This window comes from Sycon ciliatum, chromosome 5 (genome assembly GCF_964019385.1).
Source record: "Sycon ciliatum chromosome 5, ocSycCili1.1, whole genome shotgun sequence".
Lineage (NCBI taxonomy): Eukaryota > Metazoa > Porifera > Calcarea > Leucosolenida > Sycettidae > Sycon > Sycon ciliatum.
In genome coordinates this window covers 17,569,728-17,704,727 of record NC_088647.1, presented here as the reverse complement: position 1 = coordinate 17,704,727, position 135,000 = coordinate 17,569,728, and the positions used below count along the sequence as shown (strand labels likewise).

Sequence of the window (135,000 nt, the reverse complement as noted above, 5' to 3'; positions counted from 1 at the left end):
GATATAGCGATAAATCGGCTATAAGGATACAGAATCACCATTCAAAACACCTCTTTGTGCAGAAATATTATCTTCTATAGTGATAGCAACACACGAGTGTGAGGCATTGATGTCTCGACTTGGAGCCACATGTGTGTTTTGATAGTGTATTCTGGTCTGATGCTTCCTGGATGATGCCTTTGGGCCAAGAAGTTCTTCACTCTAGACTGGGGAAGGTGCAGCAGCATGCATCATGTATCAATGCGCTACGTTAGCGCGATCGAGTACCCACACGTGTATATAATATGTATGTATGACGAGCGCAGTTGAAAATCGCCTGTAGTGATATACCGGTTATAGTGATAAAATGTGAAAAATCAGAAGGGCACGTTATAACCAATATCTACTGTACTTGACAATCTGTTGGACATGGAAATTACTTGACGAGAAACCATGGAAACCGGTACTATCTTAGCCACTGACTTACCATGCTTACGAACCGGATAAATGCCCTGTACTGTAGTATAGTACTGCGCCTGCCTTGGGCGGGCTCTGGCTCTGCATAATAATTATTATTCATAATACTCATTATCACTCCCTTAGTATTGACTCACATAGATTTTTGCCATACCTAAGCAGTCAAATATTCCTGCATATTTCACTCCTTAGGGCTATATTGACTGCTTATATTTGACTGCTTAGGGGTTGCGCAGTTGAACGGTGCCTAGTGCAGCATTGTCACTGCATGAGTAGGTGGTGGTGCAACGGTTGTGCAATCGTAAAACCGGGATTCATGAGGTTATCGTTCTGGAATTTGAAATACGGACTGTTTGTCGTGATAAATCTAATATTGACTTCGTACTTGGTCAGTATAGGAAATAAAAACCTCGTAAAAGACCTCGGCTTCGCCTCGGTCTTTTACTCGGCTTTTATTTCCTATATTGACCTCGTACTCAGTCAATATTAGATACGTATTATTATGTTGAGAAGGAGGTTCGCCATATTGTCATTTTGTCTTATCCGTGCGTCAAATTGTATGTCGCATTTGGGACGACTCGTGCAGTCAAGGTGGTGAAAGAATCTGATGTTCTGCCGACCCTTTCCACACGTAAACTCATCTACTTTTTTTAATGCCGACAGTCTAGTGTGAGAGTCGGTACTAGTATGTGGGCAGAACTGTTCAGCACCTTGGCGCACGAACCCGTCAGCATGTGCCGTTGTCGTTGAGGTTAGTCCCTGTGCACGCACGTGATTCTCGTCCTCGACGCGGTCGTACGATCGTCCTCCTAAAATGTGCGTCTAGCTACTAGCTTCTGAGTGTGCGCCACGTGAAGCATTGTCCCAGTCCAAGGTTTCGTCTGGCGCAACAGCGCAATCGACTCCTTCATCGATGGCATGAGCGGTGCATGGCTTGGGCCAGCCCAAGTGGCAAGTCGGCAAGGGAAAGCGGTGCAGAGTTGTGAAAACTACACCGAAGAAGACAATGCCTTGACACCAAAAATGGCAAAATGATGGAAGAGTCACTCGCATCCAGGTGAGGATGCGCACCGGAGGAGACGAGCAGACGGCGGTACTGGAAGTGACAACGAGCGTAAAAGTGGGAGGAAGCGTGGAAACTACGTATAGAATCAAGCATGGAAGGAAGGGCTTGGTGGAAAATTCATGCCCGCGTGTGTACGCTCGAGGGCTTGCCCGAGAGCGTACACACAAGGGCATGGAGTGCCCGAGTGCGTATGCCCGAGGGCTACGCACGAGGGTACGCATTTTCCATCAAGACCTTCCTACCATGCTTGATTGTGTTTCAAACATACCGCATACATCAACAAGCAAACACCAATCACCGATCAGCACGTCCTGATAACGTCCGGAGCGAATGGAAGCACACACAAGGCTTATTGTTACTCTGTACTGGCCGTCATGGAGCGATAGCAATTACCTAATTTCAGACGCAGAGTGAATTTGACGTGCACTCTAAAACGTGTCCGGTTTGGAGCCACCTCTGATTTGAACTTTTTTGAAGCGAAAAATTGGGCAACTTGGAGGCAATGGGTCAACACAAAGGAGTGGCTCAGTTCGATTGACTCTGGCCCCAGAGCAAACTTCAACATGCCAGTTTCCTTCCACAAACATATTTCGAGTGAAAAATCAACGCTGATGATCGGTTTGGGTCTATACAAATTTGGCTGTCAAAACGTCCCGGTATCGAGCCGTCCCCTCTACAGTGAATCAAACTGAGGCCTGGTGGAGCGGGCTTTGATCGTAAAATCAAAGCCCGCTCCACTAAATATGGAGTTCTATTTCTTGTTGTAGCATGCTTTGATCGCCTCATGTAGGCCCTGGCCTAGGCCCTGCTAGGTGCAATGCGATTGGTCATCTCCGTGCCAACAGTCTTGTGACATGTCAGAATGCATTATTCTCATCTTCAGGTGGTCGGATTTCTGTTGCCAGCACTGTAGATGTACACTGTAAATCAGGGATTCTGACATGTCACAAGACTGTTGGCACGGAGATGACCAATCGCATTGCACCTAGCAGGGCCTAGGCCAGGGCCTACATGAGGCGATCAAAGCATGCTACAACAAGAAATAGAACTCCATATTTAGTGGAGCGGGCTTTGATTTTACGATCAAAGCCCGCTCCACCAGGCCTCAGTTTGATTCACTGTAGAGGGGACGGCTCGATACCGGGACGTTTTGACAGCCAAATTTGTATAGACCCAAACCGATCATCAGCGTTGATTTTTCACTCGAAATATGTTTGTGGAAGGAAACTGGCATGTTGAAGTTTGCTCTGGGGCCAGAGTCAATCGAACTGAGCCACTCCTTTGTGTTGACCCATTGCCTCCAAGTTGCCCAATTTTTCGCTTCAAAAAAGTTCAAATCAGAGGTGGCTCCAAACCGGACACGTTTTAGAGTGCACGTCAAATTCACTCTGCGTCTGAAATTAGGTAATTGCTATCGCTCCACGACGGCCAGTACAGAGTAACAATAAGCCTTGTGTGTGCTTCCATTAGTTTTGATTGGTATGCGGTGCTTTATTGGCGAGAGGCGAGCCGCTGTTTACCTGCGACAAGAAGTTAATTTTTCGAAAGTCGTAAAACTCAAGTCGCAGTGCGAAGCAACACCTCAAAAACTCACCTGCTTGATATGGCGCTTCTGGTCATCGCAGAGCCATGAAATTTTGGCTCGGAGTATAACACATCGTAGTCTCACTGTGACATACTAGTATGTTTTCTAATCAAAATACCAAGAGAGAAAGTGAATATTGAGTCCGTTCCGGTTTGCAACCTGTGTCCTATTTGAAACCGTCCCCTCTACTGATCAAGCTCGCTTTATTTTTACTCGACTCGGGCTCGAGAAGGCTGAGACTTCCAAGCGCGATAGGAAGATCGAAGTGCGCGTTCTTGTCAGAAATCCAATCAAAACAGTCGTGTTCATGTTCTATCAGCCAATCACAGCCCTTCGCGAAGTATTTACAAGTTCGATATGAGTTTCAAGCGTGGGTGCATGTCAGAAATGCAATCAAAACACTCGTCTACTCGTGCTCGATCAGCCTGCATCACAGCCCTTCGCGCTTCGCGCGGCCGGTTGTGATTAGGCGATCTCACACTCGTACGAGTCGTAGATCTACTCTTGCGTGATTCCAGGGTCTATGACTCCCTGCTTGATTCCATACTTTGTCCGACATGTAGTCGGTGAGTCGGTGACTTGACTTTTTGACCCCGGCCCATGCCATGTCGCTAAGGTTGTGGAAAGTAGTTGCGAAATAGTTCGCGAAAATGAAGAAAGTAGTTGCGAAGGTTGCGATTTCTTCCTAAACAACGAAAAGTTGCGAAAAAAGTGGCGAGCATCTTTGGGTAAGGGCTACCAGGGACGGGTGTGAGCTAGGACTAGTAGTAGTACTAGTAGGAGGACAGGAGGAGCGAACGAGGTGACACCGCATGCCATGGAAAGACAGACGATGTAGATCTACTTATGCAGTTATGGAGCGTGCGCCCCGATGAGAACAGTCAGCCTGTTTACATGTTGTTGGTTTAGCTCAGACGAACCAGTTGGTTTTATCCGCTGCTCGTCTTGCAAGCCTTGTTGCTCGTGCTCCGACTCCCTGTCACAGTGGAGCATACCACCTGGCGTCTGCAACAATGTCTTCTCCTACTGGCAGCTGCTCTGGAACGCTGGACGGCCATTACGACTACGTGGTGGTGGGTTGCGGCGGTATTGGCAGCGGAACGCTCTACTGGTTAGCACGGACCTTGGGACAGACGAAACGTAAGTACGCTAAGTCCTGTTGTAGTAGGTCCGTCGTGTTGAGTTTTTTTTTAATGTCCTGGGCCTTACCTGCCTGTTATGTGCTCTTCTCAGTTTCCCCGCGGCGATAACGAACGCAGTCAGTGCATGCGCGCGACCTGTGTGATGCATGAATCTCGGTGATCCAAATAAATTTCATCGAGCCCTGTAATTCCAATTACCGTATTATCTCTAATATAAGCACGGTCCTTTATTTTTTCAATGTACCTCCGCCCCGTGCTATTAATGGAGACGTTCCTTTATTGGAGACTGTTCCATTATTATTTCAACCTCATTTCAGAGGCATGTTGCCATGCCAAATTCATGTCAGACACACACCTTTCGGGGTTTTTTTCGCCGGTACAGATAATGAATTCCCACAGTGTGCTTATAATGGAGACTGAGTACTTTATTTTTTGAATGCCGCCCCAAGGTGTTCTATTATTGGAGACGTGCTATTATTGGAGACTGTGCTTATATTAGAGATAATACAGTATAACAGTATGGAGGCGCGTCCATTGAAATGTTCTCGAAAACGGCTCTGAACCCCGGCATGGCATGGGTTGGTGCCTTGGCCCGCTTGGGCTTGGCATCAATCAGTTCGCAAGTACAGAGGTGTACAAGTACAGTCGTGACAAGGCACACGGTAAAATAGGATGTGAAATATCCCCGGATTATCGTCCTCGCCGGACATTCTGCTCGCGTCCTTAAGGAATGTGCTCATGAGCTCGCAGAGCCACTGTCCAAGCTATTTGCTTTATGCTTCCGGTCTGGAGTGCAACCTAGGATGTGGAAGACGGCCAACGTGGTTCCGATCCACAAGCGATCTTCCCGCTCAACCCTTAAGAACTACAGGCCCGTATCCTTACTGTGCATAATCTCGAAAGTAATGGAAACTCTTGTAAACAGACACATCGTAAACTATTTTGAAGACCATCATCTGCTCACGTCGCACCAGTTTGGATTTCGCAGAGGCCTTGGAACATCGGACGCTTTGCAAGCTCTCCAAACTGCCTGGGCAAGCGCTGTGGGCTGTGGAGGGGCGGCTCGTATCCTAGCTGTGGACATCGCAGGAGCGTTTGATCGTGTCTCGCATGTCGGCCTCCTTCACAAGGTGCGTAGCCTAGGCATAGATGGTCCGCTTCAGAGATGGCTGGCCTCGTACCTGGACACCCGTTCCCTACAGTGCCTCGTTGGAGGGCGGACGTCATCTAGGTATACGACCTCCGCTGGAGTCCCCCAAGCATCCTTGGACCAACGCTTTTCCTGGCCTACGTCAACGACGCGCCAGATGTTCTCGCTGACGGCGCCAGTTTGGAAGCCTATGGCTATGCTGATGATACAACTTTGTACAGCTTAGTCACCTCCCAGCAGACCCCAACAGTCGCCGCGCAGTCATTGAGGTGTCCGTTGACCGACTGCACGAGTGGGGTCATACATGGAAAGTGATGTTTGAACCGACCAAATCCCAGGCCATGACAGCCACCCTCAGACGCACCGGCTTAGATCTCCCCCCACTCCTGTTTGGTGGCACACTGGTGCCCGAGACAACCACCATCACCCTCCTTGGTGTGAAGGTGGACGCCAAGTTGACCTTCAGCGATCACCTACGCTCCGTAGCCACCCGTGCACGCCAACGGCTTGGGGTCCTAAACAGAGCCGCCCACATCCTCACCCCCGCCGGCCGGACCACCGTATACAAGGCGTTCGTACGACCAGTCATGGAGTATGCGCCTCTTGTATGGATGGGAGCTGCGCAGAGCCACCTCCAGCGTCTGAACAATGTTCAGCGCCGCGCGCTTCATGCTATCGGCCCTGGGGCACACCTACCCAGCCTGGCCATCCGCCGCACTGTTGCCTCGCTTGCCTGCCTGTACAAGCTGCACTACTTGCCTGGTCCTCCGCAGCTGCTCTCTGTGTTGCCACCGCGCCACATCATCTCTACCAACCCCAGAACTCGCAGCGAGCACGGTGCTGTCAGTGGCCATGACCACCAGCTCCAACACCAGCTGCCTGCATCTGCCCCGCTGGCACTGAAGCGCTCGTTCCCACACTGCAGCATCAGCGATTGGAACTCCCTCCCTGCCGCTCTCCTATCCCAGCCTCCCCACAGCAAGAGAATGCAATCATTCAAAACGAATGTTTACCGCCATCTTCGCAGCACAAACTGGCTCTGGGCAGTCGATTCCCTATGAATAGTATGACGCTAAGACAGTTTCTCCCCCACAATCGCTCGTGTTAAGCCTTGGGTTTTTGCATCTTTCTTACCTGTACAGCTCTATCTTCTTCTTTTTTCATTGTTTTTGGTGCGTGTTTTTGGCCGTGACGCCGAGACCTCAGGTCGGCAGAGTCATCAATGCCCCACCATCACTGCTGCGTCTCGGTGCAGCGCCTGCTCATTAGTTGTCACGTTTGTCCTAGTCTCCGTACCATTGTCTTTCCTTATTCTTTTCGAGCTGGTTATGTGAATATAGTAAAACACACACACAGACTGTGCAGTTGATGTGCCTGGCTGACAGGTGGTGGCGTTTTGAAGTCCCATTCATTTACACTTTGAAGGTCCTTAATGTGTTTTTTGAGCACTGTGTATTTTTCTTGGTCGGAGCCGAGCCACGCTGGCGTATGAGTCGCACCTCTTTGGTTTAGCCATGTCACAAGTCACTTGCAGAATGCCGTTGAAGCTTGCCAATTAAGTTGAGACAAGACCGGGCTTTCTAGAAGAAATTTTTCCCTTCACAATTCTCACATTATGGCTGTCTTACCTTTTTGCTACCTACCAACCATTTTGTTGCTTGCTCCATGGTAATGACGGCAGAAATAGTTCTATTTATTGCTATCTTAGACTCGGATGGAAAGCCAAGGATGAAATTTAAAAGAAAGGACCACAATCTTACATGTTATCTGTAGTTTTTGTCCAGGCACTAAAAGTTATAAGCAACTGAGATATTGTGTAGTCAGAAGGTGGAAATTTTACGCATCCAAGACGTGATAGAGCTTATCAGGTCGTTAAATGTTAGTATAACATCAGTCCGCATTGTGCTGGCTGTTGCACCTTCTGACTACACAACAGTTTGCTTATAACTGTTAGTGTTGGACACAAACTACGGATAACATTAAAGGGGAAGTTAAGGCAAAAATTAAAATTTCACCAGTTGTAGTCTTCGGGCTGCCGAGTCGAATGGTCGTGGTCCGAGGAAGCTGAGACGCTCCCTTCCTACTTGAATCCCAATCGAACTCGCGCACTTCCACCGAAACTGGGTGACTGCGCCCTACTAGATGGGGATTTGTATGCAAAATGTCACTAAAAGCGCCATTTCGTTCTTATAAAAGCATGGATGACCGCGATTGGCCCATATGTTGTAGTCTTTTGGACGCTGAGTCGATTGGTTTTGGTCCGAAAAGGCTGTGATGCAGCGTTCCTCCTTTATTCCCAATCGAACATGGGTTGAACAAGCGGTCACGTGCTCCTGCGTACGCCAGTCACCTGGTCACCGTGCCTGCAGGGTACAACTTACTAGCTTGTTTGACCTTTTTTGGGTGCAGTCCTGTCACTCGAGTTGAACCTTGGTGTGAAAGTTGTCGCCTGCTGGCGTAGTGACCAGGTGATTTGGGCACCCAGGAGCACGTGACCGCTTGTTCAACCATGTTCGATTGGGAATAAAGGAGGAACGCTGCATCGCAGCCTTTTCGGACCAAAACCAGTCGACTCAGCGTCCAAAAGACTACAACATATGGGCCAATCGCGGTCATCCGTGCTTTTATAAGAACGAAATGGCGCTTTTAGTGACATTTTGCATACAAATCCCCATCTAGTAGGGCGCAGTCACCCAGTTTCGGTGGAAGTGCGCGAGTTCGATTGGGATTCAAGTAGGAAGGGAGCGTCTCAGCTTTCTCGGACCAAGACCATTCGACTCAGCACCCCGAAGACTACAACTGGTGAAATTTTAATTTTTGCCTTAACTTCCCCTTTAACATGTAACATGTTGGTCCTTTCTTTTAAATTTATTGCTATAATAAAAATTGTAGAAGAGGTTGGTGCGACTTCGGCGATAATAAAATTGTAACATGGAAAAATCACCATCTGAGCTATAATATTCACAGGTGAGCCATAATAAAAGTTGATTTTTTCTCAGACGTTTCCCCTTTTCAACTCCCTCAAACATGTGAATACAATGCCACTTTGTGTACTTGTTCACTATTGCTTTCTGTCTGGTTCCTATGCTGCAGGAATTCTGGGTCTGGAGCAGTTTGAGCTGGGACACTCCAATGGCGGCTCTCAGGATTACTCGCGTATAGTGTACGGGATGGTCAGTACGGGAGTTGTGTTTGATTTCAAAGTTTTTTTTATAAGACATTGGTGGTGTCCTGCTTATATTGTTTTAGGAACCTTAGGGGCTGTCCGGGGTTACCCATTGTTTTTATACAACGAAAAGTTTTAGTATTTTTCAGCCCGCACCCACCCACCTACCTTTTCTGCAGGTCCAATAAAATGTTGACGTCAATTTTCGACATCCAGAAGTAACTGGGCATTCTCCACCTGCATTCAATTATTTAAAAACTCCTTCAGACCCACCCACCCCCAAACGAAAACTTTCCGTTTTGAAAATACTATTGGTAACCTTGGACGCCCCCTCATGCTCTGCCTAAATTCCGCAATAAACTAAACCAGGAAGTGTGTTTAGTACTGTTGATATATATATAGTGCTGGTTGGATTCTATGTATGCGCAAGCTGTTGCCGACCAAGACAGATTTTTCTTGTATCCGACGTGTGTTCTGTTGGTCTCTAGGCGTCTGACATACCATGTGGAGGCGTACACAAAGCTGGCCAGGGAAGCTATGGACGCGTAAGCCACCTCTCATTGCTATCCCCATGTGCCCCCAGATCACCAGCACACGAAATTCACATAACTTGTCAATGACCGGCGTTACCTGCATGTTCATGCAATTTGCCAGTGACGATCCAATAAGAAAACAGATCTTACCAGTGCCTTCTGTCGCGGCGCGACATTTGATAGCAGGTGTAAGTGATAGCCCAATCAACAGCATGGTACCTTTCGTTACAATATCCATTATTAGCTATTTTCAAGCTAACCTATCTGGACTAAGTATTGTTTCTACCGGCAGCACGGAGGGCGTGAATGACTCTGCACGTTACTAACATTACTAAGTGGGTATAAGGACTAAGATTTCCATCACTGCCCTTAGCTAAGGCTGCTCTAGTAGCATACTGGTATACAGCGAGACTTCAGATCTATATCACTCCCCGTGTGCTTTTGTGTGAGTATGTTTGTATCCATGCAGTACATAATGCATCTTGCATGTGAGTGTGTGTATAATGTAAGTACGCGCACCTGCACACATTACATTATTCAATGACTTGTATACTTTTTTGTGTCCTTACAGATGGCACATAGTGGAGCAGGAAGCCGAGCATAAGCGTGTCGATCACTGCGGAAGCATACAGCTCACAGAGAAAGGCAGTCCATTCATGGTTGACACGGTGCAGGCAGCCATCAAACAAGGCATGAAGTGAGTGAAGCAATAATACCAACTGACCAGGGATGTCATTACTGTCCATAGTTAGTACCTGGTCCGCCAAGTTAAAATTGGCGCTTATCTCCTCACTTGGTTTTTCGGTGTTCTGCCTGTGTCACACGGCATGGAACCACCAATTCACCATCCAAATATAACCATTGACCATTGCATCCGACGACATGGCAGCACAAACCATCACAGAAGTTGCGATCGGTTCGTTTGAGTCCTTTTGACGGAGCTGCCGCCGACGAACAATTCCTTCAGCGCAAGAAAACACTGCAACCTCCGCTCGAGTCCGTAAAATAGGTCAGGATGTTCGCATTTCGGAGCCATTTGGAATACAGTTTCTGTCTACTTCCAGCTGTCTGATGGCAAGGATTGTTTACCCCGGGGAGGTATAGAAAAGCTGAAAAAGCGCTTCGCGAGCTTGAATTTCAGTGCTTGCACAGTACAGCGCCTAGTGAAAGGTTATCACCAGCAAATCGCTGCCGAAGAACCTGCAGTTCATGTTGACATCTCCAGAAAGTGAGACCAATCCAATGGACACACTTTGAAGCTCACAGAGGACAGAGCAAAGGAGCTAATCAAAATAAACACCAAGTGCTGAGGGAAGCACTCGTGCAAGGGACTTTCAGGAAGCTAGCCGAAAAGCCTGGTGCACGGCGTTAGGACTTAGGTGCAGTACGCACAGGTGCTACATCAATCGGAAGCTATTACTGCGCTGCATATCCAAGCACCAGCGGCTCGCGTGGGTGCTCATCAGCAAGTTCGACAAGCGCAAGAGGTGATTTGAAAAAAGGACACTGATGTGGCGTTGCCGTTTTGTCTCAAACAAAGTCGCATTATTGCGACGAACGGGGATAACACTTACCGCCAACATGCGGGCAGTCTCACTCAGCTTCTGTTCGGCAAGGTGACAGGCACGCACGGCCTTTGAGCGTGATTCGAGACAAGGAGAAGTGGAACAAGCTATGAAATGTGCAGCAGCTGTCCGGATCGAACGTTTTGGGCTCTTCCGGCAGCGACGATAGTGGCGAGGAGGATGTGTAACTTGCTTGAATTTTTGACTGAGTTTGCTTACTGACATGTAAATAATCATGTACATAGTGCTTTGTGATCATGGCTTGCTTCAAATATTCGTATTTCCTTCCTGAAACAAGTGTGAAGATAAGCGCCAATTGTAACTGGGCAGACCAAGTAGTAGATAATGACTTGGCACCTAGTCCAAACTACTCTGCGGGTGTGGGGAACTGATTGGCAATGTGCTCGTGTAACACATTGAACAATTTCCTTGGAGACAAGGATGAAATTCTACGAAGTAGGACACACTTTAGGCTCTTGAACATTTTGAAAGTTTTCACTAGTATACTTTCATGCCTTATCATTAGGTGAAATACAGATTTGAGATTTGATGCTTTTGTTTAGGCTCTTCTTCCTTGTGCTGTTTCTATCACCTCTTTGCTGCATTTAATCCATTGTCCATATTCATTTGATTTTGCCTCTATTTCACCTGATGATAAGGCATGAAAGTATACCAGTGAACATTTTCAACATGTTTAAGAGCCCGAAGTGTATCCTACTTCTAATTAGCATCCCCCCACCTCACAACAGAGCAACCGAGTTTTGGATTAAGCTGGGAGTGCCGATTTGAGCAACTGGTATGATGGCTCTGCTTGGAGCCGCTAGACGGCTCGCAGCTGAGCCAGCAAATGACTCCGCTTGGAGCAGCCGAATGACTCCGCATGGAGCCGGCGAATGACTCCGCATGGAGCCGGCGAATGACTCCGCATGGAGCCGCTGAATGACTCCGCATGGAGCCGCTGAATGACTCCGCATGAAGCTGCCAAATGACTCCGCATGGAGCCGCCAATGACTCCGCATGGAGCCGCCAATGACTCTGAGTAGAGCCGCCAAATGCTAAATATATTAGAGATGCATAACCAGTTGAGAGCATATATTCTCATGGACTATACAGATACCGTCATGTGTTCGCGAGAAACATGAGTTGAGCTAGTGGGTGGGAGGGTGGGAAGGAAATTGTTTGGGAACACATGTTCCGCAAGTTGCACGCTCGAAAGTCCAAACAGCAATGACATGCAAGAGACATTGTACAGGAATTTGAAGGGCGCGTGCCCACGTGACTCGCGCATGCGCGCAGGTCGGGCAAGCTCGCTGGGCTGGCTGCTAACTCGCGTTAGCATGCTAATGCTCATGTATTATAGTAACACGTTGACTTGTTGTTTGAAGGTACGAACACCTGACTGGCAGCGAGTTTAACCGACGCTACCCACAGTTCAACGTGGACGACTCCGTTGAGGCTCTGATCGATCCCGAAGGTGGCTTGGTGGATGCTGCACAGGCTAATGCTGTTCACGTAGCGCTGGCTCGGCAGCGTGGAGCAACGGTTGTTGACAAGTGCAAGGTCAGAACCAGTTACTAGTACTGGTTAACGACTGCTGCTGTATAATGTGGTCACTGCATCACACAATTCCTTCATCTCCCTTGAGAACTAGATGTCTAGTAAAAGCATTGCTCTGTCCATGATGTCTAGTCAGATGATGCTCTGTACATGGTCGACCATTTCAAATGCAACACCCACATACGTGATACTCGTGAAAGTTGACGGGTATATACTGTATAGCAGGAAATTTTCGGACGGAATATATTTTCGTACGATTTCGTACACGGCCTTTTTGTACTAAAATTAATTCCGTACTAATTTCATGTGACTTTATGTGCACTGTACATGGTTACTGGTTGCGGACATGTCCGCAACCAGTAACCATGTACAGTGCACATAAAGTCACTGTACGAAAATAAAATCCGTACGAATGGTCGAAATTTGGCTTTGTCCGAAAATATTTCCGTCCGAAAATTTCCTGCTATACAGTAGGTAACTCCATAAGCAGGACATGGTGTGGGTACACGCATATGGCTTATGACGGACGAGAGATGGCAAATCTCGCACTAGTTTTGATATTTGTTTGTTCCTTGTCATGATCGGGGTATGGTGCGCACCTGAGTTTTTGAGACGGAAATAGCACATCTAAAAGGTCCAGTTTCCTCTGCAAATATGTGACATAGCTGCACGGTGGAGTGGAGCAGGAGATAAGAAAAAGTAAAGAGAACATTGTGAAAAAAAGAAGAAAAAAAGTAAATTATCGTATCCGTTCCCGAAGGGAACTCACGACGGCCGCTAACACCCGATAAACCCTAGCTGACATTGTGAAAGGGAATAGAATATAGCATGCTAGGCAAAAAGATGCTGGATGGACCAGAGCTTGTCACCCCAAATCGGATCCGTACTACAAACCATTGAAGGTTTTGAAGTGGTTTGGGTGAGGTCATTGGTCTAGCAGATTGGTAGGTAATATTATTCCAGAGCGCCTTGGAATATACCTGTCAACCTGGTAAACCAACCGCCTCATCCAAGTAAGTGGCGACGATTGATACAAGTCCAATAGATGATTGGAAGTAAGCAGTGGTAATACCCCAGAGGAACCTCGCCTGGGTAGTCACGGCAACAGAGGCATCATGGCCGATCAAGGAGAGCCTCAAACTCAGCACGCTTGAATGCAAAGATTGGGCTCATGTCTGTGATGTCTAAGAAGATAATTAATGACGCATGCCCGAATCCTTGCAGGTGCTGCAGCAGTTCCTCGTTGTGTATATCTGAGGCATCATGCCTCTCTTGTTCAATGAAGTGCCTGATAATCAGGTAGTCTGCAAGAAGCCTCAGTGCTATAGTTTTGGCGCGGAATGTTCTGGGGTTCAGTGAGATTATCCATCTTCGGTACTTGTCCAGGCAGAAATCTGGATGGTCCCAGGGATTGTACTTGTCAGATGCTAATCTGGCGACTTCATCAGAAGCCGCAGCAGTTGCGCTGTGGCTATCACAAGGGCTGGCAGTACAGAGGACCCGGTCTGGAGACCCCAGCATTGCCTGATACAGATCTTTGGCACTGGCTATCTTGGGAAGGATGTTATCCACTAGTGCCTAGTAGTGTTAGCACCACACTGTCAGGCGAGTTGGAAATCGACCCACGAAACAGATCGGCGGCCATCTTGGACTGGTTATTCCGCAGACAATCATCCACTTCGTCCAGGAAGGAAGTTGTCCCCTGGAACCTCACTATAATCATAGGTTGCATCCAGCAAATGTTTGAGCAAGGATGTTTTGGCTGACCCCTTGTTAACTTTTGACCAAAGAGCTCGGCGACGAAAACAATCTTCTTGACCGTAGGGCAACCGTGACAGCGATGCATGGCATCTGTGCAAATTCGTACAGGCTGACCACTTGGATGGGTGACTACCAAAATCCATCGCAGTTCCCATATTGAGCAAAACTCCGAATGAATCACGGCGGGATTTTTGGAACCTTTTTGTTGTTGCCTTTCACCATTGACAGCACCAAAATTCATCATGCATGACGTATCTATGCTAACTCTATCATTGCAAATTGCTGTTTCCTCATGAACCATGCAATTCAATAGTAGCACAAACATCAGGCTCTTGAACAACATGGCTTTGGTTCATGGTCTTCATGTTTTCCTCGTGAACCAGTTCTATTCCTTGATCTTCATTGCATTCAATCCCAGGTGTTCAGAATACAGCAGCAGAGTGCCTCACAGTTGTATGAGATTTCAACATCTTGTGGCAAGGTCACCGCCGATAAGATCATTGTCACTGCAGGTGCATGGGCAAACCAGGTGAGCAGCTCTATCGTTGTGAATTTTACTCTTTTTTTTACTTCAAAAACACTGCCCCGCCGGAAAAGGGGAAACGGAAGAACATGAAAAGGACAATAAAGAACAATGGGAAGGTGGGTGCTACAGGGTAGACGTGTAGGTGAGTCTGGACGCACTCCACCGACCATTGGTCTCAGCATCAGCATGCCACCAAAGCACCAGAGAAAGGGGGCATGCGCCCCACACGATGCTTGTAGACGGCACCAGCACATAAACACCAGCACGAATAGTTCCCCGTCCACACTCCATTAAAGGGAGTAGTGTTAACCCTGACAAGTCTCGCCTCGGTCCATAAGATGACAGGATTTCATGAGAGGAACACAACCTTGTGTAGTGTGGCTTAACTGTGTCTGCAAGTGTTGTGCGGTGTCGTTTGGTCAAATGAAGAGCCTAGTACTGTAAAAGCCATTATACTAACGAGCTGCAAATATCACGATTTTCTAAAATGGACCGGTTTACATGCACCCGAATGTAACGATTCTCACTCATTCTCAACGCTCACTAGCAACAGTGTAAGTATCGATTTCTGTGTAAAGTTTTCTATTATAGCGACAGATTTATCCTCGTTAAAGGGGAACTCCACGAAAAAATGAAACTTTGATAGCCTGTAGAGTTTCGGGCGCTGAGTCGAATGGTCTTGGTCCGAAGTCTCTACGACGAAGCGTTCTTGAGATATTTCACTTTGAAATTGCAAAAACGGGGGCCGCGCCCTGACGTCATGCGGCCATTTGGTTACATCATCACGGGCTGCCTACGTCATTGTGGCAAAGTCGTTTCTCTTCGCCAGTCTACAAGCACTAATTTTAGTTGGTACTTCAAGGGAAGATGGGCGATTCCGAACAATCCTCTGTCCCCAGCAATGAAGGCAGCGATGCTGAGGCCAGTGAGGACGACCAACAACCCACCGCCGCGTATGGTTGGGGCAGGGAGCCCAGATACTCTGCTGAGGAGCTGCCATCGCGTGTAACAAATGTGGAGGAAGAAGATGCGTCAGCAGCTGCGTCCGACAGAAGACGAGTAGCTTGGCCACCAGAATCTCGATTCGTTTGGGACTCCGACTGGTGCGAGCGTGGACAAAAGTGTATAGCCATGCCCAGCCCGCGGGAATGATTTTGCTGGTAGGATGCTGCCGTCGACGCCGTCGACCGTCCCTGTCGACAAGACGGCCCAAGGTTTCTTGCGTAGCGGACCTCGCAGATTACGAGATCGTATCCTTGCATTAGGCTGTGCTCATCACTGCTCTTCGAGGTTATCTCTACATGCAGAAGCCGCCAATGCCAGTGACAGAAGAGTCTGACATTAGGTAAGCCTCAATTAGTTTGCCTTGACTTGTCTTGTGAGGATCGCGTATCAGCATGATACACTTATTCTTATTTTTTGGGGGAAATTTATTGTTGTCAGGCGCACTACAGTAGGCGTCGCACAAGAAAGACATTGTACTGGTAGTTATCACAAGTTTCATGCATGACACAAACAAATTTCTCTTTGCTCCGAGTATGTCTTGACTTATCTTGTGAGGATCGATGCGCGTAATGTTTTGTGTGTAACTAATTATTGTTGTCAGGCATAGCACGAACAACGTTGTTCTGTACTATAGACCGTGCTATCACAAGTTTTCATGCATGACTCACATTTGTCTTTGTCATTTTCCCTTGGATTGGTGCAAGATCTACAAAGTATGGTAGGTAGTGTTCTGTTGGTGAAGAGAGCACTGCACACAGTTTATGAGCACCATGGGTGCATTTGATCACACCCGAACCCATACTTTATCGTTTCAAGCGATAGACTTTGTCAATAAACTCGTTTTCTAGTATACCATGGCATGCAACGTACAAGCGTGGGGTCAAGAAAGCGTACACCAAAATAATGCACAAATTCTGGCAGGAGAGTAAGAAATCTGTACTTTCTGACCAAGATATCTCTGTACTAGTAGGTAATCGAACACGTCCTAATCAGTATTCATCCCCCAGATCATTGGAATTCAATTTGAAATCAGCAATTATGGTAAATTCTACAAGACCCTCCATCTTTGTACCAGTGGACGCTAAATTAGTATGGCGCGCGCACTGAAAGTGCAGGTAGGTACCGGTAGGTGCAATACAGCGCATATGTAGAGTAAATGAGTATTTGACTATAATAATTATTACGGTACAGCAATGTGGTATGTGTACAAGCACTCATCATACACATTCCATATGACATTCTGTGTTTGTGTAGATCTCTACGCTATGCGGCACACAGGCAGTACACACTATGTACACGGCAAATTGGGCAAGCACGTTCGTTGTCGTCTTCCAGCCTGCGTTGTGAATACCATCAGGCAAAGATATCCAAATCCTGCACCACCTCAGCCTTCTCAGGAGGCTTCCACCTGGAATTTGGCAGGGAAACACGCTTCTCCAAGGCAGGAACATGGAGGTTGCCATTTGCAACCGCTACCACCTCACACATGAGCTTGTCAACATACTCATAGCTCTTTCTGTCGTATAATTTTCTATTTGGCCACAGTCTTCTTTATGCTTTGAGAACTGGACTTTATACCTTCCTATCGCGGTCTTTTTGGTTGTGCTGTGGCGACGGTTGACATTGACGTCGTCAAGAGCTGCGAGATGTGCGTGTCCAATCATCCCCAGAATTGAGAAACGAATGCGTTTGAGAATGTAGTTTGGCATGACACTGTGATATACCTGCATGGCAAAAAGAATGTGGAGAAAACACACTTGCTTAGACAATATACTGCTGTATGAGAAAATGGAAACTTCACCGTACAGGACGACTCTTGTTCTCAATTGCATTGTTCGTTTCATTCCCTGTGTTGCCCATAAGAGACGGGAGCAAAAAATGTTGCAGCAGATGTTTGTTGTCTTCTGGCGTGGAGTGGCGGCGTCATTAGATGTACACATAGTCATTTCACTAAGTATACCACTACTACAGCATAATATGTACTATCCTTAGGCTAGCGTGCTTGCGAGTGAGTTTGAGTATGTGGGTGCGTATGTGTGTGTGTTGTTGTGTTTGTGTGTGTGCACGCACACGTATGTGGGTGATGGTGTGAGTGCATGTGTATAATATGTGTAGTTCCCACTGTATTCCTTGCACAATAGGTCTTCACTTACTTTTCTTTCGCATACAACCAGAACCCATTCCTTGTTCGAAATTAGATTTTTTTTGGCCTGGTGATCCCGCAAGCGTGGAACTCGGAGTGTAATATATTTTTGTTTCACTTTACTTGCACTATTCCAAGGCTGTCCAGACTTCTAACAACTGCTCTGAGTGATATGGTATTCATGCAACCATGCCTAGAAGTAGGGTAGCTGTTATAAATAGAGACATATCCACGCAATCAACTTACACTGGTTCAGTTTGGCAGGATTGGTGAGACAGTTCGTCGTGCATGCTGCCTGCACATCTCAAGCAAACAGTTCTGTAACCTTCGTACTTGCTGGAGGTCTGTCTGTTTGCGTCCCAGTTGATGACAGATGTGCACAGTTTGAGTACTGGTATGCGCAAAGTTACTGGGGTAATATCGTTCATCAGCTAGCTGCAGTCGGAGTTGATGGGGTGATGTACTCTTCTGATCCTGATGGGACGTATCTCGCCCTGCTTTCTCAGTTGCAGCTTGTTGAGTTCGCTTTGCTGGAGGCTCACGGTTCGGAGGGCACTGGTACACTGATGAGGGCTTTCCTGGACGGCGTACTCGTCAAAACTCAGCTCTCAAGCCCCTCTGGATCATAAATGCAGCGAGCAAACATAGCTCGTGCTGCGAAAATAGGCTTGAAATTTTCACGACGCATTGCAACATCTCGGCGCTTTGCCAGGTCTCCATCCTTTGGGAATTTGAGAAAACTAACCCCAGGAGGATGATGTGATACTGGCACAATCAACAACACAACAAGTTGGCATTGCAGCGGCTCAGGCGACTTGGCAAACTACTTTCTGAAGTGACTTTCGTCCTGAAGAAAGTGAGATTCAAAATCCAAGTATTTTCGCACATTGCCACAATGACGTCACACATACATTGGTATGGGGCGTGGCTAAAATTGAAATATCTCAAGAACGCTTTCTCGTAGAGACTTCAGACCAAGACCATTCGACTCAGCGCCCGAAACTCTACAGGCTATCAAATTTTCATTTTTTCGTGGAGTTCCCCTTTAACTCGTTAGATCTAGCACTTCGATATAATTATTATATAAGGCTTTTACAGTACTTCTTTTCTGCACTGCTTTTCCACGCAACCCACTCTCTTGTACAGGTCCTGGGAAATTTTGGAGTTCACATCCCGCTGACCATTACGCAAGAACAGGTTCAGTATTACGCCACACCGCACATCCAGGACTTCCTGCCGGCAAAGTAAGAACAGTTGGGACTACCGCCCCGCATTCCCCTGGTCATGAATGCCATGGTCTCCGTTGTGCTCCTCTGGCACAGTACAACAAATTTTAACATGAGTAATAGCATGCACACTTCACTCTACATCACATACATGTAACAGTAGAACCTGGTTTAAGCGACCACCCCACGGTGCAAGCAAAAGCGGTCGTTAAAGTCGGGTGGTGGTCTTTAGAACCAGGTCCCACAGTGTCTGTGTAGAACTGTCGGTGCATGGAAAAACGGTCGCTAAACCCAGAGGTCGCTTACACCGGGTTTTACTGTACTCTTCTTTGACTGCGTTGCCTTTTGTGAAACGATACGATTCGTAATTGGGGAAATGCGGTATGCTGTATGATTCACCTGAGAAGCAGACATTCTCTAGGAATGTCCAGCCACCCGTACCAACACTATCCTGACAACTGAAGTGTGTGTGATTCATAGAGAGGCACTACATTGGTAAGGTTCACTGCATCGCTCGGGACCTTTTAAAACTCCACTACAGCAACTCTGCTTATTGCTACAGTGCATTGTACCGGTATATGCAGTGAGTGTTCTGCACAACGCACACACGTTGAAGTATCTCTGAGGGCAACTGAGTTATTTGTATAGGCAAAGTAAGGTGCCGCGGCATGTCCAGGACTGTGCATGTACAGTCAAAGCCAAATGGCAAGGATATCCTATGCAGATCCTAAAAAAAGTCCAGTACTTTGCATCCGAATATGTGCTATATTCTTGGTGTGCCGTGCTGAAGCTTGTCTCACCCGCCCGACATGTTCATTCTTGCAGATTTCCCGTCTGGATCTGGGTGCATGACAATTTGATCTTTTACGGCCTGCCCATCCATGGTATCATGGGTGTCAAGATTGCCATCGACTGTGGTGGTGCAGCAGTCACAGCCGACCAGAGGAGCTTCACACCAGACAAGCTCAACACAGAGAAGACAGATGAGTTTGTTAAGAAGTTCTTTCCAAAGGTGAGCAGAGGTAACATTTTCTTACATGTACGAGCACATGTTCATTCCAACTGATTAAATTTTCATCGATGGCACCTCACCATGACTGCTCTCTCCAGCCGACCTCTACATGTTGACACAGCACCATCGGCAACGCGACACATCTGTTGGTACTCCATTCTTTCATACAGCTGGATAATCGTAGTGAACTAAGCTTTTCCTATAGCCATCTAGGCTTGAAACCCAATTTTAACTTCTGCTATTCGGGGATTGGACCTGCAATCGAATCGAGTGCACTAATAGAGATTGCATCATCCCGAACCTGTCCGTATTGTGTGAAACAAGGCCGAACATTTTTAAATTCTTTATCATGGCTTTAGTGAAACTAGTTATACCAGGTACTTCAATCCCAGTGTAAGAGGATACATTTAGGCATACACAGTACTGGTCTAAAACACAGACATGCACGGTATGGTACATATCTTTACTTATAAAGAAGAGGCACCTGTGACGTGTGTGTGTGTGTGTCACGCTCAGGCCATGCTGCGGAGCAGCGCTGCCCTGAGCACGCGAAGCGTGCGAACAGTGTAGCTAGCGGCCGCAGAAGCACTGAGCACGCGAAGCTTCGCGTGCGAATCGTGTAGCTAGCGGAAGCAGCCACAGAAGCACTGAGCATGCGAAGCGTGCGAATCGTGTAGCCACCACCACGTGCTGAGTGTAGGTAGCAGACACGATCAGTACGAGTAGCAGTAGCAGCCGCGCGCAGAAGCACTGAGCATGCTTCGCGTGCGAATCATGTAGCCACCTAGCCTAGGCCATAGGTAGCACTAGCAGCCGCACAAGCGCTGCGGACCACGTGAACCGTTCTCTGCAAATAGAAACATCTGCAACAAAAGGATACAAAAGATCTGCACTGACTGCACTCTGCATCTGATCTGCAGTGAAGAGCGCATCGCACTTTTGTTCGTAAGTTTATGAATTTTTTGAGCCGCTTCATCCGCCACCAGGTGATGGACAACCCTGACCAGCCTCCCGAAGGCGTAACAGACGTCCCTCCTTCTCCTTCCAACGATGAAGAACCTCCCTCACCAGGACTTCAGCGGTCTGGCCACCACCACGTGCTGAGCACGTGTGCTGTTCATGTACTTGCTTCACCCGCATGCCACATTCGGCCAGGCAACGCTGGCCGGGGGTGCTGCTAGTAGGGTATAAACCATGTACTTTTGGTAACTCACCGGTACTGAGTGCCACTAGAAGGAGAACCGAATTGGAAACAAAATATAATTTAATGTAAGACAGACCGAAAGGGAAGTGTAAGGATCTGAGCAAGTGTAAAGACCACTCTTTTCGGATAGGTACTGATTCGATTTGATTGCTACACAACAATCTGCTGATCCATGTACACTCAAGCCTATTTGTCCGTATTGTTGCATTTTTGCCTTGTCCGCAGGCATACGGCCCGAAGGCCCTGGTTAAGACATGCCTCTACACAATGCCACCGGATCGTAACTTTGTCGTGGACACCCTGGCTGGATACGGGCACCCGAATGTGTCAGTCTGTGTTGGTGGTGGACATGCCTTCAAGTAAGTGCACAACCTGCTGGGCATAGCAACTGTGTACATGTGTACAGGACTGTACTCGTCTAGCATACATGCTGATAGTAGTCTTCTACTAACCGTGACTACCAATTTGCCAGTCGACCTTGAAGAGAGCTACATTATGGATCAGATGCTACCGTAAACATACTCCATCTGGCAGCAGGTTTGATGCTGATTATAGGCAACTTGCAAAACCATTCCTTGCTCATCTTCGAAGGTTTCTGCATTTATTGTTAACGATTTACAGAAAAACCAGGGTATAGCGGCCGCCTAAATTTAAAGGGGAAATCCGGTGAAAAATTTAAATTTCAGGGTCGGTAGAGTTTCGGGCGCTGAGTCGAATGGTGTTGGTCCCACGTGTCTCCGACAAAGCGTTCTCGAGATATTTCCGTTTGAAAAACTGAGTTTCGGGGGCTGCGCCATGACGTCATGCGGCCGCGCCACACCCTCTGCAACGTCATAGCGTGCAGCTAGGTCAAAAGGAGTGCGTGAAAGCAATAGTGTCAGTGCTATTTCAAATGATTTGGCGACTGATATTAGGTGGTGCAAGCGACCCCGAAGACCTGTAACTCCTTGTGAGAGTGAGGATGCAGCCATGGCTGACCTTCATGAGTTCGGTCTGGGGCTGAGAACCTCGGTGTTCAGCTGAAGAAATGGCCTCGCGGGCCGGTCAAGAGTGAGCGCTACTGAGTTTCCGACTGATGAAGAAGCAGCAGCTATTGCAGACGAGGCTGATGTAATTATCAGATCGCTGGAGAGCAGGGTCGCCAAAATGGAGAAGAGTGATGCGAGTGCTCTAAATGTTGTTCCATACCGATTAGATTGGCTTAGACTCCAGTAGCCTGCCACATGGCGATGTTTTGGTGCGAACTTGGAATATTTCGGACTACTCAATTGGAGAACAGTGCAGGCTTTTTGAACCACGGTCACGACTCTTCGCTCGCAACGCTATGGAATCTGAAAGTTCTAGGTCCGGGAGCTGTTCGCTGTTTTGTCACTTGTCACGGTTCTGCACTCATCGCTGTAGCATAAAATAATGAGGCGAGAGCGGAAAACTAAAATTTTCTTTCTCAAAGCACAACCACCGGCACCGGCAAGGAGAAACGCACGTTCTCTGACTACATGACTGTACAATACGACTGATACGAGTGTAGTACATGACAAGTTAGTTCGTGTGTTGACTAGTTTTCTGAGTCTTGTGTCAGTTGTGACTCGAGTCTTGTTGTAGTCCAATGTAGATACTACCCCAGTGCGGGAGTAGTTCCGTCTGTGATGAGTTTGTTGACTGCACTACTACTACAGCTAGATAACACACTGCACGTAGAGGCTGACGGAAAAAGTCCAACTCGGAAACGGCTAAAATACTGTATAATCTCGAGGTTTACCGAGCTGAAAATCACAGGGTACGTAGTGTTTGTAACGCTGAATCGAATGGTCTTGGTCCGAAGAAGCTGCGACAAACGGTTCCTCAATCGAACGCGCTCCGAATATGGCCATTTTTGTACACAACTAGATGGTGTGGCTACCTGGCTGCACGCTGTGACGTCATCACCTGGATTTGGGTGATGCGCGCTCAAATTCGCACATGTTCGATTGGGCGTATCTGACGAACCATAAGCCGCAGCCTCCTCGGACAAAGACCATTCGACTCAGCGACCCGAACTCTACGGACTGTAAAATTTAAATTTTTCACCGGACTTCCCCTTTTCATTGCGCCCGCAGTTCTGCATAGAAAATTTTAAACTGGAATAAGCAACCGTCTTCGTCGCTGAAATGCGCTCCGAAGCAAGTGCATGCTGGTAACGGAAGTGACAAGTGACAGTGCAAAGTGTGCTGCCATGCACTTCATGCCCTTGAGTGAGTGAGGTCTGAACACCCATATGGGTGTTTAATCAAAATGAAAGTATTCTGTGCCCAACACATGTGTACATGGATGCGTGTGCAGGGTCCAATATGCTGGTATGGGACTATGTTCTAAAGACCACCTGCTAAAGACCACGTTTGCTCGCACTGTGGGCGATCGTTTAAACCAGGTTTTGCTGTACGTTTTGAGATAATTGAAATTCCAGGTTACCCTGATTTAAAGGTCTTGCATAGAGGTGCATACTGTTTTAAATCCTTCCCTATCAAATAATACATTCTACTGCTACTACTAAATACGGCATGTGAAGTCTGAGAATTGGTGGCATGGCGAAGCTAGTAGCAGCCTGTGCCCATTGGTATTTCGAGTATGTATACTTGGCGAACAGGACATTTTCTAGGCAGTGTGTGACTCGCAGGCTACTCTGACTTGCTCCAGGCATGCACTGACCTAACTGAAGGATTAGACTCCGGTGGGGTGTTGGTGGTATAAGCTTGCACGCATCTCGGCTTAAATATTGCTTCCCGGAACGTACTGGATGGATGCCGGGTAGGAAAGACTGTAGTGTGAACACTATCTGGTTACGTCAACCAATCCTTCTTCCTCACATTGCCCAACTCTGAACAGTGCATTTGCTTGCATTCTGGAATAAGAATGATATGATTGTGTCTAAAGCAGCTTGTGGTATTTCGGTGTCTTTAGATAGATAATTTTAGGATATTAAAATAGATATTGATTATGAGTATGTGTGTGCGTGTGTGTGTGTGTGTGTGTGTGTGTGTGTCATGCACATGCCTATGTTTTCCCCTGTAGATTTGCAAGTGTACTTGGAAAGGTGCTCACTGATTTGTCAACAAAAGGTCGCACTGCAACAGATATTGCACTATTCTCTCTGTATCGTGCAGCACTGACGGACCCCAATTATCCCGATCTCTGCCGACAGTTTGGCATAGAAGATGTGGAAACCAAAAGCAAATTATAAAAATCGCTCCAAATCGTGGCAGCGCAGCAGGCAGGGCTTTAGACGGAAAAATAGTTCCGAGATGCAATAATATGCATTGTTTTAGGTACCTTCTCCCATACCATTTTCTACGTACCTTCTCCCATACCCTTTCCTGCTGGCCTGCATACACCCCGTACTCACCTTTTGATTCTGTTGGCATGGATAGCTACCGCTGCACGCCCATAATTGCCGTAGCTACCCAGCTGATAGCTTTCCTTACCAGCATCTAGCAACTTTTCTCTCTCTCTCTCTCCTCTCTCCTTTCTCTCTCTCTCTCTCTCTCTCTCTCTCTCTCTCTCTCTCTCTCTCTCTCTCTCTCTCTCTCTCTCTCTCTCTCTCTCTCTCTCTCTCTCTCTCTCTCTCTCTCTCTCTCTCTCTATCTCTCTCTCTCTCTCTGCAATTATGGCAGTCAAGTCATATTACCGTGTTACTTTGTGCGATGTAATTATTGCAGTCAAGTTTCAACAACTACAACATCCATTTTCACAATGTTTCCTTTCAGAAAACCTGTTTTATTATTACTAGAATACAAATCACAATTATTTGATACTTGCTTCTTCTACATATTTGAGGATAGATTTTGACGATCAAAGACCTGAAAAACTTGATTGATTTAAGGGAGTTAGCAATGACAACAATTTCATAAAAGTTGGATTTGTTTGGTCTCGGGTATATCACTATATTCTATAAATGGAAGTTGATGAGAGATCTGCCCATCCATTAGGTGTTTGTGGATGCAGCTCGTGGTGTGCTTCCAGGGGTGGAAGTGTGCGTGGGTGTTGCTTGAGGTGTGTGCAGCCTGGGTGTATGTGCTGCCTGAGGTGTGACTGGCGGCAATGCATTGCATCGTGTGGACTGGGTGCAACATGCTGTGACGCCAAACCCTCTCAGATGAGCTGGGATGTGGGCGTAGCCGTGCTCTCCGCAACGTCCTGCTGCTTCTGCTGCACCTGTGCAGAGTAAGGACTAGGTGGCAGGGATACCTCCTGCGGTGGCATGGACGACAGCGGCGTGCGCGTTTAAGACACCAGGGATTCAGAATCATAGCCGCCTTGGAAGTCTTCAAACTCCTCAGAACTGTCCCGATATACATATTCCAAAGCCGACTGGACATCACGCTGCCCTTGCGGGGAGAAGGACTAGGTTGGATGGTAGACTTCGGGTGCACTCACAGTCCGTGGGCTGAGAGACAACCATCCGAAACCGGGCAACCGTTCATGCTCCGCCGAATCTACTGATACTCTGGACGAAGTGGAGCCAATACACTCACAACAATTTGTGCAACAGGCTCCACCGGAAGTGTCTCTTCATCTTGTGTCCTTGGTATCTCCTGGTCAGTGTCGGTGCAACCAGCGTAGCCAGGAACATTAGGATCAGCATCAGTAGCAATATGAACATGCTCACGATCTGCTGGCACATCCAATGAGTCATGTACCAGAGTGCCAACATCACCTTCTGCCACTTGAGAATCACCATATAAGGCATATTGGTGCTGCTCATCATCCGCGGGTGATCGTCGTGGCGATGACCAATCAGAGCTTGTTCGTGATGGTGATGAACCATAAGAGCTTGTTCTTGATGGTGATGAACAGTCAGGGCGGGATTGTGGTGGCATTGGACCAGCGGGGCGTGTTGGCGGTGATGAACGCTCGTTCATGTAGTCAAGGAGCATGCGGGGTGCACCGGGCAGGCCAGGGGCAAGTATGCGAGCCTGCTTCTTTAGACGACGAACAACGCTGAACTTCTTGCGTTGTGCTTTGCGATGTGCGGAAGACAGCACCTCGTAGCTCTCCTTACCAGCATCAGTTTGCTGATCGGCCCTGCCCATCGTCTCCCCCTGTACAGCAACAGGTTTTCCTCTGCCGCCCGGCGGCTTCTTGCAGTGTCGGAACACGGCTTGCCGGTGGCTCTCTTGGTACCGATAATATGTGTAGCAGTGGCGATGCCAGCCTGTCCTTGAACACCACTAATAGTAATAGCAGTAGTAGTATTAGGGTACTGATGTGCGTCGCTAGCGTCCAGCGCATTCTGTCGTCGCAACTTTGGCTTCTTTCTGCCATCCGGTTTGGCACCAGCAAACTAGGGAGGAGTTTCTGGATGTGCTGCACGGGGTACGTCTGGACGTCTGGCTTTCACCCTAGCCTGCTCGGCAGTAACAGGAACTGCTGCGGGTGATTCAGCTGGAGAGCCAGCAGCACCACCCAACACAGGATCTGTGGCGGGTGATTCGGCTGGAGAATCAGCAGCATCATCCGGACCAACACGCTTGAAGGAGGAGTTGATACAGCAGAAGGAGGAGATGTGCGTGTGTTAGGTTTTTCGAGATCAATTACAGCATCGGGAGCTGCTGTGGCTGGAGGCTTATCCTTACTAGCGGCTGCTCTAGATGTTCCGGATTTTACTTGTACATGTGAGTATTTTAGCGGAGTATCTTTTGTTTCAAGTTTGGTGACGTTCACCAAGTTCTGTAGTTGTTCTTTTTTGGCAGAAATTCTTGCTTCTTCTTTGGCTTTAGCAGCAGCTTTGGCTTCAATTGCATTGGAGGACTGGACTCTCTTGCCTGGCGGTGGTTGCTGTGCGGGCTTCACCACCGAGGCTCGGCGAGTCACTTCCTATAAGGCGAGCGGCCGGCTGTCCACCGTGCCGCTGGGCCTGACGATGCTCTTGAGCGGCGGCAGTGACATAGTCATTGGTGGCGTTGCAAACTCCCCCCCCCCCCCCCTCTCTCTCTCTCTCCCAACAATATATCCGGATGTTCCGTTCTTTTTCACTGTTTTCCTTTCTACCATTGCGGTGGATGCTAACTTATCTCCTTTTTTTTACTTGATCCTGGAGACCCCCTAGATAGTCTTTTTGGGAATCCTTAAAAATTACAGAACACATGTACAATAAAAATCGATGAAGAATTGAAGATACATCTGCAAGATCATGTTTGTGAACATTGTTCGAGGATGAATCTGCATGTAAAATGTGGAGAGGTGGAATTTGCAAAATGCTTTGGAGATTCTTCTTGTTCTTTCCATAGACTTCATGTTGTTTTGCTATTTTTAAAGAAAACTCCCTATCCCTATCTACAGTAGGTACACTCAGGCTGCGTTCGTTTTTAACTACCTGGTAGACTAGAGTAGAGTCACTCTACCGATAGAGGTAGATGGTAGAGGTAAGTGCACGAACGCTATTCTACCGGATTTAGTAGTTTACACGATATGTACGCGAAATGTTCCTCTTCTGTATGGAGTTGTGTACAAATCCTTGATCTTGCTGGAAATCCCGTAGCTCTACCAACTTCTACCGGCTTCTACCAACTAATTGGATACGCCTCCAATTATTAGTTTTTCCTTAGCTACATTGTAGTTCTGTCCAAAGATTGAGGAGGCGTTCGTTTTTGATCTACAGGTTTGGGGGGCAACAAGTTGGTGAAGCTTGTACCCGGTACCCGGTGTACACAATGCTGTAAAAAGTGGGTTTTTTGACCTTTACTTCCTGTTTTGCCTTTCGTGGACCAATAAATGGAAGAGTGCGTATTCATTTCTCAGCTTGGGTTCATATCTGAACATATATCATGGCTATGCTTCACTGAAAAATGAGCACTTTTTGCCTGTTTTCACTGAAAAAAGAGCACTTTTTCAGCATATATTGAGGGACGCCAAAAGCACTAAGTGCGAATTAAAAGAGCACCTTTGGGAAGGGGCTATATACGATATATGCTAGGTCACGCAATGATTCCCCGTAAACGTTCAAGGAAATGAACTGCCATAAAAGTGGAAATTCCAATCACACCAGGCCTCCAGGCCGAGATCTTGCTTGTCATGAGCTATGCTCTAACCATCTGAGATACTTGTATAATAGTTATCTTCTCACTTTTCTCTCAGTTCACTTCCCCGGGCCTGATTGTTGACATGATGATAATTGGATCTGAAGTTCTCACAATCCTTTTAAAACAAAAAGGAGATACGATAATTCCCTCCCTTCAAAGTTCAAACCGTGTGGTTGTGAGTCAGTGCTTGATCAAGTTGATCCACATTAGCAGAGATACTTACAACAGAAGCGGAGGAGGAAGAAAGTGTCTTGAGTTTTACGCACAAGTACTCAAGTACTCAAGTAGGCCGGATCATCAGCCAACAGCAGTGTACTACTACAGTATGAGAATAATAATTTGACTTTATAATAATTATTTCCATCTCATCGACATATTGATCAAATTGACGGAGACCGCCATCACGTCAGAGCATCATGCATGATCTTGAAAATAACGCAGCCTTCTCGTTCCAGGCAACAACCGCATGTGTACGAGTACAATCATGTAGATCTACGTTCACTCGCTCTAGCTCTGTAGACTGTATACATGTCATCATCATCATCATCTGCGTTGCCGAAAAAAATAATAAAAGTAAAATTTTAAAAATAATAATAAACGGCATTATGCAGCTGTGTAAGCAGTAGATGCACAGTGCGACTGCCAGGCATCTCTGTCAGATGCCAACTGGCAATTCTCATGCAGAGACATACCAGTCCACGAAACGATGTTGTCAGCAAAGGAAATCTTCGGACGACCACGCTTTCTCTTACCATCCACGACACCAAACATCACGTCACGTACAAGCTCGCAGCCAGATGGGCGGCATGTGTGCCCGAAATAGGTCAGTTTGCGTATCCTGACCCTGGCTAGCAGCTGTCTCTGTACTCCCAACTCCACCAGGATACTGTCATTTGTGCGCTTCTCCATCCAGGATACTCTGAGCAGACGTCGGTAGCACCACATTTCTGCTGCCTGTATTCGTCGTTCATCTGTCTTCCGCAGAGTCCAACTCTCAGCTCCATACAGCAGGACAGACCACACTAAGGCATGCATTATCCGGATTTTCAGCTGTCTGGAGATGTTGTGGTCTTTCCAGATGTCAATTAACTGCAGCATACGCTCTTTCGCCATGGCAATTCTTGACCGAATATCGAGGCTGCAATCACCGTTTGTTGTCTTCCAGGATCCCAGATACTTGAAACTGCTCACCTCTGCAATTCGTTCTTCGTCGACCACAAGGGGCGTTGGAGCAGTATCGTTTGCACCAGCAGTACAGGTTCCGATATGCATGATCTTGGTTTTGGACAGATTCAGTGACAGGCCCTTCTCTCTTCCAGCGTCATTAACAGCATTGGTGAGGGTAGACACTTCTGATGGATGTGCACACAATCCCGTGTCATCTGCATATCGTAGGTTCGACAGCCGGCGTCCTCCGATTCTCACACCGATACTGTCCACATCAGCAACACGCATAACACTCTCAGTGTACAGGCTAAATAGATGTGGGGACAAAATACAGCCCTGCCGAACACCCTTCTTGATGGCGAACTCCGGCGAATGCGAGCCATTCCATCTGATAACTCCGCTAATCCCTGTGTAAAGATTCTGAAGCAAACAAACTATGTGGCGAGGGAAACCAAAATCCAAAAGGCAACCGAAAAGATGTGAGTGGTTAACGATGTCAAAGGCTTTACGATAATCGATAAAAACAATGGATACAGGAGTCTGCCATTCAAGAGATTTTTCGATAATGATTTGCAGAACACAGAGCATATATACAGTACGAGGTGAGTTGCTATTTCTGGACATTGTACATTTCTGGACATTTCGAGTAAAATAATTTTTCGTCGCGTGTAGAGTCAAGTCAGTCAGGTTGATGAAGTTTTTTCTTGTTGTAGTTGACAGCTGGGCTGTTGTAGTTTCTCCTCGTGTCGGTGCCTTGTTGATAGCCTTTTCTTGGGAGGCATTTCAACGAGTTTTGTGGTGACTATGTCGCATGAGAATTTTGAATTTTGAGTAAAATAAGAAGTAGTGGACGAATCGTTGGCTTTCCCATGTGCACTCCACTTCAGACGCTGTATAGTCTTGGACCTGTTGGCTGGAAGTGTGAAGAGGCCAACTGCAGTCCATCAATTGAAAAAATAACAAAAATGGTGCAGTATAGGATGCCTATTGACGCTATTTTACTTTCATGTCCAGAATTCCATACACTGAAATTTAGGCCAAAAAAATGGCCTGTCGAAAACATCCTGCTATAAAGTCTCTGGGATCACAGCATGAGCAATTGTCACATATTTGGAAAGATGAAGGATTAGGCCATACAATAGATACAAAAAGATATGAAAAATGTAAAACACACAGCCAGTGGGCCTCTATTTTATTTTCATGTCCAGAAATTGCTATTCACCTCGTACTGTTTCCTAAAAAAAAAAGGTCAGCGGCACGTCAATCGTCATGTCGTACATCATTGCAGTCATGGCATGTACCGTACAAGTACATTGTACTGTCATGTATGTCTCCGCCGCCGAAGGGTAACACAAAAAAATAATAGGACGAAAACTGCGGACCCGGCCCGTGCGACAGCTCCACAAACTAATGTCAAAAAAGTAATGACAATTAAAATGTTACTTGACGCCATGACTGATGATTGTAGAATTGTACTTTGTAGGTACAATCATGACTGTAGATCTAGAAAGTTAGTACAATGATCCCACGACCAGAGACCAGAGACGGGTGTGAGCTAGGAGGACAGCCTCCGACAGGAGGAGCGACCGAGGTGACACCGCATGGAAAGACAGACGATGTAGATCTACTTACGCAAGTTACGGTATGCAGTCATGGAGCGTGCGCCCCGATGAGAACAGTCAGTTGGTTTAGCTCAGACGAACCAGTTGGCTTTATCCGCTGCTCGCCTTGCGCGCCTTGTTGCTCGTGCTCCGACTCCCTGTCACAGTGGAGCATATAATACCACCTGGCGTCTGCAACAATGTCTTCTCCTACCGGCAGCTGCTCTGAAACGCTTGACGGCCATTACGACTACGTGGTGGTGGGTTGCGGCGGTATTGGCAGCGGAACGCTCTACTGGTTAGCACGGACCTTGGGACAGACGAAACGTAAGTACGCTAAGTCCTGTTGTAGTAGGTCCGTCGTGTTGAGTTTTTTTTTAATGTCCTGGCCGTTTACCTGCCTGTAATGTTGTGCTCTTCTTACTATCTTAGTTTCCCCGCGGCGATAACGAACGCAGTCAGTGCATGCGCGCGACCTATCTGGTGCATGAATCTCGGTGATCTAAATTTCATCAAGCCCTGTACTGCCAATAATATGGAGGCGCGTTCAGTGAAAATAATGTTCTCGAAAACGGCTCTGAACCCCGGCTCGGCATGCCATGGGTTGGTGCCTTGGGCTTGGCATCAATCAGTTCGCAAGTACAGAGGTGTACGAGTACAGTCGTGACAAGGCGCACGGTAAAATAGGATGTGGAATATCCCTGGATTATCGTCCTCGCCGGACACAGACTGTGCAGTGGAGGTGCCTGGCTGACAGGTGGTGGCGTTTTGAAGTCCCATTCATTTACACTTTGAAGGTCCTTGTGAAAAAATGTGTTTTTTTGAGCACCGTGTATTTTTCTTGGTCGGAGCCTAGCCACGCTGGCGTACGAGTCGCACCTCTTTGGTTTAGCCATGTCACAAGTCACTTGCAGAATGCCGTTGAAGCTGGCCAATCTGGCAATCAAGACAAGGCTGGGCTTTCTAGAAGAAATTTTTCCCTTCACAATTCTCACATTATGGCTGTCTTACCTTTTTGCCATCTACCAACCATTTTGTTGCTTGCTCTATGGTAATGACGGCAGAAATAGTTCTATGTATTGCTATTTTAGACTCGGATGGAAAGCCAGGATGAAATTTAAAAGAAAGGACCACAATGTTACATGTTATTTTATTTTTATTTTATTTTATTTATTCACAATCACGTGGCACTAGCCAATGAAATGGTGATGTGGGCGATAGCCAGCCATGGCGATAATACAGCTAGAGGGGGAAAGAAAAAGAATGAAAGGGGAACTGAAAAGCAAAAGAAGCTAGGGCAGGGCTGGATATCAACTAGTATGTTGCATTCTGCAGTAGCTGTGTGAATGTATTGTAACATTGGCAGGATTTTAGATGTTGTGGGAGGAGAGACCAATGGCGGTAAGCAAGGAAGAGAGGAGATGTTTGCATAGAGGCAGACCGCGCAATAGGGAAGCGGAGAGAGTTTCTGGTGCGCATGTCTTGAGATTGAGCAAACCAGCTTAGGCAGGAGAGAGCATGAAGAGGAGCAATGCCCAGCTTAATTTTATGAATTGTCTGGCATGCCAAAAAACGCACGCGGACCGAGAGCGGCACAGCAGAAGCAAGGCGGTATAAGTCTGCGCTTGGAGTCAGGCGAGGAAGCCGAAATAATATTTTCAAAAGACGCCTATGCATAACTTCGAGTCGAGCAATCAGTGTTTTAGAAATGCCAGCCCAAATTATGCAGCAGTAATCAAAAATAGGCAGAATGTAAGATGTGTAGATAACATGGCGACAGTCGGTGTGCAGGTGGGTGATGTGTGATGAGAGAAATCCCATTACTGAGCTAACACGGCTGTCTAAATTTTCGATCTGGGATTTCCAGGTTAAGTGTTGGTCAATAATGACGCCAAGATGCTTGTGTTTTTCAACGATGCAGAGCGGGGTTGTGGTGCCTGGAAAGGTGAAGGGACTGGTTACTAATGAAGATAGGTCACAGGAACAACTGGGGGGGATACACATTACAGCAGTTTTCGAAGAGTTGGGTTGCAATTTCCATTTTTCCATCCAATGAATAACGCCATCTATGTTGGACTGTAACTTGGCACTAGCCTCGGGGAGAGTGGGTGCTGTCACAAGTAGTGCTGTATCATCAGCATATAGTGATGTGTGATCCATTTCTGCCAGATCGTTTACATACATAAGGAAGAGGAGAGGCCCCAGGATTGATCCCTGAGGAACTCCAGACCGTACATGCCCTTTGGCAGACAGAGCAGAGCCAACACGCACCCTTTGCTGTCTGCCCGTCAGGTAAGTACTGAGCCACGTGAAGCAAGTACCATGGATTCCATGGCGGGACAGCTTGTATAGGAGCCCGTGTGTCCATACGGTGTCGAAGGCCTTGCTTAGATCAAAGAAACATAGCATGCTGTAATGGCCGTTCTCACGAACAGAAGACATCGATTGAACAAGTCTGAGAAGCTGCCAGGACGTAGAGTCGCCTTTTCGGAATCCAGACTGGGACGGATGTAGAACAGGAGACAGGTAAGTGTATAAGTGGTTGTACATAATACGTTCACACAGCTTGGAGATTGTTGACAATAACGAAATCGGGCGGTAATTCGATGCATCGAGCTTACTTCCCTTGTTCTTAAAGACCGGAGTTACAATTGCGTGTTTCCAAATAGCAGGGAAAGCACCAGTTGCAAAAGTGAGGTTAAAGATGAGGCTGAGAGGGTATGCAATACTGGAACAAAATAGTTTCAGGAGTTCATGAGAAATACCGTCCGCTCCCGCAGCCTTTCGGGTCTTAAGGTTGCGGATTTGCTTTGCCACAGCAAAAGGCGTGGTGGTGACATCTTGCAACGTAGGTGTAGTTCTTCCACGTGATGGGGCGTCGGGTGGCTTGAAGTCTGGCACATTCCATGAAGGATCATCTTGTGTTCCAAAACCAATAAACTGTTCGTTCAAAGCATCTGCCACATCCACAGGGTCAGAATATAGAGTACCAGCGACTGAGAGCTGAGTTACAGTCGTTCTGCTGTTGCCTTGGGGAGATCGAAGCTTCCGGACAAACTGGAATAAACTTGGTGATGCGGTCTTGCCGTGGATGCACTTAGGGATGAGATGTACAGTCGATGGGCAGTTCGAGACATATTGCGAGTAACGTTTCGCTCTCGTCTGTAAATAGCGAAGTTGTCAGCCGAGGGAAACTTTCGGTAAACACTATACGAATCTCGTTTTTTTCTTTATTTGATGTCGGAGGGTACTGGTCAGCCAGGGGGGGGGGGGGGGGGGGTTCATATGGATACGCTTGACAGCCGGCGGCTTCTGCCTGGGCAGAAATCTTGCACAGATGTTATGGAAGATAGAGTAAAAGTTGTCCACAGATATGTCAGGATCGCGCCTCTCCAGGCTCAAAGCTGCTGGCCAATGTATGTGGGACATGGCAGTATTCATACTCGCGACAGTGTTGCTGTCTAGAGAATCCAAAGAAAATACACTAAAATCAGGGACATCCAGGGGAGTCGAACGGGCATCACGAGAACGGTATGTGGGCATTTCTGGGCAGGGTACAGTACGAATGTGGCCAACCACGATAGAATGATCGGATTGACCTAGTGGTGCTGTAGCACGGAGGCAGGATATAGAGTCCGGTATATCAGTGACAACTAGGTCGAGAGCTGCCCCCATGCCAGACAATGACTCATGTGTTGGAAAATTTACGAGCTGCGTGAGAGAGAACATGCCGAATAGACTGTGAAGCTGGCGACCAGCGGCATCCGTGGTAGTTCCATGCCAATGACATGACTTAGCATTAAAGTCTCCCATCAACATGATAGATGTTGTTCGGTTCTTAAGAGTACTTAGACAGTGCTGGAGGGAATTGCAGAAGGTGTTGATACTTGATGGAGTAAGGGCTGGGGGTCGATATACTGCACCAATAACCAACTTCTTCACATGAGGCGCCTCTGGGGGTTATCTGTAGTTTTTGTCCAGGCACTAAAAGTTATAAGCAACTGAGATGTTGTGTTGTCAGAAGGTGGAAATTTTGCGCATCCAAGACGTGATATAGCTTATCATCAGGTCGTTGAATGTCAGTATCACATCAGTCAGTATTGTACTAGCTGGTGCACCTTCCGACTACACAACATCTTACTTATAACTGTTAGTGTTGGACACAAACTACGGATAACACGTAACATTTTGGTCCTTTCTTTTTAAAATTATTGCTGTAATAAAATTGTAACATGAAAAATCACCATCTGAGCTATAATATTCACAGGTGAGCTATAATAAGTTACCTTTTTCTCATGGACTTTTCCCCTTTTCAACTCCCTCAACGTGTGAATAACAAATGCAAACCACTGTGTGTACATGTTCACTATGGCTTTCTGTCTGGTTCCTATACTGCAGGAATTCTGGGTCTGGAGCAGTTTGAGCTGGGACACTCCAATGGCGGCTCTCAGGATTACTCGCGTATAGTGTACGGGATGGTCAGTATGGGTGTTGTGTTCGATTTCAAGGTTTTTAAACAAGACATTGGTGCTGTCCTGCTTATATTGTTTTAGGAACCTTGGGGGGGCGTTCGGGGTTACCCATTGTGTTTACAAAACGAAAAGTTTTAGTATTGTTCAGCCCCCACCTACCTTTTCTGCCGAGGTGAAATAAATTCCAATAAAATTGAAGTAACTGGGCATTATCCACCTGCACTCAATAATAATTTTCAAAATGAAACTCCTTCAAACCCACCCCCAAACGAAAATTTTTGGTTTTGAAAAAACTATTGGTAACCTTGGATGGCCCCTCATGCTCTGCATAAACACCGTCATAAAACCAAACCAGGGTGTTTAGTTTAGTACTGGTGATAGTGCTGGTTGGATTTAATCTACTTGCGAGCTGTCGAAGACAGATTTTTCTTGTATCCGGCGTGTGTTCTGTTGGTCTCTAGGCGTCTGATGTACCATGTGGAGGCGTACACAAAGCTGGCCAGGGAAGCTATGGACGCGTAAGCCACCTCTCCTTGCTATCCCCATGTACCCCCAGATCACCAGCACACAAAATTCACAAAAAAATGCCAATGACCGACTTTATTTGCATGTTTATGCAATTTGCCAATGACGATCCAACGAGAAAACAGATCTTACCAGTGCCTTCTATCGCGGCGAGGCATTTGATAGCAGGTGTAAGTGATAGCCCAATCAACAGCATGGCACCTTTCGTTACAATATCCATTATTATAGCTATTTTCAAGCTAACCTATCCGGACTTGTTTCTACCGGCGGCACGCCATCGGATGGCGTGAATGACTCTGCACGTTACTAACATGACTAAGTGGGTACAAGGACTGACATTTCCATCACTGCCCTTAGCTAAGGCTGCTCTAGTAGCATACCGGTATACAGCGAGACTTCAGATCTATATCACTCCCCGTGTGCCTTGTGTGAGTATGTTTGTGTCCATGCAGTAAATAATGCATCTTGCATGTGAGTGTGTGTACAATGTAAGTACGCGCACCTGCACACATTACATTATTCAATGACTTGTATACTTTTTTGTGTCCTTACAGATGGCACATAGTGGAGCAGGAAGCCGAGCATAAGCTTGTCGATCACTGCGGAAGCATACAGCTCACAGAGAAAGGCAGTCCGTTCATGGTTGACACGGTGCAGGCAGCCATCAAACAAGGCATGAAGTGAGTGAAGCAATAATACCAACTAAGGCCACACTTTGTTTTTTCTATGTTTCTCGTCGGCAAATTTTAACAAAAGGTATGCAGGCGGGCGGGAAAAAAACAAACAAAAAAACAAGATAAAAACAAGAACGATTTCTACTGAAAACTGTATACATTTTGTATGCGTGATTCATACAAGAAAGTTCGTATACAGACTACTTGAACATCGGCGAGGGTGAGGGAGCCTATGTCCTTTTTCTGCATCGCCTTACTCACTTCAGAATCAGCCATGTGGGCGACGAGGTGATTGCGGATTCGTTCTGACGGCTTGTCGAAACGGCATCTCGCCGCGACAGAGTGGAGTCGGCTTGAGAACGTGGCTATGGACTCACCGGGGAGCTGGCGGAGACGAGCGAACTGCGTCCGTTCGTGGATAACATTGTCCGCAGGTGCAAAGTATTTGTCGAAAGCATCGACCACTTTATCGAAGTCGTCCTTGTCGGAATCCTGGGCGAAGGACAACTCAGGCTGGAAGATATCATCCGCAGTTGGGCCCAGAGAGTATATTAGAGTGGAGATCTGGACTTTTGCAGATTCGGAGGAGAGTTTGGTAGCAATCTGGAAGCGTGAGAAACGGCTTTTCCATCGGGGCCAATTCTCAGGTGCGGAAAAGTCGAAGCTTTCAGGGGGCTGAAATTTCGCCATGGCGAGCGGGTCCGATGGCGAGGGTTCGGGGTACCAGTTCTGACACCAAGTGTTGCATTACTGCAACAGCACTAAGGGTAAATGCCCATGCACACTCTCTCAGTCCAACACGACCATCACACTCCGGTAGGAATTACAAACTATACTTGATGAAGACAGAAGGAGTGGAGAACACAGGGAACAGAGTAGGCATGTAAACAGCACAGGCACGCAACAGTTACCGCTGGTGCATGCGAGGTGCATGTGCGTACGCGAAGGTGTGAAATAGGAAGCGGGGTCAAATTACATATGGATGCACCATGCCAAATATATAGGCACAGGTAGGTGACTGTACAACTACTACGTTGTACAATCATGTAGTCCCATAGTAGATCTACATGATTGCACTACAGACTACGGTATCACATCAGCCCATGGATATCAGGCAAACTCCAACAATGCGAGTATAAAGTTTGACGAGATTGCGAAGAGAACATACATTTATCTGCTATCGCATCAACAAATGCTTTCACACTCGTCATTTTTGGTTTATTATTTCAACGTTCTTGTGTCTGCTTATCAAATTCTTGTCTCCACGCTGCTCATTTTTTCCTCGCCATGCGCCTATTGTTTGGATTTTTTGCCCACGACATCGTTCCACAGATGCCAGTTGCCACGGAACTCGTCCGACTTACAGTATTCCTGGGACCCGGAAAAGCTCAGGCAGTGAACGACTGAAAGCTTCGTTGCGGCAGCCTTCGTCGCAGAGAACGGACGGGGAGTGCTCCTTTGCTGCTGTGGTGCAAACGTTTACGATGTCAATTGACGGATCTAGCTGCTGCAGTGTGTGCAGTGTACATGCACATACACATGTACCGGTACAAGTATGAACTTCGTTTTCTTCCGAAATTTCTCAAAACCTACGAGGGCGGTCACGAGAAACATAGAAAAACAAAGTGTGGCCTAACAAGGGATGTCATTACTGTCCATAGTTAGTATTCGATAATGACTTGGCACCTAGTCCACACTACTCTGCTGGTGTGGGAAACTGATTGGCAATATGCTCCTGTAACACATTGAACAATTTCCCTGGAGACAGGAATGTAATTATACTTCGAAGTAGAACACACTTCAGGCTCTTGAACATTTTGAAAGTTTCATTAGTAAACTTTCATGCCTTATCATTAGGTGAGATTTGAGATTTGATACTGTTTTGGCTCTAAGTCCTATAATAATAATGTTGTTTCTATCACCTCTCTGCTGTATTTAACCCATTGTCCGTGTTCATTTGATTTTTCCTGTATTTCACCTAGGGCATGAAAGTATACTAGTGAAAACTTTCAAAATGTTCAAGAGCCTGAAGTGTGTCCTACTTCTAAGTATAATATTAACACATCGACTTGTTGTTTGAAGGTACGAACACCTGACTGGCAGCGAGTTTAACCGACGCTACCCACAGTTCAAAGTGGACGACTCCGTTGAGGCTCTGATTGATCCCGAAGGTGGCTTGGTGGATGCTGCACAGGCTAATGCTGTTCACGTGGCACTGGCTCGGCAGCGTGGAGCAACGGTTGTTGACAAGTGCAAGGTCAGAACCAGTTACTAGTACTGGTTAACGACTGCTGCTGTATAATGTGGTCACTGCATCACACAATTCCTTCATCTCCCTTGAGAACTAGATGTCTAGTAAAAGCATTGCTCTGTCCATGATGTCTAGTCAGATGATGCTCTGTACATGGTCGACCATTTCAAATTCAACACCCGCGCATACGTGATACTCGTGAAAGTTGACGGTTACATAGCTAACTCCATAAGCAGGACATGTTGTGGGTACATGCATATGACTTATGACAGATGAGAGATGGCAAATCTCGCACTAGTTTTGATATTTTGTGTGTTCCTTGTCATGATCGGGGTATGGTGCGCACCTGAGTTTTTGAGACGGAAATAGCACATCTAAAAGGTCCAGTTTCCTCGGCAAATATGTAACATATGCACGGTGGAGTGGAGCAGGACAGGAGAAAAGAAAAAAAGAATAACGAGAATAGTGTGAAAGGGAATAGGATATAGCATGCTAGGCGAAAAGATGCTGGATGGACCAGAGCTTGTCACCCCAAATCGGATCCTTGCAGACCTTTTCGACTACTTAAAGTACTGCAAACCATTGAAGGTTCTGAGGTGGTTTGGGTGAGGTCATTGGTCTAGCAGATTGGTAGGTAATATTATTCCAGAGAGTGGTGGCGGCGCCTTGGAATATACCGGTCAACCTGGTAAACCAACCGCCTCATCCAAGTAAGTGGCGACGATTGATACAAGTCTAATAGATGATTGGAAGTAAGCAGTGGCAATACCCCAGAGAAACCTCGCCTGGGTAGTCACGGCAACAGTGGCATCATGGCCGATCAAGGAGAGCCTCAAACTCAGCACGCTTGAATGCGAAGATTGGGCTCATGTCTGTCATGATGTCTAAGAAGATGATGAACGATGCATGCCCGAATCCTTGCAGGTGCTGCAGCAGTTCCTCGTTGTGTTCATCTGAGGCATCGTGCCTCTCTTGTTCAATGAAGTGCCTGATAATCAGGTTGTCTGCCAGAAGCCTCAGTGCTATAGTTTTGGCCGGAATGTTCTGGGGTTCAGTGAGATTATCCATCTTCGGTACTTGTCCAGGCAGAAATCTGGATGGTCCCAGGGCCTAGGGATTGTACTTGTCAGGTGCTAATCTGGCGACTTCATCAGAAGCAGCAGTTGCGCTGTGGCTATCACAAGGGCTGGCAGTACAGAGGACCCAGTCTGGAGACTCCAGCATTGCCTGATACAGATCTTTGGCACTGGCTATCTTGGGAAGGATTTTATCCACTAGTGCCTAGTAGTGCTAGCACCACACTGTCAGGCAAGTTGGAAATCGACCCACAAAACAGATTGGTGGCCATTTTGGTCTGGTTTTTCCGCAGACAATCATCCACTTCGTCCAGGAAGGACGTAGTCCCCTGGAACCTCACTATGATCATAGGTTGCATCCAGCAAATGTTTGCAGCAAATGTTCGAGTAAGCATGTTTTGGCTGACACCTTGTTAACTTTTGACCAAAGAGCTCGGCGACGAAAACAATCTTCTTGACCGTAGGGCAACCATGACAGCGATGCATGGCATCTGTGCAAATTCGTGCGCTGACCACTTGGATGGGTGACTACAAAAATCCATCGCAGTTCCCATATTGGCAAAACTCCCAACGAATGAATCACGGCGGGATTTTTGGAACCTTTTTGTTGTAGCCTTTCACCATTGAAAGCACCAACGTTCATCATGCATGACGTGTCTATGCTAACTCTATCATTGCAAATTGCTGTTTCCTCATGAACCATGCAATTCAATAGTAGCACAAACTTCAGGCTCGTCAACAACATGGCTTTGGTTCATGGTCTTTATGTTTTCCTCGTGAACCAGTTCTATTCCTTGATCTTCATTGCATTCAATCCCAGGTGTTCAGAATACAGCAGCAGAGTGCCTCACGGTTGTATGAGATAGCAACATCTTGTGGCAAGGTCACCGCCGATAAGATCATTGTTACTGCAGGTGCATGGGCAAATCAGGTAAGCAGCTCTATAGTTGTGATATTTAATTCTACTTTAAGTATTTATTTTATAGGAAAAAAGGTTTCAGAGCAGACTCGCTCTCTTCTCATTCACTCTGCAAACCCGAACTCATTTCTCAATCAATTATTTCTTTTTTTTTACTTCAAAATTACTGCCCCACCGGGAAAAGGGAAACAGAAGAACATGAAAAGGACAATAGAGAACAATGGGAAGGTGGGTGTCTGAAGGCACTCCACTCACCATTGGTCTCAGCATCAGCATGCCACCAAAGCACCACTGAGAAAAAGGGGACACATAGAAAAAATAGAATAGGCGGATCCGTTCGCATCAGACTATGCTCATGTAGACGGAGAAAGAAGAAGAAAGCAGGAAGAAGAAGGAGAGAAGAGATGCTGGATTAGTTGGCTAATGCACATCAATGTACATCAATGCAACAGGCTCCACCGACGAGCCTCTGATGTTCGGTGTCTTTCAGAGTTATGGGAACGAGCTTGTCAGCTCAAATGCCTTTCTTCTAAATGAAACTGCAAGAAGCCTCACCCTTGCTCCTGATCCATTCACAGTTGTAATAATTATGTTCTTCATTTGACCAGACGAGACCCCACACGATGCTTGTAGATGGCACAGTAGCACGATTAGTTCCCCAGCCACACTCCACTATAGGGAGTAGTGTTAACCCTGACAAGTCTCGCTCCGGTCCATAAGATGACGGGATTTCATGAGAGGAACACAACCTTGTGTAGTGTGGCTTAACTGTTTGTGCTACTGTCTGCAAGTGTTGTGTGGTGTCGTTTGGTCAAATGAAGAACATAGTACTGTAAAAGCCATTATAGTAACGAGCTGCAAATATCACGATTTCCTAAAATGGACCAGTTTACATGTACCCAAATGTAAAGAACTCTTTCTCAACGCTCACTAGCAACACTGTAAGTATCGATTTCTGTATAAAGTTTTCTATTATAGCGACAGATTTATCCTCGTTAACTCGTTAGATCTAGCACTTCGATATAATTATTATATAAGGCTTTTACAGTACTTCTTTTCTGCACTGGTTACTTTTAGAAATTCCCCCGGTCTGCTTTTCCACGCAACCCACTCTCTTGTGCAGGCCCTGGGAAATTTTGGAGTTCACGTCCCGCTGACCATTACGCAAGAACAGGTCCAGTATTACGCCACACCGCACATCCAGGACTTCCTGCCGGCAAAGTAAGAACGGTTGGGACTACTGTCGCGCACTCCCCGGGTCATGAATGCCATGGTCTCCTTTGTGCTCCTCTGTCATAGTAAAACAAATTTTAACATGAGAAATAGCATGCACACTTCACTCTAGATCACATACATGTAACAGGAAAACCTGGATTCAGCGACCACCCCACGGTGCAAGCAAAAGCGGTCGTTAAAGTCGGGTGGTGGTCTTTAGAACCTGGTCCCACAGTGTCTGTGTAGAACTGTCGGTGCATGGAAAAACGGTCACTAAACCCAGAGGTCGCTTACACCAGGTTTTACTGTACTCTTCTTTGACTGCGTTGCCTTTTGTGAAACGATACGATTCGTAATTGGGGAAATGCGGTATGCTGTATGATTCACCTGAGAAGCAGACATTCTCTAGAAATGTCCAGCCACGCGTACCAACACTATCCTAACAACTGAAATGTGTGTGATTTATAGAGATGCGCTACTTTGGCAAGGTTCACTGCATCGTTCATGACCCCTTCTTCTTTTTTTTTTACTACACTACAGCAACTCTGCGTATTGCTACAGTGCATTGTACCGGTATATGCAGTGAGTGTTCTGCACAACGCACACACGTTGAAGTATCTCTGAGGGCAACTGAGTTATTTTTATAGCCAAAGTAAGGTGCCGTGGCATATCCAGGACTGTGCATGTACCCCCAAAGCCAAATGGCAAGGATATCCTATGCAGATACTAAAGAAAGTCCAGTACTTTGCATCTGAAAATGTGTGCTATATATTCTTGGTGTGTCGTGCTGAAGCTTGTCTCACCCGCCCGACATGTTCATTCTTGCAGATTTCCCGTCTGGATCTGGGTGCATGACAATTTGAGTTTCTACGGCCTGCCCATCCATGGTATCATGGGAGTCAAGATTGCCATCGACTGCGGTGGTGCAGCAGTCACAGCCGACCAGAGGAGCTTCACACCAGACAAGCTCAACACAGAGAAGACAGATGAGTTTGTTAAGAAGTTCTTTCCAAAAGTGAGCAGAGGTAACATTTTCTTACATGTACGAGCACATGTACATTCCAACTGAATAAATTTTCATCGATGGCACCTCACCATGACTGCTCTCTCCAGCCGACCTCGACACGTTGACACAGCACCATCGGCAAAGCGGCACATCCGTTGGTACTCCATTCTTTCATACAGCTGGATAATCGTAGTGAATAAAGCTTTTCCTATAGCCATCTAGGCTTTGAAACCCAATTTTAACTTCTGCTATTCGGGGATTGGACCTGCAATCGAGTGCATTAATAGAGATTGCATCATCCCGAACCTGTCCGTATTGTGTGAAACAAGGCCGAACATTTTAAATTCTTTATCATGGCTTAAGTGAAACTAGTACTTCAATCCTGTAAGAGGATACATTTAGGCATACACAGTACTGGTCTAAACACAGACATGCACGGTATGGTACATATAGGGTATAAACCATTTACTTTTGCTAACTCACCAGTACTGAGTGCCACTAGAAGGAGAACCGAATTGGAAACAAAATATAATTTGATGTAAGAGAGACCGAAAGGGAAGTGTAAGGATCCGAGCAAGTGTAAAGATCACTCTTTTCGGATAGGTATTGATTCAATTTGATTGCTACACAACAATCTGCTGATCCATGTACAGTCGTCCCTCTCTAATCCGGCACCTTTTGCTACGGCATTTTCTGCTGGATTAACGAGGGTGCTGGATTAAGAAATCCTGCCCTCTGACCCGGCCCTACCCAATTGCATGCATGTATCATATGTATGTCAAAACGCAGGGTTTTTCCGTGTCGACCCAAGTATTTAGTGCACGGCTTTATATTCTCAATTGTTCTCCGGGAATACACAGTGATAAAGTGATAAAGTAAAACAGAGAACATGTTTACATGTACTCTTGCACACACACGCACACACACACACACCTGAAAATTGGCAGGACACTACTCCTTGCTAAATAAAAATAAGAAAGTATGGTTGACTGCCGTTGTCTCCTGGACAAGCCTAGCCTGGCCTGGCAAGGAGTGCACCTGTACGGTACGCGATTTACGACTGCCGGATTATGAAATCAAACTATGTGCAGTTTGAGCGATTCGTTTCAAAAAGTTACTGCCGGAGGCGGAATTCAAGTGCCGGATTAAGATGTAGGAATTGAACGAAAAAAATCGGTTTCGTCAGAAAGTGCGCCGGTTGGCAAGGGTTCCGGATAAACAAGTGCCGGATTAGAGAGGGACGACTGTACACTCAAGCTTATTTGTCCGTATTGTTGCATTTTTGCCTTGTCCGCAGGCATACGGCCCGAAGGCCCTGGTTAAGACATGCCTCTACACTATGCCACCGGATCGTAACTTTGTCGTGGACACCCTGGCTGGATACGGACACCCGAATGTGTCAGTCTGTGTTGGCGGTGGACATGCCTTCAAGTAAGTGCACAACCTGGTTGGCATAGTAACTGTGTAGAGGGGACGGTTTCAAATAGGACACCGGTTGCAAACCGGAACGGACTCAATATTCACTTTCTCTCTTGGTATTTTGATTAGAAAACATATGTCACAGTGAGACTACTATGTGTTATACTCCGAGCCAAAATTCCATGGCTCTGCGATGACCAGAAGCGCCATATCAAGCAGGTGAGTTTTTGACGTGTTGCTTCGCACTGCGACTTGAGTTTTACGACTTTCGAAAAATCAACTTCTTGTCGCAGGTAAACAGCGGCTCGCCTCTCGCCAATAAAGCACCGCATACCAATCAAAACTAATGGAAGCACACACAAGGCTTATTGTTACTCTATACTGGCCGTCGTGGAGCGATAGCAATTACCTAATTTCAGACCCAGAGTGAATTTGACGTGCACTCTAAAACGTGTCCGGTTTGGAGCCACCTCTGATTTGAACTTTTTTGAAGCGAAAAATTGGGCAACTTGGAGGCAATGGGTCAACACAAAGGAGTGGCTCAGTTCGATTGACTCTGGCCCCAGAGCAAACTTCAACATGCCAGTTTCCTTCCACAAACATATTTCGAGTGAAAAATCAACGCTGATGATCGGTTTGGGTCTATACAAATTTGGCTGTCAAAACGTCCCGGTATCGAGCCGTCTCCTCTACATGTGTACAGGACTGTACTCGTCTAGCATACATACTGATAGTAGTCTTCTACTAACCGTGACTACCAATTTGCTAGCCGACCTTGAAGTGAGCTACATTATGGATCAGATGCTACTGTAAACATTCTCCATCCAGCAGCAGGCTTGATGCTGATTATAGCCGACTTGCAAAACCATTCCTTGCTCATCTTCGAAGGTTTCTGCGTTTATTGTTAACGTTTTCAGTAAAACCAGAGTTAACGGCCAGCGGATTAGCGACCACCTAAATTTAACGACCGTTTTCCATGCTCCCGCAGTTCTGCATAGAAACTTTTAAACTGGAATAAGCAACCGCCTTCGTCGCTGAAATGCGCTCCGAAGCAAGTGCATGCCGGTAACGGAAGTGACAAGTGACAGTGCAAAGTGTGCCACTTCATGCCCTTGAGTGAGTGAGGTGTGAAAACCCATATGGGTGTTTACTGTTTAATCAAAATGAAAGTATTCTGTGCCCAACACATGTGTACATGGATGCGTGTGCAGGGTCCAATATGCTGGTATGGGACTATGTTTTAAAGACCACCTGCTAAAGACCACGTTTACTCGCACTGTGGGCGATCGTTTAAACCAGGTTTGGCTGTTCGCTTTTAGATAATAGAAAATCCAGGTTACCCTGATTTAAAGGTCGTGCATAGAGGTGCATACTATTTTTAATACAGCATGTAAAGTCTGAGAATTGGCGGCATGCCGAAGCTAGTAGTAGCCTGTGCCCATTGTTACTTCGAGTATGTATACTTGGTGAACTGGACATTTTCTAGGCAGTGTGTGACTCGCAGCTCGCAGGCTAATCTGACTTGCTGCAGGCATGCATTGACCTAACTGAAGGATTAGACCCAGGTGGGGCAGGGGTGTATAAGCTTGCATGCATCTCGACTTAAATATTGCTTCCTGGAACGTACTGGATGGATGCCGGGTAGGATAAACTGTAGCGTGAACACTATCTGGTTACATCAACCAATCCTTCTTCTGCTTTGAGAAGCACATTGCCCAACTCTGAACAGTGCATTTGCTTGCATTCTGGAATAAGAATGATATGATTGTGTCTAAAGCAGCTTGTGGTATTTCGGTGTCTTTAGATAGATAATTTTAGGAAACTAAAGTAGATATTGATCATGAGTAAGTTATGTGTATGCATGTGTGTGTGGTATGTGTCATGCACATGTATGTTTTCCACTGTAGATTTGCAAGTGTACTTGGAAAGGTGCTCACTGATTTGTCAACAAAAGGTCGCACTGCAACAGATATTGCACTATTCTCTCTGTATCGTACAGCACTGACGGACCCTAATTATCCCGATCTCTGCCGACAGTTTAGCATAGAAGCTGTGGAAACCAAAAGCAAATTATAAAGATCACTCCAGACTGTGGCAGCGCAGCAGGCAGGGCTTTAGACGGAACAAATAGCTCCGAGATGCAATAATATACATTGTTTTAGGTACCTTCTCCCATACCCTTTTCTACGTTCCTTCTCCCATACCCTTTTCTACGTTCCTTCTCCCATACCCTTTTCAACGTACCTTCCTCCCATACCCTTTTCCTGCTGGCCTGCTGCATACACCCAGTAATCACCTTTTGGTTCTGTTGGCCTGGATAGCTACTTGCATGGCCATAATTGGCAATTATAGCTACCCAGCTGCTTTCCTTACCAGCATCTAGCAACTTTTCTCTCTTTCTTTCTCTCTTTCTTGTCAGACAAAACACTACCTTTCGTTTTGTCTCCCGACTTAAAGAGTTTCAGCAACTCCAACATCCATTTTCACAATCCTTTCAGAAAACCTGTTTTATTATTACTAGAATACGAATCACAATTATTTGATACCTGTTTCTTCTACCTGTTTATTATTACTAGAATACGAATCACAATTATTTGATACCTGTTTCTTCTACATATTTAAGGATAGATTTTGACGATCAAAGACCTGAAAAACTTGAACGATTTGAGGGAGTTGTCAATGACAGCAATTTCCTAAAAGTTGGATTTGTTTGGTCTCGGGTATATCATCACTACATGGAAGTTGATGAGAGATCTGCCCATCCATTTAGGTGTTTCTGGATGCAGCTCGGGGTGTGCTTCCAGGGGTGGAATAGGGCGTGGGTGTTGCTTGAGGTGTGTGCAGCCTGGGTGTATGTGCTGCGTGAGGTGTGACTGGCGGCATTGCATCGTGTGGACTGGGTGCAACATGCTGTGATGCCAAACCCTCTCCGATGAGCTGGGATGTGGGCGTAGCCGTGCTCTCCTCAATGTCCTGCTGCTGCTGCTGCACCTGTGCAGAGTAAGGAGTAGGTGGTAGGGATACCTCTTGCAGTGGCATGGACGACAGCGGCGTGCGAGTTGAAGACACCATGGATTCAGCATCATAACCGCCTTGGAAGTCTTCAAACTCGTCAGAACTGTCCCTATGTACATATTCCAAAGCCGACTGTACATCACGCTGCCCTAGCGGGGTGAAGGACTGGGTTGGGTGGTAGACTTCGGGTGCACTCACAGTCCGTGGGCTGAGAGACTGCCATCCAAAACCGGGCAACCGTTCATGCTCCGCCGAATCTACTGATACTCTGGACGAAGTGGAGCCAAGATACTCGGCAACAATTTGTGCAACAGGCTCCACCGGAAGTGTCTCTTCATCTTGTGTCCTTGGTATCTCCTGGTCAGTGTCGGTGCAGCCAGCGTAGCCAGGAACATTGGGATCAGCATCAGTAGCAATGTGAACATGCTCACGATCAGCATCAGTAGCAATATGAACATGCTCACGATCTGCTGGCACATCCAATAAGTCCTGTACCAGAGTGTCAACACCACACTCCACCACTTGAGAATCACCGTGTTGGTTATGCTCATCATCGGCGCGTGATCGTCGTGGTGATAACCAATCAGAGCTTGTTATTGATGGTGATGAACCATAAGAGCTTGTTCGTGATGGAGATGAACCATCAGGGCGGGATTGTGGTGGCATTAGACCAGCGGGGCGTGTTGGCGGTGATGAACGCTCGTTCATGTAGTCAAGGAGCATGCGGGGTGCACCGGGCAGGCCAGGGGCAAGCAGGCGAGCCTGTTCCTTTAGACGATGAGCAACGCTGAACTTCTTGCGTAGTGTTTTGCGATTTGCGGAGGACAGCACCTCGTAGCTCTCCTTACCAGCATCAGTTTGCTGATCCGCCCTGCCCTTCGTCTCCTCCTGTACAACAGGTTTTCCTCTGCCGTCCGGCGGCTGTCTTGCAGTGTCAGAACGCGGCTTGCCGGTGGCTCTCTTGGTACCAGTGAGCGTAGCAGTGGCGATGCCAGCCTGTCGCTGAACACCACTAGTAGTAGTAGCAGTAGTATTAGGGTACTGATGTGTGTCGCCACCGTCCAGTGCATTCTGCCGCCTCAGCTTTGGCTTCTTTCTGCCATTCGGTTTGGTACCAGCAAACCAGGGAGGAGTTTGTGGATGTGCTGCACGGGGTACGTCTGGACCTCTGGCTTTCACCCTGGCCTGCTCGGCAGTAACAGGATCTACTGCGGGTGATTCAGCTGGAGAGCCAGCAGCACCACCCAACACAGGATCTGTGACGGGTGATTCGGCTGGAGAATCAGCAGTGTCATCATCCAACAAGCTAGTAGGAGGAGTTGATACAGCAGAAGGAGGAGATGAGCATGTGTTAGGTTTTTCGAGATCAATTACAGCATCGGGAGCTGCTGCGCCTGGAGGCTTATCCTTACTAGCAGCTGCTCTAGATGTTCCGGATTTTACATGTGAGTATTTTAGCGGAGTATCTTTTGTTTCAAGTTTGGTGACGTTCATCAAGTTCTGTAGTTGTTCTTTTTTGGCAGAGTTTCTTGCTTCCTCTTTGGCTTGAGCAGCAGCTTTGGCTTCAATTGCATTGGAGGACTGGACTCTCTTGCCTGGCGGTGGCTGCTGTGTGGGCTTCACCACCGAGGCTCGGCGAGTCACTTCCTATAAGGCGAGCGGCCGGCTGTCCACCGTGCCGCTGGGCCTGACGATGCTCTTGAGCGGCGGCAGTGACATTGGTGGCGTTGCAAACGACTCTGCGTACCTGTCAAAGATCTGCGCCTGGGTGGCCGGCTGTGCCTGGCGAACCAGGTCACTGTACTCGTGCCGTAGCCTTGCCAGTTTCTGATAGGTGGTCTTGATAGCCATCTAGATACACACAAATAACACATCAAGAACAGCCCAGAAATACAGGTCATCAAATGCATAAACCGGTATATGCTGCGGCGGTAACCTGGGTTCTGTAGAATCGCTGACTCTCCGAACTTAATTCACATTCGATGCCAGGCTGGCCTGAAGCAGTTTATTTTGCCTGGCCATACCATAGCCTTTTCATTCTTCGTGGAAAATAGCATGGGTGCACAAAACGGCCACAGCAGCAAACATGCATTGCGGGCGCAAGTTGGACCAGCTTGCTGGGCTGCCTGCTAACCTGCATTAGCATTTCAACACCCATCTACAAACTACAGAATTCCACGACCCTTGGAGGTATGTTGCAACAAAGTTTCACTGTAATACCTATTACCTACTGCCCCATAACTGCACACTCCTGCTCACCTCAGAAATGTCAATCTTGCGCTGCCACTGACAGATCTAGACAGGATAGATGAAGAACAAGGACATGATCAACATCAGTACAGGGGAAGATGAGACTAGGGTCTCGGAGTAAGTTAGAAGGGAAATTCTTCATTTGAATAAGCCGATTCGCACCCTGCAGTGTCGCACTGCCGGGCCTATGCCAGAGACATGCCGCGCACTATATACATGGGTAGAGAACATGTGAGTAATGCATGATGCCAATGACAAATGGAAGCCTGATGTACACTCCCTCAAAGACCATTGGAAGTCAATTTCACCACCGCGCTATGTTGGGCTCAATGAAAGAGAATGTACTTGCCACCTGCTCCTTCTCTAATAGTTGAAATGAACAAATAGCCCACCTCCGACTTTCGCCAAGTCTACTGGCAGCTGCTATCGATTTGTTTTCAGGGAAATCCAATACGAGCAATATAGTTCCGCAGTAAATTCCCTGGGCAATACGCAAGTACGCAGGCCAATATCAATTCGAGAGAATGCAGTGAAGAAACCCATTTCTAGTCAATGAAACTTTCCATGGAGGAACCAGGAAAGTGTGCTGTAGATTCAGTCACTTCTATACAATGTCATGTACATGCACATTCCGGCAGCAACGGAGACCCGATCAATTACCTTCTTTTTCAAACTGTACAGATCGGCAGTTGTTTGTATGTAGTCCATCACCTGCGACAGGAACAGCAGATAACAGAGCATAAGGTAACAGTCAAGGTTGTTGGCAAACAACCATGGCAAGTCATCACCATTGGAACATTTGCAAGCTGAACAAAACCGTAGCAGACACTTATTGCTACACAAGGGTTCCTGATGTATTGTATGTTTAGGCGGGCCTGCAGCCTACGGGTTTGATAGGTGATTCCAGGTGACAATAATGTCAAAATAAGCTCAGTTTTCACCCACAAGGTTACTACACTCGCGTACAAGTACAAGTAACACCCAGTTTCACTCACCGGTGGTACTTTGTAGTCATCCTTCAGCTTCTTCAAACGCAAGTTTTCAAACTTTGCCTCCTCGCACTCCTGCAATATGCAAGTCAGCAGCACAACAGCCAATTCAGTATACTACAACAGGTGCACTTCAAAGTAAGAGTTCGTTTCCCAGGCAGAAAGTCTGTTCTTCCCAACACTACTGTCGCAGTGGTCACGACTAAGATTGCTTTATCCCACCAAGCCTCTTCCCCCAGTTAGTCCTTGTAAACATGTTGCCATCACGATGCCAGGAACACGGGCTGGCATTCAGTGTCACCCGGTCACCTTCTGGCCACGGGTAGCAGCTAATACCATACATGTGCCTTTCGGGTAACAACTTGGCAGCCCTGGCAGCCGAACTATCGGCTAAACAGCTTCATTTCCAGTCAGTACCAGTCGCATAACGCAGGAGGTAGGGAATAGAGTTCTTTAACACTACGCAATGAAACCTTTTTAAAATAAGATTTGGCTTCACTGCCGCGTCTTGTTAGATTATCAATTCTATAATAATATTGTAGTAGGAGTGAGTGAGTTTGGCATTTGACCATAGACTTGCTTTAAGTCACAACTTGAAGCATCTAAATGTATAACTGTGAGCTTCTTACCATACATAACTAGGCATCAACGTGCCCCCCCCCCCCCATTAAACTTACCCGAGTTGTGGTCTCCAGTTCTTTGTCAATTTTCCGCAGCATCTCCTCTCGCTGGGATATTGATCCCTTCAAGGCATCGGCCTCCTTCATCACTTTGGACAAGTCATTCTGAAAAAGGGGAAAAATGGAACAGGTGCGCTCCTTTAAGTGTTATGCGATGGGCAGGGTGCACTCCGGGTTCTTGCCTAAATGGGAGGCCAGGTGCATGAAAGGAACAACAGTATTGAGTAACTATCTCCGTTCATCCACAAGAGTAGAGCCACACCATAGGCATACACAGTCTTGCTAATGCCAGATGGGTTGAGTGAGAGAAAAGAGAGGGTAGGGAAGCAGAACTTGAGCAAATCTCTTACACAATACAAGTCAAAACAGCCTAACTACATGATTACTCCTTTACTGAAATGCGGGAGACAGCATAATGTCATGCTTACACCACTATGAAGGGACATGCAATGAATGGCAGCCAGGTTGAAACCCCACACACAATGCAACACCAAACAAAATGGGCTCAGGTGTGCGTAAATTGTGTTGCTTAGACTTTTAGACCAATGTTTGCTCCTCGGTCCCGATTCAAGTTTACGCATGACGCCAGTGATGATAATATCATCACTGGCGTCATGGTGAGAGATCACACCGATATAATGTATATTATAGTATGTGTCATCTCTCACCGCCATGATATATGCTAGGCAATGGAATTTTGATCATTTCATCATAATTTGAGGTGGTTCGCATAGAGTGACATCATCAGCACGGATTCATCACCCCATATGAACATACAGGATGATCTCACATCACCTCTTCAGGCTCAGCTATAAAGATTGCGAAGTTAGCAATCTTCACAGCTGCTTTCTCCTCTAACCACATCACGGCACATCTTCATAACGCAATTGTACACATACTGGTTGTTCATACCACCCTGCTTCACTTGCTTCCAACACTGTACCTGACCACGCCCCTGACACAGATACTGAAGGAAAGTGATACTTGAAACTGATACAAAACCACACGGCAGCTCAGCGCAGAGGGTTCTAGCCAAAGGGGGAGTAGGGGGGCGCAGCGCCCCCTACTCTGTTTGCGCCCCCCCCCCCCCCCCTGTGAAAAATTGCCGCCCCCTGCTCATTTTCCGATTTTCGTGTTTTTCATGCATAGATGGTTCATAAAGGCACATTTGTCTGGGGTGAAGTCAGGGATTCGCCCCATACGTTGCATTTGGCGTGGCAAGACGATATTGGAAAGTGGAAAAATGGGATATAGGGTAACTGTTTCCCATGCCCCCCCCCCCCTACTATTTCGACCTGGCTAGAACCCTGGTACCTGGATGAACAAAATTACTTTCCCAATTAAAATGGGTTACTAATACAGCGTGGAAACACCTACCCTGGATGCTTGCAAGTTTTGCACCGTACTAGCAGCGACGACTTTCAGCTTGAGAATCTGCTGTACACTCTGGTTGATTTGCTCCTGGTAGTCACGGTTCTGGATTTGGAGCTTCTCAAAGTCAACGGCCTTCATGCTCTCTCCAGAATCTTCTTTCTGTCGCGCAGGCATCAGCAAGTCCCCAAAACAGGATAAGAACAATTATTCTGAGACACTGTTGATATGCTGCAACACTACCGGAAATGTGCCAGAATTAGCTGTGCAGTCATTACAATGCACACAGATCAACTTACAAGTCAACCGTTTTTAGGAGGTTTGACTACCAGAGCTATGCTGTATGTGGATGGTAGATAATTGTGTTACATTGACCTCTCACTTCGTATTGGGCATACTTGAGAGTGTTATGGAAGACCATGACACAACAGGTGGCACATCCACCATACATCTGCAATACAGTCATGGCACAGTATATGCACAGTACACTCATCTACAGAACACACATGCAGTCTGTGACATGTTCTCGAACAATTTCTCATATATAAAACTCTATCCAGCGAGTGGCTCACCTGTTGGAGCTGGACGTCAACTTTCATTTTCTGCTGGCGCATTGACGTCAGGTTGAGCTGCAGCTTGGCAATCAGTGTATTCTACGAGAACAGAACACAAATGTGCAGTTATGTATCAGAGGAGACCAGTTGAACCTGTACATGGTGACCGATGGCCTACGTGACCATGCACCCGTCTTCAAAAGAACTCATCAAGGATGTAGCAACTGAACAGGCTCTGGCTAGGCCACTTTGTAGTCGACCAGATCAGCATGCATTGTTGCACAGGAGCCACACAGTAGCACGAGTGCTTGTTACCAGTGTGCATATAGAGGTAATGTGAATGACATAAGCGCGCTGCTGGATGCTTTGTTTTGAGTGGCAAACTGGTGCTTGTGAGGGCAACCCACACAAAGCATCTCAGATGATGATAATAATGACATGATGATGATAATAATGACATGATGATGATAATAATGTCATGATGATGACATGATGATGGCGTATTCACATAACCTCTACATAGAGCTTATGCAAAAGAAATCATAGTGACGAGTCAGCGGACTTCCGGAACCGCTTATTTAAGGGCGCTAAGTCTGCAGCGGAACTGCTTATAGGCGCTATGCTATGTATGCAGAGTAAGTCGCTAGTGCATCGCTGTGCCGTGATTTTGCCAAAGCACCTCAACTGATGATGCAATCGCATAACCTCTTTACCATGTTTGCCGTGATCATGTGTACCACTCACTGAAGCATGGAAAACAGGAGAATGGGTGCTGATGACCTACCCTACCAATGGCAGTGAAATATGCAAGATGTCAGGTGAGCACAGAATGGTAAGATAAGTAACATGAAGAGGAAACTGCCTTTCCCATTCTAGGTTTCCTGTTTGCGTCTTTCCCTCAAACCAGTGAATATTCTAGGTTGCCCTTCCCATTTCATTCTCTCCACTTGAAGTAATGAGCATTCTATCTCAATGTAGAAATTCCTACAACAGATGCGAGGAGATAATAATGACATTGGCAAGACGTGATTGCCTCCTAGACCTTCTAAGAAATCGTCAGGCGAAATTACCGGTCAGTCGGCGACACGCATTTTTCACAAAAATTTGCGTTTCACCTGCTGGGAGAGTATGCGTGTACTCGAGTCTCATCCTGAGCACGTTTTTTTCTTCTTTTTTTCAGCTCCAGTATAGCTGTATTTTTCATTGCAAAGCCGTCCTCGATTGTTGTGTTCGTTGTTCAAACGAAGTGGACATTCAATCATGAAGGCAGAGGACATAGGAGCCTGATTGGAGTTTCTCGTGGCATAAGACAGCCACACAGAGACACTTTGGGATTTTCTGAATATAAAATACCGTACGCACGATGCTGAGATCAATTTGTGCGATATCAAATAATTGTTTATGATCTACCACATCGAGCAGAACGGGATCCAAACACAAGCTTACCGACGGTTAGGCTGCCGACCTGACTGGACAAATGATCCCTGGCTTCACCAGACGCCAGAAGTCGGACACCATGTCTTTTGCCGCGACGTCCATCTCCAAAAAGAACTCCATCTTCGTCGTGAAAAAGGCTTGAAATACTCAATATTCAACCGAGATTCGCGGTCTCACCCTTTCTCAGATCGAATCATTTTTTGTTGTAGCAGTTGCAGGGCAGATCCCCGCCACTACTTCAACAGGCGATGGCTCCAAAGCATGCCTGGAACAAGCCATATCGAGGTTGCAAGCCACCCCTCTCAGCAAAAAATTCGAAGAAATTCGAAATTTCAATGGTGGAAGATATACTATGAAGAGAATTTCAAAAAGTATGTTTCGCGGAGCGATCGCTCAACCTACGTCATTCAAACTTTGCAGGATGGTTCAGACGTACATGCTAGGCATGGAACCACAGGCGATGATGCCATAGCTGACACACAGAGTAACACACACAGCAGATTCGTGTGCACAGATACTAAATTAGTGGACGTCGTCATCTTCTTTCCGCTTATCTCGAATGTACTATGACGTGCTATTTCGCCTGACGGACTGTCCGTGAGTATTCTTTCTGACACCCCTCCAACAGCATTGGACAAATTAGGGCTTCAGCGAACTCAACATTGCAAATGCGGAGAACTCACCCTTTTGCGAAGCTTGTCTTCGAAGTAGCGTACAACTTTCTCGCTCATGATTTGACCAGTAAACTGCAGACGAGAGGTACAGAAACCAAAGAAAGTCAAGAGGCATGATTGCAAGCAGGTCAAGTTCGAGTCGTGGAAAACTAGCCGAATCATTCTTCAACACACACTCATATGCACACACACGCACACACACGCACACACACACACACACACACACACACACACACACACACACACACACGAGCAGCAACACAGCTCTCACCTGATTTTTCCCGTTCTCAATGACGTCTCGCTGGAAGTCAAACTCCATCTTGCGCAGTTCGTCGAGGCAGATTTTAGCGTCTTCACTCCTTGCAAGCTGTAACTCAGTCTGTCCCTCAAAGTCTCTTCTGGCGAAGGCAAGCTCCCGCTTAGCACACTCGACCTCCTTCTCTACGATATCGACCTTCTGCTCCATGGTGAGCCGCAGTGGACGGCTGTGAAGATCAGCACAAGATGTAGAAACACAAGTAAACAATGAACAGAGCACAATCAATCACAAACAATTTCTATTTTAGTATTGGTCAATATCTAGATCTATAGTCTGTTTCAAAAAGATTTACAATCAGGTTTGGGTCTTAAAAAGTATGAAGATAAGGGAAATTTGGACCACAAAGTACATAGAATGGCTTGTTAGGACACGGCAAATTGTTCTGTGAAGGTTTCGGAACAATTGGACCAGCCGTTAAGGAGTTAGAATTTCGGCCAGGTTTCCGGCCTTTTCCCATGGTTTACAATTTGCCCAGGAAGCCAGTATCGATTTTTTATCAAAACCCACGATTTATCCTTTACTTTTTGGCCTTGTGGTTATGAATGCTGTCTGCTGACCCTGAAGTTGTGAGTTCAAATCCCAACCTATCCTCAAGTCAAACTAACGTGTTACTTTTTTTCATTGTTTTGGTGATCAAGCTGGTACAAGACAAAGAAGATGGCTGCACCAAACGACTTGTTGGAGGTCGCGCTTCCTGCCGAACTGACTGACACTTGACTGGCTCACGCCATGTGAACACACCCACAACACTGCAATGGTGTGAGTGAATATGGAAGTCATCGCGCTGTAGCTTTTTGAGATTTATTTTAGTATTTCAAGATCGCCAATTTATTTGAATTTACCAGTCAATGCCGTCTTCTATCAGCGTTCACAAGCGTCTGCTTTTCTCAAAATGTCGTCGAAGTCACACGGATAGCTTTGCCAAGTCATGGCCTTGGGAATGAGTCCGTGTCGATGTCGTTTTCGTCACACGGCATCGCAGCTCAAAGAAACTATTTTGGTCACAAAACGGATTGGGACACATGCCGCTCGTCAACATTTACAACACTTTCGTTTCGACATGTCCTCTCTGATCTGACTCCATTATCGGTACGAGGAAGAACTCGTTTGTTGTAAACCAGACGTACATGTACATGACTGTATCAACGTGAGTGAGTTGTCATTTTTCCTGCTTTCGCGCGGAATATTTCTTCGAGTTCACAGTGAGTTTTTCCAGGCAGCGCTCGAGTGCTCATACGGTAAGACGCCAAACTCCGCGGGCGATCGCCAGGATTGTAAATCTTTTTGAAACGGACTGTATACAGTAAAACCTTGTTTAGGCGACCACCCCCACAATGCAAGCAAAAACGGTCGTTAAAACCAGGTGGTCTTTAGAACAAGGTCCTATTCTTCCCGGCATGCCGCATTACGTACTTCAAAGTACATACAATTCCACATACTCATACTGACAGGTGTTGGATACAGAACACCTTCATGCGGATGCATCACCCATGAGTTGTCACACTTCACTCAAGTGCATCACGAAGTGCACCCTACACTGTCATTTCCGCTGACTGAATCCGCTCGCTTCTCAGCGCATCTCAATCCTGTTGCAGTCAAGCCTACCCTGAGCCAGGACAGCACTTTGGTCATTGTACGCAGGTCAGATATGGCACTTGGTACACTAAAAGTCGGTTGCTGGTGGTGCAATACAGGCAGTCGCTGTTTCCGGTGCAGTTTCTATGAAGAACTGCCAATTTGGACGTGTAGTGTGGATATTTGCTACCCCGATCGCGTGAATGCATATAACACAATTGGCCCAACTGCAATCCACGCTCATACCAACAAAACATACAGGCTGCAGTCTACCCCCCCCCCCCCCCCCACACACACACACAAGGCAGCATAGCCCACACATCACCCATAGGATGTGCGGTGCATCCAATAGGTCATAATTATGGCGGAACAGGCCTCCTCAAATCTCACAACACAACACTCACTGCTGTCTTTCTACCGCAAAAGGCCCCAACATGTGTCATGTGCTGACGTCTTTACAAAAGTGTAACACCAGGAACTACCAGGTAGAACAAAATAATAGGGTTACTTGCAGGCAACCATACTTGCTGCACAATGGCCCGAACCCCACATAACATGCAGCCCGCAGACTGGACAGGACAAATGCACGGGCGAGAATCATATAAAGTTCAAAGCAGTGCATGTACTTGCAATTTGTTTCCTAGCTGATGTCCAGATTGATTATGAACACATTGTATTACAGTTTGTGTGTAGCTGAGGCTGCTCATATGCACTTCACTGTCAAGTATAGCTGCATGTTCTTAGGTAGAGTAAAACCTGATTTAAGCGACCACCCCACGGTGCAAGCAAAAGCAGTCGTTAAAGCCAGGTGGTCTTTACAACCAGGTCCCACAGTGTCTGTGTAGAAGTGTCGGTGCATGGAAAAACGGTCGTTAAGAGCAGGAGGTCGCTTACACCAGGTTTTACTGCATACGGTCCATCGATATCAGTTTAATATTAAATTATCAAATACTCGTAGCCAGCACACCTTTCACTTCCTGCGCCTTTCGCATGCTTCTTGCGTTGCTGACGAGCCGTCCGATCCACACCAGTGCCAGGTCCTGCACCACCGGTAGCAACGGGAAGGTCCTTGACTGCACATACACACACACACACACACACACACACACACAAACACACACACACACACACACAGGTAAAACAAAATGTTCCGTGTAAGTATATGTGTGTGTGTGTGCGTGTGTGTTTGTGTGTGTGTGTGTGTGTGTGTGTGTGTGTGTGTGTGTGTGTGTGTGTGTGTGTGTGTGTGTGTGTGTGTGTGTGTGTGTGCGTGTGTGTGCGTGCGTGTGTGTGTGTGTGTGTGTGTGAGAGAGAGAGAGAGAAACAGAGACAGACAGACAGACAGACAGACAGACAGACAGACAGACACACACACACACAGAGGCAGTGAGCGAGTGAGTTAGTTTGCTCGCATGGGTGTGAATAAAAAGAGATAGATACTTCGAAGTAGAAAGGCAAGTGATTCGTGAATGAAGGAAAAACCCATTCCGACGGCGGAGGACAGATCAATAATTCATTGAGCATAAAAAGAACGAAATACAGAAAAATGATGATTGATGGATGGATGGATAGATGGATGGGTGTGTGGATGGGTGTGTGTGTGGATGGATGGATAGACAGACTGACAGAGAAAGGGGAAGGGGGCTTTTCTCAACTGGCAGCGGCGCTCGTATGTGCTTTCATTCTTTAACGTCGAAAGTCAAACGGACAATCATACTTCTCAGGTGCTCAACAGTATGTAGCAGTCCTCACAACACAAGTACTCACAGGCATCAGGATCCTTTCTTCTCAATCTTGTAAAGTAGCTTTGATAGATGGTTGCTTCTTGCATCAGAACCTTCGTCTGTGTGCTGCATACGTACAAACACATACATACACTGCCCTGTCCACTTCACAACACAGTGGACTTCTTGGGAATGCACACTACAGTACTATCGGTCGCCGAAGAAGTGTGTGTGTGTGGGGGGGGGGGGGGGAAGGGTGAGCCTCCTAGCCTAGACCGTTCTTTTTTTATGTGTTACTGTCTATGCACAGTTGAGTCACCGTGTATAAATTGGTATGCTAGGCTTGGTGGAATTCTAGCCTGGCCGTTCTTCGACGCCCGACAGTACTGTAGTACACAATGAATAAAACATGAATACAGAAACAAGGCCGGTCGAGGCAGAGGGTTCAATGCACAAATGTCAAAAACGTGAATATAAACTTGCTGGAGCTTACAACTTCTTTTTGAGTTTAGTTCACGATAAGCAAAATAGCACCCTCAGTGGAGTATTTGAAAATAAAAACCAGTATCACCGCTGTTAAGTGTTAGCTGCACTTGGACCGCGGCAACTTAGTTTTCTGCACGTGAACCATGAAAAATCAATGCATGCTCATGCATAACCAGTCAGCTGGCCTGCTCGCCCACGCATTTGACAGGTAACAATTCCATCAAATTTGAGATATGGCTTCGTTCTAAGTCTCAAAACAGTTCTAAAGTCACCAAACCACGCTGGTAATCGATGGCTATTCAATGTTAACATCTTCAGGAAGACTTAAGCCGTTTCCCGAGAGTTTGGGCATTGTTGCCGTTATTTTTCACGGTGTTCTTCTTCCTCCTGTCTGGAGCTGCAATTGCTTCCTGGAATTATTTGAAAGGTATTTCGTGCGGCTGTGGGGGGTTCCAACAGGCATAAACTGACATCGCTATAGGATAACTGATAACTTTCACCCTTCAAGGAGGTAGAGCAATGAGAATTTTTTTGTGGCGGTCGTCCAATTTTTGTGGCGGTCGTGGCTGTATTTGTGCACTTCCAAGGCTTTCATTCTGCCTGATATTACTCTCTACTGTATGGGAATCGTTGTTTAGGCACATGTAGCTGTCTTATTTGGTAGATCTGCTGTTTTCAATCACTTGGGACACTTTGTCTAGCCTATTTGTCTTTCGTTCGTGCCATCTATCAGTTTTGTGGGGTGCCTTGGCCTGTATTTGTGAAGTTCTCGAGTAAAGACCCTAATTCTTGACTGGAGTCACGACTTGAATTGTATTTGCAGGGCGAGCCCTCGTTCACGCAGTTGTCCTTATCGTAATAGCCAATATCTGCTTGCTGGACGGACTAGCGGCTAGAATAGGGATGACTAAATGGTCCAAGTGTGTACTAGTACACGATTATTGTTTCCATCATCGTGAATGGAGCGTTGTGGAATTGCAGTCGTCTGACTTTGGCACTGAGGACATGAGGAGAGTTGATTGTTACTTCTGCTCAGCAATGAAGCGATCATCAGCTCTCTTTGTTCTAATTATTGAGAGGACATACCGGCATCGCAATCAAGTAAAGATTAGGCAAACCTCGCCAACCTCCAAAGAGAGTCGAAGATATTTTCTCCAAATGCAAAGACGATCTTTGTGAGTTTGTGACTTGCATTTGCGTGCATACATGAGCAAGTCACGAACCACGGCACGTGCGCGGTTACCATGCCATCTCGAACCTACGCCATCCTTCTAAGTTGCCGCTTCTTGCCAGCCGTGGTATAGGCGACGTGACGCACAGCGACTTAGGCACACCCACACCCACATACATACCCACCACACACCTCAGACATGCCCATCGTGGAAGCGATGATAGCGAACAGCTATGTTAGACATAGCAACTTGTGCTGGGATTACACCATTCAACAGCTTGCAAGGCTGATGAATTGACCGCCACTATTTTTAGCCTGGTATCCACCACACAGCTGTTTGAAGTGACTTTTTTCACACACACACACACACACACAACACCCCCCCCCCCCCCCTCCCCCCCCCCCCCACACACACACACCATGTACCACACACACACACACACACACACACATGCACACACCTCAGACCTCAGACCTGCCCATCGCGGAAGCGATGATAGCGAACAGCTATGTTAGACATAGCAACTTGTGCTGGGATTACACCATTCAACAGCTTGCAAGGCTGATGAATTGACCGCCACTATTTTTAGCCTGGTATCCACCACACAGCTGATTGAAGTGACTTTTTCTGGCCAGTGAATCCCTATTTTTCATTCACACACATACACACTGTGACTAACCTATAATGATGCAGGGTAGCAGCCAGCTCGGTCACGTTCATCTTACTCAGCTCATCAGGGTCTATCCTGATATTCACTGCAGGGTCACGCTCACGACCTGGCGTTGTGCCGAACCTGGCCGACGATGTCAATGAGCTTGTGACGCTGCTCTCCGGAGGTTCACTGAAGTCAATGGCGGGTACATCCACCATGGGGCTTGATGCGTTGCTCATGGTTGTTGAATGATTCAACTCAAAACCCAGCGTAGATCTGCAATCACAGATGAGGACCCTAGCTTGCTCCTGCTATTCTCGTTTTCAATCAGTCCTGCTCGCCAGGCAGCTTGAGGACAGGATTCGCTCGCTGGAGCTGTTGCAGCAGGCGATATCCGACTGACTCGTGCAGACCGTGCTGAGCTATGTCGATATCCGCCGGTGAGACTACCAAGTCAGAAAATCTTCGCTGGCGCTTTTCTAACACAGAACTGCTGCTTAGCAAGCTTTCCCGTGTCCAATCCGCATCGGATCCGCAAGACTACCCACAGCGAATCAAGCAGGTAGAGACAACCACGATGCCAAGCCTTCGTCAGAAAAACTAAGTTCTTTTGCCGACTATGACTCAGTTTGAGGCATGACCGGTTGACGACGATTTGGAACTCGAGCGAAAGGCTGAACTGCTTTACAAAAATCAGAAGCTTGGTCGGTGGGCCAAAGGCAAATGCCAAGCGAAGCTACTGCGTCGCTGAGTAGTCTACCACTCAACTGTCTGTTACTTCGTCTCAAGCTCAGCTGCTGGACCCAGTGCGACTGGTGCTGGTCCAGGCCAATCACTAATCAGAGCAGCATCTCACCCTAGGCTAGCACTACTCCACTACGGCACTAGGCATCTACATTGTAGCAGCACTCCCTGGCCTGGGCCTGGCTCAAAAGCTTAGGCTATCGTTGTTATGGTGTCGCCCATGTCGGAGTCGTCCTGGATACTGCCCCTGATCCTGAGCCAGGATTCGCAGCCAGGATCTGTCTTTTATTTCGCTATTTTTTTGGTTCTCCACCACCGCGTAGATCTACACCACTGTCACCAGACTCCAGAGTCCAGCATCTACATAACTTAAGGTGGCAGTCTGGGTTCAGAGGGTCAAAAAACAAAGTTTCGATTTTCTGTATTTTTTCACTGGCAGCGTCTTGTGTATGGTCCAAAGGGTTTATCCTGAAAATTTGAGCGTAATCGGGTGCTTCCTTCCGGAGATATAGCCGCGCAAAGTCTGCACAATTGTTTTTGAAATACTGAAATATCAGCAAATTTCTACAAAATTTAGGTTTGCACACTATTCCGATTTTTACCGTCAATCTTTGAGCGATTTCATTAAAATTTTCAGGAGCGACTCCTGGTACTCCTCTGCGCTGCAGACTGACAGCCGCGCACGATGTTTGTCACCATGGCAACCAAGATAACTTTTGCGCATGCGCAAATTCAAAAAAAATTCAAATTTCGACTCTCATGATCTCAGCTGATCGCTCTGCTGTTGAAACTAGTTACTTTTGAGTAATTGTTTTGGAGTAATTGTTTCTTGGAGCTAACCCCTTCGTTGGCTACTATGGGGAAGTCTAGAGCCAAGGGAAAGCCCGGACGATCTAAGAAAAGGAAAAGAACGTTCTATGGAGTGTCTCAGGCGCCGAAGGCTCCCTCTGGTAAAATTTCGCCTGCAGAACAAATTCCTGACTTGCCACTGTCTGATGACGACCTTGAAGTGTCAGCTGAAGCCACGTCTTCAAGCAGCGATAGTGATGGAAGTGGCGGTGAAGTCGACAGCAGTTCCTCCGACAGTGACTTGGATGAAGAGTGTGAGGAAGGGGCGCATGGATTTCGCCTGATTGATCTCGAGTGCCTTCAGCAGCTTTTGTCAGCTGCAGTTTGTTGCAGTGGCTGTAATGGCGCAGTCACGATCAGCGAATCGCAACGGGGAGGCCTTGCATCATGCCTGGAGCTTTCCTGTGTTAACTGCGGCGACATAGCAAGCGAATTTATGTCCAAGAAGTTCAATCGGGTCTGGGAGGTGCACAGACGAGCAGTATTCGGAATGCGACTGATTGGCCGTGGACGTCAATCAATGGTAAAGCTGGCGGGTGCACTGAATATGCCATCACCTATGAGTCGGTCGACATTTTACAGCCATGCTAAAGGCCTGCATTCCGCGTCCAAGAGCGTCGCTGAGCGTAGCATGACTGAGGCAGCTGAGAAAGCAGTGTCCGCAGCAGATGGGGGTAGCGATATCGCTGCTTCCTATGACGGTACCTGGATGCGCCGAGGATTCGCATCGCTCTTCGGAGCCTTCACTATAATTGCATATGATGTCGGCAAAGTGGTGGACTGCGAAGTGCTTTCAAAGTTTTGCCACAAGTGCACGCACTTGGCGTCTAGAAAAGAGAAGGGAGAGCTAACCAAAGATGACTATGATCGACAGATTGCCGAACACGATTCCTCAGTCAACACCACTGTATCAGCTCCTGCCATGGAGAGTGCAGCCGCCAAGACTCTGTGGGCCAGGTCCTTTGAGAGCCGCAAGCTGAGGTACACCACCTACATTGGTGATGGAGATACCAAGAGTTTTAAGGCTGTGCGTGACGCTTGTCCGTATGGGCCCGAGGTGCCTGTAGTCAAGGAGGAATGTGTCGGCCACGTTCAAAAACGCATCGGTACCAGCCTAAGAAAGCTGAAGAAAAACCTTGCGGGCAAGAAGCTTGCTGATGGGCGCACTATAGGCGGACGTGGTCGCCTCACGGATGCCATGATCAACAAGCTGCAAGCCTACTATGGCATGGCTGTGCGGAACAACAGCGGAGACTTGCAAGCCATGGCCAGGGCCATATGGGCATCCCTCATGCATCGTGCATCCAGCGACAGTAAACCTCAGCACCAGTATTGTCCGCCTGGAATTAACAGCTGGTGTAGATGGCAGCAGCAACAGGCAGGTGGTGATGTCTACGCCCACCACAATATCCTGCCAGAGGCAGTATGGAAGGAACTGAAGCCGGTCTACATTCGGTTGTCCGACCGGAGTTTGCTCGAGCGCTGCCAGAAGGGTGCTACGCAGAATCGCAACGAAGCGTTCAATGGACTCGTGTGGCAGTTGTGTCCAAAGACAGGCTTTGCATCCGCTCCCACTGTCCAGATGTGCGTCTACCTGGCCGTGGCCTGGTTCAATGATGGAGGTGTGGCAGTGAAACGCGTTCTGGACGAGATGGGCCTCCCTACTGGATACCATACGACACGTCTCATCAAGCTGCTAGACCGTGAGAGACAGGCACATGCTGCCAGAAAGAAGTCAGAAGAAGGGAAGAGGTCACGAAAGAAGCGAAGGAGGATCAGGAAGGGCATCCAGGATGAGCAGCAAGAGGAAGAAGGTTTGACATATGAAGCTGGTGGCTTCGACTAAGTTCTAGTAAGTTCTAGTTGGACAGACATACCTCCATCTGTACTTGCACAGAGCACTTTTTTTCTCCATTTTCCACTGAGTCCCGTACCTCTTAGACAGCGTAGCAAAGAACCTGTAAGTCACAGACCCCATAAACCATACATTTTTGGAAACTGTGAGCATTTATCAAGGTGCTAAGTGTCATGGATTTTTATATTTGTCTAGTAGCTTTGAGTAAAGTGCTACTGATCGAGGGCCTAAATTTTGCGCGATTGCATGATTTTTGTTTGACAGCTTGAGTACTTTGTTCTGAATATGATTTCAAAATTCCGCTCCACTTAGCACCTAGGTATATGTGAAGGAAATCCTGTGGAGCACTCAGTTTCTACCCAGCTTCTTTCTGCGTTTGCATATTGCGTCTAAGGTATTGGTGGTACGGCATAATCGCAGATTTGACTATTGTGCCTGCGGATTCCCATGTGTGAGCTTGATTTATACTTCATTGGACTTAGTGAAATACACTGGGTATGTGGTCAAGATTTGAGCAAAATTCATCAATTATTATGGAAGTTACGGCTGTGTTCATGCGGTCGGGCCGCGAACCCAGACTGCCACCTTAAAGGGGAAGTTAAGGCAAAAATTAAAATTTCACCAGTTGTAGTCTTCGGGGTGCTGAGTCGAATGGTCTTGGTCCGAGGAAGCTGAGACGCTCCCTTCCTACTTGAATCCCAATCGAACTCGCGCACTTCCACCGAAACTGGGTGACTGCGCCCTACTAGATGGGGATTTGTATGCAAAATGTCACTAAAAGCGCCGTTTCGTTCTTATAAAAGCACGGATGACCGCGATTGGCCCATATGTTGCAGTCTTTTGGACGCTGAGTCGCCTGGTTTTGGTCCGAAAAGGCTGCGATGCAGCGTTCCTCCTTTATTCCCAATCGAACATGGCTGAACAAGCGGTCACGTGCTCCTGGGTGCCCAAATCACCTGGTCACCACGCCAGCAGGCGACAACTTTCACACCAAGATTCAACTTGAGTTCAACTCGAGTGACAGGACTGCACCCAAAAAAGGTCAAACAGGCTAGTAAGTTGTACCCTGCAGGCACGGTGACCAGCCGACTGGTGTACGCAGGAGCACGCGACCGCTTGTTCAGCCATGTTCGATTGGGAATAAAGGAGGAACGCTGCATCGCAGCCTTTTCGGACCAAAACCAGTCGACTCAGCGTCCAAAAGACTACAACATATGGGCCAATCGCGGTCATCCGTGCTTTTATAAGAACGAAACGGCGCTTTTAGTGACATTTTGCATACAAATCCCCATCTAGTAGGGCGCAGTCACCCAGTTTGGGTGGAAGTGCGCGAGTTCGATTGGGATTCAAGTAGGAAGGGAGCGTCTCAGCTTTCTCGGACCAAGACCATTCGACTCAGCACCCCGAAGACTACAACTGGTGAAATTTTAATTTTTGCCTTAAAGGGGAAGTATACCCTAAAATCAAATTTTCACCAGTTGTAGTCTTCTGGGCGCTGAGTCGAATGGTCTTGGTCCGAGGAAGCTGCGACGCTCCCTTCCTACTTGAATCCCAATCGAACTCGCGCACTTCCACCGAAACTGGGTGACTGCGCCCTACTAGATGGGGATTTGTATGCAAAATGTCACTAAAAGCGCCATTTCGTTCTTATAAAAGCACGGATGACCGCGATTGGCCCATATGTTGTAGTCTTGTGGACGCTGAGTCGACTGGTTTTGGTCCGAAAAGGCTGCGATGCAGCGTTCCTCCTTTATTCCCAATCGAACATGGTTGAACAAGCGGTCACGTGCTCCTGGGTGCCCAAATCACCTGGTCACCGCGCCAGCAGGTGACAAATTTCACACCAAGGTTCAACTCGAGTTCAACTCGAGTGACAGGACTGCACCCAAAAAAGGTCAAACAGGCTAGTAAGTTGTACCCTGCAGGCACGGTGACCAGGTGACTGGTGTACGCAGGAGCACGTGACCGCTTGTTCAACCATGTTCGATTGGGAATAAAGGAGGAATGCTGCATCGCAGCCTTTTCGGACCAAAACCAGTCGATTCAGCGTCCAAAAGACTACAACATATGGGCCAATCGCGGTCATCCGTGCTTTTATAAGAACGAAATGGCGCTTTTAGTGACATTTTGCATACAAATCCCCATCTAGTAGGGCGCAGTCACCCAGTTTCGGTGGAAGTGCGCGAGTTCGATTGGGATTCAAGTAGGAAGGGAGCGTCGCAGCTTCCTCGGACCAAGACCATTCGACTCAGCACCCAGAAGACTACAACTGGTGAAAATTTGATTTTAGGGTATACTTCCCCTTTAACTTCCCCTTTAAGTGTCATTGTAAGCAGGCTGCAGAGTTCGCTGTTGCCCAAGGAGTCGTAAAATATCGGTATGTTACGACTCGGACTCCTTGCTAGCTCACGGCCAGGGAGTCGTAAAAGCAAGGGCTTTTACGACTCGCTGCTAGCTAGCTGTCGTCCAGTGCTGACCCTGCATTTGTGGTTGACATTTGTTTTTCCAGTGCAGCATGCGCAGTGCAGTTGGAGACAAAACAAGAAATTAAAATAATTAATATTTGTGCAATGCAGTGACCATGGTGACTATGTATTTGTTGTTGTTGTTTTAAAATCTTTATTCTCACGATAGCCATAGCTATTTTGTTGTTGTTGTTGTTGTTGTTGTTGTTGAATACTTTATTTATAGTGGGAATCAAAACAGGCAAAAGCCTTATGACAATGGACCCCGGCACTATTGTTGTATTAGCAATACTACAGTACGCACAAGCTAGAGCTCAGTATCATACTACTTCTTGTACTTCTTGTACTAACGTTATCAGTAGTCGGTAGTCGGAGTGTAGACCCAGTCAGTGCACAGGTATCTCTTCTGCAGGGTACCTCCTCCCCCCCCCCCCCCCGGCCCGGCCCCCTTAGGTAGATCTACCCCTGCCCTAACAGTCCCTATCTAAACACGGTTCCTATCTAACTTTCTAGGTGCCCCTCACAGTAGTACTATAAGTCAGTCGAATTATTTCCAAAGTCACCAGTCCATGTATGCAAGTAAGTCTGACTGATCAAAACCAAAAACTAGAAGCCTTGGCCAGGTGCTGATTCTTGTTTGCAGATTATGCACGTGTACATGTGCATGCATGCAGCAACTAGCAGTAGAGTATGCCTAACTAAAGTTAGTACATGTAGATTGTATCCACTCCACCTCCGATCCACAACACACGAACAGTCCTACACTACGTACAACGATTGTTTTCCAAATTTTCACCCACGAGGGCATCATGAGGGATAAAGTACATGACACACACACACACACACACACACACACACACACACACACACACACACACACATACATACAAACATACACACACACACACGTACATGTGTGTGTGTACAAAACTGGCTAAAAAAGTCCATGAGTTGCTGCGCATCATAAAACAAAGGCGAGAAAGCTTCAAAAATAAAGTGTGAGTAAATTGTGCAAATCAAAGATCGTGTTTTGGTTAGACACGGGCCAGCCGTGATTTTTCAACAGTGTAAATCTTTAGCCGGGCAATGATACGTACTGATCTGCTTCCTTGGCTTGGTACTACACTGTGTGTAAGAGCTATACTGTGTAATACCACAGCAAGTATAATTATGTATAAGCATCCAGCAGGCATGACTGTATGTATATCAGTGTGCCCTATTCGAAATCATCAAAACTAAAGTCCGATGCTGCAAACTGCAATAGAAACGTTTCAGTGCATTTAGATCGTACAACGATCATTTGAACAAGCTGTACATGTATGCGTAACGTTTTCTCTGATTTGTTAAAAATTCTACGAAACCTTATCATATATACTCTGTGCATATGATTGCACTCAAGTTTAGACAGTTATGAACCAATGTATTCCTAGCATCTGCAAAAAAAACTATTCTTGATGACCAATACATGTATCTCAATCCATATATGGCCATGTCCATTTTTGCAGGACGGTGATTTTAGTGTTTTCCTGTGCGATGACATTCTCCAAACTGTCTCTGGTCTCGCGTGCACATGTGATATAAGCATCAGCGGCGTGAGTCTGTGGATCTTGCGTCTTGTCTGTTCCTCCCTTTGAGTTGAAGTCAATGTTTTTTTGTCGTGTCTTAGTTCAAGTATGTGAATAATTTCCATACCTAAGGTAAACAAATACTTGTCCTTTGTGTTCCAGCGTCCCGGTCCCGGGGCATAGTAAGGCTGTAATTCCGTAACATCATGTTTACACATCCACAGTTGGGTTCTCGAGAAGAGGCTTTGACGCAGCCGTTGCTGGCAGCGCACCGTGCATGACAAGGCGCAGGAAGTAGGAGTGGTAGTATTCCTGGCCAGGCGTCACTGGCGTCTGCTTCATGCCCGCGCCACGGAGCGCATCCTGTGTTTTGGTGCTGGAGTAGCGGTGACTGGAGGCAAGGCCACCTCTGGCAGGCAGCAAGAGCAGCAGGGACGATGCTGTCAGGTCACCTTGCTGGCTGGCTGCTTGGACGGACTGACGGAAACTGGCATAATCTGCATTCAACAACAGGAGGAAATACACCTAAGTGATAGAGACTAAGAACTGCAGATGATCAGCAATAGAACAATTTAATAAATTCACGTTTCGCGTTTCAGTTTGACCGAGTGTTCCGCATCCGTAGGAACGCCACCACCCTCACAGGATCAAAGGCGCAGACACGGCTCCTAAAGCGGTGGGACCATAAACCTACGAAATATATACTCCAAAAGGCAACAAGTAGGTACTGGAAAGAGGAATTGATCTTCGGCGTAGTGAACACAGGGAATGGCTGCAGAAAGGAGACTACAAGACCACTGTGAATAAACTCATACTGGACTGCGTGTCCACAAGAAGACGATCAGGCACTCGTCCTACAGCTCTGCTATTCCTAAGACTGCTTTTAAATGCGTCAGGTACACTTACCACTGTCCTTGATCTGGTAGCCAAAGCTACACAGGTACCCCAGAATGTCTTTCCACGAACATGCCTTCTCCGAACTGTCCGGGACCAAATGGTACACCGGAAGCTCTTTGCCGTCAGCTGCAGTAAGATAAATTCATATTTGGTAGAAAAGTATTATGCACAGATACTGGGCCAGAAAAGGAGAAAACAAACCCATAGCATATTGGTGCAAAGGTGAATGCACACTGTGACATGGGCTTCGAAAATGGGACGTACGGCGCAGTTCCACAGGCATAATCAACGTACTTTTGCTAACAGTACTTTGAAGAAAAGAATGGTCAAAGAAGGCCGCGACTGCTTACCATTCGTAAGCGATGCCGCGATGCTCACAGTGGCTGCCGCCACATAGTCCACATTGACAACGCTGATCAACTTTTCGTCACTGCCATGACCCGTCGGTGCGGTGCCAAGTTCCACAACGCCGCGCAGCAGCCAGTAGAGCCAGTCACGATGATTCGAATCGCCCGTCACCGAATCCGCTCCAACCAGGCCGGGCCTGAAACAGGGCACAAACAAGCCAGAAACACATCCATGTACACAATGCTGCACATATCAACAAGACGTGTTTGCAGCCACTGGAAGAAGATGATGTGCGTCTAGTCTTTCCTTCATTTCTGGACATTAAAAAACTTCCAAGACGCTTACCTGGAGATGGAGATAGGACAGCCTCGCTCTAGCACCGCAACTCGCAACAGCTCTTCGCAGACGTACTTAGTCTGACTGTAGCCGCTCAGCAGTGCCAATCTGAGAGCAACAGGATAGTGCAGAGTGTATTCAAACACTTCATCTTGTGAAGCCTGCACAGCCAATGGAGGCTATACACACTCTCCATGCGTATGGTCCGCGGCACTGACCTCAAGATCCCGTGAAAATATGAATCAATGTAGTGCATAATCTTGCTCACACTATAATAATTATATAACCTCACACACATGCACACATTTGTTCACACCCATTCACTGACACATAAGGCGTGTGATGGATGGATTATCACCATACAGCCCCTGCACGAATGTCTGGTGTGCAAAAGTGCTTCATTTCTACGGTTAAAATCTGTTAAGGAGCCTGGAGCCACAGCCCTGGATTAATCAAAATAAAGCTAAACAAACAAACAAATAGATGGTATGCCAAATAACGTGCAACTAGACTTGAGAGGGCATTGCACACAAGTTGCATACACATTATACTACAATGTGTACATGGTAGACCCTGGCCTGAGCTCTGCAGGAATACTAGTCACAGGTAACCGTACAACTTTGAACTTTGTATGCAACTACTCTGCAATGCCCTCCAAAGTCTAGTTACACGTTATTTGGCATATCATCTATTACCTGTGCTGGCTACAGGTATCATTCTCTGTGAACAGGGGATCTCCCGGCTGCCCACCCAATACGCCCACCGACGACACAAAGTGCATTCGCTTCGGCCGGCCACGACATGCCATGTCGAGCAGCGCCAAGGTGCTCCCGACATTGACGGCATGGAGAGCTGTGGAGACACACACTCAAACACACACACACACACACACACACATGCATACATGCACACACGCAAACACACACACACACACATGCATACATGTACACACACACACACACACATACACACACATCGTACACACATACACACAATCGCACGCAAACACACATGCACACGCACACACACACACGCACACACAAACACAAGCAAACAAAAATAATTATATGCACACATTTATCAATTTTCTCCTGATCAAATTGCAGTGTGGTTGGAAGTTAAGGCCAGGTGTTCGAAGTGCTCAAAGGAAAAGAGCTGCATGAACCAATGTACATAAATAGACGAGTGACAAGCACGGTAGAAACACTACTATTCCGTGGTTCGGTATCCAAGACCATTTTTCTAGCCAGATGGTCTGCTTGTTTGCCTGGTGGCCATTGCAGTTTCTCGCGATTTCCTGCTTCTGTTGCTGGCTTGCTGGGGAGCGGCCATGCTGGTCCGCTTTGGACAGTGGACTGTGGTAGAGTAGTTTGCCTGTGTGGCGTGTTAGAGCTGTCGGAGGTCTCACCTACCGTTCCGCACCTCCTGCTGGACTGTGGTCACCGATACATGGCATGTGCGCTCGCTTCGGAGTACAGACAGCGATACGAGTACAAGCTTCGCTACATCTAGGTTTGGCTAGTTCGGTTCGCGTTTCTGCGGAGTTGCGCTGTTGTGGCGAGTGATCATGTCGTTACAGGGGATGATGCGGGCCATGGAGGCTCTAGCTGGAACGCCAGCAAGTGATGCCTCTCTGAAGCGGGGCATGTTGGTGCGAGTGCTGTTAGGGATTGCGCAGATGTACAGATTCGACCTGTGTGTGACCTGGGAGAGCTGTCGGAGTCACCAGAGAGTGTTGCTTCCAGCGTTGGCGTTGATACCGGTCGAAAGTCGCCGAAACAGCTCCCCAAACTCGACTCTGTTGGCATCGCAAATGCGGACCACCTCCTGAAACAGTTCCGCACCTGCATGAGCGACCTTTTGGAGGAGCGCATGGAAAGGGTCCTGGACTCCATTGCTAATATCCGTGAGGAGGTGTCAGTCGTCCGTAACTCATGTAACGGCTTAGACTCTCGACTTACTATTCTTGAAAAAAGACTTGAAAAGACGGATACTCAGCCCTTGCAGCAAGCGATCAGGTCGCAAGGCGAAGAGATCTGATGTGTGGCTGCTAGCGCGGACGTAGCTTGCAGTCGAGTGAGGAGGCTGGAGGAGTGCCTGGTCGGCACCCAACCAGCATGTGCCAGTCCTTCACCACGAGTGCATCCAGGACCTGCGCAGGCTGTGGGTGCGTGCCAGGCACCGTTGCACCCCGACTCCTACTCCAGGGCTGCGGCCGCGCCGGCTACCCACGGCTTTCGTGCCCAGGCTGCCCAGGCTGTACCAGAAAGGAAGTATCCAGGCTCAGTAACGGAGCCAGCAATGCACACAACGGTGACATCTTCCTATCAGCGCCCTGCACGCAAGCACGAGAGGTCAAGGGGTGCCAGTCGGCTGAAGTGTAAAGCCGTCTACGTTGGCCGTGTTGATGTCGGTTGCTCTGCAAATGCAATCGCTAAATGGTGCGAGGACCGCAGTGTCACGTCAAATGTTCAGTATCTGCTGCGCGGTATTTTGGTCTGGCGTATGCCCACCTGGTTATTTCAGAGGAGCATTGGCAGAAGGTCCAGAGTATAGACTTCTGACCAAGTGGCATTTCGGTTCGTGAATGGTGCTTTAAATCAGACCGCATCACTCAACAGAACTGAGTTTGTCGCTCAATCCACTGGCCTCAAAAGCAACTTGCGTGCTGGCATTCAGGAAGTTCTTTCCCGGATGTCGTCCTAGAGGCTGTCCCCCAATCTATCAAAAACAAAGATCATGCTCTTCCCGTTCCAGCCGGAATTCACATCTCTCATCCATCCCAATTTTCCAAATCCAATAGACATAGTGTCTTCTCACAAACACATTGGCATTGTATTTGACTCTGCACTCTCTTGGGCGCCCCACATCGAATATATCTGTCAAAAATCAAGCAAATCCTTAGGAATTCTCTTCCCCCGCTGCTCCTACCTCCCAATCTCTTGCAAGCTTCTTTTTTATTCAGCCTATCTTCGCCCAGTATTCGATTATGCCAATACGTCTTGGGCTGGATTGTCCTGGTCCGCTTCTGCAAAGCTTGAAATACACCACAAGAAAATCCTTAAAATCCTCCTTCGTCAACCCAGCATGCTCTCATCATCCGCTCTTTATAAACTCGCTCACACAACTCCGTTATCACATAGACGCAGTGCACACCTGGCTGCTCGGACTCGCTCGTGCTCCCCAAGTGTAACTCATCCACTTTTTGAGCTCCACTCTCTTTATTGCATTTTCTGTTTGGCTCACTGTGTCCAGAGAAGTTAAGGATATGGCCTCACTCCGCCTGTTCAAGATCCGAGCGGCCCCTTATTTACTACGACATAAGTAGCTCATCATTCACATGTCCTTTGCGTCTCTATTGCTTTTCACTGTTTTTATTTGACATTCTCTTTCTTTACTAAGTTGTTGTAGCTGTTGATTTGCTACTCTTTTGTTTTCCCTCCCCTTACTTTTGTTTTCGCCGTGATTGGCAATCATTCACTCTCTTAATTAACATTGGCCAGTGTTTCCACCGAGTCTTGAGATGTTGTGATAAATAAATAAACAAGATACTAAAACACTGATCTTCAGAGCAGTAGATCTACATGCATCTTTGTCATATAGCCCATGATTAGAAGGGAACGAAAACGTTGTTTGGGAAATTTTCTCAGTGTTCCTTTTGACTGGTGTGGATGGCGTACATATTCTACATTGAAGAATTGGAGACACTTCCAATTTGTTTTAGGAAATAATGATCGTGTTTGCTTTATACACTTGACACACAAAAGGGAACTCTTCAATTTATGTTTGCTGCAAACCATGTACCTTTGTAGGGCTTGGCTGCCGAGACTTCTGCACCGTTGTGAATGATCAAGTCTGCAGTCTTGCACAGCAGCTCAAACCGCTCCTCGCTCAAACCCAGCAGAGGCTGGGAGAGGTCGCCGGGAAGAACGCGTATGCGCTGTACATCGCTGCTCTCCAGTGCTGGCTGCAGCGAGGACAGGCGCTGGAGAACTTTCTCGCGACATTTGATCGATGCAACCGCCTCAGTGGAGCTTTGCGGCACTACAAAACAGGGAGAAACGCAGCAACAGTGAGGCATCCAATGTTAGTCCGCCTGGAAGGCAACATCACTAGATGTGGCCATAAATCCGAACAAAATCCCTCCAAAAACTAAGTGATTTTAAAAAGGATTGATTTTGGACTCCAATATGAACTATCCCCCCCCCCCCCCCCCCCACACACACACACACTCAATTCAACTCATCCCTGCCCAACTTGCACTCTGCAAAGAGATCGCTCAGAAGACCTAATCATTATCAGTGCATCACCATATCCATACCTCGCACAACGCAAGTGACAGTGCAGGACGGGTACGCCCTCAACAACCTATGCAGTATGTGAGCACCGAGGAATCCACCAGCTCCAGTGAGCAACACGGAGAAGTCACCAATCGAGCTGAGTGGCTCCAAATCTGCCAAAATCCATTCTCGCTGGAAGGACTCAGGAAGCTTGCATTCCACTGTCCAGTCGATTTCTGGAATAAACGAACATAGCACAGAACCAAGATATGCGTTACAAAATTGCTCAAGGCCAATTTAAAAATCATTCATAATCACAGAATTGATAAAGATTGTCATAAAAAGCTCCTTGCCACTTGGCAAGAACTCCGGCCGGTGATATATTTATGTTGAAGTCAATGCACAATTATTTCGTACCTAAGAATGGCAGCTGCAAAGACACTTTTATGTGGTAAGGGGCCATCCGTAAATATCGATAGTTTTTTAAATCCGTGAATTTTACAAAGTAACCAGGACCCACCACCCACCCCCCTACTTTTTACGGAATAAAATATTGATGACACATGTACTGTACCTACATAAATGTAGGTGGAGTCCATGGAGTCCATACACACGCAGGCATGCGCTCACCGTGTCATTCATAACTAGAGTACAGCCATGTATTTTGGCAGACTTATGCCAGGAATGTTGTCCAAGAATCACTTGCTCTTCAGCTCATTCCAAATACATCATACCCTTTATGGGCAAGCTCTTTGAAAAACTTACTTGTATCTTTTTTGGCAGCTGTACCAAACAAAGTAGTCTGCCGTGCCATTTTCGTTAGGCCACGCTCCACATGGGAACTGTTCCAACCATTGGCGATGTAGCAATTCTTCAATGTGGAGTTCAAATAAGAGCTGGACTTGACCCGGATTAATCAGGTATTGTGATACTTCGAATAATTGTGCAATAATTATACGAAAGTGTGTGACGTATCTAGAAAAAGCCGAGGCTCTTCTCTCCGACGATTCCAAATTTGAACTTGTCAACCTCACCATTGACGACTGGGAGAAGGAGACCCGCACTATCATTGACGACTGGGAGAAGGAGACCCGCACTATCATTGACGACTGGGAGAAGGAGACCCGCACTATCATTGACGACTGGGAGAAGGAGACCCGCACTATCATTGAGCGGATCTGCAAAACCACGCTGGAGAAGGATCTTTACCAAGCTATCCTCCCAGGCGATAATAAGTTTCCGGAAATGTATGGTCTGCCCAAAGACCATAAAGCAGGAGTGCCATTGAGACCGGTAGTGTCAGCCTGCGATAGTCCAGTCACCAATGTCTCCATCCTCCTAGAGCGAATACTTAACCAGTGTCTCAAGTTCATCCCAGCTCACCTCGAGAATACAGTGGAAGCATTGGACAGCATACGCCAGCATTACCCCGACCTTCAAGCTCCACCCGGAACCATTGCAGTGACCATGGATGTGGTTGCCCTCTATCCTAGTATCCCCATCGTGGACGGTATTGAGGCAGTTACCAGAGTTCTGCAGCAGCATGTCAGTGATATCGACACGTTTGGCGTAGCCATGGGTAATAATCTGGCACCCCCCTTCGCCATTATATTTATGCACGACCTCGAAAGGTCACTGTTGCAGTCTGCGCCCGGCGCTCCTGTATTGTTCAAGAGATACATCGACGACATCATCATGCTGTGGGTATAAGGATCGGCGCTCCTCTGTCGTTTTATTCAACACTTCAACGATGGTAACCCACTGATCAAATTTACCCACCAGTCCACCGAAGAAACGGGCTCCATTGACTTCATGGACACCACAATCCATGTGTCAACAACTGGAGCCATTTCATACGAGCTCTTCCGCAAACCATGTCACAGTGGCTTGGTGGCTGACTACAAATCCGCCGTTCCGTATCAACAAAAGTTCTCAATTGCCTCTTCCGAATTCCTCCGTGCCTCTCGACTATCATCGGATAATGAGACGCGCCGGAGGAGTGAAAAGAAGGTCATCGACGTGCTGAAATTCAACAATTTCCTCCAATCAGTGATTGACAAGGCCCGGGAGCGAGCTGGACGACCGACAGGACCCAAACAGAAAAGGGACTTTCGCACAACACTCAAGCTGCCATTCAAAACCGATCACATCCACAAGAAGGTGCAGTATCTCATTCGCAAATATCAGCTGAACACCCACATCATATACAAGAATGCTCGGCTCAGCTCGCGGGTTTGCAGGTCTGCTTTGGACAAGCCCCTATGCCGCAAATTCGTTGATCCACAGCAGCCAAGGAGAAGGGGAAGACCGAAATCAGCTTGCGTGGCATGTACAGCAGGTGCAGTGGACTGCACCCGCCGAAACGTGGCCCCTCCCACCTCGAGTGCCGTTGCGGTGATGACTATGTGGGTGAAACTGGCCGAAGCGTTGCGACAAGGTCAAGGGAGCACAACGATAATGCACGCAACGAGGTCCGAGGGAAGGCGCTGGGTGAGCATTACCGGATCTTCCATGCCGATGAGTCATTGTCGCTGGGGCAGACCGGATTCGCCAACGTCTGTGTGCTTGCGACAGAGCCAGACAGGGCAAGGAGAAGGATTCGGGAAGCGGTCAAGATCCGGGACATGGAGCCTAATATCAACACCAGCAGTGGTTGGGATCTCCTGTGAACTCTGGTTGCCTGGCTTTTTCATTGGAGTGATAGCTATCCATGTGAAACCTTAGCACCCACAAATTGTACGTATCACCACCCTAGACTTTAGCATTATGTTGGCACTGTCCACACTACTGTAGTCATGTGGCACAGGTTGTACAGTCAACTTCGCTTATAACGACTGCGGATATAACGACAGTTCGCGAATAACGACAGAATTTCCATGCCCAGAGCAAAGTCCCATCCCACTGTGATACATATTGAGACTTCGGGTATAACGACACTTCGCGAATAAGGACACCTTTTTTGATGCCCCACCGAGTGTCGTTATAAGCGAAGTTGACTGTACATAATTATCACCGCCCTAGTCTCTCACACGGAGGACTAGCACCCCTATTGTGATCATGTGGCATGTGTCATTTTTTCGCTTGGGAGTTGTTTTTTGTTTTGTTCTCCCCGCTGTATTCCGCACGCACCTAGCCAGCTTGTTGTTTTAAAGTCTGCCTTGCTTCCGTGTCTGCTTCATCCTGAAGATGGTCAGAGTGACCGAAACGTTGAGAAGAAAGAAGAATTGTTCAGCTGTGTGAAGAAGCAGTGCATCTGAGTGTTGGCCAGTGTTGCCACAATACAAGTTGCTATAATGAAGCTGCGTGAAGCGTTCCGAATTTATAATTATACTTGTGAATAATATCTGACAAACTTCCCTCTTTCTTTTGCTTCAAGAGTTTCGATCTCCACTACATTTTTTGGAGACAACAATCTACGTGTACGTGTGGTTCGACGCACGCAGACCCACGCACACGCAGTACTGGGCGCCAGGTCCGCGTGTCATCGATATTTTATTTACTTTGAATTTCGGCTGCACCCACCACCCAGGTACGAAAATTTCACGGATTGTAAAAACTATCGACATTTACAGACGGCCCCTAAAGGAACAAATAATACATGTACATGTGCTATCGACCATAGCACTCTACAGTCCAAGTAGCACCCTAACGTTTTGGTGTCTTTCACATTGCGGTTGTAGAGTGAAAACAACAGTACATCCTAAATTGTGTAACCCGTGCAATTAATTCTTGCCACATTTGAGCCCAGAGAAGTCCAAGGACAGGGAACAAGAAGTTCAGCCAGGTTTTACAAAATTAGGACAGGTATGCCATGCCAAAATGTGTGGAGAAGCAGATCCCAAGCCAGATTTTCTAAGTTTAAAGTGGGTTTAGAGCTTCATCCTAAGTTGTGTGACCCGTGCCATGCCAAAATGTGTGGACAAGCAGGTCCCAAACCCAGATTTTCCAAGTTTGAAGCAGGTTTAGAGCTTCATTTCGGCCAAAATTGGGCTTTCAAAAGCCAGCGGGATTATTGTGGATGAATGGACTCTAGACGTGCAACTCACCTGCACTGGATTCACGCAGAGTGGCCGGCAGACCCGCGGTAGAGTCGTCCAGCTTAGCGTGTCCCTTAATGGCCTGCACGTGCTGTACGATACGCTCCGGCGGCATGCTGACTAGCAGTGTGGCCGGTAGATCCACGTCCATGCTCTCCAGGAGCAGTGCGGACAGCTTGACTGCCGACAGGCTGTCCACACCCTTGGCAGCCAGCGTGGCAGAGCTGCCGGGTTCTGCCGCCGTCGCCGCGGACTGCGATGCTGAAGGTGGCTCAGTGCCGGTGATGAGAGAGATAATACTGTGGACTTGATCCGCCAGCTCACTATTACATAGCAGATGTGATACAGAAGGAACACGGACATCATCAATTCATCGGTGAACAAACTGATTACTGGGCACAACTAACAACGTCCAGCATCTCTAGGCTTTGTGTCCTTGGATCACAGCCTGCGGTACACTAAGCCTGAACTTCACTGAATTTTAGAAACCCCAATGTTACGTACAACACACTGGTGCACTAACCACCAGACCGCCACCCCCATCTCCCCACCCCCACTCCCTCCACACACACACGCACGTACATTACGTTGTCTATAAAATTCAAATCTTTGCAAGCAAGCAAGATTGTTTATACAGGAATGTCGCTGTAGTGTGGGCTACATGATCACAGTAACATTCATGCTCCAGTCGCCTATTCATCTCAACTTACCTTTGCTGGTCTGCATTGTAGTCTGCGTATAGCTTCTTCAAACGATCGCGGTAGTGAAGCTGCAGTTTAGGGCGGCATCGCTTTCTCGTCTCAGTCAGCAAGCCGTTGTCAGAAGTGAAGACCTCCGGCTCAATGAGAAGCCCGCACGGTACTTCCCAGCCAGGTAGCTTGAACACACTAGCTGTTGTTTGAATCTAACAGGATAGAAAGAGAGGAAGACAGTGGGAGAGAGACAGAGAGGACGGAGAGAAAGACAGAGTAGGGAGAGACAGACAGAGAGGAGGAGAAGGAGGAGGAGGAGGAGGAGAGAGAGAGAGAGAGAGAGAGAGAGAGAGAGAGAGAGAGAGAGAGAGAGAGAGAGAGAGAGAGAGAGAGAGAGAGAGAGAGACAGAGAGAGAGACAGAGAGAGAGACAGACAGACAGACAGACAGACAGACAGACAGACAGACAGACAGACAGACATACAGACAGACAGACAGACAGAGACAGAGAGAGACAGAGAGAGACAGAGAGAGACAGAGAGACAGACTCGGAGAGACAGAGAATGACAGAGAAACAGAGAGAGACAGAGAGAGACAGAGAGGGAGGGAGGGAGGGAGGGAGGGAGGGAGGGAGGGAGGGAGAGAGAGAAAGAGAATTCAGTCTGCAGGAGAAGACAAAGTGGATTCAGTGTACACACATGGGATTTTCCCCTTTGCTACATTCGTCCCGCCGCAAGCTATCACCCAAACATGTGTTGTACTCTGTTGACCACTACTGACACCTACAATAGCGCACGACTAATCTTATGTATAGTGATCAGCGCAATATCCATGCTCCCCTACACAGACCCCCTCCACACACAGATTGGCATACCTCATTCCATAGGAAATCATACACCGTTTGTGAAGCACAGATCTGCTCATAGTCCAGACTACCAGCTGACCCACCGTCATCACCTGGAATTACAATCACAAAACCAAGGCATTGGAGTAGAGAACAATCACATATAGTGTGCTGTAATGTTACAGCCTGCACAATGGTCATATCGCAGGTTAAGCCAAGAGAACATTGCTGAATTTGATTAATGGATGGGGAATATTGAGGTCTTCGACGATGAAAGTACCTGTATATTATATAGCTAAGAGGCTAGAATAGAGGTAATCGCTATCAGGACAACAACTCACCAGCGCCATGCTCCTTCCACCAGCCGCACAGTGCGGATCGTTCGGGCACGACTACGGCCACGATCTTGTCTTGCTCGCTCTCACCGTAGACGTAGACTTGTGTTATGTAGGCACTGCCGTCAACGTACAGTGGCTCCAACCTCTCCGGTGCAACAAACTCACCCTGGGCCAGCTTGAAGAAGTTCTTCTGTCTGCAATAGGAAGAATCACACATCCACTAGTTGGGGGAATGGAAAACTTGGGAAAAGTCTGAAGAAAAAATTGACTGTCACCACCAGGACTCAAACCAGGCACCTTTGCTTGAGGTCAGCGATGCTCTAACTTAACCACTGAGCTATGGTGTAGCCATCATTCCAGCAGAGACCGTTCAACATTTTCTTCAGACTTCGAAACTCTTGCTTCCTATCACACCATTCAGGTTTTGCTCCCATTGAATCAGGCCTTCATTTAAACCCCTTGCAGCACACCCCATGTACAGTATTGCCGGGCACCTAAAATCAGTGTGCCGAGGAGCTAACAGACAGACTAGTATTTCTCCAAGCACAGTACATGTGCACTGGTATGTACGAGGTGACTGCACATACTTGAAGCAGACTGTACTGCATGAAACATAAGGAGCAGCCTCGGGGACAACCCAGATTGTCACGTTCTACGGTACCCGGGCAACACTGTGAGTGTATACTTGCTAGATAACCAAACTTAAGACAAGAACAAGCTTCACGCTCCTCACAATGAACAGCTTCAAAACGTGTCCACGGGTACTTCATTGCCGTCTCATCAAGTGGAATACAGGCAAAAAGAACTAAGCAAAGGCAATGGATTTCCTACAGTGTAGATATGATAGCAACAGTGAAAAGAAAAGTAGCCAGAAACATCTGATCACTATGGAACAACATAGCCAGATGCCAAGGTTAAAACAGCCACTGGGTAGCTGTCACGAGATTGAGTAACCAGACTACAGACCCCCCCCCCATATCCCACCCTTCCCTAACCCCACCTGCCCCTGTCTCGAGCCCAGCTGCCTCACGTTAATCATCAGGGCCAGATACCCAGCAATAACCCAGCAACCCCACCGGGCCACACTCTTACCGATCAATTATCCGAACTTTGCCTGTACTCAGGTCCCGCACGCCAATATCGCCAGTGCGGAAGTAGCCATCAACAAACCTGCAGACACGAACATACATCACACCACAGGGCATTGTGATTACCGGGGAAACAAGCGACTTCACAGCCAAAGCATATCACTGCTAAGTACCCATTGCCTCATATCCATACACATTGTATTCATATGCCACCAGCCCACCATAGGTCCATGCATGCACTGCTCTGTAGTAGAGCCACCTTCCCATTGTTCTACATTTTCCATCTCATGTTCTCCTGTTTTCCCTTTCCAGTGGGGTGGTGTTATTAATTAATTTTTAAAGTTCTTTCTAGATCAAATGGTATCCTTAAAGGGGAAGTATACCCTAAAATCAATTTCGTTCTTATGCTCTTAGAAGAACAAAACAGTGTTAGTGCTTTTAAAGACATTTTCCACACAAATCCCCATCTTGTAGGGCGCAGTCACCCAGTTTCGGTGGAAGTGCACGAGTTCGATTGGGAATCTAGGAGGAAGGGAGCGTCTCAGCTTCCTCGGACCAAGACCATTCGACTCAGCACCCCGAAGACTACAACTGGTGAAAATTTGATTTAGGGTATACTTCCCCTTTAACTACACCCTGTATACGGTTATTGCCTCTTGTAATTTGTCATCTTGCACAGTTTTTACCTACTGCCATGGCTGGCTATTGCCCCTCCCTCCATATTGGCCTCTATTCCCTGGCCACGGGAAGGTTGCATGAATCAATAAAGGAATAAAATGGTACCCTTAAGTGCCCTATTCATAGTGACTAGCACCATCTTTAGCTTACTTTGCAGCAGTCTCTTCTTCCCTGAGATAATACCCACTGATCATGAATGGCGTCTTGACGCAGATCTCGCCGCGCGGTGGATCATCCGACGTCAGATAACCCATCTCCGGTACGTCGACTAGCTTGACGTCCGCTTGCGATGAAATGCGCCCGTCCTGCGTGATGGCACCCACCTAGACCAGAGCCGTGTACGACACATAGGCACCACTGAATAAAATTCAATTTGATACAGATGACAAAAGAGGAAATGCATAGCCCCGAACCTAATCAATGATCACCTCAATAACAGTTGTTGTTGTTGTTGTTGTTGTTGTTGTTGTTGCTGCTGCTGCTGCTGCTGCTTCTGCTGCTGTTGTTGTTGTTGTTGTTGTTGTTGTTGTTGTTGTTGTTGTTGTTGTTGTTGTTGTTGTTGTTGTTGTTGTTGTTGTTGTTGTTGTTGTTGTTGTTGTTGTTGCCGTTGTTGTTGTTGCTGTATACAATCATGTACTATATTATAAATACTATAGTAATAAATGTGGAAAGGAAGAGGACATATGGATACAAGTTAAGTAAGAACTATAGTAATAGTAATAGTAATAGTGAGAGTCAAAACTGCAAAAACTCCTAATAATGATGGAGCCACCGTGGTCTACGATGATCAGGAAAGGAAAAGGACCTATCAAGCTTACAGACAAATATTCACTCCTACCTCCGTTGCACCATATCCATCCACCACCATTCCCACCAAGACGCTACGCATGAACTTCAGGACGGCCGCGCCAGTCGACGCTCCGCCAGTAACAAGGATTACGGCGCGCCGACCGAGCACCGTCTTGAAGCGCTCCGCCACCGCCTGGACCACGGCCGCCTCATCCACAAAGTCACCGGCTTCTTCCGGAGGAAAGGCGCTGGCCGATTCATTGTCGTGGCTGAGTTGCCGACGTAGGCCCTGCGCTAACTGGCGGTGTTCAAGCTCCTCGTCGGCTTCATGGATATTCTCACTTTCCACAGACTTGTTGCTGGACAATCTGGCAATTGTAGAGGGTGGCAACAGTGATGATGAACCACTTTCCCCTTCCGATGACAGAACACTGCCAGTTTTTCCAGGTTCAGCATCTGCTAGCTGTGATTCTGAATTGCTCATCGAGCTTACATCTAATGTGAGCTCTTCTTGGACTTGGGATGCTGCGGTCACTGAACTAGACGGCTCGGACGTTATCACGGCAGCTTCAAGTTGTCTCTTCTGCTGCTGTTCGTGCTGCTGCTCCAGGCGTTCCTTCCGCAGGCGATTCTGCTCCCTGGCACGCAGAACAGCGGACATGACCTGCTGCTGGTACTGGTTGTAGAGCATTGTCCAGAAACGTGGCGTGCAGGCAATTACGGTCGGCTCCACGCTGGCAATGTCGGTGAACACCTGAAGCAAGAGATAGCCAAACACCAAGAGCGTGCAATGAATATGGGGGAATGTGTAATCCACAAGGATCATGTTAGTGCGACTCCACTTTTCACAACTGTACGATCATCAATACATGAACACTCACTGATTGTTTGCCTACTACATGATAAGAACAAGCCAACATACCGTATTTCCCCCATTAAACGCAGGCACGTCTCCAATACTAGTAACGTTACGTCTCCAATTGTAGTACATGTTGAGTGTGGATCTCAAATATAAAAGGACGTGCCTCTAATAATAGTACATGCCGGAATGATGTGATGCGCATTACCGGGCCACAGGTACCAGGTCCTCCGTAATTCGTTTTCCTTACCCGTCCATCGCCTTTGTGTCTTTCTACACTGTTTCTTACCATGGTTGGATGTATTTACAGCCTTACAGTATCATTATCACGAGTTGTTTGTCACCCAATTCAGGCAATCAATTTTTCCAGAACTATAAAAGCACACGTCTCCAATACCAGTACAGTCTCCTATAGTAGTACCGGTCTGACCACCTTTGAAAAATAAAAGTACAGTTGACTTCGCTAATAACGACTGCGGATATAACGACAATTCGCGAATAACGACACAATTTCCATGCCCAGAGCAAAGTCACATCCAATTGTAATACATATAATGGGACTTCGGGTATAACGACACTTCGCGAATAAGGACACTTTTCTGATGCCCCGCCGAGTGTCGTTATACGCAAAGTTGACTGCACTGTACATTTATTGGGGAAAGTACGGTACATACTGCACAGTACAACGTGGGTTTGAAGACCACCCTGGAGTGCATAGAAAACTGGCCTTTATCATAATATACAGCTGGTCCTTCAAAACAGGTTCAAATGCATCTAGTAACATGATCTGTATCCTGAAATGACCCGTCTCATAAGACAGGTGGTCTTTGACCACAGGCTCAAATGTATGTAGTAACAGGTCCATGCTTTGAAATGACTGGTCGTATAGGACAGATGGTCTTTCAATGCAGGCTCTAATGTATATCGGAACGTGGTAAGGTCACAGAGGTACAGTTTTGGCCAGAGAAATTCAACCTCCTGATCTAGTAGCACAAACGTTCGAGTTTACAGAGCAGTGTGTGTAGTGCCAGGGCTGTGTAGTGCCAGGGCTGTGTAGCGCCAGGGCTGTGTAGCGCCAGGGCTGTGTAGTGCCAGGGCTGTGTAGCGCCAGGGCTGTGTAGTGCCAGGGCTGTGTAGTGCCAGGGCTGTGTAGTGCCAGGGCTGTGTAGTGCCAGGGCTGTGTAGTGCCAGGGCTGTGTAGCGCCCAGCACCATTATAATATTCATGAGGTTGGATTTCTCTGGTCAGTACAGTAGGTGGTCTCTTTAGGCAGTGGTGCTCGCAAAACACAGGTCTTTAGGCAGTGGTGCTTGCAAAACACAGGTATTTAGGCAGTGGTGCTTGCAAAACACAGGTCTTTAGGCAGTGGTGCTTGCAAAACACAGGTCTTTAGGCAGTGGTGCTTGGAAAACACAGGTCTTTAGGCAGTGGTGCTTGCAAAACACAGGTCTTTAGGCAGTGGTGCTTGCAAAACACAGGTCTTTAGGCAGTGGTGCTTGCAAAACACAGGTCTTTAGGCAGTGGTGCTTGGAAAACACAGGTCTTTAGGCAGTGGTGCTTGCAAAACACAGGTCTTTAGGCAGTGGTGCTTGCAAAACACAGGTCTTTAGGCAGTGGTGCTTGCAAAACACAGGTCTTTAGGCAGTGGAGCGTGCAAAACACAGGTCTTTAGGCAGTGGTGCTTGCAAAACACAGGCATCCGGCTGTACGTACGTGCTGCATGTCCCCTCGGTAGAATCCCACACATCCACCGTTGACGAAGCTGGCAATGACCATGCGGTGATCAGTACTATGAGCTGGCGGCTGGAATGAAAACCAAACGTCTCGCTTGCAGTTCCTCAGCCCTGTTGGCTTGACCTGATGCATGGCAAAAAGCAGGTTATGCACAGCAAACAGAGAGCATCAAATTAACAACAATTGTGCATATGATGCCGTGGCCTACTGAGACCAACACAACGCCCCATTTGTTTGTGCAATGGCAGATTTTTCATCAACCACCACACCATTGCGCTGTCCAGCCGGCCTCGACGAGCTGCCACAACACATCACCAGCAAAGCGACACATCCGTTGGTACTGAATTCCTTCATACAGCTTCACAGGGGCGGATCCAGGAGGGGGTCCAGGGGTTCCGCGGAGCCCCCTAATTTTCGTAAATGTACAACTGGCAACCATATGCGTGTCCATTTACATGACATTGTATCAGTTACTGCACAGGCAGAAAATTTCGTCGGTCAATAATTTCGTCCAACTCCAAAAAAAACGAAAGGGAGTTCATCTGGTTGTAAATTTCGTCCATGGATCATAAGAGTGTACTGAAAAGCTGGACAAATCGACATTAGTCCGGCATTGAATTTAGTCCAAAAGCTCCCTGGACGAAAAAGACGAAATTAAATTCCAGATGAATATCTCTGCTTATAGAGTATTCAGTTTTGACTATACTGGAACCCCCCCTGTAGAGATCGCTGGATCCGCCGCTGCTTCAGGTTCAGCTTCATAAATCTGTACAGGGTCGAATGTTGCTGCTGACCCCTTTATTTAATGTTAAAGGCACTGTAGCAAGTTGGTGCAGCAGAGCCAGTCGGGACCGTAAGGACGTTCTCAGAACAGAAACTATGAGTATATATGAGCGATGAATAAAAGAACTTTGCGGTTCAGGTCAGAGTCAGCCGGACTGAATGTTCCGCATCCTCCGGAACACCATAGCCCTCAAGGATCAATGTGCAGATACAGCCCCTGGATGTGTGTACCACGATGATTATAAGTAGACATCTTCTCCAAGGCTTTTAGGTATGCCCAAAACGAGGCAGGAAATACTTGTTCATCTAGACTTATAGCTAAGACTGAACGTTCCGCATCCTCGCAAGAACCTTCATCGAGCCCCACCAACTTGGGAGTACTTGCCTGTAGCAATGACCTGTTGTACAGTTCGCGAGTGAACACACAGCCCTTGGGCACACCGGTACTGCCACTCGTATACATGATGGTGTAGATGGTGTCAGCGGACGGCCTAGCAAACAAAATCAGGAGACACGGAGAACGGTGCTGAACTGCCAAGATTACACAGCCGTGAACAATGTATGGCATACAGTGGAGCCTGACAAATGTAGACAACCAATGGATCAGCCAAATATTTCCTCATTGCAAAAGGTGCATGTCTTTAAATTCCAACCTTCACCACTACTGCCTTTCACTATTGAAGCTCAAAGACCTTGGTGTGAAAAAGGAGAATAGAATATGACCAGCGCTCTGCGAAAACCGACCTTAGGTGCTATTTTGGCGAAATTGAGTTTGTGCCGGATTGTTGACCCATGACCCTTTCTTCAACTTCTGGTGAAGTTTGAGGTGGATTGCATACATATTCAGTTAGATACAATGACAATTTCTTTGCACTTTTCCTACAATTTTTTGAGGAAAAGTAGCAAAAATCCTGGATTTTATGCTTCATTTTGGAGCCAATGCTGTGAGAGTTCAAGCAGCATGATTGCCACCAAACTTTGCAAAATAAATCTGTATGTCATAATCTTCAAAAGGAAAGGTTTATGATGGCATTGTATCTTCCTGTTGTGGAGATAGACACATTCTATCTCTGTTCTGTGGATGGTGTTGCTCACGATCTGCTGGAAGAGGTATTTGGCTCTGTATGAGGATATGCCAGCCGGTGTGATGGGTAGAGGCAGGTGCAAAGTAGTGAAGAAGCTTGGATCAATGTCGGGTTAACGGATATTGATAGTTTTATCTGGTACTGGTAATAGAACATCTAGTTATGTCTACATCTGCCGCACACATTGTTTCATAATCGGTGATATCATGGCAGTCTCTTTTCCAAATCTTGCCAAACGTACTGTATGCAGCTTTGCCACCAGGCTTTGTGAACGCCTGGTGAACAAGCTTCTTCGTAGTGATGCTGGGCAAATACATGTACATGTAGGTTGGTACTGGCTTGTTGTGCCCATGTGGATCTGCAGGTTAAGGGAGGCCATGAGCTATAGCATAATGCTCTATAAAATGCTTCAGCTCCACAACATCTTCCACAGGCAGTGCATTCCAGAGTTCATTCTATTCCTGTGTTGGGCTGATTTCACTTGCACTGACAGCAGCCTGCACAGATTTCAGCACCCAGGGCTTGATCCTGGGCTGGAGGCATACACAAAGACGGTGGTGGTGGTGGTGGTGGGGGGTGGTGGTGGTGGAGGAGGTGGCGGTGGTGGTGGTTGGTGGTGGTGGTGACAATTTAATTAAAGAGATACTAATTATAAATCCTGTCGACAATTTTCAAGCCAGGCTCACCTAATTCTTTCAAGCTGTACTGCGGGCTCGGACTTGCCTCGATCAATCAACCCACTCCAAGTCACCAGCCTAATGTCATCCAGGCCTGAGAACTGAAGGCTATCAACACCCTGCTAACACGAAGATGGACAGGAGGAAAATCCGCATATCAACAAGCTACCTTTGATACAAGCATTCTGTAAGCATCATATCCTGCAAAACTTGGAATACAACACAAACATCCACTACGGGTTCTGAGTGGCAACAAAGCTGAGGAAATACTGATTCTGTGCCCAAATCTGTCCCCTTGGAAAAACGCGATTCCGCGGCCGCGGCAAATTTCGCAGAAGTTGCCATCATCCGCGGAAATCACGGAATCCACACTTTTGCCCGCGGAATCCGAATTTTTTAGGGCAAATTACTAAAATTACTACTCAGAAAGCAGCAGAAAAACTACTTTGCAATCTGTTTGAGCACATAACATGTGACATTTCCCTTGCCAGTGTAGGTCTCTCCAAGATTCTTCACTCTCATTCGGTTTGTGACTGAAAAGTATAGTATGAAAAGTGCTCCTTCATGCGACTAGTTGTCATATCCTCTACGAGGAGGGTGAAAAACTTGCAGAAAGTGCCGCAGATTTGTGATTTTACCGCAGAAAATGCAGCAGAAAACCCCCCTCTTCCCCGCGGAATTTGCCGCGGAATTTTGAATTCTTGGCCGCATTTTTCCAAAGGGACAGCCAAATGGAATACATGTAAAGTTCAGGAAGGTCTACATCTAGTGGAACTTGACAGTCCAGTTGGATCCAACAGCAATGATAAAAATAATACCTCAGTCACTTCGTCCAGGACGATCACCAGCTTGACCATCAGTTCTGAGTTTCTGCACAGCCGCAGCAGCAGTACACCGCATAACAAGAACGCACAACACACGAGGAAGACAAGCTCATTGGTGCTGAAAAAGGATAGGAAAACCGTCTGATTCAGGTGTGAATTATATTCCCGTTTTAAGTTTTGGTGTACTTTGCAGGTGATCTATGTAACTTTAAAAACTGTTTAAAGGTAATCATATGATAAGAAAACATCGAGGACGAACTACTTGAATCGCTGTACAAATAAGTGCAGCCAAGCCTCTGTGGATGCCTCAGTTTTAAGGCCTTCCCAGAGACCACGAACATGGTTTACCTGTCATCAGCTGCTGCAATGGACCAACATGTGACGTGTCACTTTTCATCGAAAGTAATATAACAAAGTATCTTAAACCAGTTGCTCAAGGTGTTCATTTTCCGACACTTTACCTAACAATACTGACAATAAATAATATTTGAAACTCGGGTATTGAGCCAATAATAAAAGTATAAAGGAAAAGGACATATGGAAACGAGTTAAGAGTAACTCTCCACCACTGTAACTAGATACTATATACAGTCAGAAAGTGCAACAACTAGGCACAAAACTGACAGAGTACTGAGACATTCGACGTCCTGACACCTAGCTTCAACACATCTCCTGCTGTCGGTTAGCGCTACAGAGATGTGTTGAAGCTAGGTGTCAGGACGTCGAATGTCTCAGTACTTTGTCAGTTTTGTGCCTAGTTGTTGCACTTTCTGACTGTATATAGTATCTAGTTACAGTGGTGGAGAGTTACTCTTAACTTGTTTCCATATGTCCTTTTCCTTTATAAATAATATTTCTTACCATTTTTTATAAAGGTGAAGTGTCGGAATATAAATCATATGTTGGAAAACGTTGCTGCCCCTTCTCCCCCTCCCTCCCCTCCCTTCCCTCCCCTCTTACCCCCCCCCCCCCATCCAGCCCTTGCTTACCCCAAGGCAAATGATAAAAAAGAAGCAAAATGGGTAAAGGCGACACATTGTTTCATCTTACTTCATTGCCTGATAACCAGTAGGACTTACCTCTGTAATGCAGTCTCAAATCTGGGAAGGCACTGCTTGCTGCAGAAGAGAATTCTGACCTTAGTCTGCGCTAGGATGTAGTCTATCATTGCCTACGTGGAAAGCAGATGAGAGAGACAGGAAGAGACAGGAAAGCACACACACACACACACACACACACACACACACACACACACACACACGCACGCACGCACGCACACACACACACACACACACACACACACACACACACACACACACACACACACACATGAACACACACAGACGAAAGGAACAGATTATGCAATGGCAAAGACCAACATGGTGTAACAGTTCCAACACACTTAGTTCCAAGTGAAGGACAACCAAACCATGTCATGCATCAGGTTATAAAGGGTAAAACGCATAAGAACCAATCAGAAGGTGCAACGGGAATGAACCAGCAGTGTCAAGGTGCGAACAGACTGTGTATGTGTGACAGTATCAAAGGTGAGAACAATGAGAAGTTGACAACTTGGCAGTTATAGCGTAAACTGTAACACATCGACCAAGGGTCCGTCATGATGTCTCCCACCAAAATAATAATCGGGCTTGAAAGTGCTACGTCACACGGTCACAGCCAGGTCGGAGTCATGACAACGCACACTTTCAAATCCACGTAGATCCCGTTTTTGTATAGATCGGCGAATATTTGGGTGGTTTCCTTCGTGTCATTCTATTAGGATGACACAAAGTCCGGTCGCCATAACAGCAGCGTGACATATCCACCGGTAGTGACTGGACTGTGACCTCCTGTCCAGGGTCACACTGCTAGCCGAACAAAAAGTCGCACTGGCATGCAAACTGAGGGGCCTGGGTACTTCGCCATGGTCAGCGTGGATCCAATTTGGCCCAACAGCTGTTATTAATAATATTATTGACTTCTGACGACATCCCTTTCCAGCCCTATTCTACGACTATGCAGAGACCTTCTCCGCAGGGAAAGTGATCCTTCTCCATTTTGACTTATACCCCATCTATCGGCTGCTGACGGCAGCATTGTCGGGCAGTATTATGTCAATAGTGAAAGTGAGCTATTAGACCTTGGGTTTCATTCTTAGAGATTGCCCCCCCCCCCAACCACCACCACCTCCACCACCAACGCACCAACCCATCTACAACTTGCTGCGTTATTGACAGAAAGAGCAGTGTGGCACAACCACTAGCAGCAGTACTGTGACTTCTGCTCACCTCATCTCCAGTGGTAACGATAGGTACCTAAACACAACCATGATCCGCGTACAGGTGCACACACATCAACACAGAGCACACACACACACACACACACACACACACACACGCACACACACACACACACACATACACAGAGAATGCACATGATTCACCGCACCTGTGCTGACACTATGAGGTATTGAGACCGTGACACACAGGTCAAACAAAACCAGGATACTCTATGCAGGTACAAACTTGTCTGCAGATCAATCCGAGTCTCCAATGAACACTTCAGTACTGCAAGGATGCTGGGCATCATTCAATGCTAGTCAAATATATCCAGAACCTTGAGCAGATACAGTAAAACCTGAAACTAACGACCGCCCCTTGGTGCCAGAGAAAGCAGTCTTTAATGGCAGGTGGTCTTCAGTCAGAGGTTTGCACCGCACAACCATATATGAATGTGAGACCGTCCGTGCTTGGCAAAGTGGTCTGTAGTACCAGGCTGGTCGCTAGTCACGGTGGTCTTTAGTTACCGGTTCAACTGTACATTCAATTTTCCATAGCAGCAAGGCAACTTCGAAATACAAACTAAAAAAACACTGGAATGAGCAGTTCCTGAGCATGCACAGAACAGCACAAGCAGAGCTCACTGACGGTTGGTTTTCCAAGCAGGGTGCAAGCCATCTGGGCGGTGTACCACTGTGCCGACGAGTTGCCACACAGCCCGACCATGTCGGTCCCGGTATCCGACTTGACCAAGTCGGCCTCCAAAGCATCCAAGCCCGTGGCAACCTGTTGGATGACCGTAAACTGGTCGCTATACCTGAGCAAAGCAAATCACAAGGAACAGAAGAGAGAAACACGTGGACAATATTCATGCCATGACAATAACAACATCCATGGTGCGTATCAGGAATGGGTCAATCTGGGCCCAGATCAGTCAAGCCCATTCACTGGAGTCCTTACCTTCAAAAGACAAAGTGGGGAACTTTGAAGTAGAGAAAACTTTTACTTGAAGTAAAATAAAGTACAAAATACGCGGACCGCTAGGCACAACACCAGCGAAAAAGTACATGTAGCAGCAATCAACCTAGCTAGCAAGTAGGAATGGATTATCACCCACAACATCCGTACATGCTCACACCCTATGCCCAATCTTTCTCTGTGTCATTAAGCAATTCACCCCCCCCCCCCCCTCCACACACACACACACTCTGATATTTGCAGTGATGAAGGAATTGCTCCGTGACCATAGTCACTGGATGACTGGAAGAATTGAATGATTGCGCAGGAACCGAATGAGGGGCCTTTCAGCACCAACCACAGGAATTTTGGCATCACTCACAGGAATTCGAACCACTCACTGAACATAAGTTATTTTTTATTTATCGTCTCCACTTCATGGCACATAATATTAATACATAGCCAATGCAAGAAAGGGAGGGTGAATCCAACCACGGAAAATAGTTAGGAGCACTTCATGCCTTCAAAAATAGCAAACCATGGCTTTTCTGGGGCTTTCGGAAGGGCACACTGTGGGCTACTATAAAACAGTTCAGAGTCCCTAGTTTGAAACCAAGCTGCAAACCAACCCACCACGCCTTGACATGACCAACCCTGCACTCCGAGCAATGACAGCCAAGCCATGATTGTATTGTTCTACAGGTGTGACACATCTAAAGACACAGTCCTTGTCTACTTATGTCCTGGGCACATCCAACACAACATCACCAGGCTCCCAGTAATGATAAGCACCAGATCCCGGCTTACCAACTCTACCATCCATCACGAGTCTTTACACCATCATCCCATCCCCACATTATAGATTTCTGAGATGGTCGAGGATTTCTTGCCACACCAGGCTCAACTCATAGCACTGCCTTATTCCCAAACCGTGATGCAACCAAAAATCCAAACCTACACGGGCCGCTTATTATACAGGTGTACCGTACAAGACATTTTAAGCCAGTGGGGCAGTTTAGTCTGACTAGCAGATTGAGCGGTGGTAAGCAATACATTGAATTGCTTACTTGTTCCAAACATACTGTCCCGTCGCGCTGTCTCGCACGCCAAAGCACCTGCGGTCAGCATAGTGTCTGCAGTACAAAGCACATGCACATATGTGTACATCAATACGCGAAAAGCTATCCCACTGCAGACTTGAACTTAGAAACACCCAACGTCCAGCAACTGAAGCATATAACACATACTTCAGTATACCGAACATTGCCACAACTGCTATATTATTCACAGGAGTATGCAATCCAAGTCTACATGTACATTATACTTACATAAACGTGTTCAGCAGAAGTTCTTGGAGGGTTTCAGCAGTGCGGACAGCTGCCCAAGTTTTCTGTGGGGATCTGGCAGAAAAGAAAATATCAAACCGGAGTTGCATTCCAAACAACTTGACAACATTGAACTCGGATGGTGAGCCAATTGAATTATGGTGAAAAAGGAGAAGGACAAAATGTTACAAGTTTTGACCAACTGTCCACCAACGTAACCAGATCTTATAGAGTCGCACATACACCCCCCCCCCCCCCCCCCACACACACACACACACTCTCTCTCTCCCCAGTACCCATTGATGTGTGGTGGCATACTGTTCACTGTTTCCAGCCTACCCTTGCTCTATTGATTGCTATCCAGCAGCTCTCCAGCCATCTCCTTCCTGTTCCTCCCATCAGGCTATACTCTTCATCACACACTTTACGTTTATGTGTACAAGAAAATCAATTCAGTGACCGTTTGAAACCGCACCGGTAACCATAGTAACTACACAGCCATACACTACATTCTTACTCACCTTGTTTCGATAATGAATGTATGTCCGGTACCCATGCTGGATGTGTGTTGCTCGCCGTTCTGGTGGCCACTGTTGGGATCCACGTCGTCGGTGTGGAAGCACTTAGCGCACAGGTCATGGCTTTCGTCGCACCCCTGGCAATGGTACCGATCAGTGCCTTCCTGCAACAGTCCAGCCAATCATAACAAAATACACCGAATCATGAACTTGAGTCTATTTAGATAGATTGAGCACTATAAATCGAGAAATTACACACGTACATGTATGTGAAAAGTTTCGTACCTTGAGCCTCCTCTACCATTCATCCCAGCACTCTCCACACCAGATCCGCATTCGTACATCCACGCTTCTAGCCAAAGGGGGCAAAGCTTATTTTTACTTTTTCAAAGCGAGTTTTCGGCATCTCAGCTACCTTGCCCGTCAATGACCGTGTCACCATCGTATTCAGCATCCTCAAATTAGTTTAGATGGGTTCATGGTATGGTTCTCCTCTGCACTAGTAGCTGCCATTTTGTAAAGTTCGTATCCAGTGGCTGAAGTTGACTGTTGAAGGGGACTACTTTAGGAGGGGTGCGGCATGACAGAGTGAGCAGACTTTTGGCTTGTAAATCCATGGCCGCTACTGTTCTTTATGTGGAGGCAGTGGACGCGCTTGGGCAGAAACTGATTATTTCAATCCATCGAAGCAGTACACATCCCGTCCAACATCTGCGGCGCTTTCTCCGCCATTCTCCAACAATTCCGTAATCCCCATATCGCTCAGGTCTTCAGTGAGTGCGTTCGATTATGCCCGCGAATCGATTGATGAATCCATTGATGAATCCATTCATGAATCGCCCCTGGCTACTGTATAAGTAACAAATTTTCATTTGGAATTAACTTTCGCTATATTCGTTAGGGGGGCCGAAATAACTAAAGTTTGTACAAAACTAAAGTTTTTTTTCTGAACGTTTGGGGTGACAGACCTTGACCACAACGAAATTTAGTACGTAACAAGCCTGCTGGTGGAGTGATCTAACGAAAGATTTCGTGAATGAAAATTTGTACTTTATATACAGTATTCACATCACCCTATCTGCCCGTGGAGGGGGGGGGGGGTAGGGCATGTGGATAGGGTGAATGGATTCAGAATCGATTCCAGGGCTCATGACATGAAATCGAACGGCGAGATTCCATTCATGAATCGATTTAAGTGCGTAATCGAACGCACTCAGTATTCATGAATGGATTCACGCAGGCATAATCGAACGCACTCACTGTGTATGCACGATATTCATGAGTTTGGAGAAACCCACCTTTGTGTAACTATGCAATTCCACTGTTTCCACTGGTTCTCTTCCCGTAGCACGAGAAACTCCCTTTCCCTTCCGAAACCTAAGTCCTCCTTTCTACTTCACTCTCCCTTTTTCACTGCGTACTCTGCGTGGCTGGCACTTCCCCAAGAAGCTAAGGACCTTTCTTCCCTCCGCCTTTTTAAGAGTCTTGTCGCACCTTGACTTTGATTTTGTGTTTCTCATTTTGTTGCAATCACTGCTTATCCATGCCGGTTCCTCTTTTCTTCTCCTCCCCTTCTCCCTTCCTTGCCGTGGTTGGCTAACACCCTCTCTCTTTGTATTGGCCGGTGTTCTCACTGTGCTATGAGATGCTGTAATAAATAAATAAATAAATTGCAATATTGCATACATGGTCTACGAATATTGCATACCACCTCTGTGACCTCATAACTCCAGTATGGGACAAGACGTTCCCATGAACTTTTCTGTGTGTGCTTTACAGAGGTGCTTCTATCAAGCCGTGTAATTTGTGGGCCATAATTCCAATTTCAAAATTGTGGGCTGAAGTCGCTGCTCATAATACTCGCGATGATCATCATTAAAAAAATGTCATGGACAATCACGTGCATTATGCATGCCGGAATATCACGGACATCGTGTAGAAGAAAGACGGTAAACTCACTGGTATATCTACAAAGCAGCTGTTGCATTTGTAGTGACTGTCACCACTGAAGCCGGCGTCCAGGTCGTCCTGGCCATCGCCTTGCTGGCCCCATCTCGCAGCCGCGTCTCTGCTCTCCGAGTCCGTGCTATCCTGACCCGATGGGACCAGGCTTTCAACTACTAACGCAAGGGCCCTGCGCAAGGCTGCAACCAGCTTCATGATCCTTGCCCTCGCTTACACCGGTTGTTAGGTAGCGCCTAACGAACTGCTAACGACCCCACCTGCAAACATTAAATTTTATCCATATCTTCCCAGCCAAATACAACACCGTCTACGTCTACTTCATGGAGAAGAAAGGTGCTGTCAACGACGTGCATGCATGCAACCAGCAGGCCAGGGAGTCGTAAAATACGGTGTTTTACGACTCCCTGGTTGCATGCAACAATTACATCATCATCGGTACATGACAGTCATGTGAAAAACAGAACAGCTTTTTTGTAGTGCATGTGCCTGATGACAGTGATCAGGTGATGTGGCCGGAGGATCGGACTCGCATTTTGCAGTGCATGCACCTGAAAATTATTATGTATGCATGATGCATCATATCACTGTGGGGTTTTCCCTCGCCTGGACTCGCTGCTAGCTAGCTATGGTCCGGGGGAGTACTGCACTGACATACTACGGTACCGGTAGTATAGTAATACTGTAGTAACAGTAGATCTGTGTCTGTACTGTAGTCTTGTCTTTCGTGCTGTGAGCTGTAGCATAGCGCCTATGAGTATGAGCGAGTATACGACGCGACGAGTCGATCGAGTGTGATGGAAAAACGACTTTTTCAGTGTCACTGTGGTTCAGCTAGATCAGCCTGCAGTGTGAACGCAGCCGCTGGAGTGGAGGTCACATCGTTTCGACCGCTAGCGAAGGGCTTTGGTCCGGAAGACCAAATGCAAAGAATCGGCTTGCAAGTGCATGCCAGATGTACCCTGAGATTGTCCCAGTTTCCTGATATCCGAGCAGCATGACTGTATAATACAATGTATTATACAGTCATGCTGCTGTAATCATGGTAATATTCACGCTAAGAAGATCGTCAGCGTCCACCGGACAAAAGGTCGGTGACGGACTGAAGCTCGCAAGTACAATCATGCAAGCTTCTGCCGGGCAGGTGCGCAGTCGAAGTTAGTTCTTGACTTCAGCCACATTGTATTTGTAAGCTTTCGTTTCCATCGTATTCATACCAGAAGCGTAAAGTAAACTGGTCGTAGTCTCACTAGTGAGTTGTATGAGTAGAAGGCTATGTGCTGTCACAGTTTGATATTGAAGAATTTGTCTGGCCAGGCACTAAAAGTAACAGTTGTCTGATAGCCGCAGAAGAGCGGCAGGATCGTCCGAAGGCTCTCTCGTTGGGACCAGCGCCCGCAGGAAAGCCGTAGGCGTAGGCGCACGCACGTGTTCGTTTATTCTTCTGTTTGCTCGGTGCGAGGTGGACTCTACCACTGAGACAGAGAGTGTGAGAGTGCTGGTCTAACTGTTAGACTTGCTGTGATTGAAGCTGGATACCCTGTGTGGCCTGTGACATGTCGCATGCACTGCAGTAGGCCTACTAGTAGCAAGCACAGCGCCAAGAAGGAGTCACTAACTACTTATCTTGGCCGGCGCGGCGATACTGCGGCAAAGGAGGACGTTCTAGCACCCATTCTGGCAACCTCTGAATGAGTGTCTGGAGCCGAAGGATAGGTGGTGCAAGTGCTAGGTAGGTGCTGATGGATTCCCTGCTCAAAGGGTTAAGCACATGCAGTCGCGCAGGACAAGAAAAGACAGGACAGTGCGGGGTAGGACAAGTCAGTGTAGATTGCAATCATATTGGCACTGCAAGTAGTGCAGTTCTGGCCAGAGAAATCCAACCTTGCGAACAAAGTAGCGCCACCTGGTTCGAGTGCACAGAACAGTGTGTGTAGTGCTAGGGCTGCGTCACGCCCGGCGCTACCCATGTTTTTATACTGTACTTATAAAACGAGAGAGCTTGGAAGCTCAGGGCCCTACCCTATGCTTTTTTTCCTTGATGACCTAGACAAAAAAAAGCATAGGGATGTTATAAATTCTTTAAAAAATTCCTTTTTTTAAGACATAACCTGGGATTCGAACCCGCACTATCGCGCCCTGTATGCATCCCCGGTCTTTAAAAAATTCCTTTTTTTAAGACATAACCTGGGATTCGAACCCGCACTATCGTGCCCTGCATGCATCCCCCGATACACTTCGCATACATACTAATTCTTCCAAGTTGCTTCACATTATGATCTTGCATTTGAAAGCCCTATTTGAATATGCATTGTGGCCAGCCGTCTTTGAATGTACGGTACGGTAGGGATAGGTACGGGACAGGTACGATCGAGGGTAATACGACACCGTCTCCCGTACCGTACCATCAAGCACAGCTAGCCACATACAACTGCCCGCAATATTCAGATAGGGCTTTCAAACGCAAGATCATAACGTGAAGCAACTTGGAAGAATGGGTATGAATGCGAAGTGTATGGGGGAATGCATGTAGGGCGATAGTGCGGGTTCGAATCCCAGGATATGCCTGAAAAAATAGGAGAATTGAAAAATTTATAACATCCCTATGATTTTTTGCCGTCAGATACGGGATAGCGCCAGGCGTGACACAAACAAACAAACAAACACACAAACAAACAAATACCAAATTAAAGCTGTGTGGACCCTGGCTAGCGCCAGACGTTACTGAAGTAACGTCTTCTGCATAGCTACGGGAATAATATAAAGTACAATACAAAAACATGGGTAGCGCCATGAGATAATGATATAAATATCATTATCTTATGGCACATGATGACGGCCAGTAAAACTGAGACAAGGGTGAAAGCCAACCACAGCATATGTTACTATGGTTACCAATACACTGTACATGTATATACAGTGCTGGCATATAAAAGTAAATTATCGCGTCCGTTCCCGAAGGGAACTCACGACGGCCGCTAACACACGGTAAACCCTAGTGGCAGATGCAGCGCCTAACGGTGGGGGTGAGTGGATAAGTATCACAACCACTTGCACAAGTGCTGAGAAACCCCATTAGCTGCATCCATGTACCCCTTGTGCCTGGCCACAAGTTCCCAGTTGACTGTGGGTTGCAGCACGGCTGGGAAAACCGCTCCCATGCTGGCATATACAGAACAGTGAAACCTCGCTTTCCCACCACCTCACCAATCCGACCACCTCACCAATCCGACCACCTCACCAATCCGACCACCTCACCAATCCGACCACCTCACCAATCCGACCACTTCACCAATCCGACCACCTCACCAATCCGACCACCTCACCAATCCGACCACCTCACCAATCCGACCACTTTTGCTCAGTCCTGAATGTTCCTCCATACTAAAGTGCGCATACAGGATGGTCATTTCACAAGTTAGACCACCTCGGAGATGAGACCCCTTTGCTTGGTCCGAAAGGTGGTCGGAATTCTGAGGGCCCACTGTACTCCTCTATCTCAGTACATGTACACGTGGAAGAACACACGCCACGCACACGCACAAGTTAACTCATGCACACAGACTCCGACGAACAGACACACACACACAACCACATGCACACACGAATACACACACACGCGTACACGCACACACACACACACACACACACACACACACACACACACACACGCCATGAACACACGAAGCATTGATCAGAGGTTGCGTTAACCGGAATGTTACACGTAAATGCTTTGTGTTCCTGTTCTCCTTCACGGCTTCAGGACTTGATGCAGATACAGCACATGTGATTCTCCAGCCAAGCAAGTTTGAAGTGGCTCAAAACGATGAACGCTCAGTCGTCCCGGTGGCCACCGAGCCACCTTGAGCCCCGATGGCCAGCTCGCCAGCACAGAGCGTCCAGGGTGCCCACACTGCACACAGAGTCTACAGACCAATCCAACACATGGGATTCCACTGGTAAGGCTCCAGGTTACCATGGTGACACGTCTAATCAATGTCGCCCTCACCGTGATCCAGCATGAGTGTAGTCGTGTTGTGGCCCACAACCAGACACATCTGCAAAGTACCATATTTGCTTGTTTCTTCCTTGTAGAGACGGAATATACACTTGAACATAGTGACGAACAGCAGAAACGGCCGTGTCTGGGTTCACCGCGCAGTACGCTTCTCTTGATGTTGCTGGCCTGTTTGCTGCTGGGCACGACTGCATCAATGCTGATGACGCACACATATTCGTTCTACTGCCTGTTCGAGCACCGCATTCCCATCACCTACTGCTATAAGCACACGAATGTGACACTGATTCCACGTCCGTATCTACAGACGGCAATCTACTTCAGTTTGTAAGTGGGAACGACTGGGTATTTGATGCGCTGAGTTAGTTTTCTGCCTTCGGGATACAGACAATTGTTGTACAATATACTAGTATATGTCTGGTCTGGGGAAGGGTCCAGTGGATAGTATAATATGTACATGAACATGTGCTTCTCAGTCCTCAGACCAGTTTTAGGCCATGGATTGATGAATGATTGCAGCTAATGTTCAGGGGTTTTGGCACCCCACGCTAGGTAACTTTTAAGTAACATCAAGTGCATGGATGAGTGGGGCTGTTGAGGCTTATGCAGAAACGTCCTTCGATGATGCATTACTAAGGGAGAGAGAGAAAGAGTGAGAGAGAAAGAGAGAGAAAGAGAGAGAGAGAGAGAGAGAGAGAGAGAGAGAGAGAGAGAGAGAGGGGGGGGGGGGGTACTGAGGAAGAGCTGCTTGCGGAAGCGGAATAAAGGTCAGCCTACCGGGCCATAACATACATCTTTACAACTTACCCTTCTAGCCATATTGCTTTCTTGCCATATTGCTCAACATGTGAGCTACACTAGTAGTATCAAGCAGGCATTTGTTTGCCACAGAGAATACACAACCAAGTGCGCAGTTATCCTGAAAGGTTATTATCCATTGAGATCCCATAGAACATGCACGTCATATTGCATGTGTTGGGGTATGTCTGTGTATGCCCGTGCATGTTTGTGTATGTGTGTGTGTGTGTGTGTGTGTGTGTGTGTGTGTGTCTGTCTGTCTGTCTGTCTGTCTGTCTGCCTATCTGTCTGCCTGTATGTCTGTGCATGTATGTGTGTGTGCACGTGTGGAGTTGTGTGTGTGTGTGTGTCCGTGTGTGTGTGTGTATGTGTGTCCGTGTGTGTATGCATGCGTGCATGCGTGTATGTGTGTGTGTGTTTGTGTGTGTATGTGTGCATGTGAATGTGAAAAGGTCGGCTTTTGACAGTGCTGTGCTGGTGGTCATCCTTCTAGTACTTGCCAAGTACCACAGTGATCCCAGCAAGACGGCCAGCCACCTCGACATACTGCCCCTCAAAATAATCTGGCGCAATGTCCACCTCACACGCAAGTTCTGGACACAGGTATGAAGTTGCACTCAATGCTGTTACAAACAATAGGCCTTAGACCCAGGCTGTACACAATGTACATACTGTACCCATTGCACACACTGTACACATTGTATGCACTGTACATAGAGCTCTCTGGGCATTTTGCGTCACGTGCTAGGTAGCAGGAAGATAAGCAGCAGCTTCCGGCCTGTCCATTGGTTAGTCGAAACTCACCACCACACACATGTATGCGTTCTCCGGCCGGTCTCATTCATCAAACCAGCAACACGGCCATGAGTTGTAGCAGATAATGGCATCGATGGTTATTCCTCGATTCTGCTGTTCCAATCATGCAAGTCTCATTCGTGAAGGTTGTGAGAGTGCTGAATGGCCAGGTTGGCAAGCCTTGCTCTTTCATACAGAGAGGTAGCAGGGGCGGATCCAGGAGGGGTTCCAGGGGCTCCGCGGAACCCTCCAAATGTTTTAAATGTACTACTGGCAACCATATGCATGTCCATGTACATGTGTCAGCTATTCAGTTTTGATTATACTGGAACCCCCCTGTAGAGATCGCTGGATCCGCCGCTGGGCAGTGAAAATGAAATAGCGCAATCACACGCTCTGACGTAACTTAAAAGTGCTAGCACACACACACACGGACTGAGTGCAAGATTCCACTGTATAATGGAAACAGAACATGGACCGGGGATCGCTGCCATTATCTACTACAACGGTGTGCCGTGTTGCTGGTGTGGGCGAAGACCGGGCAGGGACGGCGAAACCGGTCTGGCCGGTCTGGCCATGGCTGGACCAACTCTTCGGCCACCAACGGGTGTTAACTGCTGAAGGGGTCATCTGTACCCGCCATATCATAACTGCTGAGGGGGTCATCTCTACCTGCCATATCATAAGTTATAACTGCTGAGGGGGTCATCTCTACCTGCCATATCATACACAAACTGTGTGACCGACTCTGGTATGCCTGGACCAATCAAAAACTGCTTCCGCCGGTCCCGAGAGGTCAGCCCGGAAGGGGATGGAAGTGTGTTTGGTTGGAAAAGGTCGGCCGGAGAGTGCAGGCGATAGGATGGCATTACTTGCTAGGTGGTCTGGCTGTCTCTGTCTCCACTATCATTCAATTGAGTAGCTCTTCAACACACTGGCCTCGTGGATGATGCGTCCAAAAGACGAACACAATATTCAGTATTTTGTCGGTTGCAAGTGAACCTCAGGTTGCCGAACTAAGTGGAATTGTTGATTTATAACCTGGTGGACTTACAACTGGTGCAATACGGCACTTGGGTATGTATTAGGAAACACCACATGGTCACATTGTCCTGGACTGTATACTTGTATGTACTGCAACAAGTAGTAGATGCCCGTGTGATGGTGAAGGTACCTCATGTCATGTTATAATGCTTCCAAGGTTGGTTCCCTTCAAGGCATGTCACGGACTTCGTTCATGAGATTGCTATTGCATGTACTGTCGTGGACATGGAAATCCAGTCGATTGACGGGGGCCGGCGTCCTCAGCCCGTACACAACAGTGCACAGTCATGTCGATCCGATGCGCCGACCAGCGCGTTGCAGCGCATATTATGCATGTGTGTATGCTTACCCACGGCTGCATGGCCAGCGCCCTGGGGCCGCTAGACGAGCGACCGGATTTCCATGTCCACGACAGTACTATGCTTGACCTGCTCTGTGTCTGTGTCTGTGTCTGTGTCTGTGTCTGTGTCTGTACAGCTGTTCTTGGTCGCCTGTGGTGCTTCGTTCAACGTCTACACGGCGTACTTCCGCCTCCAGCCCAAGGAGACCAGCTCGCCGTTGAACGTGTACGTCGAGAACGTCTTTGCGCAGCGCTGGTTCTACACGGCCGGCCTCGTCGAGAAGCTGCTCCTCTTCGTCGTCATGTGCATGTGCAACTACGCGCGGCCGAGCCCCACTGCACCACACTTGACGCGCTGCGTATACTACCTGGTGATGACCTACTTGTCGGTCAGTAACAGTCTGATCTCGCTCAACTTCACCTACCATCTGACATTCAAGGTGGTGCCCGGGTACACCAAGAGCATTATCCACCAGCAGCCGGCCATCACGCACGCCATGAAGGTGGAGCGCGTCGCCAACATGGTCCACTTCATCATGATGGTCGTGAACACCATGCTGCGCGCCTCCTACTGGAGCTTCTTCGCTAGCAAACTGTTCGAGCCGAGCAGGGACTTCTTCCACACCGTACACCACCCGATACCGGTGGCCGAGCGGGTTCAAGAGCACCAGGACAGCGAGCCCGGCCTACCGGTGTTCAGGCATCCCTCAACACTCCCACCGCCGCTGGCGCCCATCGAGGAATAGGTCCGGCTAGCGAACACTGGAGACACTTAGCTGATCGTGTTTTACCTGGAAAGGCCCACACCACCTCTCCTAGCTGTACGTATAGCTATCATGCGAGCATAGCATAACGATTTTGAGTTGCTTTCTCCACCCGCCAGCCCAGATCTCTAGTGACGGTAGAGGTCCTGACTGCACTTGAGCTTATACACACGGTTTGCTTGCATCTGGGTAATGTGTAACCTCTTTCTGGCGCTTTGCTACCTCTCCACATTCTATGTAAGTACCGGTATGTATTATACACTGTACTGTATGTACAGTAGTAGTAGTCATGTTGATATGGATGCTCTCTATAGATATGATAGGGGCAAGTGGAATATGAAACAATGTGGGTTTGCTCACGGGATACTACAGTGGAGTACCCATTCCAGTTTCCGTAATAGGGAGGAAGCCAGTTGACACATGTCTGCGTATGGCATCGCTGCATAGACTCGGGGAGCAGGCCAAGGCTGCAATTGGAATCGTGTAATCATTTGAAAAGATAACAAATCACATACGACTTTTAAAATTCCTTTTCTTGCACAGTATTGAAATACACATCATTTTGAGTACTGCTGTATGTGCACATTGTGCGTCCCTGGATGCTGCAACTCATGCCGGCCGGGCTTGCACTGCTGCTTTGCTTACTAAAAACAGTGTCAATAGGATTATTAGGCCAAAACAAAAAATAGGCTTGTTTCCGGTCGGCAACCCCTCAAAAAGGAGACTCGGTCGGCCGGAATGAAACTTTTTTTGGATACTTTTTTTTGGTTCCTCAATCGTTGTGGTATTGATGGACAAGAGCACCTACACATGTACATTGTACATATATCATGGCAAGGATCAATGTCAAAGTTGACTGACTCACTGTTCTTGTACAGCATGTGGTGTATTCCTGTTTTCGTACATCCTGAGAAATCAAGCAAACAGTTCGAGTCCTTCTAACTCCGTTATTATAGCTCGTATGAACCCCGGAGGTTTTCGAGCCGACAGCGGAGAATCTCTGCTACCTTGTAGGTGTTTCGATTGTGGAATTCGGTTGAGATTTGACTGAGTTATGACTCGTTAAGTGCACCATTGCCACCGTTTGTATACATTTCGGCCCAAAAAAAAGTTTCAGAATTTGGGAAAAAGTGGCCCGGTCGGCCGACCGGAAACAAGGTCATTATTTGTTTTGGCCTTATAAATTTATAATAGGACTGGTTAACAACAAGATCAGCTGTCCGGAGATTGAGTATGTGACTGGCTATCAGTCCTAGCCTTGTGCTCGTGCCTTTTCAGGACATCATGCCTGAACTTGATGCAATGATGGCAGCAACTCCAACTGTACGCAGATCGACGAGGGAAGGATTCAAAATGTCTGGCATTGTCAGTGTGACAGTCCAAGTCCAGTATACGTCATGTATGCAGCCTCGCACACATGCAAAGCCCTTTCCCAATTACAATGCCCACACTCATGCCCGCACATGCGCACTCGCGTGTGCGCGCGCACACACACACACACATGCACACACACACACACACACACACACACACACACACACACACACACACACACACACACACACACACACATATGCAGACACCATTCATGGCCTGAGCGCTGCGCACAGACACCATGCCTGGCAAGAAAACAAGCGTGCATTATCAAGACACACAATGTTTAGAATTACTGGAAAGCGGAATAACTGGAACCATATTTTAGAAAATTCACGAATATGAAATACTTCCGTATAAACTGATGGTACATGAAAGACAGTGCATCATGCATCAGTTTGTGATTTACAAAGAATCTGTGAACTGACAGTGACCCAGAGAATTGTTAGTATGTGTTACAATGCTATGAATAGGGCGAGGCTGAGGGCAACACCATTCGTAAAGTGGCTATAGCATGTACTGACAGACATACAAGTACAGATTGCACATGCGGCCACACGTTGTATTCACGTCAACCCATGGCCATAGCAACCGGTTACCCGGGGATTGCCTTTCGAAAGTACTCAAATCTATCGGCCTTGCTGCTAGCAGAGAACTCCGATGCCAGTGCAGACAGGATGGGGGAATAGGAGAAAGGATGCATCCTCTCAATATCAACGTCGAACTATGAAATTCATCAGCAGTAGTGGATGACGCTGCTGCTGACGATGCTAAGATGTGTACTGTTGGAAAGCCGTAGAATGTACTACAGTATGTCAACTGCAAAGACTTTTAGAGTGTTTTAAAAGTGCAAGCATAACACGGACAATGGAGCAGCAGCTGCCGGGAACAATGCAGATTTGTATAGTGCACAGACACCCTGCCTAGCCGCTGTGATAGCATTGTGCGGCCTTCCCGACTGCTTGCTCACAAGGGCGCTGGTTGGGAACAGAAATAGTGCTCAGTCATCTATGTACATGTATACGTATATAGGCATTCAAGACAGCAGCAGGTAGGACGGTGAGAGCGACGCACAGTGTGTACGTCCTCATTCCGACGGGCGGTGCTCATGCTCAGCCCGGCAGCGTGGCAGCGGGTTCCTCCGAATCATCCCTGCGCCTGCTGTTCACTCAGTCGACTGAGAGCGTCATGATCCTAGTTAACGTGAAGCGGCACACCGAAAACAAGTACGTGTACGGTATTGAGCATGTCCGGCTGGGAGGACTGGAGTGAGTAGGTTTGGAGAGGATGGTAGCTATTGAACTGAATGATGTCAAATTGTGCTAGGGCAGGAACTATGATATTACATGTTGTATATTTCACTCACATCCCTTCCCATTCTCCAAAGATGTACACACCGACTACACCGGATACTTAATATCACAATGAAGTCTAATGAACAACAGAGCATTTTTAAAACGGCTGAAAAGCATTACATACAGGCCAACCCTCCCGGTTTTCCCAGGATCCCAGAGATTTCAAGCAAACTCCCGGAAAAGTCACATTTAAATGATTTTTTGTCGGATCAAGGATTTTCCTAAAAACTCCAAGGACTTGCCTCCTACAGTGTAGTCCTGTTTTTGTTTTTTTGCTTTTAAATGTATGGTACACACTCGCACTTCGAACTGAACACAGCACTTTCAAGACCAGCCTGGCCTAGCCTGGCCTAGCCTGCGTGATCTGCACCAACAGCCTCGGCGACAGGCGTACACTGACTGATCGAACTGCACTGCAGGGTCGAACTGTGCTGTATGCAAAGTCGACTAGTCCTGTGCCACCGTCGAACGTTTGCTGGCAGGAAAAGCTCTGTTCACGTGTTTTGGTGCCATCCAGGGATTTTGAGAAAAATCCAGGGATTCTGCACGTCTTGTCAAGGGATTGAGATTTTCTGGTTGGTCAGTATGGCATTGATATCAGACCGCTCTGACTGTGAGAGACAGCGAGCTTTGCAAGGGAAGCGTCCATGGGACCTAACTCCACAAATCTTTCAGGAGGAATGTCATGGGGTCTGCTACATGTAACTGTGATATAGTCGGCTTTCTTCGAAATTACTACAGCACGGCTTTTGTCAGGCCCCTGTTATAACAATAAGATCAAGCACACCGCAAGTACGCCACACTAAACCCGCCATGGTGCAAGTGCTGCAAACTGCACGCTACACTAAACCCGCCATGGCGCAAGTGCAAGCACGCCACACTAAACCCGCCATGGCGCAAGTGCTGCAGACTGCACGCCACACTAAACCCGCCATGGCGCAAGTACGCCACACTAAACCCGCCATGGTGCAAGTACGCCACACTAAACCCGCCATGGCGCAAGTGCTGCAGACTGCACGCTACACTAAACCCGCCATGGCGCAAGTGCTGCAGACTGCACGCTACACTAAACCCGCCATGGCGCAAGTGCTGCAGACGGCACGCTGCACACACTCCAGTAATCCCGGCCGCCCACACTTACGCCCACACTTAACACTTACGGGCTTGAACATGCCTTGCAAAGTTAGATCCGCTGCGACGTGGCCGACGCTGAAATGCATTGTTCTCATTCACCGGAGGCGGTGGACCTGCAGCAGATGAAGCAGTTACAGCAAAATATGATCAACACTCTCCTCTGCCTACAGTACGTCTGCATTTCAGTTCAGTGGCGGAACTCCCCGCGCCACAAGGCCAGCGCAAAAGAAAGCAATTTCAATGCAAAATGCACCTATGTCTACCGACCACCACAATGGGTGATCACTTGCCTTTAAAAGAGATCCCCAGTCTTGAAGAGGCAATATGTCTGAAGAAACCACCTGTCACGAGATACTGTCCTTTAAGTCACTAGACTGACAAGATCGCATCCCACAGTTTAACCTGTCACGAGAGACCGTCCTTTCAGTCACTAGACAACATCTCATCCCACAGTTTAGCCTGTCCGGTAAGAGATCACCTGTCTTAAGAGCCATACTTCATGTACCCCTTGGACAAGTGGTTGCTTAAGGCAGGTGTGAAGGTACATTGCTGTATGAGACGGTCAAGTGAGATTCAAGTTGACAGGAAAAGCGCGGGCTCCCACGTAGGGAGCAACACACAATTCCCTAAGTATCACCAAAGTCGCACCAACATCTTCTTTACATTGTTCTATACGTATATATTATCAGTTTTTATGACAGGAACTTACCGTCTTGCCCATGAAAGCCATTGGCCAGTTGGCTCCGGGAGTATGGGTTACGCATCCCCTGGGGTCTGAACTGGGGACGCTGTTGGCTCACAACCGGCCGCGGGTTGGGATTCCGGCCAGTCAGCCGGCAGACCAGTCCAAACTCATTGCTGGGCAGTTTGTACAGACCTGGCGACTGCAGCAGTATTGGCAGGCATTGCGACCGAGGTGCGCGAATGATGTTGGCAAGCAGTACCGGCACGGGGTGGAGTCGGTTGTTGGTAAATCCTGGCGATAGCAAGCAGCTATACTCCGTCTTGACATCGCAGCCGCACGGGTAGTTGGGCAGCCCCTCCAGTTCCTCCTGCGTCAGGCGCGATTGCCTGTCCATGGCATGCGTTGCATAGCCCGGCGATGCAAATACAATAACGTACTTCGCCTGGCTGTACAGGTTCTCCTTCCAGAAGATCAGGCTGTCCTGGCGAATGACGTCCTTCTCGAACTGGTCGAGGCGAACGTCGATACCTTCGCCCCGCAACTGTTCACACCACTTTGCGATTTCTGCTGCAAACTCATCCGACTCCCAATAATAGCTGATTGGCACAACGTCTGCGCCTTCAGGAACTGGGATGGCGTATGTCGCCTTTGCGTCTGCACAGTAAATATGACAACAACAAAAAAAACAGAAACTACAACACTGAGTTTGCATGCGCGGACCAAGCATCAGACTTGATATGATCTGTAAGCTGCAGATGACTGCCCGGGGAAAGCGGAAGGCAGGCTGGTGTTGACCTACAGGCTACATGAGAACAATGCAACTTGTTCACGCAATGGCTGGATCTCCTACACAGCTGGATCTCCTACACAGCTGGATCTCCTACACAGTGTGCTCAATAAAATCCGATCACACGCGTCAAGTACGCACCGGGCGTGGGAGACTAGATGACAATCAGCATCAATCACAAGAGAGCGAGAGCTAACGTTACAGAGTGTATGCTACAATACAGCTATTACAGACCAGATACTGGTACATGCAGTGTGCTGTACCCAGTCCTTGCCCTGCACCCCCCCCCCCCCCTTTCCCTGGATTGGATGCTGCCAATAACCTGCCATTATAGTGGAATCCCAAAGCCCTAGGGGATACGTGCGCATTGGGATCAACTAGGGCTGTACCTCCTAGCCCTGCACCCTACCCTTCCCTACTCCCCCCATGGATGCTGCAATGTACCGTAAAGTCGTGTATAAAACCGCGGCTTGTGTGACTTTTTTGGGGAATTTTGCAGGCTTCTAGATGAGACAGGCTTCTATACAAGACCGGCATTTCTATATATGTCAACACTAAAACCAGGCTTCTGTGCCGACAGTGCATCTTGAAAAATCAGGCTTGCATTCAAAACAGGGTTCTAAATGAGACCGGCTTTAATACAAGACACTACGGTAGTAGCATCACAAAAGCCCTAGGAGTAAGTACACATTGGGACGTCAGGCGAAATTACTGGTCAGTCGGCGTCACGCATTTTTCACAAAAATTTGCGTTTCACCTGCTGGGAGAGTATGCGTGTACTCGAGTCTCATCCTGAGCACGTTTTTTTTCTTCTTTTTTTCAGTTCCAGTATAGCTGTATTTTTCATTGCAAAGCCGTCCTCGATTGTTGTGTTCGTTGTTCAAACGAAGTGGACATTCAATCATGAAGGCAGAGGACATAGGAGCCTGATTGGAGTTTCTCGTGGCATAGGACGGCCATACAGAGACACTTTGGGATTTTCTGAATATAAAATACCGTACGCACGATGCTGAGATCAATTTGTGCGATATCAAATTGTTTGTGATCTACCACATCGAGCAGAACGGGATCCAAACACAAGCTTACCGACGGTTAGGCTGCCGACCTGACTGGACAAATGATCCCTGGCTTCACCAGACGCCAGACGTCGGACACCATGTCCTTTGCCGCGACGTCCATCTCCAAAAAGAACTCCATCTTCGTCGTGAAAAGGCTTGAAATACTCAATATTCAACCGAGATTCGCGGTCTCACCCTTTCTCAGATCGAATCATTTTTTGTTGTAGCAGTTGCAGGGCAGATCCCCGCCACTACTTCAACAGAAGATGGCTCCAAAGCATACCTGGAACAAGCCATATCGAGGTTGCAAGCCACCCCTCTCAGCACTTTTTTTTGAAGAAATTCGAAATTTCAATGGTGGAAGATATACTATGAAGAGAATTTCAAAAAGTATATTTCGCGGAGCGATCGCTCAACCTACGTCATTCAAACTTTGCAGGATGGTTCAGACGTACATGCTAGGCATGGAACCACAGAAGATGATATCATAGCTGACACACAGAGTCACACACACAGCAGATTCGTGTGCACAGATACTAAATTAGTGGACGTCGTCATCTTCTTCCCGCTGATCTCAAATGTACGATGACGTGCTATTTCGCCTGACATTGCTAGGGCTGTACCTCCTAGCCCCCCCCCCCCACCCCACCCCCTTGTGGATGATGCCATGTAGTAGCATCCTAAAGCCCTAGGGGGTAAGTAGACATTGGGCTGGCTGTGGCTGTACCTCTCGTGCGTGGGACATAGCCGGGTGGGGGCTCTCTTGGGTGTATCATGGGCAGCGTGGCAAAAGCCGGCGGTGGACTCGCTAATCTTGGACAGGGCTGAGGGCCTGCCAGAACCTCCTGTAGGATTTCTACAAGACAGAACACACACACGCAAACACAAACACCCACATCCACACACATACACACCCACCCAGAAAACTCCCCCGATAAGTATACATTTACTTTTGGAGAGTCCTTCAAATAAAGTCTAAATGAAAATGAAATACATACACACACACACACACACACATATGTCTCTTTCCCTCAAACTAGTCAAGACATATATAATATATATGCACACACACACACACACACACACACACACACACACACACACACATACAGCAGAGACAGAGGAAATTTATAGTTACACATTATACCATGATGCACACACAGACATACACACATACACCCCCCCCCCCCACACACACACAAAACACACACACACACACACACACACACACACACACGTAGAACAGAAAATATGCAGCAGATACCATAGACGTTGAAAGCACCAGCCACTAGCAATCAATCTTCTTTTAGCAGACGCTTACCTTCCTTCGCTGCATCAACAGCTTTGCTGGCTTCAACATTGTTCAACTTGTTGAAGGCTCCGGACAACAGTGTTATGGAGAGGCCCATGCTCCCAGCCTTTTCCAAGATAAGCCGAGTTCTGCTTTGCGTGGAGGTGGATATCTCCTGGTCCTAGCATTGACAAAAAAAAAAAAAAAAAAAAAAAAAAAACAGAAATGCCAGACATCAGAATACACAAAAGAACAGTCAGGGGCAGATCGACGGTGTGTGTGTGTGGGGGGGGGGGGCGGTAGTGCTCCGGGGAACCCCCTAAATTTCACATATGTACTACATTGTACTGGAAACCATATCGGCATGTACTTGTACATGTATCAGCCATTCAGTTTTGACTAAACTGGACCCCCCCCCCCCCTGTAGAGATCTCTGGGCCGCGGCCCCTGGCAGTGACGGGATGGAAGGCTGTGCCGTTGTCACGGAGTGTATCTTGCACACAGTGAACTCATCAGACAACATGGGGAATAATGGTTATAATGGATATAACCTTTCACGCCGAGGTTTATGTAAAAGGAACTTCAGTCAACCTCGTGAATTATAGCCGGCTCGGTTATAAAAACAACTTGTGTATAACGAAACAATCTACAGACCTAATTTGACTGCATACTGTCAACAACTCACGAAGAATGATACTTCGAATCTTTAATGAGGGTACGATCGAGGGTCAATACTCGCGAGGCTGACGGTGCAATGTGTACATGTCCCCCTCAAATATGCACCCGGATCATAAGTACAGGGGGAGCGCACAACAGTGGACAAAACACAGCTTGTCACAAATCTATGTACCACGCCACTCACCAATCACCAAATACCTGCTACCGTGACCGGAGAGGTCACTGAGTCGGGAAGATGCGCCCGGGGCAATGCAAGTCAGGTGATAACCTCAGTAGTGGCCACACAGAATAGCCATGCACTGTTTTTCTCAGGTGGCACCCACCTACAAGCATACACGCATGCAATCATGCAGACGGTACAGCATATACACAGCCTAAAAAGTGACCCCACCGTGTCCCCAATTGACATACCACAGCTTGATCAAAGTTGGCTTCCTCCAGCAGCCCTTGCCAGCCTCGACGCGCATGGAAGTCGCACAGGTCGGCGATTCTCCGGCAGGCTGCGGACGACATCTGCTTTATGAGAAGTCTGCCGGGCGAGAACAGGACATCGTCGTCGAGTGGTGGCTCTCCAGCGGTCTCATCTCCGCTGTCCTCATCAGTCACACTACCATCTGACGACACTGCACTGCCATTGCTGGTAGCAGCAGCAGCAGCAGCAGCAGCAGCAGCAGCAGCAGCAGCAGCAGCAGAAGGACGGGTGGGATATGATGATGTTGGAGGAGGCAAAACCGTATACATTTCTGGTGGTGATGCAGTCACGGTTGGCCGTGAATCCAGTATGGTCACGGGATACACAGGCCTTGATGATGGTGGTATATATCCACGACTGGTAAAGTCACTGTCATGGATCTGAATAGGTACCTGAACAGGTGAACAGAAAGCAGGAGGGACACTGGTGAATATCATTATCACAAGATCAAAGAAAGAAAAGAAAAAACAGGATTTCCAAAGAACGATATTAGTTCCGCGGTCATGCCACACAAAAGAAGTCTAAAAGGAGAAAGAAAATCGATTTCGGTTAAACCTCTTTTTAGACTTCTTTGTTGAGTGGCATGACCGCGGAACTAATATTCTTCATTGCTATCATTAATTACTGTCTCCACGTCGCTTATTTCGAAAGAAATCTATTTTTTCATCTGATTTCAGAACAATGAATCATTGTTCTTGCAACAGAGCCTGCTCAGTGACGGAGAATTGGGTGGAGAAATTTTACGGGCCATGTCGTGCGTACAACTACACACAAAAGGATGCGGCTCCTTAATGATGTAATAATGGTGAACCGGCCAAGTTTGAATGTGCAGTGGGCCTTTTAGTACATGACGTCCGTTCTGTGTCCCAGCACCGTTTTCTAACGGGATTTGGCACAGGGTTAGGTCTGGATAGTGCACGATTCAATTTAGTCAAATGGCGTTGTCAAGAAGCAAAGGCTGTCACGGCCGGTACAGCATACGAGAATTTCCCATAGCGCACATATCACTGACGCGAGACTCGAGCACTTACCACATGTAATGGTACCGATGGCGACGCAGTAACGCCTGCTTCTGTCGGCAGGTGCTTCTGAATCCCACCACAGGCACTGACATTTAGCTCATTTGCCACCGCCTCCTCGTTTCTTGCTGGCACGACATGGCGGTGAATCAAGTCATCCTCGATTATTTCCAGCGTGCTCCTACTGTTCCCGTCATCGCTCTGTTGAATAAGGTGGCGGAAGTGCTCGTCCGACACTGCACCGTCCGTGACGCAACGCACGAACGGCATGTGCCGCTTGCACTCCCCGAGCACCAGCTTGCCAATGCGGTCGTGCATGGAATGCGCGACGTCGTCGTAACTCGCCACGTCCCAGGCGATGACGTCGTGCCGTGCCGAGCAGCAGAGCAGCACCTGCGGTGATGATGTCAGCTTGCTGCTGTTCTGCCATTGGGACACGTTGTTCTTGCCAAACTCTCTCGCCAGTGCAACCTACCAACACACAATGCATAACATAATCACACCACTGTACAGTCAGACCTCGCTTAACCGCACACATCCGTTTTCCTCAAAATATCCGGATAGGCGAGGGAACCGGATAATCGAACACACATACTGTATGCATGCATGACATAATTATGCTGCAAATCGGTAACCAACGATTTTCTTCCAGATGGCGAGGGATCCGGACAAAAGAGGACCGGATAAGCGAGGTCTGACTGTATTAACACTGATGATGCCTGAGTGCCGCTTACTATCAATGTCCAGTATGCAACTACAGTGTACGCGTACATATAGAGTACAACCCTGGGCAAGGATGATCCAACACCCAGCTACACAGTAAAGACGAGCGGTAGGACGGTAATCCGCTCTCGATACACACACACACACACTTTTGTATTTGTATTTAATATTTTTAAAAGGATTTCCCAAAGGCACAGCCACTTGCAGCTACCTGCTCTTCAAGAAATTCCCATTCCGAATAGTGCAACGGGATCAGTTGTCCTACAGCAAGAACAGTGTGGTGTCAGCTGTTCCCGAGGGTAGCACATCCATATCTGGCCAGCCGACAAACCTTGTGCACACCGTACAGATGACCACTTGATCACTGATTCAAGTGACAGTGTGTACTCTACTAGAGGCCAGAGGTCCACTGCAGTACCGTACTGACCATGACTCCACTAGACATATTATAAGAAATGACTACTACAGTAAAACCTGTAACTAAAGACCACCTTGACTAGCGACCAGCCTGCTACTACAGTAAAACCTGTAACTAAAGACCACCTTGACTAGCGACCAGCCTGCTACTACAGTAAAACCTGTAACTAAAGACCACCTTGACTAGCGACCAGCCTGCTACTACAGTAAAACCTGTAACTAAAGACCACCTTGACTAGCGACCAGCCTGCTACTACAGTAAAACCTGTAACTAAAGACCACCTTGACTAGCGACCAGCCTGCTACTACAGTAAAACCTGTAACTAAAGACCACCTTGACTAGCGACCAGCCTGCTACTACAGTAAAACCTGTAACTAAAGACCACCTTGACTAGCGACCAGCCTGCTACTACAGTAAAACCTGTAACTAAAGACCACCTTGACTAGCGACCAGCCTGCTGCTATAGACCACTTCGCCAAGCACGGACGGGCTCACATTCCATATATGGTAGTGCGGTGCAAACCTCTAACTAAGCACCACCTGCCACTAAATACCGCTTTCTCTGGCACCAAGGGGTGGTCGTTAGTTACAGGTTTTACTGTACAATAATGTTCTCTATGAGGCATGGCCTTGACGGTATCAACACAATGAAGGCAGGCATACAGCTTCAACAACCAAAGGGAGGATCACGGCAATTGATATGAGGCTGTTTATTATTTTTTTAAGATGGCCAACGTAATAATACACCACAACTCATAGCTCAGTGGTTAGAGCATCGCTGGCCTCAAGCAGAGGTCCCTGGTTTGAGTCCTGGTGGTGACAGTCGGTGTTTTCTTCAGACTTTTCCCGTTTGCATCTTTCCTTCAAACCAAAAGAACATAATATGATGCATTCCATGCATCATTGGCAATGGATATTCTCACCTGGATTCGTGCAAAGAGCTCCGGCGCCGGTATCTGCAGGTTGACGGCGGCACGGAGGCGAGAGCGTGACAGCCACTTGTCACCGCCGCGTCGCACGCTGTTAAGCAGCGGAACACACCAGTCCTGTTCGGCCGCTGCCGCATCACCCCCACCACCGCCGCCATCCACGCTGACGCCGCACTGGTAGACCAGCTGCAGATCCTGCACGACCGTCAGCAGCAGCTGCAGCTGCTCGCCGTTCAGCTCGCCAAAGGCGGCGGCCAAGTGCGCCAGCGCCAGGCAATCAAACTGCGAGTGCCTATGCCGGAGGTCGTCGTCCGTCAGCAGCCGGCTGAATATGTCCACTGCAGTGCCAACGTTGACGATGACATGCGGCAGCCAACCATCACGCTCCACCAGTATCACCTGATTGGGAAAACCATAACGAGACACACGTGATTTAGACACCAGTTCAATGTGCTGCAGTGCTTGCGTTGGCGAGCTGTTTCATGTACTTTCAATCAGCATGGAATAAGCCCTTTGCACTTTCCCAATCACTGCACAATAGCATCGATAAATATTACATTTTCTTCTCATCCTCATTGCACGGTTAAACTGACTGGCATTCCAGCGCATGGTAAGAAAATGCTGACAATCCATGCATGGTGACAATCCATGCATGGTGCAGCAAAACCGGTACAAGTACAGTGCTGCTCAATGAAATCCGATCGAGTCACTTAAAGAGTTTCACGCCGGGCGCTATGCAGCCCCAGACCTGCGAACACTGGGCTGCGAAATGGTTCAGGACACAAACTTGCCTCACACAATCGGATTCCATCGAGCAGCACTGAAGGTGCTAGTTCACAGCATACAGCTCAGCTGGCTCGTTGTCCGCAATGCTGGCACGGCTGTAACTCACCTGGCCATTAGCTCTGGTCACTTGCTTGAGCTGCTCATCGCTCTGCAAACGCAGAAGTTCCTTTGCACGCTCCAGGAACTCCTCCAGGGGCACGATAAAGAGGCTGCATTGACGGCGTATGGCCTCGATTCTCGCACTCATACACTGCACCTTCTCCAGGATACCAGAGCTGTGCAGCAGCTGTAGGGAGACACCAGAAGATAACACATCACCAGCCGGCTTGTGACGCAAGCACACTCGGCAGTAGCAAAAACTGCGGCATACAGGTGCCTGCCAATGGAAAACTTGAGACGGGTGCTTTTGTAAACAAGTTGTTGCAGCTAGAGTAGCAAGAAGGACCCATGAGTGTATGAGATCCCCGGTAGCCTAATCAGTAGGGCACTGTCCCGGAAAGACAGGGGTGCTGGGTTCGAAATCCCGCTAGTGGATCCTTCTTTCACAACACTAGGATTTTCTGTGCCTCAAACTACCAGATCATTCGGGAAACAACATCCGAACTAGATGGGCCACATGATGGTACATGGTGACAAACGGCACATATCCACAGCTAAATTTCGCAGATGAGCACTGCAATAGGTCTTGCATACACCCCGGCACTACACACTACCATGGCAAACCACCGCGGTCACGCCTGCCAGCAGCGCAGTTGCCACAGCCCTTGACCTGTAAAGGAAAGGCTATTACCCCTACGAGCACTGCCAAATACCTTGGTTTATTGATAGATGAGCATCTCACCTTCCAGCCACAGGTCCATAAATTGTGTAACTCGGTTTTTGCTAAAGTTGCTGCTTTCCGGCATGGCCGTAGAAATTTAACAAATGATGCAAAGCGAACATTCTACTTGTCTATTATTCAGTCTACTCTAGACTATGCCAGTAATGCTTACCTACATTGTTTAAGCACAACTCTGTACAATAGGATTGTGACCGTTAGTCACATAGCAATGAAGAGAGTGTTTGGACTCGATCGTACCACGCCCACTGAACTAGTTCTTCGCTTATATCACCTCTATTCTTTGGAACAGCGTATTAGCCTCAAGCTCTATGTTTTTGTGTACCGCTGCTTGGCCCAGCATCTTGCTAGTCCTCTTCTTCAGTCTTTGTACCAGCTTCGGGCAACTGCACCTGGTCATCAGGCATGCACCCGGGGCAAGGCACAAAGAGCCTTAGTTCTCCCACTCGTTTATACGCAGTATGGCATGCGCTCTATTTCTTTTCTGGCGGCAGGCAGGTGGAACTCTCTTCCAGCTGACTGTCGACAGGCCCACACTCTTGCTCTGTTCATTAATATGGTTAAACTTCACCTAGGGTTCCCAGTAAAAAGGCAGTAGCCTGTTGGGACTCCCCTAGTAAAATAATAAAAACTACTACTACTACTACCGAGGCTGCCGCTATGCATAAATGAAGCAAATGGTGGCATGTGTCCTGGCGTTCGCCTTCACATGTGCATGTACCCTATCAAGGATCAACATCATACAATTCGACCAATCAGAATGAAACTGAAAATCATGTCTCCACCTACGCTCAAGTCAGTGTGGGCCATCTCGCGGATTCGCGACAAGATCGGTTCCAGTTGGGTGCCATCGACCTGGATCACCTCCAGGCACAGGCGCAGGAACTTCCTGTAGCCCTCGCTGTCGACCTCCAGACGCTCCCGTACGCCGGCTGCCACTCGTCGCCAGTCTGGTGTGGCCTGCGTGGCAGACACATCCGACGACTTCCACACCACTGCCAGGTACACTGTCAGGCGTGTGTCACACTCTGCCGTCAAGCAGCGGCGCAACTCCAGTATCCACCTGTGAGCAACAATAGCAATTCAACGGCAGCGGTGTACAAATATCCATGGAAACCACGGATTTCTTCAAATTTCCCACAGTGTGACCGGGCCCTAAACTAAGACCCATGCCAGTACAGCAGTGAGAGAGTGACCCATGCCAGTACAGCAGTGAGAGGGTGACCCATGCCAGTACAGCAGTGAGAGAGTGACCCATGCCAGTACAGCAATGAGAGGGTGATCCATGGCAGTACAGCAGTGAGAGAGTGACCCATGCCAGTGCAGCAAGAACCCGGGGCAATATTAGGAAAGGGAATGCTGTGGAGTACGGTCACTGTGTGCGCGGCGCTTGCCATCCGTGCAGCAGTTGGCTGTACTATACATCGAAGGGAGAATTGAAATGTCATCCTCACAAGCAGAACTGCTGCTTACCTGACGGCATTGCTGATCATCTCATCCTCGGAGAGCTGCGCATCTAGCCACACAAAGCATCCGCTGCACGGCTGTGAGAGCAAGAGATGTCGCACCGCGGCCAGGTCATCACTCGGATTGACAAGCCACACCGGCACCGACACTTTCGACACTTTGCCAACCGGCTGCTTCAACGACACCGAGACATTCACCGTGCCGATTGCTTTCTTCTCGTCCTGTAACTTCTTGTGGCCACCACTGCCCGACGATTGGCGACTGAAGAAACTCGGTCGGCTCTTTGAGGCGCCCAGCTGCTGAGCGATGGTGCACCTATCGCCAAGGAACACTACTGGTTTGGCGTACACCCTGCATATAGAACATACACCACAACAGCACCAGCAGCAGCAGCACCACTGTTGTGGTTCCGTTGTTGTACCCGATCCGTTCCGGGATCGGTTATCCCTATGCATTCCCGTACTGTGTACATATATGGGTCCTGGTTGTGCATCTTTATCTTTCCTTGTTCTATGTAAATAAACTTTAGTTGTTGTCTGGGACTTGTGGAGTGAAGTTGATCTACGGATTTCAGGAACTAACTTGATGTTCACTCAGGAACATTACATGGTGTCAGAAGTGGGATTCGAACCCACGCCTACAACCACCACCACCACCACCACCACCACCACCACCACCACCACCACCACCGCCAGCAGCAGCATCACCACCAGCAGCAGCATCACCAGCAGCAGCAGCAGCAGCAGCATCAGCATAAACCTACCGAGTTGAGTTACTGTATTATATTGAACTGCCTAATGTTTGCGACATACTGATGTTTGCTAATTTTGAGCATATGAAAGACACCAGCAAAGTGCTAGCGTTGCTCATCATCATCATCATCATCATAATTGATTCAGACCGATTGTGTCAACTTTCTTTCCGTTCCAGTACTGTGCTGCTGTGTTGTGTTTGGCGCATGTTGCAACAACTAACGTGATAACTGTCGCGTGCAGATGCAGGAGGCACATGGCGCTAAGCACAAGTCGCTACATACTGCGTTGCGCACGGAGAGGAGTAGATCTACTAGTATCGCCAACTCCAGGACAGTCGAATACATGTACAGCACACAATCAGTAAGTCTGCAAAAGACCGGGCGCGGGTAGGCAGTGCAGAGGTGACACTCACACCTCGCCCGTGCATTTTTTTGGAGAAATCAGCGTTTTCCTGGTTGGAACAATTAGCGCGAGCCATCAGGAGTGACGATTCTGACCTGTGGACTTTCACTACTGCGCTGCTTTTCAAGGCGATGCCTTGCCTCCTCGGGCTGTTCAACTGATCTCGATAACATGCACAAAACGAACTCCGTCTACAACCAGCATTCTGCCCAATCTTTCCCGTCGACCGCGATCGCTTTGTTTCCACCTCCAACCTTGCATTCACCGCACAAAAATGTCAATCGCACAACCCACTCGATCGCCACCCCATGGGACCAAGCTCCCCGCTATCGCGCCACCGTCATTGCTTCTGCGGCTGAGTGCATGCAGTGCGATTGTGTTCGTAGGCGTACCTGGCCAGGCGATCGGTGCTGATCTCCACTTAGTGGTACCGTCAGGAAGGCCAGAAAACCGAGGAGAAACCAAAAAAGGGTTCTTGAGCAACTCATAGAAAACATGCGCTTACCCGCTCATCTCGATCCAATTACAACGACAATGAAGACTTCAGAGAACAGCTTCCGCCTTCCCTCACCAACTTGCGAGCAGCGTGCGACTCAGATCAGAGGGGGAGAGGTAATGGTTGGTTCCATTAGGAGATTCAGCGCACAGGTCAAACTCCACAGCATTCGTCCAACGGGAAACATGCCCAACTGGCGCATGGACTACAAAACAACAACAACAAAAAAGTCCCCTCTCCATTCAGACCGAGCTGTACGTCAAGACAGCGCTGTCGCGAGTCTCTCCGCTACTCAACCAAGCATTCAAGCTGTAGCATGCTACACTATGTACTAGCACTAGCTCTTTACAAGCGGCATCTAATGACTATGACTGTATACATGGTATAGTGGCATACATGATTGTACACACTAACGAGTGACGTAGAACACTGCTGAACATACGGTCATGTGATGATGTTGCTGATCATGTAGATCTGGTACTCCCTGCTCCAGTGGCAGATGTTGGTACACTGTACAGACAGTATGCGGTCGGATTTCACTTGCCATGAATGATCACTATTATTACTACTAGTACTACTACTGTACTAGTCTTATATTTTTATAATAATTATTCTGACTTTCGAAGTGACAGCATACTGATGCAGAGATAGCTGCACTGGCATTATTGTCAATATTGACACATCAATAATTATTTTGTAGCAATACATCAATGGGCAATCGACTTCCATCAAGAGTTTGTAAGCTTGTACAATAAATAATGACATTGCACTCTTGTTACATGTACAGTGTAGTACACACTTGTATCCCTTTATCCGCCCCATTGCGGATACATGTATGGAAACCGGGGTACGGTTCCCTGATGGAAACGGACAAGCTATGTCCGTTTCCCAGCGAATCCAAATAAAATCAACAGAACACGGCCGTTCGCCACCTCAATCAGGCTTCCCAGAACCAGCGCAAGCAAGGCGAAAATGCCTGCTTTCAAAACACACTTTGCGATGCAACATGAACATCACAGCCACTTGCATACAAGAGCAGCAGAGAACACTGCAAATCGTAAGGAATCTGCCAATTACCCACGGACAAAAAAAACCTAAGCGGCTTTCGGATAAATTACAAGAACAGCCAGCAGCAAGATAACAAATATGTGACAGGGCGCAAGACACACACAGGCGGGATAAGCAATTGCTAAAACAGAAGGCCAACGGGCAGGGGACCTGGGATGTCTTCTGAGCTGGCAGAGGAAAAACGATGAAGTGGGTCGGAAGGGGGGGGGGGGTGCACAGCTGAGCACTGAGCTGTCAAGTCCTAACTGAATGGAGGCTAAGATACAACATAGCTGCAATGGTGTAGGCATAGAGGCTAGAGAACTTCAAAGTCTATTCCTCGTTTAGACTACGGCATGGAGTGGCAAGTGGTTTGACAGGGGCGGCGCGGACACACACAGGGACGAACAAACAAAAAGAGTGAGACATGCCGGGGAAAAAGAACTCGAACGAAATAGAACACAGATACATACGTAAGACCAGAACACAGTGTGAGACCACGTACGCCTACATCTGAGAGGAAACTAAATGGAATAGAAGCAGAATCGGAATATCCGTCGGGGGGGGGGGGGGGAGTTGCGGTCATTCAAGGTGAGATCAATTGCAGGGATCCCCACCTAGTCGAGTACATGTGAATAGAGAGAGACGAGGTAAGGTGGCCTATATAGTAGCGATCTCGCCAGGGCAAGCAAAGCATGCCACAGGGCGGATACGGGAGCAGCAGCGGGAGAATAATACACTTTTTAAACAGAGCAGCATATCCTGCACATCGTCATGAGAAATATGTACACCCTTGCACATAGCATACGTAGGTTTAAAAATAATAATAATCAATGTCACAATAGAGGGATCTGGTTAACGACAAAACTCTGAAATAAAACCAACGATAAACGAGAGCCGTGTCTAGAACTGCACCCATCCACTACCCCCACTGCTGCTGCTGCTGCTGCTAGATGAACTGCCAAAAGGATCAGAACCCTGCGTTGTAGTTGTATTTGAGCTGTAAGCAGAAAAAGAGCAGGAACACATGGCTTTGTTCAACTCTGAGAGTGAGAGTGAGAGAGAGAGAGAGAGAGAGAGAGAGAGAGAGATAGATACAGAGAGAGAGATACAGGGAGAGAGAGAGAGAGAGAGAGAGAGAGAGAGAGAGAGAGACACACACACACACACACACACACGCACAGAGACAGAGAGAAATAGACAGACAGACAGACAGACAGACAGACAGACAGACAGACAGACAGACAGACAGACAGAGAGAAAGAGTACGACCACATCACACATAGGGATCCAGACACAATCGGAAGGGGATCATTGACAGAAACGGGAAACAAGATATTGAAAATGCATCCACAGTTAGTTCAAAGTAAAATCTGTATAAAGCGGCGCTTCAGGATTCCTTTCCCTTCATCAGAGTGAATGTCAGAATGAGTAAAAGCTAGGCTGGAAACTTTTATGTTGAAGTGTAACAAGCGTGAACAATGGACAGTGTGCCATGCCACCAGAGTTAAGCTGTGTTCCCAAATGGCGCGTGGACGCGGTATGCTTGCGGTTCATGCATGCCCAAACGTACGCTCAGGCGTTCACAAAAAAACAGCATTTCGAGTCGTATTTAGGGCATGCGACCGACGCCTTCGAGTACTAATTTTTTGACCCCGCCAGTCAAAGTGACTGGCATGTACGCTGTTACGCGCCTGATACGCGCTGAAAATTCCAACATGTTGGAATTTCCATTTCGTCGCGTTTCCGTACGCACGATGCCCCCAAAGCCAGCAAAATACGCACAAACGCATGGTTTCAAGCGTACACGTGCCAGTTGTGAACACAGCTTTAGCCGCCAAAAAAATCCCGGTTCGCGTGAGACTTGGCTAGAGGCCGAGTTTTCCGCATCCGTAGGAACGCCACCACCCTTCAAGGATCATTAGCCACCAAGGTACAGTGAAATAGAATCATATATATCAGCAAGAAACTGCTGGGATTGGCAGAAGGCAAGCTTACCTGCTCTGGAAGCTACCCCAGGCATCGTCAGAAAAGCCAGCGCTGGCTGCCGGAGCCCCCGCTGCAGGTGGTGGAGCAAGAGGCTGTGGTGACGCACGTGCGCCAGAGCCGCCTGGCGGTGGAGGGAGAATGCCAATAGTACCGCCGGCCGCGGGTCGCGGCTTGTCTGCTGCAGCCTTTGCCGCCTATACAACACAATACCAGAGACAAAGACATCGATTAGAATAATATCTTAAATATAATCGTACCACCAGCCTGTGTGAATTTCATAGGAGGCATGAGTTTCGAAGTCTGAAGAAAACGCTTAACCCTTTGTGTGGATATTCGTGTCCGACGAGTGCCATGATTCAACGACTATTGATCCCATCGCTTTGGCGATTGTTAAAATCGCAAGCCGAGACATTTCTCTTCGATCTACAAATTTCCATTGTGAGGATGGAGTAAGCACTGACGAAGTTACGATCATTTGCACATATGCACGTTCTGTAAATTTTCACCAGTACATGTACACGATGTGCACTCATCACGTAAAAGTACGGGCTCAGAGTCTGGGCGTCATCTAGAATCTGGCAATAGTACAGGATCAGCAGTGAATGGGCTACAGTAACAGTCACTGCTGGGATGATGTCTACACCATAGTGTAGTGGTAGAACATTTGGCCGAAAGCGAGGGGTCCTGGTTCGAGTACTGGTGGTCGCAGTCAAATTTTCTTCAGACATTTCCCGTTCCAGCTCCCTCAAAACTGATGAGTATCTTGTGAAACGCCTTATATCATGTGCATAATACAGCCAGTGCTAAAAACCGTGCAGGATGTAATCAGAAGACAGCACTCTGATGTAACGTTGAGCTCAGCCCAAACACAAACCGAAGCGTGACTCACCCCTCCGATGTTGATGTGAATCTTCTGGCCCTCCTTGAATGACAAATCCAGCTGCGGTGCTGGCGAGCTGGCTGCCTCTTTCTCTACACGCTCCCGCCTTCACAAAGCAAGACAAGGCACAGCAAGACAACCCCACAGGTAAAGCAATGCACCGTTCCTAGGCGAGTAAAGTGGTGCAAGACGCGGTTGCAATGAATACTGTATGTGATATGCAAAAACAGTGAGTATGCTTTCCAAACCCAACAAAAACAGTGAGTATGCTTTCCAAACCCAACAAAAACAGTGAGTATGCTTTCCAAACCCAACTCTGCAAACGGGCTGGAAACATAATTGCACGCCCTTCTTGTTGGTCGGAAATCTCGTCTTGATTAGCAAGGCAATCAAACTCTGTTTTCAGTAGGTTTCAACTTCCAGTGCATTCGCCTGTATCCCACACCAACTAAAATTGGTCATCGTAGGTATTCATTTCGAGAATTTTTCAAAAGAAAAAGGAGAAAAGAGAGCGAAGGGCAAGGACATGTCACGTGGCATTACTCACACGACACACGGACTAACACCAAATACATGTAAGTACAATGACAACATTTTCGTTGAACACAAAGCTAAGGGGACAGATTGTGAGTTCGCAATGCTTCCAAAACAGCAAGATGCAATTCAGATCTGCTACAAGTGATGATAGAAAACAAAACCTCTGTACACAACTCATGACAAATAACACTGCTTGACATGCGGCATTTGAAAGACGATGCAGACCTGAATTGCATATTGAAGTTTTTTTAAGCACTCTATATTCGTAAGTTGTCCCCTTGGCTTCGTGTCCCGAAAAGAGAAGGTGTTGTCATTGCAGTGATTTCGTGTTATTCCACGTATGTGTGTGAGTAAGGTCACACAAGTGTGTGAGTAAGGTCACATGACGTGACCACTGTCCTTTGATCTCATTTCTTCTACATAGTTGCAAGTACACAGTAAGGAGGTACGAACACCCTGCTGCCGCGGCTACCAGCTTCAAGTCTTGAGATGACCATTGCGCAATTTGCAGGTCAAAACAGGTCACCTGAATAAGAAGGGAGGGCCGGAGAGCGAGGTAAGGAGGCAAACGCTTGAAAGAATTTCGGAAAAATTGTGCGCATGAGTGCATGTACACATCCGGCAATTTGTCCGTGAGATAAAAGCCACATGGCGGCAGCTCTTACACGAAAGATGAGCCAAGCAACGAACTCAGTCTGGGTAGTAAGGGCTTTCTACGCATATTTCCATGATACAGCAGTCCTTTCGCAAGCAAGTCTACGACGAAATGGGGTTTACACCCTCCGAAAGCATTCAATTTTGTAGATTTAAAACTGTACGTCCACGAAATCAAAACCATGCCTTAAGTCTGTCATTGCAATAGACAAACGTGACAACTAACTCACTTGAAGAAATCTTGCAATGCGACGTTGAAGTCAAACGAATCAGCTCTGTCGGCAAACCCTACTCCCAGATAAGCATGGCGCCCTGTCAGGAATCAAGGTTATACAGTGTACACGGTTCCAATCAGGCAAAGTGAAATAAAAAGCAACAACATCACAGACAGCAACTTGCAAGGAGCAACAACACATGCATGGAGTACATAGCGTGCAGCCATGACACTGCTACCAGAGCAAATGATGCCCTAACTTTCACCGGCTCGTGAGTCAAGACCGCGGGCCAATCAGTCCTGATATATGCCCCTAAAATGACTGAAATGAGGAGGAGCCGCTAACTGCCCTGGCCAATAATCGAAAAAAGGGGCATCCGTATTTGATCTACAGGTTTGGGAAGTGGCTACTTGGTTCGAAGTAGATAGTGTTGCTATTTGCGAGTTGTTGGTACGCCCGGGGTCTACATTCGGGAAGTTGACTGTACACTGCCAAACGATTGGTTGGGAGTAGCTATGAACGCAGTGCACAGGAAATTCGCTATCAAAATGCAACACAGCTAGGCGTGAACGTCCACACTGCACTCACCTGATCCATCTTGAACTCTGAGTACGAAGTAACGGCTGCTGTCCATGACCGACTCGACGGCAGGGCCGGGAAACTGTTCCACGGGACACTCGGCAAACGGCTCGCCTGCAACACAATCACACAGCCAGTCACGAAAAGACGATGTGACGACACACAAAAGAGTCGCACATCAGTATCCTCTACATACCAGCTGTGCAGTCATTAGGAGAAAGGAAGACAGTGGAACGTCTCTCCTTTGCATGCACAAATTGTTTAGCGTTGCAGCTTAGTTTTGTCGAGTTAAAAACGCTGAATTGTGACCCGTAGGGTCTGATCCCATGAAACATGGACTTTTCTTACTATTCCGTAAGGACCGTAACCTCTCTAATGACTCAAACTTTGGAGCTGGTCAAAGAGGATTGGTCCTAAAGTGTACACTAGAACCAAGAGTACAGTCAACTTCGCTAATAACGACTGCGGATATAACGACAATTCGCGAATAACGACAGCATTTCCCTGCCCAGAGCAAAGTCCCTTCCAACTGTAATACATATAATGAGACTTCGGGCATAATGGCACTTCGCGAATAAGGACACTTTTTGATGCCCCGCCGAGTGTCGTTATAAGCGAAGTTGACTGTATATCAGCTCCCAAGAGTGTGCAACTCTGGATACCCTTTCTATGGTGTCCACTGACGGCGAAAACTCACATCACGTGATGAAGTGTTCCTGTTGTAGGTTCCCAGCCCGTTTTTTCACAACCAATGGAGTTGACAATACAGTCAAACCTGTCAAGGCGACCACCTGTCCTAGAAGACCACTGAAACCAGCACCAAGGAATGCTATTTCCAGTCAAATGACCCCGGATAAGGAGGCCACCTGGTAACAGAGACCAGGTTCTGAAGGTCCCTTGAGAGGTCGTCTTAGACAGGTTTCACTGCATAGCACTCCCTGACAGAAATCCACTCAGCTTACGCGAGCCATCAGCATGATCACGGCAGATATTCGGACTGCGCATCACACTTTGAACACGCCATGTGAGTTTTCGCTGTCGGATTCCCTGTATGCAGAGTTGCACACTCTTGGGAGCTTATTTACTCTTGCTAGAACTACTGCCACGAGTAAATGATAATCGACAAAGCAGAACGTGTGCAATATTCATAGCTACAGTGCGAAATAATGTGCTGAGCAGGGAGTGGTGCTTTCTTGCCGGTTTGCCGAGGTTCGATGGACTTCTCGGGTGCTCTGGATGGCAGTCGTGAGTCAGTCAAGTGAGGTCGGCAGGAATAGCGCAAGCTCCCACGTAGGGAGCAACACACAATTCTACAGTGCGAAACAATGTGGCCCGCAAAAAAGACGTGTGTGTGTGTGTGTGTGTGTGTGTGTGTGTGTGTGTGTGTGTGTGTGTGTGTGTGTGTGTGTGTGTGTGTGTGTGTGTGTGTGTGTGTGTGCGCGCATCCTCCGCAGTGGCGTGGCGAGCCCTCGGATCAATCCCCAGCCTGTAACAATGCAGTGGCGTTCGGCAAAATAAGTGGATTCCTGGATGAGAAAGGATACAGGTCACACTCACAACAATTTATTCCTGCGCGGTGATAGCTGTAATTGTGAATTTGTCGTGTTGTTTGGACCTGAGTGGCCAGTCGTCGTGCGGCGATGGTGTAGTGATGTTAGCTTGCTGCGCATACTCCTCGTCGTTTCGTGAAAGTACGTCTTGTGGAGCCCTTGTGGGACGTTCGGTGCCCACCCTCCAGCTCAAGATTGTGCTTTCCTGGTGCATGAAGGCCGAAGCAGTACGCGTACAGACGTTATTGTTGAACAAAACATCATGTTCACATTAATTTTGTTCCTTTTTCAGTCGTTGCGTGTTATACTTATAGTGGACCTACAGCAGACTGTTCATCTGGTTTGTGATATTTCCTTCCTCTGTTTGTGAGTCCCTTTCCATCAATATGGCAGCTTGTTTTGATTTCCTTTTTTCAATTCATTTTGCTGTACTTCCTGTTTTGTTTGCGCCACTGCCCCTCACCTTGCGCTCAGTTCTCTGAGTGGAGGGCGGCGTGACCCCAAGGGGTAGCTGATTGATAGTAGTAGTAGTAGTGTGTGTGTGTGTGTGTGTGTGTGTGTGTGTGTGTGTGTGCGTGCGTGTGTGCGTGTGTGTGTGTGTGTGTGTGTGTGTGTGTGTGTGTGTGTGTGTGTGTGTGTGTGTGTGTGTGTGTGTGTGTGTGTGTGTGTGTGTGTGTGTGTGTGTGTGTGTGTGTGTGTGTGTGTGTACTGGTCGGTGTAAATATACAAAGAAAATTAATAGTATAGTTGACCTATGAATATTTGATTATTATTTTGTGTAATTACACATGCATGTAGTTCACCCCAAACAGGTTAGGAGCCCCATAATGCCTCTCTCATTACTGACATCTCACCAGAAATCTTATCCTCCATCTTGATAAGACACTTGCTACCCTCACCAACGATTCTCAAACGCACAGTGTAATCAGGGTTGGACAAATTCCAGTCGCTTCCCCTGCCAAAAAAGAACAACAGAGTTTGCACCAATTTGAGATATAGTTTCATGGCCAAGAATGATTGCAAATCTATGCCACCTCACCTGTATCCTCTATTGCTTTGCCTCGGAGGAATTTGATAAACGTACATTTCTGGCTTCACCAGAAGGGTCTGCGTGAGTGAGCTCGCCATGGTGAACTAACCCTGAGGACTAAGTCAGTTTTCTACTTCAAAAATACAATTATCAGATCTCGTTCTTGCAGCAACAAGCAAGACGTTCAGATTATTTCTACAGGCGCGTAACAAGTATGTGGCAAAGGAACCCTAAAACGAACAAGACAAGGATACACTTTCCAAAGTTGAACAAAAATGATCTGGAGACGTTCAATCAGAAATTTGTTGAATGTGAAGAAAGAACTGAAGAAGTCAGGAAGTGCCCAGCATGAATCCACTCAGTTCACGCTGTCTCTGACTGTTTCGTTGATCTACCGCAGTGCACTGCTCTGACTGTGCATGAGCATGACTCGACTGTGCAAGTCCCAGTGTCAAGAGTCAAGTACCAATTTTTCATCGACATCAATCACCGGGTGGAGTGGCGTTCACCTGTAATCGCTGCGACTGGCGAGGTTGGGAGTGTTGGGATAGTTTGAGGTCGGGAATCCTGCTGTCTGTCGGATTATGTCGATCAGGCGTCCGCGCTAAGTTCGGTGTGGATATGGGCAACACTGGTGAGCCAGTGGTGTCCAGGTCTTTGAAGAGCAGGGTACTGGCCCAGGATGGAAACATAGCAGGCAAAACCTGCCGCATGGAACAGTAGCGGGATAGCGCTTGTGAATAGACGGCACCCAGCAGCCCGGCCGATATAACACGACCCACTTCTTTTTTTCTTTTTTTCTTCTTCCTTTTCTCTTTTTCAAGGCTTCGTTCCCTTCCAGTTTTCTGTCTCGCCGTCAGCTTCTTCTCTTCTTTCCTTCTTTTTTTGTTGACCTTTTTTTAGTCTATTTTGATTCCTCACCAGCTTCGTTTCCAGAGGGATATCTTCCCCTATTATACTTCTCTCGGCGATTAAAATTTTTGTTTCATGTCATGATGTAAACTCAGTGCAGTGGATCTTGACAGCTTTGTAGCAGCACGCCCGATCAACTCCCCCGGCAGTCCTCCTGGATCCACCGCTAGCCCACAGTTGGTGGTGAATGTTCTCTCTTCTATCTGCTCAAATACGTGTGGAATGGTGGAGATTGGAGAATTTTCATGCTGATTGCGAAAATAGTTAAGGAAGTACATGTATTTTAAAAGTACTTGAATGACCTCATACTGAGTGGATTGGAACGCATGTAGTTACTGAGAGATCCTTTCCAGTTCTAACATGGACCCCTTTCTCCTCGTGTAGCATTTGTGCCCACGACTGCTCATCACCGGCTCACATCTCACCACCCCGGTCGGAAGCCAATAATAATTATTGATAATGGCGGCGGCGGCCGTGAAACTCGTGCCGCCGGCGTGCGGTGCCAGCTTTCAGCAGCTTCTCCTGGGTAGTTGGCAGGTGCAGCGCATCCTGCAGTACAGGCAGGGGGGCTACACGGGGCAGTTCACGGGTACGGCATGCGTTACCATGGTTACCCTACAGGACAACGAGCACCAGCAGCAGCAGCAGCGACAGTCGCCCGGGACGCTCCTGTATCGTGAAGAAGGGCAATTTGTGGCCGCTGACGGTGAGCATACAATGTCAGCACACCGAGAGTATGCGTTCTGCTACAACACGACGGCAGCTGCACCGTGGCCTGTACAGGTACACTTCGTTGAGCGTGCAGACCACCCCGTTGAGCTCGGCAGCCATTTTATTGATTTAAGTTTCCGTGACGACTCGGCTGAGTGTTCGTTTCGCCATCACTGCGCGCCGGATGTGTACACGGGCACATGGAGATTTGTGAATGCCGACGCGTTCCGCTGGTCGTGGCGGATCAACGGCCCGCGCAAGGACGGGGAAATCACGACATACTACACCCGGCTGTAACTGGCGAATCTATCCAACTTCGCCAAACACGCACGCGCTAACACAGTTCACGCACGGACACTGCATGACTTTAAGCCGCACACATCGCACTGTGACGTCACCCTGCGACACAGCACAAGGACACGGAGAAACGTTATCTGATGCCTGTGGACTATACTCTGTGCCCACCACAGCTGCACGTGGTACTTCGTGAAGCATCACGTTGTGCTGCGTTTTGTTATGGAGCGCAACCGGCTAAATGAACATACCAAACAAAAATCCCCATGAATCAAGTGGAGTATGTGCAAGAAGTACATGCATATTATGATGTGCTCTCTGGTTTGTTGCTTATGGCCATGTCACACAAAACATAACAATGACTGTCATGATTACATTCCACAGCATACACATAATACGCTATATGTACGGACTAAAGAAAATTTATTTTTGTGAAATAGTGGAGCTGGTCTCTTCCTTTCACAACTTTCAGATAAATTAATGAACAATTATGCGAAGTATGTTTAGTTCCACGCATACAAAAAGACGAACCGTGGCCTTATTACCTCGCCATTCAATGGCAAATGCCTTGATGGAACAAACCATCTCGTTTGTCTTGTTTGCCCGTGCTCCCGAGATGTTAGGCTAGTGGGATCCTGGCAGTGCAGGTGTGTCTGCAAAACAAACATAGAGTCCAATCAGTTAACCATGCACCTTTGAAGAAAAGAAAAACAAGCACGAAACTGTTGAATACGAGATTTCCAATCTAATGCGGGGCGAGTTGAATTTATATAATTTGCCCACACCCCAGATGCCCCCCCCCCCCCCAACAAAGAGTAACGTGACTGTGTGAGGCATGGACGGAATCCCTGTTCTCGTGTCCCTGGTTCTTTGATAGGTGCATGTGGCCAATGGAACACACGACGGATTGTCATGTACAGCGTCCTACATGTGGAAGTTCATTCAGGACTTACTTATAGAGAAGAACAGAATGAAACCCACAGATACTGTAGAACGGGTAATTTGAGCGATGTAAAAACCCTAGCGAATTTAGCGATCGACTCATTCTCGCTAAAGTTTCAAGTCGCTAATCCGTTGAGACATTAGTAGTGCACTGGTGATCCGTGAGTAAAATCGCTGCAAATCGCTAAAATAAAACGTCGCTAACCGGTTGACAATGGGAAAACGCTAAAATTAATAGTCGCTAAAATTACCTGTTCTACAGTACCGGTAGATACTACATGTAGTAGTACCGAGAGCACAGTGTCATATTCAACATGGGGTTATGACACTCTTGATGCATGCTTCATTTCTCCCCACTACACGACAGCAACAGTATTCGCATGCTCTTGTGGAAACAGGACCAGAGCTGCGCGGATATTCATGTGCTCATCAGCTCAAAGCACTTCCTGGTCCGATTTCATGCAAAACTAAGAGCATGGTACTTGGCATCGCATATTAGCCAAGCCGACCAGACCACACCTTAGTTGAGTCAGAAGGGAATATTCCGGTCCTCCAAGATGGGCTTCACAGACTGCAATACCTCCTCTATCATCACACCACACGCATATCACTGATGCAGAAACGAGAGATTGATTGACCGTACTTCCAAGAACATAAGGTTGCCTCAATTCAAACACTCGATCACGGTCTCCAAGAACACATTAACTTTCATATCATGGTCAAGAACCAGGAGTAGTATTATACAGGAAATGAGGGAAGATAGAAGACAGCTTGTGAAGAGAGAGAGAGAGAGAGAGAGAGAGAGAGAGAGAGAGAGAGAGAGAGAGAGAGAGAGAAAGAGAAAGAGAGAGAGAGAGAGAGAGAGAGAGAGAGAGAGAGAGAGAGAGAGAGAGAGAGAGAGAGAGAGAGAGAGAGAGAGAGAGAGAGAGAGAGAGAGAGAGAGAGCATGCATGTGCGTGTCCATGTGCATGTACAAAAATCAAAAATAAAGCACTTTTATGTGTTGATTGGAAACAATTGATCAGGTATAAGCATAACTAAGAAAAGTTACTGTGAAATGAACAAAAAAATGCTACATGTACTTCTAAACATCACTCTAGCTTGAACACCAGTAGTGTCAAGTAATGCACTGATGACTGCCCTCTCCATATCCGTCTGTTCGCGCATGTGCCACCTCTCACTGATGGAGCCGTTTCGTCCAGTCGTACGGCTCCCACATCGAGGAGAAGTTCATGATCTTGCGCTTCTGCTCAGCTGGCCCAAGGTGGCGAGGTTTCCGCCACAGCTGCGGGTCAGCATCCATTATACCGCCAATGATTTCCTACAGGCCACACGGACGGAGAAGAACACACAAGTTCATAGACTTCACTTTTTCAACTAAGGACATCTTCTGTCGTCTCCACGCAAACATTATTTACAGATCAGGAGACAATTTCTGTTGCCAACACTGAGATGTATAACGACTTGTGCACGGTACCGTCCAGTGTTGTGATAAGTCGAGCATTCTTTAACTCGCGCATACAGTACCTGGTACGCGACACACTGCACACTGCGGGACAGCATGTATTTGTGTGTGTGTGCATACAGTATCGGTATGTCACACACTCGACATAATTCACTTCATGTGTCCAGGATATAGAGTACGACTTAGAGAGTATAATAGAGACCATCGCAAAAGTTGGCAGAAGCACACAAACTAACAAAAAAATTCTAGCCGAAAATTGCAGAGAAGGCAGGGGCTCCATGAAAGTATGCATGCATGATGCAAAGCCTGGATTGAAAACGAACGTAAGGAGAGGGGGTGTCGCCCGAAACGAATTTTGTTCGTTCCGTGGGTTTCTGCAAACTTTTGCAACGGTTCAGTATAGACAGTCGGCTGTACGTATGACATAAAACCACAAGGACTATTTTGTACCACTGCCATTACTGAACACAGGAGCCATATGGCATCCAAATGAGTGTGTGTGTGTGTGTGCGTGTGTGTGTGTGTGCGTGTGTGTGTATCATTATGATTCATATAATGTACATACAGGCTTGCTGTTGTGCGAGTGTCAGTGTCAGTACAAAGCCACATTGATCATACAGGTACACCTTACCCGGCCAAAGTACCAACTGAACGAGTCGTCATCTTCAATTGGATGGGCAAAGCCCCCATCCAAACCAAACTCCACACTGAAGTAGGAGAAGCCCTTCGGTATCTACAGCACCCACGCACGGACACACATACACACAAGGTAGTTATGACACGCATATAACCAGTATTGAAGCTACTCCATCGCATCACAATACCCCAACCGCCATGAAGGAGAGTGATGCATGAACACATATTGAGCAGCTGCCCAGTCAGGCAAGTCTGAACGACCAAGCAACATGAATGCTTAAACAATAGTAAAGAGAGAAGGGAAGGAGAGGCAGGGGTTGAACCAAACACAGCAACAGCTTCCATTCTTTCCGTCCTGAAGCACCCACCGATTTACGAAGATCTTTCCCGCGTGTGTCCACCAGCTTCTTGTTCTCAGACCACTCGCCCTCTGATTCCATGATTGCTTTCTACACACACGCACACCCATACACACAGGCGCACACACACAGGCGCACACACACAACACAACACAACACACACACACACACACACACACACACACACACACACACACACACACACACACACACACACACACACACACACACACACATGTGCATAGCAAAGCTGAACAAATGAGCAGAACATGTAGGTACAAATGCACACGCACACATATACACACACGCACACCCATATACACACACCCATACACACGCCCCCATACACATGCCCCCATACACACACACACACACACACACACACACACACACACACACACACACACACACACACACACACACACACACACCTTGATCCTTGATCTTGCCCATTGCGTACGCAATGATAGCGAATGTCGGAAAGTTCAAGTGAGAACACGAGCGCAGAACTTGGCATGTCGTTTCAGGTCTCCTGGTCGACGAAATGGGCGTCCACAGACACATAGAAGAGGATCAGGAGCGGGCCGTGGCG

General features: G+C 47.5%; 8 protein-coding genes and 1 long non-coding RNA gene across 13 annotated transcripts in view; 4 read left to right on the top strand and 5 right to left on the bottom strand.

Annotated features, from left to right (window-relative positions):
- The first annotated feature begins 3,674 nt into the window (after window positions 1-3,674).
- On the top strand, window positions 3,675-25,055 carry LOC135817885 (monomeric sarcosine oxidase-like). Of its 2 annotated transcripts, XM_065331172.1 has the most exons (10): window positions 3,675-4,247; window positions 8,493-8,562; window positions 9,054-9,110; window positions 9,670-9,795; window positions 12,049-12,223; window positions 14,400-14,510; window positions 18,802-18,899; window positions 19,707-19,893; window positions 21,323-21,456; window positions 24,146-25,055. In XM_065331172.1, the coding sequence occupies exons 1-10, from the start codon at window positions 4,121-4,123 to the stop codon at window positions 24,312-24,314; spliced, it is 1,254 nt and encodes a 417-aa protein (XP_065187244.1). In that variant the 5' UTR covers window positions 3,675-4,120; the 3' UTR covers window positions 24,315-25,055. The 2 variants fall into 2 exon arrangements, with proteins under 2 accessions (XP_065187244.1, XP_065187245.1); XM_065331173.1 differs by lacking the exon at window positions 3,675-4,247 and having other exon boundaries at window positions 8,493-8,572.
- Window positions 15,708-17,095, top strand: LOC135817892 (uncharacterized). Its single transcript, XR_010553590.1, has 2 exons — window positions 15,708-15,852; window positions 16,767-17,095. It is a non-coding gene; the product is annotated as an uncharacterized LOC135817892 (long non-coding RNA).
- Window positions 25,056-30,863: 5,808 nt separating the features above from the next.
- Window positions 30,864-47,076, top strand: LOC135817884 (monomeric sarcosine oxidase-like). 2 transcript variants are annotated; one of them, XM_065331170.1, is made up of 10 exons: window positions 30,864-31,247; window positions 35,319-35,388; window positions 35,854-35,910; window positions 36,472-36,597; window positions 38,674-38,848; window positions 40,739-40,849; window positions 41,961-42,058; window positions 42,881-43,067; window positions 44,356-44,489; window positions 46,385-47,076. In XM_065331170.1, exons 1-10 carry the CDS (start codon window positions 31,121-31,123, stop codon window positions 46,551-46,553), a joined length of 1,254 nt encoding a protein of 417 aa, XP_065187242.1. In that variant the 5' UTR covers window positions 30,864-31,120; the 3' UTR covers window positions 46,554-47,076. The 2 variants fall into 2 exon arrangements, with proteins under 2 accessions (XP_065187242.1, XP_065187243.1); XM_065331171.1 differs by lacking the exon at window positions 30,864-31,247 and having other exon boundaries at window positions 35,319-35,398.
- Window positions 47,077-49,136: 2,060 nt separating this feature from the next.
- LOC135817883 (coiled-coil domain-containing protein 113-like) lies at window positions 49,137-62,168 on the bottom strand. The gene is made up of 12 exons (XM_065331169.1): window positions 61,403-62,168; window positions 59,109-59,191; window positions 58,309-58,414; window positions 55,719-55,932; window positions 55,457-55,519; window positions 53,355-53,435; window positions 52,789-52,944; window positions 51,409-51,516; window positions 50,738-50,806; window positions 50,403-50,453; window positions 49,752-49,787; window positions 49,137-49,343 (listed from the first exon to the last, which is right to left on the bottom strand). Exons 1-12 carry the CDS (start codon window positions 61,612-61,614, stop codon window positions 49,140-49,142), a joined length of 1,383 nt encoding a protein of 460 aa, XP_065187241.1. The 5' UTR covers window positions 61,615-62,168; the 3' UTR covers window positions 49,137-49,139.
- Window positions 62,169-68,048: 5,880 nt separating this feature from the next.
- On the bottom strand, window positions 68,049-96,502 carry LOC135817880 (carboxylic acid reductase-like). Of its 3 annotated transcripts, none has more exons than XM_065331163.1 (25): window positions 96,180-96,502; window positions 94,224-94,384; window positions 93,706-93,777; window positions 93,445-93,510; window positions 92,069-92,237; window positions 91,430-91,456; window positions 90,221-90,312; window positions 89,136-89,187; window positions 88,327-88,439; window positions 86,941-87,046; window positions 85,752-85,895; window positions 83,229-83,933; window positions 82,541-82,713; window positions 81,717-81,794; window positions 80,628-80,818; window positions 80,317-80,399; window positions 79,462-79,655; window positions 78,761-79,074; window positions 74,756-74,950; window positions 74,239-74,478; window positions 71,130-71,286; window positions 70,444-70,542; window positions 70,101-70,294; window positions 69,760-69,876; window positions 68,049-69,350 (listed from the first exon to the last, which is right to left on the bottom strand). In XM_065331163.1, exons 1-25 carry the CDS (start codon window positions 96,378-96,380, stop codon window positions 69,064-69,066), a joined length of 4,230 nt encoding a protein of 1,409 aa, XP_065187235.1. In that variant the 5' UTR covers window positions 96,381-96,502; the 3' UTR covers window positions 68,049-69,063. The 3 variants fall into 3 exon arrangements, with proteins under 3 accessions (XP_065187235.1, XP_065187236.1, XP_065187237.1); XM_065331164.1 differs by having other exon boundaries at window positions 88,327-88,436; XM_065331165.1 differs by lacking the exon at window positions 96,180-96,502 and having other exon boundaries at window positions 92,065-92,237; window positions 94,224-94,290.
- Window positions 96,503-97,381: 879 nt separating this feature from the next.
- LOC135817888 (uncharacterized) lies at window positions 97,382-105,115 on the top strand. Its single transcript, XM_065331175.1, has 5 exons — window positions 97,382-97,914; window positions 99,946-100,141; window positions 100,278-100,527; window positions 101,451-101,601; window positions 103,315-105,115. The coding sequence occupies exons 2-5, from the start codon at window positions 100,009-100,011 to the stop codon at window positions 103,921-103,923; spliced, it is 1,143 nt and encodes a 380-aa protein (XP_065187247.1). The 5' UTR covers window positions 97,382-97,914; window positions 99,946-100,008; the 3' UTR covers window positions 103,924-105,115.
- Window positions 105,116-105,582: 467 nt separating this feature from the next.
- Window positions 105,583-120,879, bottom strand: LOC135817881 (uncharacterized). The gene is made up of 12 exons (XM_065331167.1): window positions 120,618-120,879; window positions 118,962-119,306; window positions 118,278-118,551; window positions 116,757-116,936; window positions 115,859-116,263; window positions 113,807-114,265; window positions 112,715-113,167; window positions 111,656-111,806; window positions 111,062-111,190; window positions 108,514-109,143; window positions 107,831-107,917; window positions 105,583-106,509 (listed from the first exon to the last, which is right to left on the bottom strand). The coding sequence occupies exons 1-12, from the start codon at window positions 120,623-120,625 to the stop codon at window positions 106,502-106,504; spliced, it is 3,129 nt and encodes a 1,042-aa protein (XP_065187239.1). The 5' UTR covers window positions 120,626-120,879; the 3' UTR covers window positions 105,583-106,501.
- A 736-nt stretch (window positions 120,880-121,615) lies between these two features.
- LOC135817889 (adaptin ear-binding coat-associated protein 2-like) lies at window positions 121,616-129,487 on the bottom strand. Its single transcript, XM_065331176.1, has 7 exons — window positions 129,099-129,487; window positions 128,914-129,014; window positions 126,519-126,623; window positions 125,946-126,027; window positions 124,534-124,630; window positions 123,654-123,838; window positions 121,616-122,655 (listed from the first exon to the last, which is right to left on the bottom strand). Exons 1-7 carry the CDS (start codon window positions 129,185-129,187, stop codon window positions 122,559-122,561), a joined length of 756 nt encoding a protein of 251 aa, XP_065187248.1. The 5' UTR covers window positions 129,188-129,487; the 3' UTR covers window positions 121,616-122,558.
- A 3,090-nt stretch (window positions 129,488-132,577) lies between these two features.
- LOC135817882 (CWF19-like protein 2) overlaps window positions 132,578-135,000 on the bottom strand; it is a 17,973-nt gene continuing 15,550 nt past the window's right edge. The window contains exons 18-20 of the mRNA XM_065331168.1: window positions 134,418-134,498; window positions 134,045-134,146; window positions 132,578-133,269 (exon numbers count right to left, since the gene is read on the bottom strand). Of these exons, the coding sequence (XP_065187240.1) occupies window positions 133,126-133,269; window positions 134,045-134,146; window positions 134,418-134,498 (327 nt within the window). The 3' untranslated portion in view covers window positions 132,578-133,125. The remainder of the gene's footprint in view (window positions 133,270-134,044; window positions 134,147-134,417; window positions 134,499-135,000) is intronic.

Bases quoted from the DNA above. Each gene is read 5' to 3' on its own strand.
- LOC135817885 (XM_065331172.1), top strand. From the start codon at position 4,121: ATGTCTTCTCCTACTGGCAGCTGCTCTGGAACGCTGGACGGCCATTAC. The intron at 14,511-18,801 runs GTGAGCAGCTCT...TCTCTTGTACAG, and splicing joins CAGGTGCATGGGCAAACCAG to GTCCTGGGAAATTTTGGAGT. The intron at 21,457-24,145 runs GTAAGTGCACAA...TTTCCCCTGTAG, and splicing joins GGTGGTGGACATGCCTTCAA to ATTTGCAAGTGTACTTGGAA.
- LOC135817884 (XM_065331170.1), top strand. From the start codon at position 31,121: ATGTCTTCTCCTACCGGCAGCTGCTCTGAAACGCTTGACGGCCATTAC. The intron at 35,911-36,471 runs GTAAGCCACCTC...GTGTCCTTACAG, and splicing joins GCCAGGGAAGCTATGGACGC to ATGGCACATAGTGGAGCAGG. The intron at 36,598-38,673 runs GTGAGTGAAGCA...TGTTGTTTGAAG, and splicing joins GCCATCAAACAAGGCATGAA to GTACGAACACCTGACTGGCA.
- LOC135817883 (XM_065331169.1), bottom strand. From the start codon at position 61,614: ATGAGCAACGCATCAAGCCCCATGGTGGATGTACCCGCCATTGACTTC. The intron at 58,415-59,108 runs GTGAGTACTTGT...GTGTATGTGCAG, and splicing joins AAGAAAGGATCCTGATGCCT to TCAAGGACCTTCCCGTTGCT. The intron at 50,454-50,737 runs GTGAGTGAAACT...TTCCTGTCGCAG, and splicing joins ATGACTACAAAGTACCACCG to GTGATGGACTACATACAAAC.
- LOC135817880 (XM_065331163.1), bottom strand. From the start codon at position 96,380: ATGAAGCTGGTTGCAGCCTTGCGCAGGGCCCTTGCGTTAGTAGTTGAA. The intron at 85,896-86,940 runs GCAAGTACTCCC...GCCATGCATCAG, and splicing joins ACAACAGGTCATTGCTACAG to GTCAAGCCAACAGGGCTGAG. The intron at 82,714-83,228 runs GTAGGAGTGAAT...GCTCTGGTCTAG, and splicing joins ATGGATATGGTGCAACGGAG to GTGGGTGCCATCACGCAGGA.
- LOC135817888 (XM_065331175.1), top strand. From the start codon at position 100,009: ATGAACGCTCAGTCGTCCCGGTGGCCACCGAGCCACCTTGAGCCCCGA. The intron at 100,142-100,277 runs GTAAGGCTCCAG...TCTTCCTTGTAG, and splicing joins CAACACATGGGATTCCACTG to AGACGGAATATACACTTGAA. The intron at 100,528-101,450 runs GTAAGTGGGAAC...GAATGTGAAAAG, and splicing joins ACGGCAATCTACTTCAGTTT to GTCGGCTTTTGACAGTGCTG.
- LOC135817881 (XM_065331167.1), bottom strand. The intron at 113,168-113,806 runs GTAAGTGCTCGA...TCACCTGTTCAG, and splicing joins CATCGGTACCATTACATGTG to GTACCTATTCAGATCCATGA. The intron at 107,918-108,513 runs GTAAGTTCCTGT...CATCTGCTGCAG, and splicing joins TGGCTTTCATGGGCAAGACG to GTCCACCGCCTCCGGTGAAT.
- LOC135817889 (XM_065331176.1), bottom strand. From the start codon at position 129,187: ATGGCGAGCTCACTCACGCAGACCCTTCTGGTGAAGCCAGAAATGTAC. The intron at 129,015-129,098 runs GTGAGGTGGCAT...CTTTTTTGGCAG, and splicing joins CAAAGCAATAGAGGATACAG to GGGAAGCGACTGGAATTTGT. The intron at 124,631-125,945 runs GTGAGTTAGTTG...TGCTTTGTGAAG, and splicing joins GCATTGCAAGATTTCTTCAA to GCGGGAGCGTGTAGAGAAAG.